The following is a 116,706-nucleotide window of genomic DNA, read 5'->3' on the forward strand; positions in this document are numbered from 1 at the left end:
GGGGTAAAATTCGATGAAATCAAGAAATTGGATAATCACAGCTTTTCTAAAATCTTTCTAAATCTCTTTTAGCGTCGAAGCAAAATCCTACCAAGTTTATTTATATCATTTGTCGTCCTTACAAATGTCTGCGATTCCAAAGCTGTTACATTCACAGGATTAAGAAGGACTCAATTCCCATCATCCAACAGTAGCCAATCGCAAAGACATACTATACGTCGGTTAATTAAACAATCCAGAGAGAAGGAAAATGAAGGATTCTGGGGTTATATCGCGAAAAATATGGACAAAAAAATTGTCGAAAGACTGCGTAAGAAGCGCAAATCAGATCCTATTCATGAGCAACCAACGAATAGAAGAGAAGTTCATCTACTTAGCAAAACTGGTTTCTTTCTTGAAGTGCTACCGTCTGGTAAAGTAGGAGGCAACATTAATAAAACGAAGTACAGTAAGTTTTGTTGTCACACTTCTTGTGTTGTTTTGCTGTAATGAAATTCATGTAAAGCCCCAACCTCGTCCCCAGGGCTCTTTTTCTCTTTCTGACAATCTTGAGAAAGAAAAAGAGCCCTGCGGACAAAGCTGGTAAAGCCCGGAATTGATTTAAATTTATTCACGCCCTTTTTTATATAAGAATCAATATAATCTCACCCAAAATCATAACTCTAGCTTCATTTCGATCTTAATTATTAAATCTTCGCTTTCGAATTTCTCCGAAATTTATTATTATATGTGAAAAAGAGATTTTTGTGGTAACTGGAGTTCTGTAATTATTTTGGTGGACAATCGAACCATTTGCAATTATTTTTGGTCCAAAAAGAATTGACCACACAAGAATTTATATCCCATATCGTTTTATGGTAAAATTTGACTCAAGTTGTTTTGGAAGCAATGGTGTGAGCCTGAAACTGTACCTCTTTTTTGGCAAAATCTGAGGCTCGTGTTCTTATAAAACTATTCTTACAAAGGAAGCGTGTTTTTGTAAATATCCCTTTAAAATAGTGGCCACAGTTTTTAATGACCATCGACAGGTCCTCTTATATTAAGGCCTGTAAAATAGTACCACTGCATATTCATTTCAATTCTTTAAAAAAAAGATAATCTCCCGTCTGTCTTTTTGCATAAATCAATCGTTGTTCTTTTTAGCCAAAATGGAAATACAAGTCTTCTCAACACATGTTAAAAGAATCAAAAGTGTCGCCACTGGAAAGTATGTAGCTATCAGTAAAAATGGAAAAGTTATCGCAAAGGTATGTGTAAAAAAATCTAACAGAAATTCTTTTCTATTATACAACCCTTTGATGTAAAAAGTTCAATTTGCAGTATAATACTTGACCTTTTTTGATAGCATAAAAAGTCCTACAGGCCCAGGCTTTGAAGATACCTCATTCCAGGACGAAAAATTATTAGTGTGCTGTGGTTTGTCGGGTTCTTATACTTATTAAAATGTCGATTGGTCATCCATTCAGAATATCAGTCTTTAAGAATTCTCCATCGCATGAAAACACATCAATTTGTGGATGGAATAACCTTACTTTTTCCAAGTTAACCTTTGACCTCTAGCTTATTATTAAAAAAACATGCGGTCCCAAAGCCACCAGAACAACTCGAAGCAATAAGGATACCTCTAGAAAACATATACAAGAAAAGATAGAACGTTTCTCCTAACTCTTATCTCTACCTTGCTAGGACACTGCCGATCGTGAAACGTTCCTTTTTGAAGAAGTTTCTGAACACTTTCAACATTTATATAGTTCGATAAATTATCCTAAATCTAAATCAAGACTTTCTTGGTACTTGGGGTTAAAACGAAGGCATGGAAGAAGAAGTTTACAAGGACGCGTTAAACGAGCATCAAAGACTCTAGCTGGTGAATCAGCAACCCATTTCTCTATCTTTTATTAAGATTTGATCATCACCAGTTTCATAGATAGTATAAATAGTAATATATATATTTATATATACATATACATATTTTTATGTGAATGATGTACAGCAGGTTAAGAACGATTTATAATACCAAAAAGAAAGACATCTCCCAATTCCTCAATAACAATAATTTCTGCGAAAACAAGTGATAAAACTCGAATTAGTACTATAGCTTGGATAAGATTGATTTAAGAAGGTTTGTTAATAAAGCCCTTCTTCCTATTCGTCTTAGAAGCATGCAACAGCCGAATCTTTACTCTATGAAGAACAAATGGACCACTCGACCACGTATTCCTCACTACTTTATCCAAAAAAAATAAAAATGCCACATTGGTATATAGGACTGTACAAGAGGAGGAGAAGAAGGGCAAAGGTTCGTAGAGGTTCCAAAACAATACAAGGCGATCATGCCACACATTTTTATACTGTCAGCTCGTAATAAATTGAATTCGTGCAATCAGGTGGAACAGAGAAATAAAAAAATGTTTGTCTACCAAAACCACTTTTATAGCGCGTTGTATTATTTTGTAAGAAATGGCTTTTGAATGTCGAACAATAAAGTTTAAAGTGCAATTGTGTGGTTGAAATTTAATTTTTATGCAAAATTTGCAACAAATCGTATCACTGTTTTTTGGATTGAAATATTTATGTTTGTTTAAAAAAAATAATATGACTTTTGTCACCATTGAAGTATTTTATATTTTTTGTATATAAAGAGTTTTTTGCATCTTTTTTTCATAATTTCTGAATGTTTTTGCGTGCCAAAGTGAAGTTGTAAATTTCAATCGCATTTTCAAAGTGCTTCCCGCCACAATATAGTATTGTTGTTTTTATTTTGAAAAAAGTTTGTGAAGATGTAATTATATCAGTTTCCAATAAATATATTTATTTTCTACGAATGTGCATTTATAAGTATATAAATACCAAATAAAAATGAACTTATTATTATAAGTATTATTTTTTCTTCATAATTTTTATAAAACGCAAACCATGTAGGTGCGTCTTGACGGGGGTCAGCATCAGTAGCGATAAAGAACAGTGACGAGTTAAGAAGTATTTTGTCTTGACGCCATTTTGAATAGAAACAGTGTTTTGAGAGAAAGATTTATGTGTGGGAAAATTTGTTACAGCTATCAGAAGAAATGAATAATTCATAATTAGTTTTTTATTAACCTCTGCTCCTGTTATGTAACGTCATCAGAGATTGATGAGAGAAAATACCTTCATCTATTTAACTCGCCCTTAAGAAGGCTCTGTTCACGTTTTGTCGTTCTTTGATTTTTTCCAGTTTTTTTAATATACAGCATTCTCCCTAATCTTGGAGGAAAGAATACGGAAGGCGGATATCTCTGATTACCATAGTCATAAGAAAAAAAAGATTGTTTAGCCTTTAGCTGATTATTTAGCTGGCGCCCAGACCTTCGAAAGTACACAAGACTTCAAAATGGCTGATTATTAGTGCGTTACTCCCATCGTTTGAAATTCTTGTGAAATAATTTGAGTATATTTGGAACACACCTAGCGCAAATTGCTTAATTTATGGTTGTGGCATCAGGTATAGGTGGAATAATGGTTTTTTTATTTTATGGAGTCAAATATCGCAACTGTATTATGAGGATTTGGACACTGGTTTCAAAATGTTAACTCGTCTTACATCTGATCACATTATTCTAACACCGTATTCTGTAGTTCGTCTTGCAGCAGCACAAGTCCTAAGTGAAACAGTTGGTTCGATTCTAAACGAATTTGGACCACCAGAAGCTGCTTGTATGCCAAGTTTTGTGAGATGATGGATAAGTTATCTGATTGCTTGAATGTCAGAAACACTGTTGAACATACAGTGAAACGAAAACCTTTTTTAAAGCCATATGAGTCGATACATGATGAGAGACAGTTTTATCCTTAAACTTATCTAATAACAAATTTTCAACTACCAAAGGAATAATATTTTGCATAAAATTTCTCAGCATCACCATTAAATTCATCGATAACAGACTTTATTTTGCCCCAAAGTTCGTGTGTCTCATCTGTAGAAAAAGAAAAATTCTCTGGTGAGAATTTATTTCTTACCTCTTCTGGTAAACAGCAGTCCGAGACAAGCTTTTTAGCACATTTTTTCACAATCATCTTCAGTTTAAATGAAGGCAGTTTTTTTAAAGAAATTTTATCTACAGAAGAAACCACTAAGTCTGTTGAGGGTCGTGTCACATGCTTACTGTTGATGTGCCTAGAAAGGCCACGCCTGGACTTGCTTCTCTTTTCACAATGTTCCCATTGAAATCCTTCAACTATTTCTTCATCCAATGTTACCTCAGAAACAAGGTTATTAATTTCTTCATTAAAATCTTCATCTGCATCAAGAAAACCACCTTCTATCAAGTAATACAAATCATCAAGCTCTTCTCCTGCAATAAAACTCTCTGAAAGGGTAGCCATTTTGATAAAGTTGTGTACGTTCAGCGGGTCGTCGAACTTTTCTCAGCCTTGCGCGCGTAAGACAATATTGAAGCAAATAAAAGGCCCACCCGGCTCCAGACTTTTTTTCTTATGACTATGGATTAACGGACAGATTTTTTTACACAGGCCAAACTCTAGTCTAGGTTTCATAAAACTTTCTAAAAGACGGGCATGGAATTAGCGGACACATTTTTATACAAGAAATGTTAACTTTTCTAATTAACGGACTAATATTTTAAGAAAGCAAATTTTGCCATTTTGTTAAGCGTCTGGATTTTGCAAGCGTGTAATACGGGTTTTTAGCCATTCTGATTGGCTTAGCGCTCTTAACTGATTGGACTGGGTTGATATGAAGCGGTATTGCTCATGGTCTAGAAAAATAGTAGTTTATAATGTAAACAAGCACGAAAAAAATAGGCTTAAAAAAGCATTGAAAATGATTGTATATCTAACTCTCACAATACATGTGTCGATACAAAAATTGTCATAAGATAAAAACAACAACAATGGAGAGTTTTGCTGTTAACGTACTCAGATTTAGCGTCAATAAATTTTACTGAAAGCTTCTTCAACAAAGCTAGTTGCCTATCTAGCTAGTACATTGTATATAAAAAATGATAATGAAATATAAAGTTTTATCGAAAATACTAAATACAGGACGACGAATTTATAGCACAAATGTGTCCTACCTCATTTTTAGGCTTAGTCAGCTTGGCTAGTTAGTTAAAAAAATTTACAACAATATTCGCTGTAACTAAACTGTAACTTCACATTCAACGTTACGCATTCTTCGGAAGATGCTCATATGAGGAACCAAAACCGAGAAACGAAAAATATAACTGCGCCATAAAATCGTTGTCATTGAAATCTCCGCGGCTGCATACCTACTGCTATACCTTTAGTAAATAATACTAACTTTTATCGATTAAGTTTTTTCAACAATTTTCGCTTTTCCTTTTTTAACCAAAATGCCTTAAAAATAAGAGAATTCAAATAATGGATATTTTCAGTTTAAATGAAATTGTGAAAGATTAATAACAATATAACCTTGGTAAAACCTCGTTCCCAGGATTATTTGCTTCTTAACAGCGTGTGCTTTTTGAGGTGTCGAGCTTGAAAAGATGGAAGCTTAAGTTTAGCCGTCAAACATAACGGGGACATTTCTAGGCTAAAAGTATCTCCCATTTTTTCCCGAGACTCGGATTTGGTTCAACAAATGAGCATCTTCCATATTCTTTTGTAATTGTCAAACATCGCAATGTTTTGTTTACCAGGATCTGTTCTATAGAAACTTTTGAATTCTGCATAGAATGTTTCTGTTCTTGGGCAGGACTACTTCAAAAAGTGTTAACGAAAGTAGTGTATTAAAGTAAAATGCCATAATAAAGCGCACCCGGTAATAAGTGTACCCGTTGTTAAGTGCACCCTCAGATAAGCGCACTAAAACCTTACTATCACCCCTGATAAGCGCTGCTCCTAATTACGGTATTTAACGGTATATTATAAAGAGAACACTAAACCAAATTCTTATTTTTTATTTTTATCTAACGTTTAATCTAGGCTGTTCCGCAAAATATCACCCGAAGTACGACCGAACTTGCGGAGTCGGTGCAATGACTGAGCAGATTTCTTCTAAAGGTTTAAATTAGATAACGCTATAACTATATAGAATTAGAAATATCTCAATAGAAGAAGTCCTAGGAAACGAGGTTGTCCCCATTCGCTTATTGGCTGTTTGTCTTTGCTTTTTTCACGTGATTGATACTCTGGAAAGCAACGCATTACTGATACATGTATTCACTTATTAAAACAAATATATAAATTTAAGTTTGTGTTGCGGATTTTAAATGCAACCATGGACTAAACGCCAGCACATATTGTGTAGATACAGTTGAATTAAAATTTTAATAACACTTTAATTTCATAGAGAATGCCAGTTAATAGCACTCCTGTTCTCGGTAACAATGCAGTGAGTAGGACATGCATTCCTGCAACTCGGGAGAAACACCACTCAGAAGTAGTATTCCTGATTTCAAAACACATTCCCTTTTGTTTGACAAGTGTGTCAATTTTTTATCCTTTAACTTTCCTAATTTTTCGATTTATATTTTACCGACCCAAATTTTATCGGCGATAATTTTCGTCATCTTCCCAAAATGACTAAGGTTCGACAAAGAATGGTCGATAGCATCATTACAACTGTCAACTTCAGCTTTAAAGCTAACTTTAAAGTTAATGTTGATAAACATTAAGTGGGGAATGACCTTTTGGCCTGCATACAAACTTAACCACATTGGTACTGTAGAGCGGAATTCCTATTACCTTAACATCCACAAAAAGCTAAACAAACTAAGTGGTGATGTCAATGATTTTTCACCGCGTGGGTAACTAGGGACCACCTAGGACCAATTTGGGTAAGTTTCCCAAAACAGGGTCCCCAAATCCGTTTCGGAATGGACGGGTTGATGACGTCATCAAAAAACATTCAAAGCTTAATATCTCTGCAACCGTTTGTCAAAAGTATATAATCATATACAATTTCTTGATCAGCATTTCAAGATCTATACCATGAAGGCAACAGGTACACAAGTTTCTAAAAAAAAAATTATAAGACCTTGACAGGCCATTGCTGACGTCAGCAAAATCTTTGAACCCTTATATCTCATTAACCGCTCATCAAAGGCACATGATCATATACATTTTCTTGATCAGCAGTTTAAGTTCTACATATTACAGGCAACAAATAAACAAAATTTTACCAAATTTTTTTTTCTGTATCTGCACTGCTGTCGTCAGCAAAAAAATTAAAACAACCTATTTTTTCATTTTCCTTCTGCCTAAGTGGATTTCTCCACGGGCTTTATCGACTAGTCACACAATAAAGTAGTCTGGTTGTGACAGAATAAAGTTGTCTGGTTATTACACAATAAAGTGGTCTGGTTATTACAAAATAAAGTGGTCTGGTTATTACACAATAAAGTGGTCTGGTTGTGACAGAATAAAGTGGTCTGGTTATCACACAATAAAGTGGTCTGGCTATTACAAAATAAAGTGGTCTGGTTATTACAGAATAAAGTGGTCTGGTTATTACACAATAAAGTGGTCTGGTTATTACACAATAAAGTGGTCTGGTTGTGACACAATAAAGTTGTCTGGTTATTACACAATAAAGTTGTCTGGTTATTAAACAATAAAGTGGTCTGGTTATCACAAAATAAAGTTGTCTGGTTATGACACAATAAAGTGATCTGGTTATTACACAATAAAGTGGTCTGGTTATTACACAATAAAGTGATCTGGTTATTACACAATAAAGTGGTCTGGTTATTACACAATAAAGTTGTCTGGTTATTACACAATAAAGTGGTCTGGTTATTACACAATAAAGTGGTCTGGTTATCACAAAATAAAGCTGTCTGGTTATGACACAATAAAGTGATCTGGTTATTACACAATAAAGTGGTCTGGTTATTACAAAATAAAGTGGTCTGGTTATTACACAATAAAGTGGTATGGTTATTACACAATAAAGGGGTATGGTTATTACACAATAAAGTGGTCTGGTTATCACAAAATAAAGTTGTCTGGTTATGACACAATGAAGTGATCTGGTTATTACACAATGAAGTGATCTGGTTATTACACAATAAAGTGATCTGGTTATTACACAATAAAGTGGTTTGGTTATTACACAATTAGGTCTGGGAAAGAACAAAAGCAGGTTGCTTTATTGTTTAAGCACCTAAGAGTAATACAGAGATAATTATAAAATATAAGAAAATTCAACTTTATTATCATCTTAGAACTCGCTTGTGAAATGCTTTTCACACAATGCGTACAATAAATAATGAGGCTGGAAATTGTTAAAAAATAAGAACGAAATAGGAACAATGTCAGGGCTTAAATTAGATAAGCTGATGTATTTTTTTCTAGGATATTACGCACAGCATTTGTAAGTAAGAGCCTTGTTTTCAGATTTTACATTGCAAATATTTGTAATGTACTGTCATAAGCCTCTTCATTTGAAAACCAATACTTTTACAAACCCGCCTAAAACAGCTGATGACATTGTAGGTCTTTTGTCCATGCTATATCTCTTTACTTATTATTTCTAACATGCTTTATCCTACTATTACAGCTAAAAACTTCAATACTAAAGTCAACCTAGTGCCCACGCTCTTTTATTTAAAACGCCTGGGACCGAAGAAATAAAATATGCTCATCACAAAAGATTACAAATTAATGTGCCCATCCCTTTCACAATCAATTATTTACTACCTCGTTAATTGCAGAGCAACGTAGGTAATTGCACATTCTAACCACTGGACCCTCCCAAGAAGTTTCTCACAAGCCACAAAGCGGCACGCTGTAGCTGATAAAGATACGAATGTCTGAGAAGTTCTTAATCGCGTAATCAAGGTCATTCAGGAGATTACAATTTAGATGATGCAACTTCTCACACAGTATTTGGTAAAATTTTTGACGAAGAAATTAAACGGTGAACTTGACCTCAATTTTTGTGTTAATATGTTTATCGGTGTGAACAAATTACTATAATGCATATGACTCATTTTATGAGCACTTACAAGAAAAGGACTTTTACCAAAATTTTACTGCTAGAAAAAAGTTATTCAATTTGATACTTAGACTGTTACAGGTCGTCAGAGAAGTTCGTAATTCTATAAATCTTCAGAAACTCGTTAATTATTTTTAACCCGATAACATTTTAACGCATATCAAACGCCATCGTTTTTTAGCGCCCGTTACACCCCTCAAATATAGGTAGGGTATGCACGTGTGTATTCACTATTTACTTACTTATTGTGTGACACTTGATTTTGAAAACCGCGTGTTAACAGAAAAAATGACCTCAAATTCGTTATTAAAGCCAAAATTTTGTGTTGCCTACAAGCCTAAAATGGTGTATTTCAAAAATATTTGAACCTTGGAGGAAGTTTGAACATAGTTTGAGAATTTGTAAAATTATCTTGTCTCTTTAATAATAGCCGTATTTCGTACATATCTCTGGCAGTAATACAACATAGGTACAGGTTGAGAAGGGGGGAGCCGTTGGGATGAAAGACGTGCAACGGAAACATGAATATCAAATGCGATATATTTTTATCCACTTTGTTGCGACGGGTACATTTAGGTGTATTTTGTCTGTCTGACCGTAAAAGAAGCTGGCACACGAAAGAGCATGTATCTAAAGACGGAAGACCCCGTAGATTTTTTCATGGGTTAACGACTAATTTTTAGTGAAATAGCTTCTTTTATTATTTTCCCAGGGCGTCTTTTCGCTTTACTCTAACAGAGTAATCACAAGTGCGATAAATAAGACTCTGCGGACTGTTTCATCCTCGTCTCTTGGCCCCTGAGCCGTTACCGTTATTATATTAATCAAATTTTAATCATGTGATTAGACTTTTTTCGTTGGCCGGCCAAGCAGCTATGAAGTCATTTGTACTTTTTGATTTTGTTTTTAGTATTCCTCCATCTAATAAAATTAAAACAAAAAATATGAAATAAAAACAAAATATCCTAATCCATTTTTCGTTGAAAGAGTCTTGTAAATTCCGTAAATTCCGAAATCCGGAGAAAATCCGAAATAAAGAATTTAATACATGTATCCACAAGTTTTTTTGTCTGACATAAAAAAGAGATAAACAATAGAGCCAAAAGCTTTGGTTAATATTTTCCCCTTCAACGAAGAAAAAGTAGAAGTATTATGCAAGAGTTTAATAATGGTGAAAATGACGATTCTCATTGTTATAAAGTATTTGTTTTTTGTATATCTTTTATTGAAGACGAGCTTCTTAAGATCCTTTCATCGAGTGCACTTATTGACAACATAAGATTCCGAAAAGTAATTTCCAGCTTGAGAACAAGTACACTGGAGATATGCTCTTAGCTAGGTGAGCATCAGGTGTTCATTGTTTAAGAATTATTACGAAATATTTAAGAAGCTAAAAAAAACATGAAAGCTTCCACGATTTTTCACAAAACAATGCACGTCGAAATCATCACAAATTCTGAATCTCATTCCATATTGTGGTTTTAGATTCCCGCCTTTTGAGACGAAAGTAATAAAAAATCAACAAATGGTAATGATCCGAGATGTATTGTGGTTTGTAAAAGTCATAATAAACAAAAAGTATAAAAAATTATTACGTCAATTAATTCATCAGTAATTTGAAGCTGAAGAGGGGAGGGTTATAGGTCCAAAAAGATAGCATCATTTCTGTTTTAGTTTTAAAACAACACTACAACCTCATAACAGGGTTTGTTCTTTACAATTCCCTAGATAGATTTTATTTCAAAACCACCAACGCAGAATGGAGTATGTTCAAAAGCGATTCTACCATGTCATCAACTTCATTAAAAACAATAATCAAACATTATACAGATAAGGATAAACACCATTAATATTTCATCATCGATGTTGTCAGAAATGATTTATCACCTGAGATACTTGTATGATGTATGCACGAAAGTATGGTATTAGCGGTCAGTGAACACTTAATAGTAATACAGTAGTGGGCAATGATCATTTCAGAAAGAGAGAAGTTATTTGTACGCATGACATGATATTAACATATGATTATGTGGCGTATTTTAAAAAATAGTTGCATATTTCAAATCGAGGTACAATATTTTTTACATTTATTTTAAATATTTTAGAGTTTAACTTACCTGACGTTGTTGCAAATTTCATTTCACATGTATTGATTTTCGATGGTTAGCTATTTAGGGTGTTTTTGTAAATAATCCATACAATATAGATTTTTTTGGAAAAAAATCTTAAGCTGCAACTGTTTGTCGTCACGTTTCACTGGAGTAAAGGTCTAAAGAGATTTTCACGAAGCAAATTGGAAAGCGAATACGACGGCGAAATGTATCTGAGCATTCGCAGTTGTTGGTTTTCATTTTGCTTCAAAAAATTTCCTTTGCCGTAAAGTAGTTTCTACTTTTTAGCAACGAAATATTTCGCTGTAAACTTTTAACCAATCAGAAGGCAATATTCAGCGTTTATTTTCAGAAAAACTGGAAAGAATTCAAAATAAATGTCACATGTTTTTTGCTTTACGTGAAAATCAAAAAATTTCGGAGCTAATTTGCCGCCGAATTCGCCATCACATTCCCTTTCATGAAAATCCCCCTTAACGACATTTGATTTCAAGAATCAGCGATTGATGTTGGCATTTACGACAGGGGAGAGCGTCGATTTGACGTTTACGACAGCGGAGAGCGTCGATTCGTTGCTTACGACAGGGGAGAAAGTCGATTTGGTGCTTAGCGTACACTTTTCGGTTTGCAAGTCACCATCCCTTAGATTTTCTTAATTTATACCTCACTTCTTTTTCTATTATTATTTTTTTCTTTAAAACAAACAAGATAAAAAAATATTAAGAGTTAACCCTAACAACAACAACAACAACAACAACAACAACAGTGTGTCAATAATAATGAATGATCCTCTCGGTTTGCACTATACTCCGTAACAATCGATCTTTTTAGTGGGTTAAACTGCAAACACAATCGGAACATTTGAAACCGACCAATCAGAAAGAATTAAAATATTCTGAAATCACTGTTGATAAAGCGTTGACTGGACAAAACTTTACCCTAGAAATTAAAATATCAAAACCAGTTTTAAACCCGTGAATAACGTCTTATCTCTATAATAATAGTCGCCGTCTGTCTGTTTCTCTGTCTGTCACGGAGACAGGAAAATGCGATATATAATGCGATATAAAGACAAGCGACCACGTGGATTTTTTCACGGTCTCTTTAATAATAGCCGTCGTCTGTCTGTGTATCCGCGAAAGCGGCGTCCCGTAACGGAAACAAGAAATTTTTAAAATGCACACGAATATCAAATCCGATATATTTTTATCCACTTTGTTGCGACGGGTAAATTTAAAGGACGAGCGAACGCGACGGGCGACCCTGTGGATTTTTCCACGGGCAACGACTTATCTTTATAATACCAATACCTCACCTTTGTGATAACATTGCACGAAATATATTCCGTGGTCCATAACCGAAGAACCGGAATAAATACGATCGCAGAATCCATGGGTGTTTCCGCGTAGTTACAAAACTTTTCGTTTGAAAAATGTTCAAATTATTTTTTCAAGAAAATGTTTATTTATTTTTCTGGACGAACTTATACGAAAGTTACGTCATATTACACAAAAATGGTTTCATGTAACACTTAAACCTTCATTTTTGGGCGACGGCAGTACACCACATAAAGACCACAGAATGTGTAAATAACAAGAAAAAGGACAAAATTAAGTAAATGGAGCAAGGCTACAAGATAATTGGAATAAATGACTTTTCGTCAATCGAAACTATCGATTCAGCAAATAATTTCACGAGTGGGCGTAAGAATAATCGATTTTGTCGATCTTTAAGAGAGGAGAATTCTTATGGAAACTTACAACAATTTTTTTATAGCCTTTTAAATCATAGTTGTGATTTTATAGGTGTTAAGTCTCACCGGTGTTTTAAAAGACATAACGCGGACACTTATGTAGCGGTTTAACAATGTTCGGACTGGGGATTCTGGGACCGTTTAAACTAGGAGGTTGGGAAGGAACGCACTTTTTTCCGTTTCATATCTTTTGCAAGACATATGTGTTTCATATAGTTTCATATAGTTCTAGAACCTTATGAGAGTTATGTTTTTCGCGTGCGGGTATGCTTTGTAGGGCTATGTTGATATCTACCAGCATTAATTTGCCCAGATTTTTAAATAGAGATAGTCTCATAGTTAACTCCTAGTGTTATCACGAAAATAAAATCGCAGTCGGTTATGGAAATATTTAGCCAGGAGACTCAGCGTAATTTTTCTTATCACCGGGAAATCGGAGTAGTTAAGGTGGGAAAAATTACGCTGGGTCTCAAACGATTTTTCTGCGGCCAAAATCTGGCCGCGCTTCTTGATTGGCTAATTCTATTGTTCTTTGCTCACGTGGTCCATGTCGGGGAAAACTCTTTTCATCCGAATATTACAGCGAGTGGTTTCACTCACCCTAACAAACATTAGTAAACTATAAAGTTTTTACTACAGTAAGATGTGGCCAAGCTTGGTAAACAACTCACAGATAAATTAAAATGGTCTCCGAAGCGATTAGTTACATTGTCCAATTTAAACTTGGGGTTTCCGCTGAGTCATTCGTTCGCATCTAAGCTTTAGTTTGAGAGAAACTCATTTTATCAACTCGAAGAAGAAAGCTTAGTTAACTAGGCTAGAAAATATTTGATACGCGTACATTTAAACTGTAGAAGATGATAGTACATCTTTCGTTACGTCTTCAAAGGTAATCACGTGGTTCAATGTTTCACATAACCTGCCACGATATGATTTTTTAATTCAGTAATTTTGATTTACAAAAGAAACAAGGATATTAGAAACTTTCTTCCCTGTGCCTCAAAATGGCGTCATTTTTTAAAATAAAAATCTACTAATGGTTAGGAAATGTCTCGAAATTAATTTTAAGATTTTATCTCTGCTGAATAACCAATTAAAATAATTACCATAACAACGTCTGCTCATTTCATGCCTTTCCAATTTTTATTATTTTTTGACCTAATTTCCAAATAAACTGAATAACATTTTTCTGGTCGGTTTTCTATCACCATCACACACCATCCTTAGCCCAACCATACCCCAGAGGTTCTTGTCTTTTGACATAGAGGCTAGGCTTTGATACAGACATCAAACCTTGGGGACGAGTCACTTGTTCATGCTTTGGTTACCAAAACATTACAGAGCCCTAGATTTTTCTCCAATGTCTTCTTCCAGGTAAATATATAATACGACTTGCGCTATGCTACATTGAAAATGATTTTATGAAAGATTCTTGTTTTTAATTGTGGTATCACATGCGATCGGTTTTTAACACAAAATAATATTCTAAGTATTGTAATTTTTGTTCACGTGACCATTAATTCCATTTGTTTATTCTTTTAGAAAACCAACTCTGTCCTTCTGATCTTGTTACTTCTTCTTGGCTGCATACCATGCATCAAACCAAAACATACCTCCGTTCTAAACACTTCTGATGTTCGTAGCAAGTTGAATTCCTTGCTAAGAAACATATCATTGGCTTGGTTAAGAAGTTTGTTAAACAACAAAACATCTCCACCTTATATTCCCGCAACAAACCGAAGAAAAGTCCGTTTTTCAAGTAAAACTAGATATTTTTTGGAAATTTTGCCAAATGGAAAAGTTGCTGGACATCCTAACAAAACGAATTATAGTAAGCGCGAATTATTTTCATGAAGTCTTCATAAACCACAAACTCGTTCCTAGGGTCTTGTGGTCCCTGAATCTTTATTACAGATCATTAAAAAGGCAAAATGCCCTGGCAACGATGTTGCATTAAACACGCACTATTTAGTGACAAAGAATGAATTAAAGCTTTAAATTGCCTAAAATTCTAATGGAGTTGTCTAAATTTACTTAATGAATCATATCACATCGTTGTTTCAAGCTATCAACCTAATCCACAGGGTCTTGTGGCCCCTGAGCCGTTATTACGGAGTGGAACTTCATCAACAAGCCAAAATGCCCTGGGAACGAGGTTGTTAAGCTATATCCAGTAGTTCAGGAAACTTAAATTTTAAAATTAATCAAAGGGAGAATATGCATCATATCAAAATAAAGAAATCGGCAGGGATTTTAAAATTGAGTTGTTCTATTTTTCATTTAGGCATGATGGAACTGCAGGTCATTAATCCACATGTTAAGAGAATAAAAAGTATAGCAACTGGAAAGTTTCTTGCGATTAATCAACACGGCAAAGTCATAACAACGGTTAGTTTATTCGTAGTTACTTACGCCCGTCGCGTAAAAACTTCGACGTCAACATATTTTAACGTCCCACAGGACAGGACAGCTGGAACAATCAAACTCTGATGTAGGAATATACAGAAATAAGTTCTTTATTAAAACAGAAACTTTTATGTGAATGTTGTACACGACGGGACGCAATTCTGTTCTTGCTCATCAAAAAACTTTTTTTTCGCAAAAATAAATATGTCTAAAAATCCTTCAAGGGTAAGTCATTTCTGATACAACTTAACATGTTATCATTATTACCTTATCATTTCAAATATCTCTTTCAACAGGATAACCCTGATATCTCAACGTTGTTGTATGAAGAACAAATGGACGATTACTCCACTACATACTCCTCGCTTATTTATCCAAAACACAGATTAATGCCTCATTGGTACATAGGACTGTATATGAACAAAAAAAGAAAGGCTAAAGTTCGAAGAGGATCAAAGACACTACCTGGAGATTCTGCAACACATTTTTTTATCTCGTATGAACGTTAGGGACGTATAAAACTAAACCGTTATCGTATTATCACTGCCGTATTTAAGTATATAATGTATTTTGTAATGTATTCTGTAGTGTATATATATAAATACAGTTATTAGTTTCCTCTTCTGAAAGAGGTTAATAATATATTAGAAATATATTTTAAAAGTTGTTTAGTTTAATTTCAATGGATATAATTTGGGAAAAAAAATGGTAGCAAGAGTAAGGAATCTATTCTTTAGTAGTTGGGAAGGAATTGGGTGAAGTGATGTCTTATCGACAATGCAGATATCGCTCATTACAATCCACTAAAATTGCGATGGATCGTTACTGACAAAGAAGACAAAAGCCCTTTCGAATTTTAATTAAAACACCCACAGCAAGTGATAACACACCTACATTGAGTAATAAATTCGCGAATTTCGAGAATTTTAAGAATCAGAAATAATTAAAAGCGGAGATTTTGTTGTAATTTTGTTTTTATTAAATTCATTACTAATTTCTGAATTTGAAAAGCTGTTCAGATAGAAAGAAATGTCAGTAAAAGAAATCAGTAACTTTTTTGATGAAATCATTTGTTATCAGAACGTAATTAATAAGTAAAAATTGTGCCATGATAAAACACGTCGGATCAGATGTCTTTTGTAGAAATGAAATTAATTTTTAGTATAATCTTACAATATATCTTGATAGCTTGTTATCTATGTGTTCATTGAATCTATCGAAGAACATTTTTGTATGAACTCAACATCACCCCACATCTAAACAGCTTCAATATAATACCAGTTTGAGCGATACTTCACCTCTCAATGATGACATAAATAGATATCATATTTTTTAAACAAACTTGTCAACAAAGGGAAGGGTGGGAGAGGGAGGGGGTCGGGTGGGGATTATCTAGTACGCATCGCGCCTTTTTTTTGAAAAATTTGGCTTACCAAAAAGTGATAGCAATTGGTGGGTCAGGAAATGACCTAGATGATCCATGGTTAGCACCATACTCAACTCCTGCTTTTACTAAAATATGAAAAGGTCTTTACGACTTTACGACTAGCCTTAATTAGTTATGGCGGTTTAAATGATGCGGTTTTGGCCTTATATCTACGTGATCCGGCATCTAAGTGTTAAGAAAAAGCATCCTTTTATCGCGTATCGAAATGTTTTGTGACCCTATCACAAAAGTATTTTTTGGTTAACTATCCGTTTTTCGCACACAACAACAAACAAGGCAAGAAAGGCGCACCAACAAACAAGGTAGGGCGCACCTACAAACAAGATAATAGGGGCGTACCAATAAACAAGGCAAGTGGGAAGCACAATCAAGCTAAGAGGCGCAATTAAGAAAAAACAAACAGTAGTTGTTGTAAAAATTAAATTAGATTTTTTAATTACACTATCAGTAACTTTAATAATGAGACACTGTTTATCATCAATATCTCGGGGCGTGAATAACTTGTCTATGCCTACAAAGAAATGTGTCTGCGCATGTAAAAAGTTTGTCTGTGCTTGTGAAGGAACATGTCCGCATGGGAAAAAAAACGTGTCTGAACCTGTAGATAAATATGTTTGTTCCTATTAAGAATTATGGCTCCACGTATAAGAACATGTCTGTGAGTATAGAAAAATATTCATGTGAGCATCAAGAAATATTTATGCACGTATAAAGGAACTTGACCGCGCGTATAGAAACATGTCTGCGCGTATAGGAAATATATCTGTGAGCATAAAAGATAATAGACTCTGGTCCGTCACAATTATTTTGCAATAACTTCTGGAACATAGCGCTTTAAAATTTGCCAACTTTTCATTTTTTAGGCAGCTTTTGTCAAAAACTTTCATTTTTTAAATATTCTTATTAACGGTTCTGAAGACATATTTTAGTCTTTTTATATTTTAACCTTTTTATGCTCTCAAAAGCACAGTGTAAACAGGTTGAGGAAGTGAGATGTAATAAAGTTTTAGATAAAAAAAGGTTCCACCCTTTAAAAAGTTATGAAAGTTGCTGGATTATGTGAAACCTAAAAAAAAAATGCTGTCATTTTTTTATGAAAAGAATTTTTTAAATTATTTCGCAGTAATTTTCTTACCATTTCAATTATATGAAAGTTATTACCACAAACTTTTATTCAAAGATTTTTTAGGACCATACCTGACAACCATTTTTTTGTGTGTGAGGAAAGCAATTACGAGATTTTAACCTTTAGATTGTCTAAAAAGGCATTCTCTGCACAAGTGTCATTCATGTTAACCAAGGTTGACTAAAATTCAGGGGTTGACAGCTGGCTCCCTTAGGCCGTTACGGGCCTGTTTTCCTAAATATAAACAGAAAACATAGGGTGACCTTTTCTTGTTCGGTAAATTAGCGCATTTGTGACGTAATAATGCGGATAAACTTTTTGTTCGTTAATTTTGGCTTCGGTAAAAATAAACACATTGCGAAGTCTAAACAGTTAGAAGTGGCACAAAAAATGTTGTTTGAAATTAAATAATTCATATTAATTGACAGAACCTAACGACGCGGAACATACAAACTTATAGTGCGCATGATTTACTAAACATACAGAAAATGAGATAAGCTTGAAAGTAGGAGCCGGCTTCGATATGTAAATGTTACCATAAATGTAGGATAGAGAAATATAATTATGGATAATGAAACTGAATCGGTTGAGCTAGGATTGGGTAAGTAAGACAACTCTTTCCTCAATTATCCATATTGACAGTCATTTGTTTATAAATGCCACGATCTTTCTTTTTTAGAAAATGGAAAAGACGCAGCTACAAGTGTTTCCAAAACATTCGTAGAAAATGAAGATCCGTTATATCACGAAGATTTAAAAAAGGTTGACGAAACTGGTTTATCAGTGTTGACGTCAATTTTCTTCGTTGTTGGCGATGTTATCGGCGCTGGAGTTGTAGCATTGCCGTACGCTATGAAACTTGTTGGATATTTGGGAGTACCGCTGTTTATATTTTGCTCCTCATTGATGTGCTACTGTGGCATCTTACTGGCGAAAGCGTGCTCCAAAATGATGGAGAACGAAGACCGGTCCACATTACGCGATCCTTATCCACGTTTAGGTCTAAAAGCTACTGGGAAAGGAGGCATGTTAATCACAACTTTTTCATTAGCAGTGAACCAAGTACTAACTTGCATCGTGTTTGTGCTGCTAGCTGGAGAAATATTTTTAGAGCTGTTTCCAGCTTCTCCTTGGGACCATTACTCGTATCGTACACAGCTACGGATATGGTTTTGCATTTGTGGTGTATTTCTGTTGCCTTTCACGTTCCTTGGTACACCTAAAGATTTTAAAGGAATTGGATTTTTAGCTATGGCTACGAGTGGTTTAGCAGTTGTTTTAATAGGAGTTATGTTAGGTTACATCTCAGGCTATCCTGTGGACAATGATAAATCGTTAAAAATGACTGGCGATGGCTTTTTACATTCCTTTGGAACCGTTTTGTTTGGTTTTGGTGGTGTTTCAATATTTCCTACTATACAGAACGATATGCAGCAGCCTGAGAAATTTGTTACATCTATATCAATTGGATATTTCATTATTTCAACGATATACATTCTGACGCCTTTAGCAGCTTATATTGTGTTAGGTGATTTAATTAGAGAGGACTTGCTAACCACTTTTTCGTACATAGAACTATATTTTTCACACCATCTATTCCGAACCATGTGCATGGCTGCACAGGCTTGCATATGTGGTCATGTGTTATGTGCATTTATTTTGAATATGAATCCAATTTATCAACAGATAGAAGGAATCATTGGCATTCCAACAAGTAAGTCATTGAAGAACCTTTTAAGTTTGTAATATTTACATCACATTCAAAGTGAAAGGTTTCTTCTTAGAAAACGCTTTTGCAATTGTGACAAGATCATTTTTAACTCGCTCGAGTTGTCTCACTCTTTCACTAGCGGTGTTTACTTGTAAATGTTACGCCAAAAAGCTCCTAATTTCCGTGGCTATGTTTTATGTTTCGACAAACATTGGTCCATGACAAAAATAACATGCCGAATATGATAGAGATATCTCTGTTCTGGTTCTTTTGCTCTTATGTCTGATCTGATCAGAATTAATTAAAAATTATAAACTTATATAGCCTTAGTTTTTGGCCTCCAAGTTCTTTGGAATTCTCAACAATTTAGCGTTAGGTCTTTAATTCCTCATAAAAGTGTTCCTATCAAAAACGTATCGGCTTCTTAAATCATTAAAACATCGCATAAATAAATTTTGACTTTCTTTTAACACCACAAAGCATACACAATTAGTTTTGCAGATAAACTTGTCAATATAACTTGTTATAACCTGATTATAACAGACAGTTGAATGCAACATCACTAATACGTCAGCTTAGCCCCTGAGCCGTTTTTACAGAGATCAACTTCATCGACAAAGCAAAATATCCTGGGAACGAGGTTGCTTAACAGTACGTCCACTAAGTGCTCTACCGCAGATTCTTTAACTGTTTTTAACAATTTCTTTTAGAATTCTGTTGGCAGCGTGTAGTTAATAGAACTTTATGGATGATAGCAATTTTGGTATTTGCAATAATCATCCCAGCGTTTGGTCCCGTACTATCTTTTGTTGGCGGTTCGTTCGCCGCCCTTCTTGGTATCATTCTACCGGTGGTTTTCTACTCGCGTATGGAGGGAAAGTTACCATTTTGGAAAGAAATTTTATTTGTAGTGATCATTTTAATTGCATTGCTCGGATCAGTTGGCAATGGTTACGTCGAAATCAAAAATATTATAAATGTCGTTTTTGATAAATATAAACATACGTAATGTGAGGTACAAAAAATATTTTTACAATTTTTATCGTTATACAATCGTTGTAATATTTTTTTCTTTATTTTTAAAACAATTTGTATTTTTTTATCGTATTTCTGCGCTCTATCCTGGTATTTTGTAAATAAACATTTATTATATTATTATGTTTTGACTCACTTAGCCAACACACAAATGCACAATATTGTTTTGATTTTGCCAATGCATTTGCAGAAAGACATGCACCGGAAATAAAAGGATTAAGTGCCCGGGGCGCTTATTTAAAAATTTCATCTTATTTAAAACCTATAGTCCTAGTAAAAATGTTGCTTTTCGTGTTGATCAGAATAAGCAAATTTTAAATTTTTACAAATTTTTAACCCCGGGACGCTTAATTGACAGGGGCGCTTATTGGCCACGGGGCGCGTAATCCGGTATTTACTAACCGAACACAGTCAAACCAAATTAAGCAGAACGAACATGATGTCTTGTCAAGTAAATTCTACACTAAAGAAAACATAAAAATGACATCTTGTAATCTGTCATGACGATAAAGTTTCAATCGACTTCAACCTGGCACACATAGTTCATTTCGGTAACGTGAAAGTCAAGTAGTTAGCGGTGTAACAGCCTGGTTAAGGTTGTTTACTAACGCTGTTACCAAATGTTTTAAAGTCTCATCCGTGCAATCAACAGCAAGCGTCTCAAGATCTATAATAGCTAACACTCCGTCCACATCAACAGTAACTATATCACCTTGTTCGCTCTCAATTACATTCTTCTCGCCATATTTATTATTCAACAGTTTCATCAGATGATGTTGGAAGTTGCCAGTGACTTGCGCTGGTTTCGTGATAGCTGCTTTCGACGGATGGCCTTCGACTTCGAGCACGACAATTAACGTCGCGTCGGCGTACATATCATTTAACGGATTCGACTGCCACTCAACAATGACAGAGTGGCGTTCTTGATAAACAGTGATGTTATTATTGAACAAGCGTAAAGCTGGCTTACCGAAATGAATAAACTGCTCCACTTTACCGCAGAGTTGGCGTAAGTTAGCATACAGTACATTAAATGAAGCACGGTAGCCGATAATTTGCCGCTGCGTGATAGAACTGGTCGAAAGGTCGGTGTAATTTTTTAAATCACTAGGCGCCATGACGTGATAGTTGAAACCACGTTTTAATAAAATACCCGATACGGGTTTCCCATGTTCCGGTTTGCCGGACGCCAAACTTCCTATCACCTTCGCCATTTTTTCACCACGAAAATGCAGTTCAACGCTTTGGCAGTTTTTAGGGTTATAAACTTGTATATTACTAATACCTTTGTCTTCGAAATCTCTTGTAATAGCTGCTTTCAAACGAGCCATCTCGTTCGCTTCACCATGGTTCAGCACGATGTGTGGAGGACGCAAGATGTTGACGAATTCACTCACCTGTTCATAGTCAACATGAGCGGAAAATGAGATGTAATCTACAGACATATTGCGCTTCATTCGTTGACCATTCATTGCGACAACTTCTTCAGGTTCTGACATGAGATCTTTTGCCAGTGTACCCTCCACACAATAACCAGCAATAATAACACCGTTACGGGGGTCGGTGCACCAAGTTTCAAACAGTTCTCTTGACAGCCCACTTTGCATCATACCTTAATATCGTAGTGAAATTGTGAAAACAAGAAAATAAAAAACAACAAACATGCTTTAGAAGGAAAACTTTTGACAAAACAAACTAGGAATTATAACAAAACTGAAGTGGTGCTAAAAACCTGATATGATTCTCAACATATCCGAACAATCCAAATAAGAAAAGATGTAAATTATCTAAAATAGGTCAGTAAATATTTGGCAAAAATATATGTCCTCATCAGCAAATAAAGCAACTGCCACATACCTGGGCTTGCCAGAACTACAGAAGGTCCTATATCATCAAACGAATCGATTCCTTTCAGATTTGATATATGTTTGAATACAAAAGGATTTGAGATGGATATCTGTCGACGAATACGTTCGTTCATTGCGCCGATATAAGTCTGGTATACTGCCATACACTTCTTCGCTAGCGACGAAGCATAGTAGACAGGTACATCTTGCAATTCAGGATGTTGATTCCAATACTCATCCAAAATCAGCAGCAACTCTTGAGCTCTTCCCAGTGCAAAGACAGGAACTAAACAACGTCCTCCACGGCTGATGATATTGTGTACCGTGTTTGTGAAACGTTTCTCGCGGTTATCTCTTTTTTCGTGAACGTGAGTCCCATATGTTGACTCCATTATCAAGACGTCAGGACTAATCGAGGGTATCTCTGCTGACATCAAATGACGATCCTCTTGTCGCGAAAAGTCGCCAGTGTAAAGAATGTTGACGCCTGCAATTTCAATCATAAACATTGCAGCACCAAGTACATGACCAGCGTTGTACGCCCAAAACTTTATACCGCTCACTTCTTTTTCTTGATGAAAATGCATTGTTTCGATTTTTTCCATGCTTTTTTCAAGGTCTTTTTCCGTGTACAACATCTGATCAGCAGACAAATTGCTGACCTTGATGTAATCGGCAAGAAGCCACCTATAAGTTAATTCATATGAATTTTATAATAGTCTAAAGTGTGTCAATACGTAGAATATTGTAAGGGTGGTTCCGTTTGAACTGTTGTGAACTTACCTGTAAATAGCTTTTGTAGGATGGGTCATAAACACACGTCCTTTGAAATGTGTTTTTTCCAAAAACCATGGCAGACCACCTGGAAATAATAATAAAAAAATGTTATACATATAAAGAGCCAAGTCAAAATTAAAACATTTTTAACATCTTAAATCCAAAACTTCCAATATATTAAATACGGCAATGTTTTCTTCCCAATTACCAACGCAAGACCTCAAGTTTTTTTCCTCTAATCATAGCTATGCATTTCCAAAATTAGATAACAAAATTTTTTGAATATACTCAATTCGCTCGCGAATTTTGCCCCTCGTATAGTTGTCCTTACACATGTGCTTTCAAGTTATCAAAAGTATGTGTGACTTTTGCATCTAACATTTAACAAATAACCAAGATTTAGTAAGTCATGTGTATTTCATTCAGAAGAAAAAAGTTTAGGAAGTTATAATTTTTAAAACAATCCATGCCACTTACCGCAATGATCCAAATGAAAGTGACTAATTAACAACAAATCCACTTCTTCAGGATCAATCTCATCTATGAATGGTAAAGAATCCAAACCAGTATAACCTGGGTGAATTCCTAAATCCAGCAAAACTTTCTTTCCCTTGAACTCTAAAAAAATGCATGATCTTCCAACTTCTTGTCCAGCTCCAAGTGGTGTTATTCGGAGTAAATCACTTTCTTCACTTGTTGCCATTGTTTGTTTGAATGAAAATAAATTTCTGTGTGAAATAAAATAGCAAAATTTAAACACCACTTTTAGCTACTTTAAGTGCAGAATTATTTACAAAAAATGTCGATTTGCAAAAGTTTATCAACAAGCAAAAAAATTCCCATCAATTTAAAAAGGGTAAAAAATCAAAGTTTACAAAATAAGCATTTTTTCAAAAACTTCATCTCTGACTTAAGTTAATTTGTAAAACTTCAGACCCAAGTACCTGAAAGAGATACCTATATAAAAGCATCGATTTGCGAAAGTTGTTTAAAATGTCTTTTAAAATACTCATCTTATCACAAATTTCTTTCATTTGTGAAAGTTTCGACCCTAAAAGTAGTCTGTTATTAAAAGCAAAAAGGTATAGCAATATTTTATTTGTCTAAAGTAAAAGTCTTTCGACCCAATCCTTGACCAAAAATCTTGATCTTACATAACAACTCACATATGTTTCCAAGAAAGCAGTACTGCAATGCCACCACAGAGGCATGGCATAACATTGCCACCAACAAACATACAATGAACAAAAAAAGTGCATGAATAAGTACACAAAAATTAGTACCCCTTATGATTCCGTTTTTTATTGTATATGTATAAACAGAAATAACTTTGTAATAGAAAATATGCATAAGCCAACCCCAAAATTGTCAAGTTGTTTTCAAACAAAATTAAATTGATACAGTTAAATTTCCAGTATCAAATTCCCAGTTTAAAATCTCACATACTGTCCAATTCATCATGTAAGTATATGATTATGGACACAATTAATGCTAAGTCAAATTTTATTGATAATAGCAAAACTAAGAGTGGAAAATAATTCGATAATAATAACTCACTCGATTTGGCATGGATTTTGGAATCTATATACACATCTTTTTCATTTCAAAAAATAAATAAATAAGAAACTCAGAAAAAAACTAAGAAACATTTAAGAAAACATGGGCAGGCTAAAATTGGGAAATCAAGAAGAACATTTTTTTGCATTATTTATAGAAAAAAAAATCTTAGGAACAGGAAACAATACATATTATCTAAAAAATGCTGATGTTACATTTTTACCTTTCATTAAAATGAGATCACTAAAAAGCTACAACACTATGTCAAAATATCATCAAGAGCATAAGTCCACACTTATAAAAAGCTTTGATATTTTTAAGTTTGCAAGATATTTCAAATTATTAATTTACGCTTACTACCTTATTACATCATTAATGATAATGTAACAAGGTCAGATGGAAATCTTTAAAGCTAAATATCTCAAGTTCGAAAAGTTTTTAAAGAAATCTAAAAGACTTGATAAATAACTTTTTATTCTCTTGAACATACAAAAATATCATTTTTAATGCAAGAATCCTTTAGGACACAGCCTTCTTTCCTTTACATGTTCCTTAAATAAAAAAAATGTGCACATCAAATTATATATTGACTAACACATGCTTGTATAAGTGGCATTGCAAAATGAATTATTGGGACAATGGGCAATTGAATAGTGCCACGGTAGCTTAGTGGTTGTAACTCTCACACCTTGTGCAGGGAAACTGCGTTTGATTTCCCTTGGTGCTGATTCAATATGGACAAGGGAATGTTACCTAAGGCCTGGATTAACCAAAGCAATATGAGGGAAATTGGAGAGATGGCACACTATGCGAGACATTGTATGTTGTAGTTGTAGGAAATTGTCTGGTAAAGTGCAATACTACAAACAGCCTTAATTAGACCTTAAATTTGTAAACAATATTTCTGGAAAGAGAATTTTTTGGCCTTCAATTTGTGTGCCCATATATGTTTAAATGTAAAATTTTAAGGGAAAGTTTATAAGGATTTCCTGGAACATCTTAAAAGGTCACAAATTTATACCACCTGACTGGGTACATGCTCTATGAGCTTCTATGATGTCAATAAAGAAAAATTTCTACGAGCAAAATTTTATGGTTGAAGTCTGAGCATGCAGTTTCATGTCTCAATTTTTGGGAAAAAGTAATAACCACTTTGCATTTATATACAGCATTTTAAAGACAATGTCTCGTTTTACAAGGGTCTCTACCCTTGTAACACGAGACATGCTGCAAACACCCACAAATATAAGGACAAATTCAGGTATATTTTTTCATAAAATTTTCTCCAACAATATCTACATTGCCAAAGAATTCTGAAACTGTAATTTAATGATTTATGCAGTCAGAAGAATATTCATTCTCTGCGTTAAAGTCATATTCAGTTATGCCACTTCATTAAATTGCAAGATTAGAGTGAGCACCTTAAGGGAATTATTTTGTCCTTTTGTTTTTGTTTGAACATGTGATGTAAGCAAAATCCTGTGGGATTTTTCCAGGCAATACTGGATTTTTTAAGGTATTTTATCTGCACCCTTTCTATTTGTTTTACTTTATTGCCACCAAATTCGGTATTCCAAATTCATCTTGTGGAAGTCACTTATTTCCAGCTAAAAAAATTAAAATTGTAGAGCTTTCCTACTGGAAGGTTTTTGCAGTCTTCTCCTTTTCTTTAGGTCAAGAAAAAAACTCTGGGTTTTTCAATTTTCTGCTTTTCCAATCTAAAAGGAAAAACAGAATCGTTAAATATTTACAGTAACACTATCAGCTTCCACAACTTAGTAAGTTTTGACTTACTTGCTAGCTGCTTGGTCTCGTCTCCTTTCTCTGAAGACAGCAAACAGTGTACAGTCGCTCGTCTTCCGTTTTTGTAGTGAAGTGTGGAATTACCATCAGCACCCTACATTTACTTGTAAAGACTGCATTTCTTGTCCCTAGAAATGTCTAGTGCAATGCTGCCAAAATATAGTTTATTTACAAAATTGTTAGCTAGCTAAGTATGAAGCAGAACGCAAAGAAAACAAAAAACTGAATAAAGTTCCATCATGAAGGCCTGCCGTTTTTCCCCACATGTTTCACTAATATTGTCTACTTTGCTATGTTTAACTAAATTGCAATAACTGAAAGAACAAACAAAGCAACATGGAGGGCTTTTTTAAATGGACGAAGAAAAGAAAGGTAGCTAAATGTGCTGCACAATTTACGGACGATGCGGATGAAAAGAATGAAGTGACCACTGATGACTGGAGAAGTTTATTGCCCCACAAACGAATAATGCTGGAAGATAGCATCAGCAAAAGTAACAGATTGATTAACGAAGGCATTTCATTAGCAGAGAAAGAAAGGTAGCTACTTAGGCTATGTGCTAGCTAGCTAGCTTACGGCTACATGTTGTTTGATCTATATTTTTCAATAATAAAATAAAATTCTGCTTTATATTCCTCAAGATGCATATATAGGAGTAACGTAAAAATTGTTACAAATTTAGTTGTAAGAGAAAGTTTGGCTTACAAAAGGGAATAACTTTTTCACAAGAACTAGGAACTATAGCTAATTTTTTGTGAAATATATTTTTTTTAAATTTTCGCAAAATTAGCAGGACCTAATATTTTAGGAGAACTAAATTCACAAATTTTACAAGAAAAGAATTGGAAAACATTTTTTTCTTAATATGGTTTTTTGTGTTTGTCCAGTTCTCAGGAGCCAAATTTTCCCCAATTTAACGGATCAAAGGTTAGCAAAGCAGCCACAGTGTTTTTCTGCAATTGTTTTGTTGATACATGGTCACCCTTGCAAAAATATAAAATATTGATACAGAAAATACCTACCTAAGAACCAGGGATTGGGCACATGTGTGAGCACAAATCTGAACTTTGTTGCATAAATTATAAATCACAACATATTTTGATTGAGAAGGTGTTGGTAAAAAGGGGTTGCCAAGACCAAAATCAAAATTGCTTTATTGATTGAGTCGTTCATGTTAAAGAAAAATGGTGATTACTGTAGGTCTGGTTAGGACACCAAATTGACACTTTTAAAAACTTACTTAGTTGGTAAGGTAATTGCATTATCTCTTATATTGATTCAAAGCTTGCCAATTTTCTAAAGCTACCCACTTGTTTTGTATCCAACGGTTGAGTTGATGACGTCTCTGTTCAACCCTTCTTCAAAAGGACATGATCTTATACGTTCTCTTGAGCTGTTTAAGCTCTATACAATGGAAGAAACTTCAAATCAAATTTCTAAAAAATTTTATTGTACCTTGGTGGGTCCAGTGTTGTTCTACTGCCTAGGTGCATTTTTCACGGGTTTTTTCGGCACGTTTTTATATAATTATAATCAAGGGCTTAAAATCATATATGACACAAAATATATGTTGTTTAATATCAGTGCCGCAGGATTAAACAATCTAATTTTAAATGATCACAAGTAGAAGCATGAAAATAGTCCCCAGAATTTAAATACTACCATAAGTTCACAAAAATACCTTTGTTCTTTTCTTAGTAAAATTAAAGTTTTATCTGCTTGTTATTTTGCTAATATTAATAATGCAGGCAAAAACAAAGAAGCTGTTTCTAACATCTGTTAAAAAAGTTTTAATTTTGTGATGTTCAAAAAGAATTAAATTTAATATTTAGATATTGGGAAGCAAACAGTAAGTTTAAAGAAGCTGCCGCGTTGACTCCAAGAGTTGCTAAAATATATGAAATGCAAGCTCAGGTAACATTTTCGAACATTAAAAACTGCTGTACATACTGTACTATGTGCACATATTTCAAATAGAAGATTTTTTTTCAATTGTAATATTTTTACAAAATACAAAAATCTGTTTGATTGATTGATTTGAGGATCATTGTCCATGTTGTAGGTCTTGTTGGAGTTAGGTGAAGTATTTCCAGCAGTACAAGCTGCTGAAACAGCCGTAATGATTGAACCGCTTTGGGCAGAAGCACATCAAACTGTTGGGAGAAGTCAAATAAGTATAGGTGAAATTGAAATTGTAAGAATGATATATACTGTAAATTTTATTTGGAGTCGTTTTGTATAACAACATTCTTTTAAAACTTCAGAAAGTAAGTATTTTATGGTGTAATACATTAACAACTTTTGTAACAACACATCAAAATACGCAAGATGTTGTTAATTTTTCTTCTCTTCATTTGTAGTCTCTTTTTATTAACCGAATAAATAGCACAAATTGAACAACGATTTTGATAAATTCTGGATTATTTTTTCAAGGAATAACCAAATTAAATTCACCTGAAATTGTTCATTACAATAGCGCAGTTGAAATTTTTGTAATAGGTTCAAAAAAGAAATCACGGAAACGTCGTCCTTTAGCTACATTCAATTACCTTTACAGTTTTTTTGCGATGATATATAATATTCTTCACTTTGTTTAGGCTTTAAAAAGTTTTTCCCGTGCATATCATTTGGACCCAAGCAATAAAGAGGTAATATTTCCTGTTTACAAATTGTCATTGTAATTCATTGTAATTTAGCAAAAATAAATTTTTGTGAGCTTTGGGTCAGCGAATTAGCGAACTTTAGCATTCGCACAATATTTGAGAAAGGATATGCACCTGAGTTAATTAAGACAGGTGATGAGACAAGGAAGTATTTAATGAGGCTAACATTCTTAATAATATGAAAGCTGAAATTGTTTGATGGGTAGCAGATACTAGATTTAACATTGTCTAGAATCGAACCCAGCTTTTCTGAATTGTTTTAAACTCTACTTTAATTTTATAATGAAATAAGAAAGAAGTACACGAAAAAGAAGAACAGCCCCCTAAACTGTTGAAGCTGAATTATTGATGGATTTAAAACAACGCTCTTGGAAAACAATTTTCTCTCGGGGCAAAAAAAGCTGACCTATATTGACTTAAACGTAGTAGTTTGCTTAAATTATTAACCCTTGTGATTCTTAAACTGTAAGATTTCCTCTGATCATTCAGATATACGAGGAAGATATATGCTACACAAAAGAACTTATAAAAGAGAAGGCCCGACTGGAAAAGCTGTCCTCTCAGAAAGACGATACCACATCCTTGTGTGCTGTTTGTTGTACAAAAGTCGAACATAAAGCCGGAATAGAGAAGCCCGTGACGAAACAAACTGTAAACGCACAACCCGTAGAAACCTGCAATGGACAGCCTGCAACAGAGGGATCTATAACAGACCAAACTGTCGCTAATAATCTCGCAAATAGCATGAGTAACGGTGGTCTTACCTAGCATAAACATGTAAGTAAATACTTTCGCGAAATTTTTGTATTTCGCGAACATAAACTTTCGCGAATCAATAATTTGAAGAAATTACGAGAAATTTCCTTAGAAATTTTTAAAAGGTACTATCATATTAACAGGAAAATTGAAACTGGTCAATCGTGAGCTAGTAAAACATCTTTCGAGATCAGTTAATAAGAATAAAGCTAAAGTAATCGAAAAAAGACGATATTCAGTGCTCTAAGGTACGCCTGATATCGCGAAAATCAATTCTTGCGAAAATTATCGAAATGATCATTTGCGAAAGACTTCGAAGGTAGTTTTAGTATTTCTTTTACAATCCATATTTTGTTGTAAAAATTATGTAAAGCGACGCTGACTCATATTTGCTGCAGAAAGAGACATTGTGTTGTATAGCTGATTTATTTTTATTTTTAGGACGCATTCACTTTGTTTGACGAGATCATCGATGCAGCACTAAATTACCTAACATTCTATATACTCTCTGGTGTATGTACAACCTAATGTGAAAAAATATATGTTATGGTGCACGAATTTTCTTACAAGTAAGAAGTGTCTAACATTTAACGGTTGTGGATCAAGGAATGCTTTCAGTGGGGAAGTTGACAAAATTTGCATACAGCTTCAGATTTACAAGAGTACTATGCATAATAACTGAACTTATCATATTGGGAAGCTGCACCAGCTGTCGAGATAACAATTGCCATTTGGCGCGAAGAAAATTTATAGTGATTACTGTTATTTTATAAGCACCTAAAGAAAATGTAAACAAGATGGTAATCCACTGCGTTTGAAATAACTGGTATGTTTTTTTGTATAAAACGTATATTCGTTACAACATATCTAACTGTTTAAAAAATATAATTATCAACAAAAATATGTTCCGCAATATGTTCCTGAAAATGACCTGTAGAATTTGTTCTGCAAAATGACCTGCTGGTAATTCTATCCTGTAAAACCACCTGTAAAATCTGTTGTGGAAATTGTTGTAAAAATTTTATTTTGTAAAATGACCTGCAAAATTTGTTTTTAAAAGTGCGAACTTGACGTGTGAACTCAGTTTCTTGACTAATTATAGATAAATCCGGGAGTCTAATTAAATATAAATTGCTAAAAAAATATTAAGTATTCTATCCAGAATCACGCATCTTATCTATGTTTTTCTCCCCCAGAAAATCCTGTAAAGGTTCATTGTTAAGTATATTTGAAAGTTCATTTATATTATATTTTGTTTCTTCTTGTTTTTTATTTCCTAATTCGACTTCATCTATCGTCTCCCCCGTTTCTACTTCTCCGTCTACAATGCTGTAAGTCGCCCATGGTTGTAGTTTACCAGAGCCAAGTAATATATAGGCCAAGCCTCCAATAATGCTGACACCAGCCAGACCATAGAAAACTTCAAGCCATTCACCTGCCGTCTGAAAAGAAGAGGAAACTGTCACATAAGATTACGTTGTTCCAAAATTTAAGTTTTTTGCCAGCCCCCTTGCCAGGGCATTTTGCCTTGTTCATGAAGTTGATACCCACTCCGTTTTAACGGCTCAGGGGCCACAAGACCCTGGGTGCGAGGTTGAATTTTCGCTTGATCTAGTACATTAAGAACATGCAAGAAAGTTGGTAAAAAGTCAGAAGAAGACAAACATCTGATTTACTTGAAAATAATGTATAACAAACTAGTAATCGTTTGATGGAATCGAAAAACTGGGGGATACATTAGCCAGGAAATTTGTACAAATCATCAGTTCCTTCACACAACCTCGTCTCCCAAGGTTCCTTTTTTCCTACCCATTGCGACCTTATCGAGGGACGAGGCTACTGTAAAAGAAGTTCTAAGCTTTTAGCCTCGTTCAAATGCTTTTTATTATTTTGTGTTCCACCAGAAATCCTCAAGAATTGCGTCGGCATAAGTTTCTTATAATCAATATCAGAAATTTTTTTCAACACAAAATTTAAAAACAGTTGAACTCGTGCTGTCATTGCGACATCTATTTAACCGTTTTAAAAAACCCTTTAAAACGAGGCTGCGAGAGGATAATTCGTACATACTCACCCCATGTTTGGTCATAATACCAACGATAGCTGGTCCAACAAATCCAGGTGTCGTCGATATACTGTTACTAATGCCTATAATAGTGCCACCGTATTTTGGTGCAATGTCCATAGGATTTACCATGAATCCACTAAATGCGAAGCCAAAGAAGGCGACACTCACACAAAGAAGAACAATCGTAGCTTCGGAAGATTCAACGTAACCAGCAATAATGAGAAAGAAACCAGAACCGATTACACCTGGAAGAAAGAAGAAAATAAGTTCTTATAAACATTTTTCAATTAACTAAAAAAATCGTAATAAAAAATATGTAGTAGACTCTTTATTCGGATATGGCAAATATTTTTTATACATCTTCTGTTGTCCCCCCTTCCTGCCAGGGTTTGTTTATCAAAAAAGCAGAAATCCCTGGGATGAAGGGTGCTGTTGTTATCGCCCTATATACTTTATCTTTCTTGAATAAATTTCCTGTGGCGAGTTTCGGATAGAGAGTTAACTGCAAACAATAACGGCCAGACAAAAAAGAAAAGACAAAAATGAAAAAAGTTTACCAATGTTGAAAAATAATTTTCTGGTCAAACCAACAGGTAAAACTTGACGTGCTTTGTCGGCTAAAAAACCGGCTATCGATATCATGATGGTCATGAAGAACCACGGCATAGCAGAAACTATGCCAGTCTAAAAATAAAAACCATGCAATTGTACTATTATTGATACGGTGGTAAGTAAAAATGTTTTGGGGTCATTGGGGTAGCGAAAAATAGCGAATTTGGGTGTTATGTAATTATTGAATAGCCCCTTGGTTTTGTAATATTTCACAAAATTGCAGTTTACCAAAATTGTCTCAAATTTTTTTGAAAGATCGATGTTGATTATGTTTTTTAATAAACATATTGTCCATGTTTTCTTTTCCTCTTGAATTTCAAGTAAAGAAATTTGTTCGTGTCTTCCAATCAATTTTCATCTTTTAATTCGCGGATCTCACAAGTATTAAGGGGGATTTTCACGAAGCGATTGAACAGCGAATTCGACGGCGAATTCGCTTTTTAATTTTCACGACAAAATAAATTAGGCGCCAAAGTCATTGTTTACATTAGTTAACCGCGTTCTGATTGGTCAAAAACTAGCAGTGAAACGGCGAAATGTATCTGAGCATGCGCACTTTTGTTTGTTTTCATTTTGCTTCAAAAAATTTTTTAAAACAATTTCTACTTTTTAGCGGCGAAATAGTTCGTTGTGAACGTGTGACCAAACATAATATTTAGTGTTTATTCTTAGAAAAACAGGTAACTGGAAAGAATTCAAAAAAACTGTCTGGTTTTTAATACCCAAAAGAGTGCTTACATTCAGTATTTTAAATTTGCCACATGTTTTTTCATTTCATGTGAAAATCAAAAAGATATTTCGCAGCTAATTCGCTGCCGAATTCGCCATTGACAATTCGTTCCGTGAAAATCCCCCTTAAATCTTGGTGTAATAATAGCGTACAAGTTTCAACGTTATCGTGCGAACCATGAAGGTTTTCATTAACATAAATATTGTCGAGTCTAACTGTCAATGTTACAACTTTATTGGAATCACATGTGCATAAAAGCCAACCTCGATCCCAGGACCTGTTGTCTCTTTTTACATATTGGACGGCGAGACAAAAATTTTCGTCGGACCTATCAATGACATCCCTGATGAGAGACAAGAAGCACTGGGAAAGAGGATGCATAAAAACGCCACAAGATATATTTCCACAGCAACTGCTAGAAAACAATTACTTTTACTTGTAACCAAGCTTAAGATAAAAAAAATGTACTTGCTTACCGTTGCTACATTGAACTTGTGAACATCTCGAAGAAACAGAGGCATGGTAATAAGAAGAGTGTAATAACTGCAGTCAAACGTAAAATTAGCAAAGATAATTCCAATCACAGGAAGACTAGAAAATATTTTGCACCATGGAATCTGATCCTACAAACAAAAATGGAGTACATTGTAAATTATCGACATTTTTTATAATGGCAAATAGGAGAAAATAAAATTGCACCTAAGAAAGGTTGAGTTCAAAGATTCGCACCACTGCATAATTTGGATTTAAAAAAATATAGAGAGAATCGAGAAGATAAGACATGCTTTCAATCCAAGTTTTTACTCTTTCCAGTCTCCTCTTAGATCCCGCAGAGGCTGCCAAAATGAGTAAGCTTGTCTAATTTTCATAGGCAATGTTAAAAGCTTACTTACCTGTTTCTTTCCATTCTTATTGTCCTTTAGTTGGTCCATAACAGCTAACTCTTCTGCGCTTATGGAAGGATGTTCTTGAGGAGTTTCTGATACCAACATGTACCAAGCGAATGTCCAGAGGAGGCCCGCTCCACCTTAATATTTTCACAAAATTTTGAACAAGATGATACTCGAGTATAATTAGACTGTCTGGAATTTGATGAGAAAAACACAACCATTTTCGTTTCACACTTCGACGTTATAAAGTACAACTGGTGTCACCTAAGCTTTGTTTCAAAGAAAGAACCTATGCGGCGAGTACTTTGTGTAAACTCACCAAACGTATAAAAGACTGATGGCCAACCGCCTGCGAAGCCATACTGTGATAACAAGCCAGAGATTGGATAAGCAGTCAGCATACCAGCTGACAACCCTGTTGAGAAAAATATAAATCAATAATAAGAACTTCAATAAATTACAAGAAATTATGACTTTTGACATAGACATCAAAATTGACAGTACAACTTTTTAAGCAGGACATTATTTTTCATGATCATTTCTTTGTTAACAACCAACATGTTAACTCTGTAGTTCAATCTCAAATTAGAACGTAAAAGTTTTGTTTACAATGAAGATTTCACATCGCCACTCACCCGATATAGAGAAAGAGACTAATGTGCCTTTTTCTTTGGTTGGTGCCCATTTGCCCCACAAGTAATGATTGGAAGGTAACACAACGCCCTGTAAATAACCAAGATCAAATTAAATTATCTCTGTTGGGCTTAATTTTTGTGACGAATATGGATTCTGAAACTTAGATATTTGAAGAATTCTTGTCTGAAAAAATATTTGGCAATATATCGTATATTGCTAAGAACGTTTTTAAATTTTATTTTTTTTGATGTTAGTAGGGGCATGGGGCATCTATTTAAGAGGGGAGCGATAAACCCCCTGTAAAAAAGTTGACTTTTAGGGTCAAAGGGAGAAAAAATTAAAAATGGGTGGAGTATTAAGGATAAGTAAAGGGACAGTCTAATTGAAGGGGCGTTTACCGAAACATTATCGTATTTTAAAATGGCATGTTATTTTGTACCAAACTACATTTTTACTTCGTTACGCAAACAATACTCGCACGAAAATTGCTACGTATTAAGGAAATAGCGAGATTTACTTACTAAGAAGAAGCCTTGTGTTATTCGTGCTATGAAAAAAAAATCCTCGTTGTATCGTGCGATTTCCGGCAACAGTGCATTTATGACAGAAGCGATAAAGACGCTAATTCCAAGTACTCTCTTTCCACCAAATTTCATGCACAACCAACCAGCTGGAATTTGAAGGATCAAATATCCATAGAAAAAAGCCCCAAGAAGCATACCTAAAATAAATTTTTTTTTTTTTTGATACAAATGTTTACGCGCAAGGTTCACCTTTTAGCGACATAAACCTTCCCATGTTCTTTTACACATCCTCTCTACTTGAATACTCACCGTTCGCTCTGCTAAACTCTTTCCATTGTTATGAAAGATTGTTACTTCGACGTTACAGTGATAAAAGTCAAGCAAGAAATCGTACGCTTTTGCTATGACTCCTTACCAAACGTATGGTAAGTAACCTAGATCCCAGAACTTTTTTCTCTTTCTGATATAAGGTACGGCAAGAAAGAAAAAGTTTTTCTCTTGCCAAAAAGGAGACAAAGAGCCCGGGGGTCGAGGTTGGTTATTTAAGTACTTTATAGACTGTCCTTGTTTGACCAGATAGTATATTTCAGAGACCCACGTCATGACATGTGATATATTTGCTTGCGGCTAGAATAGGGCATATTAAAAACCTACCTTTCTTTTCTGAATCCCAATGAAATTCAGGAGGCTAGAAAACAAAAGTAAGCTTAGTGAATAAGAGAAGAGAGACTTTTTTCGATCTGACTCGACCCTATTGGGAAAAATTTCGTTGCTTTTTATTTTTAATTAGCCAAATATGCATATGGCATTGGTTACTACACGTCACATCAACAAGACAAATATAGAATGATTTATCTAAGAAATGAAATCTATCAGGACGTCACTGACATGGTATGTCGGGTTATAATAAGGATATTATTTTCGCGTTACCAAACGTGCCGTAACATGGCGTTAAGTTTTATCTTGCGTCGTGGTTTTTGAAACAGACATCAGTTTAAAGAAAAAAAAATACCCTCTTTAAATCGTCTTGCTTTTGAATTACGTCGCGCTAAAAAAACACCGGCACACAGACAAATTCTTGACATAGAGTTTTACCTTTGATTTCCACTTTCCATTCTCCCAGTGCCTTGTTTTGCTGGACATTGCTACAATAGCCACGCTTAAACAAGACCTCTGGCAGTTCATGGTTAAAAATCCTCCGAACATAAGTACACATAGAATATAACGGCGAGGAATATAAAACTTTGACGATTTTTCGAGTTTCTTTTTCTCCTCGTCCATTATAATAAGAAGTCAGCGTCACAACGCTTGACCGTCTTTAACACCAGCACTAAAATGTCATTGTTGTATTAAATTATTGACGGTACCTTAAATATAATAAGGTTATCGTTTTCGAGAAATGTGTATTCTCTATTTTATGTTAGAAATTCGCGGTTTACCTAACCACCCGTGGTCGCTACGCATATGAGTGCACTCAACCATTACAATTGACCAACTTCGCGCCCTGTCTACCTTACTTTACTACATCAAGTGAGTAGAATGAGGAGGTCTGTAACCGAGTGTCATGAGAGGCTTTAAACACGCTAATGATATGTGTAATGCCGAAAGTGAAGCAACAATCAAAACAAATCGCTAGTGGAGAAACACTTCAAGTCAATTTCAATTCACAGCTGTTGCTGTAAAGAAATGCCGAAAATTGAAAAGTTGCCGGTTGTTTACTTCGGTAACAAATGTGAAATTTGGGTGTGTAAAAAAAATTTTTTATGTCCTACCTTATTCCGTGAAATGAACGAGTCATAAAATTAACGCGGTTTTTAAAAATTCGCGTTAATTTAATCACCGCTAATTAAATGTAGTGTTAATTTAAAGACCCTCAATTTCATGACTCGTTAATTAAAATACTGTAAATTTGTTGCCTTTTTTATATTATATAAAAGCCCCAAAAACATAAAAATACAAATTTTTTTTACAAATGTCCTACTATTTTCTCCTCATCGGACAATAGCTCAACGGTGTTCTCTTTCTCAGCGATCTTTTTTAAAAAAGCTTTCGCATCATCTTCATACTCTGATCCAAGTGGGAAATTAACTTAAAGCACATTTTCTTCCAAAGTTTTTAAATTTTTCACATTGCCTCTCCAAACAACGAAAATTTTATTTCGATTCACAAATTGCCTTGTAATAGAGAGGGCCGCTGTACTACCGTGGATTTGACTGTATGCGTAATTTTTGCTTCGTGTGATGTCACATATCCTCAAATTCGCGTCTTTCTCTTACATATGGATATGAAAATTTTTTTAACTTTGTCATCAAACCTAAATGGATGTGGCTTGTGCAGTCAAATTTTCTGGAAAAAAACCTGTGAATAAAGAATGGAAGTTTTATCCCTATTTCCTATTCAATCCAAACACTGATCAGGGGCGGATCTAGGGTTAGGCAGCCTAGGCATTTGCCTAAGCCTAATTTTGTGACCTAGAAAAAAAAAATTCTATAGATTATAGAATAATCTTTAAAAAAACTGAATATTTTTTATAGATTATATTTGGCATCCGCCGATTTCAACTTCATGACAACGCGGCGTTTTATTATCAATATTTGATATTTTACTCAATTAAGAAAACCCGGGGCGATCTTAGGTGAAACGTCGATTCGCCTAAAACTTCCGCGGGTTTTAAATTTAAATGCCTAAAACGACCACGGGTATGGTTACATGGACAAGTAGATTTTTATTTTTCAACATGGTTTACCTGGGTCAGGTCCATTGGCAGAGGGCACTTCAAATGGCAATTGTAGCAATTGTATGCTACCTAAGCCAAATGAAAATGTTTTGAATCTAAAAGCCCGTCCAGATATGGAAAGGATTGGAAATGCTGGAGAGAGGTATTTTGGCCACGTGTGCCATGTTGTTGTCTAAAACCAAACCTTCATCCTGCCAAATTATTCATTGTTTAAAATTAAGTAATACTTGAAATATTTTAGTTTTTGCTAACTATTCTTAAGTGGTAAACCACCAGATGTACCTAAATGTTTGAAGACTAAAAGGGTCTTGCCTATTTTTAAAAGTGGCAATAAAACATATCCTACTAATTATCGGCCTATCTCCATTTTGCCGAGTCCTATGAAAATTTTTGAAAATGTAGTGCATGAGCAAATGTCTCATTTTATTTAGGATTTGTATGTATGTTGCTTTTTATATAACAAACTTCAGAATTGGCCTATAGTTACTAAAACTTTCTTAAAGATTTTACAGTATTACTTTTCAAACATAGTTGACAGGGGCATGTAAGAGTAAATAATATACAGACATGTTACGTGTTTTGATGTTATTTTCTGATTTTTAACTCTTTTCTGGCTTAATAAACTGCCTTACTCTTGTGGGAATTAAAATTAATCATTATCATTGGTGCAAAACTACACCAGTAACCCTAATACTAAACTGTCTTAACTTCATAAAGAGATGATTACTATATATTATCTGCACATGTTTATTATGTGTTGCTATCTGACACTGTAACTGGAAAGCTATACTTTCATACTTTGTGAAAATTTTAGCTCCTTTTACAGCAAAAATACAAAACGCCCGATTTACCTCGTACAACACCACAACCCTTGAAATTACTTTGCCAAAAAATCTATCGAATTTTGCCTACAAAAAAAATCCTAGATCCGCCCCTGCTGATGGGGAATTGTTTTCTGAAGTTGTGAATGCATCCTGACGATTTTATACATTTACTTTGGAAGTCAACCTTATCCCCAGGGCTCTTCTGTGCCTGTGATAATCCAACGGGACGGCTGTCACGTGGAAGTCTGAATTTTTATCCAATCCATCGTACAAATATTTCTAAATATTGTCCAGTCATTAGTTACGCCCTCGCGTGTAATTTTAGTTCCGCAAAACAATGCACCAGGAAGCGAAATTGAATGATAAACACTGCCACCAGTAAAAAATGCATTTGGCTGCGTTAAAAAATATTAAGAGGCGAATTTTGCAATTTCAAAAATCAATTTTGCAACATAAATCCAAATTTCTAAAACTAATACTTAACCTTTCTGGTAAATCAACTAATTTCTAAAACAACGCAAAATCAAATAATTTGTAAAATTCGCAAAAAAATAAATATTTAATCTTCAGCGGAATTCAGAATATTAAGGTCAGTTTAACAGCCGCAAAATTCTCACTTCTTTCTCTTTATTGGAGATTCAAAACATTATTGAACAACACTAATAAAGAACCACAAGTAGTACGTAAAAATATTTATTTCCCTTTTTTATTATTTACATGCGGAGTAACACGGGAAACATACGACCTGTCACTACTTATCCTAAAAAACCAACATTACTTCTTGTTCTTCTGCACGTAATCCCATAATTCCTTTTGAGACTAAAACAGAAAAATGGAAACAATTAAATATGATTCACTTTAATTAAAAGTTGTAGGTTACCCTACCCTGCTTTATCTCCAAATCAACATTTTATTTTGTTTCTGATTACATTTTTACGTTAATCATCATAAGTCTAGCGCAAACAAGCCATAAATTAGCTTAAAATTTATGGAAAGGACAACGATAAAAATTATCACAAAATACTGATGATCTACCTTTTGATCTGTAACTTTCATATTATTCTTCATAAAGTTAGCGAATTTATCAAACTTTTTCGGTAAATTTGGCGACTAAAACATAAAAAAATATATAAAATAAAACAGCACAATAAAATATTTTGTTTGCTATAAGCAAACAAAAAACAATTTGACTTAAGACTCAAAAATAAGCTCATTTCTGCAACAAGCATTAAAAAATACCACAGAATACAACTTAACCGCTATAAAGCACAAATGTTATGCCATAGTTTGCCGCTTTGTAAACTAAGACACTTATATTGTGTTAATTTTTCATTGAAGTGAATAACAAAACTTATTGAGAATACAGTTTTCCTAACGCAATCTGTGTTAGCGTAGACTATAGGTTAGATTATGCGAAGAAATGATAACAGACAGGTTAACTTTTTAATCAGAATTACCTTTAATAAAAATGCTTTTAATTCTTCAGGAGTCTACAAAGAAAAGAAACTTGGTTAAGGGCATGTTATTGATAGTGAGATAGTGAGGCGAGATGATAAATTTTATAAAGAGAAGAGCAATCCAGTACATATGCTAAAACTTAAGTGTCACGTGTTACCGTTTAAACAAAAAGTCTATTCCACACAAACAATCAGCAAAAATACTTTTTTAATTTTACAGAAGTTTACAAAAACATACACATTGATTAAAATTAATTTACAAATTAGGAAGTGCCTCTGCTTAAATTTCCTGATTTTCTTAATGTCACAATATTTTCCCTAATGCACTCTCCTATTCCCTGAATAAATAAGAAAATGAAAATAAGTTTAACTACAAAAAATGCATCATGGATAAACCCTCTTTTCACCGTCCCTGTATCTAAGGGCTTCTTTTATGCAAAAACAAGAGTTATACCTTTTTAGCTGGTGTTTTAACATTCTCCTACAAAACAAAGACTAGTTTAAGATCACAGCTAAACCTTAAAAAAATCAGTATAAAATAATGCAATAGATACCTTTTTCCCCTGTTCTTTTGACGGAGTTTTCTGTTCTTTTTTAGCTTTTGCAGGAGTTGCATCTTTACTGTGTCCATTTATCTTTTTATTTGTTTTCTTTGCAGGTTTTTCTTCTTCCTCTTCATCCTCACTATCCTGAAACAAAATAAGAAAAAACAAAATCAATATCGCTTGCATATATTATATCGAGGATTATGTTTGCAATAAACAAAAGATTGTACAAATTAGGCAAAATAATTTACAAGTTATACCAACTTTCTTGGTAATTTAGCTCACCCCTTCTTCTTCATCATCATCTGATTCCATTTCATCATCATCATCTTCATCATCTGTATCAACATCATCGCCCTCCGGCTCGTCATCGCCTTCTTCGCTGTCATCATCAGAAGCTTCTTCAGCCTGATTATCCAGTAAACTGTTTTCCTGTTAAAATGAATTAGACAATTTTATTTGAAAAGAACAGGATACTGGTTTTCAGCCAGTTTTCCACCAGGTGGAGCAAAAATGTGGAACAAAGTGGCCATTGCTATTAAAAAAATAGCTTCCCTTCTGCCTCCTCAACGTGTCGTTTTTGTTTTTCTACTTGTGGGAAATTTAATAAAAACTGTTGAAAGGAATGTAGAAATTAAACTTTGTAGAGTGTTTTAGGACATCTAAAACTTTTAAACTTTAATCACAAATTAATACAGTAATCAGCATAAAAAAAGTATGAAAATAAGACTTTTGGTAAAACGAATGAACACCTGAAAGAAATTTGCCTTGTGCAAAAATGTGATCGTATTTGCAAAATTTTTTTTTCAACATTTCTGAATGTTACAGCAAAATCATGTAAAAAAATGATTGTATTCTATCTAGTATTTTTTTTTTCAAAAAAATAAATTTTTAGTATTTTTTAGTATTTAATAATACCAGTTCTGCTCTACACTGAATAATCTGCCTTGTAAAAGACCAATTTTACATGTTGCAAACTTCTACCAACAACTGATTTTGCTGTGACTTTTATGTAAAAAATAAAACAAATTTTTTTTTTACCAATTCTTCATCAGATTCGTCTTCACCCCCATCACTTTGTTGTTCGCCCTCATTACTTTCTTCATCACTTTCTTCAGCAACAGGAGCAGCCTAAAATAACATAAAAGAAATGCAGTAACATCATTGCTTGCAGGTTTTTTTTGCTAAATAATGATTTATTTTAAAGTAAAAAGTTCTTTTCATCACCAAACCGTAATGGGAGTCAGATTAAATCTGGCGATGTGATCCATGAACATCAGGGTTTAAATTAGAAAAGTAAAGTCAGTTCGCAAAAATTTCGGCACCCTGTAATTAAGTAAACCACCATCTAGATATGGTCTGGGAACACCTTAGATCAATTACCATTTTTCTATCCCTGTTCTTTGTTTTTAAAATGCGATCTCAAAAAGAATTTCTATCGCCGTTTTTTGTTTTTAAACTTTTAAAATGTGATCTGACAAAGCATTTTTATTGCCGTATTTTGTTTTTAAACTTTTAAAATGGGATCTAATGAAGCTTTTCTATGGCAACTTAAAAATATTTGATTCACAATTTTATCATTTTCTTTGCAAAGTGATTCGCAAAAATGGCATTTCTTTTCGCGAATTGTTAATTTGAACCCTGAACGTATACACATGCTAACTTACATTAACAAAAGAAACACAGAATTAATACCTTCTTTTTTTTCGCTGGTTGCTCATCCTTTTTGCTTGTTATTAAAGGTCTTTTTGCCTGAAACAATACATTTTACATTAGAACTACTACATCAAAACCAACTACAATAAAGAATATCTAAGGTAAAACTTTAGGCAATAAATACCGGACTTGCTGGGTTTTTAGTAATACTTTTCTTTTGGTCTTTTTTATCTTCAGGTTTAACCTCCACTTTTTTAGATTTATCTTGTACATTTTTGGTTTTAGCTGGCATCAAATCTGGTACTTCCTCATCTAAAAAAAATATTCAAATATCTAACTATGATTGGAAACAGAACGATTAACAGCATTAAATCGTCATTGTATTACCTTCTGAGCTTTCCTCATTTTCATCAAAGTCCAATGGAAGAGCTTGTAGATGGACACCACATAATGACAGAGGTCCAGCCCCCTCTTTCAATATAAATTTGGTTGTGTTGCAAAATCCAAGATCAAGATGAATACATTCTTTTCCTCCTATCCGTAGTGAAACTATGGGACATGATATTTTTTTACCATCATCATCCTCTGTTGTCACCTCAACAAGATTCCTTTCACCATCTTTTGCTTTATGGCCAAGACATGCTGCCGTTATTTGAAGTTTGTGCTCTACGTCATCTTCAGTTTCAGCACTTGGATCCCAAACAATTTCTTTCTTGTCTTTGCTTAGGGTGCAACCTGTAATATGAATTCAACACTTGAAACAACAGTTGTATTTCATACAATTTGCTTGCTAAGTCCAACAAATTTGTTTAGTTTGAGGATTGTCTTTTTTATGGCTAAGTAAACAGATTTGAAAGTGCTGTCAAAGTGTTTAGACATACAATACCCAATTAAAAATAAAGTATAATGTCTTTTATTTTTTACATATGTTCATGAAACAAAAGTTTTATGTTTTAGCTGCCACTGATTAAAAAACATTTTTTTACTGGAGAAACTAGTATATTTATAATAAATAAATACTATAAAATTTCGGACAACAGTTATTTTTTCAGATATTTTACGTTTTTAGACATTTTGACCTAAATATACCAAATATTGTCCAAAAATATTTTCTGCTAATGATATGGACAATTTATCTGAGTTTTGATAAAAGAATAACACACCATTTTTAAACATAATGAGAATATTTTAATCTTTTGATTTTTTATTGTCTAGCTAGCTAGCTATGCTTGGTATTTTATTGAGTTTAATATTCTTTTCACAGAATATAAAAATACCTTATTTTGTTATTGAGAAATCCTGTTTTAACTGAGAGGTATATATTGAATTATTTTTTCATAACATTTTTGTCCACTAATAAACAGCCATGACACATTCCATCTCCGAAGGCTATATAAAATATAATTTTTTTAATATAATCTTCATAATATATGAAAATCATATTCAAATACAAGTATAGTAGAAGTACACTAGCTATCTACAGAAAAAAGAAGCTTTATCACATCTCTATGTGCAGCCTTTTTTATCGTAAGAGAAAAAATTCAATTTGTATAAGGTTCAAAGAAATATGGTTAAATACATTGTTTTACTATAGTCTCTTAATTAATGGTCTTTTGAAACTGCAAAGTCGGACTGGTAGGAAGAAAATCTTTACCCCAAAATTCCTCATGAGCATCGTTGGCCATTTTATTTACTTGAGCACGTGAAAAGAAGGAAAACCGGGTTTCCTCGTAAATTTTCTGGAGTTCTGGTCGCACCCTTTATCAATTTTATAGAATTGCGGACATATTTTTATCATAGTAAATCCGTCCTGCGTTGCTGATTAAAGGACATAGCCCTAATCAATGCCAAACATATGATGGCCATGCGGTCTTGTTGTTCGCAATCGTATTGATTTGACGATTGACTGGATTGTATTATTTAAACATGATGCGTCTGTCCACTAAATATTAGCTGTCTATATCTTTTACCAGTATACTAGCATGATATAGGAACTAACATGTTTTTGTTGTGACATCACTAGCTAGCTAGAAGCTTCAAAATCACAAATGAGCTAGGAAAAAGAACTTTTATAGATGAGTCGCGAATGTACCAAGTTCCGTATATGCGCGCGCATCCTGACAGGCAAGAAGAAAAGGACCGCATAGCCAAATTGAATATAAGGTTGAAAATGCATTGAAATTGTTTTTCTCAACTACTATTATCCAGCCTTTTTGAAGCAATGCCAATTTTAGCATCAGTTTTTTTGCCTGTGCACATGGCGTGTGCATGTCCATTGTCAATTAAATCAAAACGTCACGCTGTAACTCATCTATAGAACGTCTTTATTATAAAACTACTTTGCTCTAAAACAATAGATGATGTGTATATTTTACATGACTGCTACCCCTCGCAAATATGGAGAGGTATTCTTGCGATTGGATTCGTGTCATAATACTGAACCAATCACACTGTTTTTGTGAGGAAACCTATCTATGTTTTAGATACTGCTTAATTTTTCCCATTTTGTGACATTTTAACGCCATTTTGCTTGTAAGTTCTGTTTAATTAAGGTTGCTACTGTTAAGGTTTGACTGTGAAAAGTCCACTTTGTACCCCATCGGAGAGCAATGAAGCAGAACATTCCGACCACAAGAATACCCTATTTATTATTTCCAGGAGGGGCCATGGCTTGAAAGAGAAGTATTTAATGCACATTTTAAGCTATCATGCAGCGATAAATAGATGTGCATATTTTACATGGCCACCCTCACATATATTGAAGTATTTATTATTTCCAGGAGGAGCCATGGCTTAGATAGAGAGTCCTACAATATTTAATGGTCATTTTGAGCTATGCAAACCAAATTAGGGCCCTCACTCTACTAGACGACTTCTGGCAACATCCAACGGCCATCTGCCCAATTTTCCTCACATGGCTTGTGTTAACCTGGTGCTATGGTAACATTCAATCGCGCATGTTGAATATATACAGTCCTTGGCTGGGCCGCTATTTCTGCACCTGATCTTTCTGGCTCGTACTGAAATCTAATAACAGTAAAGTTCAAAGACATTTTATTTACGTTACGAAATATAAAATTATTTTCTCATGCAAAAAAACTTATTTACTTCCTACTAAAAACTTACACTATATTGCTGGGGGTGTTTTTATATTTCGCTCGCTCTATCTTTCTTTCTGAATTGCTTTCCGTCACATGAATAATTACGCATGTTAATGTTTTAACCCAGTCTTTTTTGCGCACATCATCATCATCATCATCATTCTCGGCTTAATGTCCGTTTTCCATGCATGGGCATGGGTTGGATGGGGTATATTAATGACCCTCTTCCAATCTGATCTAGACTGGGTTAGATCTAAACGCAACTTCCTCTGTTTTAAGTCTGTCCTTATAACCTCCTGCCAAGTATTTCTTGGTCTGCCTCTGGGCTTTGCCCTAGGAACTATCAAGTCTCTACACTTTCTTACCCAATTATCCCCCTCCGTTCTTTCCAAGTGCCCCAGCCAATTCAATCTTCTTATCTGGATAACATCTTTAATTCTACAGATACTTAGCCTGCTTCTTAGCTCATCTGAACTCTTTCTGTTTCTCAGACTGACGTTACAAATCCACCTAACCATTCTCGTATTATTCCTTTCTAAACGGTCAAGATCTTCCTGCTTCACTGCCCATGTCTCACTACTGTACAACATAACACTTCTTACACAGGCCTCATGCAACCTACCTTTTAACTCAATTGACAAGACTCTGCTAGTCAACAAAGGAAGTAACTCTCTGAATTTTTTCCAAGCAGAACCTATCCTGCAAGTAACACTTCTTCCAACACCCCCTTCACTGCCCAACATATTACCTAAGTAACAGAAGTTCTCAACTATCTCAACGAGCTGCTGTTGTACATCATTGAAGCTAGAAATACTTCATTCTCTATAATCTCACCTTTGCAACGCTTGCATACAAACTGAATGTCAGCTCTTTACCTTCCACCAGTACTACTGTACTTCTTATGTACCCAATGCTTGCAAGTCTGACAAAAAAATTAAATTACCTACAAGGTCACACTTGGCTGCAATGCTACTAATCATGACTTTAGACTTTGCTGTGTTCACTTTTAGCCCTTTCTCTTCTAGTCCTTTCTTTCACTTCTCAAACTTTTCAAGTAATTCTTCCATGGACTCTGCTATGAGAACCAAATCATCTGCATACAATAACTCCCATGGACAACCTGTTCGGAACTCCATTACCAGCTTGTCTAAGACTAGAACAAACAACAACGGACTAAGAACCCTGATGTACACCAACTTTTACACTAAATTCATCACTAAGTGAATCGTTAATCCTGACACGACTTCTAGCATTGCTGTACATAGACTGTACCATCGTAACTAGCCACTCATCCACAGCTAATTTTCTTATAGTCCACCACATAATTTTAAGTGGCACTCTATCAAAGGCTTTCTCTAAATCTACAAAGGTAAAAAGAGATTCCTTCTCTTTCCTAAATACTTTTCCTGAAGCTGTCTGAGTAAAAATATTGCATCTGTAGTGCCACGCCCTGGAACAAAACCAAATTACATCTTATCTATAGTAACTTATCAATCACTCTTTCAATAACTTTCATTACTTGATCAACCAACTTCAAACCTCTATAGTTACCTCTTTCTAATGCATCACCCTTGCCCTTGAAAGAACTCACTATTACACTCGACTGCCACTCACTCGGAATAGAACCATCCTTTATAATCTGATTAGCAAGACTTGTAATAAGCTCAACTCCAATATATCCAGATGCTTTTATCATCTCTGCAACAATACCTGATACTCCTGCAGCCTCACCAATCTTTAATTTCCCAATTGCTTCCACTACCCATTCTGTCATGATATGCATAGCTGGCCCTTCTACAACATCATCATCAGACAAATCCCAATCAAACTCAGTGTTAAGCACATTCACACAAAAGGAATGAAGCCATGCTTCAGCATGTATATTGAAAAAAGTTAGCAGATATAAATGACATGAGAAACTTTTATGGAAAAAGAAATATATTTTTGTGAGTTTTTTTTCATAACTTGAAATATACAACTTTATTTTTACCGTACAGTCCCTTTTAAACGCTCAAAACGCCTGCACTTTTTATGTTGTATGCGGCTTATTGGCACCCTCGTCAATTAAAGTCTGACACTGACAGACAACTAATTGCATTCAACAACATTCAACGGCCCACACAGTGTGCCATTTCCCCAATTTTCCTCACATAGCATTAACCTGGGACTATGTATGGTAACATTCACTCGCCCATTGTGAGACGCTGGCAGAGGAGGAATTTTACCCCAGTCTCCCACACAAAGTGTAGGAGTTATAACTGAGCTGCAGCACCATTATTATCGAGTCATCGACCTGGGTGGTCTGGGTGATATGCACAACCTGCATCTCAGATAAACTAGTGTATATTGATTTACTTTCACCACCAAACTAGTTTTGCCACAAAGAACAAACCTCTATTCTTAAACATATTCATTTTCACTTTAGTGTTTTGTGTACTTATCGTGGACTCTGGCTAAATATATAAAACCTAATACTTACCCATGCGCCCTCTCTTTACGAATAGTTTGCTTTGAACAAAGACAAGACTAGTATTATCCAGAAATTTTTACAGTAACTGGCCTGGCCAGGAGACGTGTGTGATCGCACGATTTATCGCTCGCGTAAGAGACTTTATCAGAATTTTCTAGAGATCTTATGATATATTTTTCTCACATTTTAAGAGAATCTACTAAATAAGCACCACCAAAAACACAAAGCTTATGAAGAACGATTGTCTTATTATGAAAAACATGAGCTAAAGAGAACATTAAGGCCGGCCCCTTTCCTTCATGCTGACACTTATGCTCGGCTGGTGCTTTACACTGAGACTCGAACAAAAATTGAAAGAGCAATTGGAACCATGCCACAAGTCATTCCGACCTTTATCGTCACAGAGAATACTGCAATAAGAGTGCGTACCCATGCAAGTTAAATATAACCAGAACATGGGAGAGGTTAGGTGCCTTGTACCTTAATACAGCTTTCAGACAAATGTTCTCGTGATGTAATACCAAAGACATGTTGCATAAAGTTTTAAAAATATAGCAAATCTGCCAACACATAATCGCGTTCTATTCGATTCGTAATAATAATAAAAAAATTGTATATTGTATTAAAGGGACTGTCCCGTAAAAAAATAAGTTTTATTATATCAACTAACATGTACTTATTACTAAAGAATATCTGCTTCTTTTAAAACATAGTATATTAATACGCTCATATGAGTTGTTTTCTTTTTACATTTTCCTCATGAAGCATCACCTTTGGCTTGCCATTTTGTTTGAATAATTCAGCATGAATGAGAGGCTAAACACACATGTTTCCCCTGACGTAGCACAATGGTGAGAAAATTAAAACAAAACGCGCTAGCCCGTTAAAGGATAGACCGCAACAAAAAATCTTATTGACTTACTTTATTTTCGTTTATTATTTTTTAAGTCAGTTAATACCCCCGTGTAGCATATATTCGGAAATGTGTTATAAATAATTTACCAGATTTCACAGGTTCTGTTATTATTCGCTAAAGGCGATCCGCTGAAGATAAAATTTAAAGATCAAAATGTAAAAGAGGCCGCTTCAGCGCGACATTATGCAATTTCCCCTCGAAAGCAAAATAACGTTTTTGTTTCTTTTTGTGAAACAACAATTAACAGAACAAAGCTGCCAGCTAAAGTATTTCTATGTTCTGACTATTATGAAGAAACCTGCTTTGACCCAAGCTGGAAACTTCAGAATGAATTATTTTATAAAGATCGTCCTTGCAAACGGCGGTTGATTCCAAATTCTTTGCTGACAATTTTTTGTCATAAGACTGCCCCTAAGGAACGTACATCCTCCACATCACGAGCCAAACGAAGTCAATCTAAAGACTTTTTTTTTAAAGACTTTAAATCCGTTTTTTTTTATAAGAATGTTAATCTTGAAAATTATTCTTAATTTCCTCGTATTTTGCTATTGGTATTGACAAAGCCTTGAATGTTCTTAACATTTCTTGAGTATATCATCTTCGTTCCCATTCCTTTTTATTACTTCGTTTGATCGTTATTAGTTGGTGAAGTCAGCCTACGTTTCTGAAAAAACAGATACAAATACTAATACGAAAAAAATGTGTATGACTTTTGTAAATATGTACAAGTAGTGTATATAACTATTCGTTTTCTATCTCCGCTATCTAAGAAAAATCCATTTCAACCAGTTCTCCCCCTTCTGCGTCCCCCCTAAACCCAGTGTATCGTCCATCTACACTAGGATACTCCTTCCTGATCTTACAAACTGCACACGCTGGTATGACACGTTGTACACCTTGCCCAAGTTTGTTGTGGATAAACCAGCAAAACTGTCGATAAGCACCGTAACGGTACGTCCTAAAATTTTTAGCAAAATAAGTTAAGTCAATCGTCGAATTTTTAGTAACGCGGGAGAGATTAAATAGATTACCTATTTGGTACATGGTCACGCTCAGGTAAACCGCGACTTTTCCGGTCATATAGCCCTAACACATCTTTCAACAACACGATGTAGTTAAAATGTGGATGCTGTGTGATCTTAAAATAATTATCATGAAGTTAGAAAAAAGTCTGGAAATATAAACTCCCCTTATTATTTTTGGAAATATATAAAAATAAATCGCTACCATTAAGATTGAAGTATTTTATGGCATCGATTTCAACACAGCAAACACACTCTTTCTCTGTCGGCATCCTCTCACATTTACCACAACGACACCAATCAGTAACAGGCTTACACAATCTAGGATTTTGCTGAGGATCGAAGTCTGCCTGATCAACAACAGCATCATTAAAAACCCGCCTAGGCTGTGACGCTATTTCGGAATCTGATCTTTCTGGTTCATACTGAAATCCTAATACCGTGAAATTTTTGTTCGACGAAGACATATTAATAATCGTATTTCATAATTCGTAGAGAGGAGTTTAAAATTAAAAGTTTTTTTAAATAAGTTTCTAAACAGTTAACTTCTAGGGGGGTTCATATTTTGTATTCAAAACGCTACACACTTTCGCTACATAGTCTGTTTTTCATCACTGTTCTACGTCACATGCATAATTACGCATATTAAATTTTTAACCCAGGCCGTTTTGCACGCATTTGCGCGCATTTGCAGCAACGAGACAAAGCCATGCTTTAACAACATCTATGATAAAAAAGTTTGTTTATATATGTGATTAAGTGAATAATATCAAAAAAAAAAGGTATTTTCTATGTCATAATTTTAAATTACAAATAATATTTTAAAATAATTTTTCACCGGACAGTCCCGAAGTCCAGAAGTTCTTTCTCCCACATGACACAGCAGGCAATAAGTCAGCCCTGCCCTCGGTTTGTTGAGGAGAGATGTTCTGCAAAGACTCTAACAATTGAGCAGGCCTCGTCAGGAATGGCGTTCGATCGCACGCGCACACGCCCACACACGCCATGTTTGAATGTTCCTGTGCAATCTTCGCACGCCAAAAAAAACACTTGATACCTCAGGCGTGCGCTAATCGCACACCAAAATAAATAATGTTCTCTTCAATGAAGGCGCACAGGAATAATATACATTGCCGATCGCGAGTAAAGCTACACATCTTTGAGAGTACGAATACAAATAAATGCAAGTAAAATAATTCAGAGTGAGAGTACAATGCGAGTGCGAGTAAAATAAATAAGAGTAATCAATAATTAAACTACTCGCAAGTAAATATTAAAAAAATATATCATGTTACTCGCGAGTTATATTAAAGAAAAACATAGACATTAATTTTAATTCACTATTTAATTTTTTTTTTTAATTTAGTTGTTCTTTTGAAATTAATAAATAAATTTTAAAGTTCAACTTTTCCGTCTTTTACAGTTCAACTTTTACGTCTTTTTTTTTCGTCTTGTTCTTTCGCAGAAATCACTTCCAGCATGTTCTTTCGCAAGCACAAAGTCAGAATGATATCTAATTATAGTTATGGTGATCAATTGTCACATGCAGACTTTGCTTTCTGAATATTTTTCAACAAACATTGCTTTACAACTCATACAACAATCTGTATAGTTTTAAAACATCGCCATAGAAACAGGAAGTCACAAAGCTTGTTATTGTTTTGTTTAGGGGGGAATGTTTTAAGATCGAAGCAACAATATTAACGTGAGGGATTTTTTTATAAAAAACAGTTTAATGTTTAATGATATATTTTTTTTGAAAAATATAAAAATAAAAAATATTTACAAAAAAGTTATTAACTGAAAGAGTTTTATGACTGTAACTTGCATGTTTTATAATTTTTCTTCGTTCTGTTGCTACGTCGTATACTTTTTTTTCAAAAATAATGAATAATGAACGCATCGCACATTTTAGTTTTGTCCCAACAAATTACCCGTTTTCAAAACATGGCAAAATTAGTGTTGCCGTATGCGAGTTCTATGATTATTCGAAAAAAAAATGGAACAAAAATGAGCACACGCCATCGCACGCCATTGAAAATTATGCCGTGCGAACAACGCATGCCTCAAAATTATTAAGAAGTATCATGACGTGCGAAGCTCGCACGCCAGCATTTTTCTTCCTGACGAGGCCTGATTGAGTTTTTCTTCATGTTAAATTGTGCTTCATGTTAAATTGTCACCGGCGACTTCTGCGATATACAACCTAATGATGCCCTAACCTAAAAAAGTTCATCGAGAAACATAAAAAGCCAGTTGGCAGTGAACTATTAACCTAACGAAGTTCACCATCCAGAAGGTATGTCATTAAGACTTGCACTCCATTTTCATTTGTCATTGTCTTAGGAGATCAGTGCATCGAATTTATGAGAGGTCTAGCCCTAATAAAAGGTGAATGACGAAAGATATTGCCAGCTGCACAATTTCACTACAAAAAAATATTGCCGACACAATGCTGTCGCAAATCAGTTGAAATAAATCTCACGTCGTTTTATTGCCGAAGTAAAAAAATTCTAATTTCAAGGGCTCTTGATCGAGTATTTTTGTTGATATTTTTGATCAGCGACGACTGGATTATTTTTAGTTTTATTTTACAGATCAAGCATGTGCATGTCTTAACTTTTTGTTTCATTGACCACTCACGCAAACTAATTTGCACGAGCTTTTATAATCGCACGTGGATCGCTCACGCAGATTAATTTACGTGAGCGATTTAGCGCTCGCGGGGGTAAATTATCCCGACCGAGCCTGTAGGGGCATGGTCAATGATTTCCCATTTTAAAATTGGCAATGTTCCTGCTTTTTTTCAAACTCTAGATATGTTTTGACAGTTCTGTCGATTTTTCTTTTGATTTAATATTTAGTCAACTAACGGTTTCATAATAAATTAATATATAATTATTCCTATACAACTCTTTAGAAAAAACTTATGATAGACAAAGTTAAAAAAATTCATGTGCAAAGAACAACTTGTCAAAAGTAAATGTTGCCTAAATAGCTTTTGCACAAGGCTGCTTTAAAGATCACAGATCATTTTAAGGTTAATGTATCATTCATAGTATCTCTTGCCTGTTTTTTCTAAAGACCAGGATTGACAAGACAAGACTGCAATACCTATAATCCCATGTATTTATTTGGTTGGTTAATGTTTATAATGTGGTTATAAATATATTTTAGAGTATATTTTAATCTTATACAAGTGTATTTTGGCTTTTAAGATATAGATCAGACATCATTTGATTTTGTAATCAGCATGTGGGGATAGATTATACAACGGATAGATTATGCAACACAGATAACTATAACTCGTTAAGATAAGGTAGACGCTGAATTGGAGAAACCAAATGTGACTCTCAAAAAAAAAAATAAAAGGAAATTGTAATTACTTTATTGACATTTGTAATAGCTACGCTGCAAGTGATTTAATAAGAGAATCTTATTGAAAAAAATCCTTTAGGTATTAGCATGAAAAAACTTTTGTTATTAAAATTTTGAATTTATAAAGAATTTATGCATTTTAAAACAAATATTATCTTTCTCAACATTTTATTCTATACTTTTTTTCAACAAAACAGTACATGAAAGATTCTAAAAACTGTACAAGCCTATTGCCGTTAAAAAGGTTTTGCCTTTTTTTAACAAATAAAAAGTTCAAAATTTTCACTTTAACAGCTGTTTATATGTTGTAGGGGATTTACCTCTGAAGAAGCCATATTAGCCTCCTATAGTCCATATAGGTTATAACCTATAAAAATATTTTATAAATATTTTATATTTTATAAATATCATTTACCCAGGATAGCCTCCTCAGTTCCTAATAGAACTGTTACCAATAAGGGTCCTGCAAAAGGGGTTCTAGTGCATTTAAAGCTCCCATTTGAGATAAAGAAGGTATGCAAGCACATCAGCTGCTCAACTAAACAACCACCTAAGATATCAATCTTATTCTCATGATAAACGTAAAGCAGAAAGCTTTGATTTACACTTTTATTGTCTCTAGCATGACTCAGCTGGGGTTTAAACCCAAGACCTTCAACATCGGAGACGGACGCTCTACCACAATGCCACCACTTATGGTTTTTTAAGCCCAGTATGGTAGAAAACTTAGAAACAGCAGGCATGTTAAAAATGCATTTAGCTATTAATTAATTATTTCATTACCCTAATGTTTTTAGTTGTTAAGAATGCAATCATTTGGCCGAGGAAGGGGTGCTTTGATGGCTCAGGTAATGACATCAGGTTTTTCATCCAACACTAAAGAAAAGGAAAAAACAATAGGACGTGGAAATGGTTTAATGACTCCACGCGAGTTTCTGAAAAGTCAGTCACCCACAGATGAAGTTGAATTGGGCACAAAAAATAGTAAGTTTAGCTTTATAGTTATAGCTAGTTTCTTTAAAATACTCTTTCTTCTTTTTCAACAAAAATGTATGTGCAATAAGTGAAATACATTACGGAAAAATGTGATGTTGATTCTTTGATATTTTGCTGCTAGTCGGATATACTATTTTTAATCCAAGTTGCCCTAGGAATCAAAGATGAAATAAGATGTAAAAAAGAAATAAAGTCGCAACCTTTTTTTAATTTAATTTATTTGATGTTGAAGAAATAAAATGACATTTGCATGCTTAATGTTGACTGTACTGGAACTCTTATAAGCAAAAGCGTTGTGGATAGTAGAACAGGTGTCAGGTACAAGCATAGTAAGACCATTACCCAGATATCACATCACAAGGGAGATAAACCTAGATGAGCATGACTAGTGTAAATGTTGGTACACTGAAATGTAGGCGAGGTGAGTTAGTTGAATGTCAAAATGTAGATCTGTTGATATACATTGTGTTAAGATTTGTTAAAGGTAAGAGGGCAAGGTGTAAGCTTTTTCGAATCTGTAATAGTGATGAAGATGGTAAAAGTAGGTAGACAAAGTAATAGATGTTCTACTTGTTAATGGTCTTGTTATAGTGATAGGGTGTTTGGTATATAGTTATAGAATGGTCAATTTTGTGTCATTTTATGCTCTGCAGTGTGAACTAAACAAGATAAGTTTATAACCTTTCTTGAAATGCCTAAACAGCACTTGGCTGGTACTGTACACTTGACAGGTGTAGAAAAGGCAGTAAGATCTTGACTTATTAGAAAGGAATGATATGAGAATGGTTAGGTGGATGTATAACGCCAGTCTGAGAGACAGAAAGAGTTCAGATGAGCTAAGAAGCAGGCTAAGTGTCCATAGAATTACAGTACTGTGAAAAGGTTTGTTAACATCGTGTTCGTGTAACGAGCGTGGTGCACACGAACCACGATAAAATCGTGGTCTTCGTGTATAACAAATATTCAAACATTCTATCGTGGCCACCACGCTAATATAATTATCTCCACGAAGGATCGTGTGTCCCACGATCTTTTTCGCGATCTCCACGATTTATATAGATTTAATTTTTTTTCTTTTCAAAAACGTCTTTTATTTAAGGTAATTTGTTTTATTGAGTTTAACGAAGCATATTTTAAGCTTTTGCTTTGTCATGGACGCAATTAAATGTTTTGTACGAAATGTTATTTTGTAAAGAAAAGTTAAATTTGTGTGACCATAATTTAATTTAATTTTTTAAAACTTTAATAACGCCCGTCTCAAACACATCTCATTTTTTTGCCAAAAGAACTCTGTTCAAGAAAACGTTGAACCGAAAATATATGCAAAAAATTTAACAGTCATTAAATTAAAATAGATTTTAAAAGCGTATTTGGTCATCGAGTTTTTCTTTCTTTTATGTGTTATCTATTTTGCCGATGTATCTTTCTCTAATTTTGTCCACGTCTTTAAAAGTCAGCTGAGCAATTAGTTTCTCTTTGAAAAAAAAAGTTAAATATGGATACTCTGTTTGGCAAAACCATTTATACAATTTACAAATCAAGACATGGTGCTTCCAAAATATTTCAGACAGCGAATATTAAATCTTAAACAAAAAAGAATGACCTATACGCAGATTAGCAAAATTATTGAACAGGAAGATGGCAAAAAGATTTCACGGCAAACAATATCAAAAATTGTTCGTAGATTTAATGAAACGAAAGAGTGGTCGAAAAAGAAACTTACATCAGATCATCATAATTTTATTGACAAATGCTATGAAAACAACGATGAACTAACTTCAGTTAGTGACCCTCCATTATGTTATATAAATTTATATTTCCTCCATCATATTTTTTATATTTGCAACATTTATTTATTTTGTGTGCTGTCCGTGACAGTTTCTTATTTATTTCAATACGCACTTAATGCTGGACATTCACGCTGCAGATCAGGCTTGCTATCTCATATTATTATTTATACTTTCATACTATTGTTAATACAAATGACACTATTATGCTGGACATTTTATATTACTCGATTTATGTTTAGTAGGTATAAACAAGATATGTGAAAAAAGAGAAATGACTTGCAGTTACAATTCACGTTCCAACATCTTTCATAATTAAATTTTTGGAACTTTTGTCTCATTTAAGTCTGGGGTTGTTGGCCTGTAAGCAATTGTACATTTAAAGAATTTTATTTTAGTTATGAAAAAATCAGGGAAAGTGAAGATAAAAGTTGTCTGTCCACCCTGCATTTACTTGAACTGAACAAGCTAGAACCCAAGAAATTAATTTGCCACTAAATAAAAGTCATCTATTTCCTAGTATGGTGCATATTAGGTCCACGCACTTTAATCTATTAACATTTTTTAGATAACCAGCCAGAAGTGATTAAGGTATGTATTCACTTAGTAAGTTTTAAATGTTCAGCTGTTTTTTAAAACATTCCTGAAGTAGAGCAATATTCCTTCAAAATCTGTTTATTTAATAGGCTCTTCCCAACCTCAAATCATGTAGTGCATCCATAATTAAAGGAAATGTTGCTAAGCCAAAAACAAAATTTGTCTGTTTTTTTATTTATTTAATAACACGCAAAACTTTTTCAACTATTGTTATTATTTTTATTATTCCGAATATTTATTCAGGATATAGCCACTTCATTGTAGGAAACCTGTTATCAATGTAGGTCCTGTGTTCGGAATGTATACTTTAACTATACACCAGCAATATCTACCCAATTTTCCTCACATGGCATGGGTTGACCCAGAGCTGTAGTAAAAGCACTTGCCAAACATGTCTGCGCTGTGGACCGAACCACAGACCTTTTGATTGCGAAGCGAACTCCATAACCACAAGGCCACGCGCCACAGTAGTAACCCACAACATAATATGTGTTGTTGTCTTTGTTGACTTTTTAAAAAGTTTATCGGGTTTAAAAGATGTAAAGCAACCACACTGTAGGAAATGTGATTGTTTACCAAGAATAAAGAGTGTATAAGTAAATCAACTTTTAATTTTTACAGCCAGAAGAAGTATTAACACTTTCTGTTAGTGAACCTGTGGTCAAAAAAATCATTGAAAGTAACACGGAAAATGAAAAAATCATTCAAGCTGAACAGGAGTGGCAAATACTGAAGTGTAAAAGAAGAATTAATAAGGTATTCCATTTTTAGTGTTCAATGGATTTTAATTAAGGTCTGTATAAATATCAAGTAATTTTAAAAAAAGTTTTTGTATCGCTTTAGTAACATGTATGACAAACTTCTGTTTTCATTTTTCCACACAATTTTCTACTTCTGTATTTTATTTGTATACCTTTTACCCACAGTAACTAAAACTTATTTATAGAATTTTGTAATTACTTATTACTAAGTAAAATTGGAAAAAACAAACGTGTTTTTATGAAAAATACATTTTAGTCTGAACCTTGTTAAAGTAATCTTTCTAAACAAGATTATATAGAGCCTACTAGACCCTTTTTGAACCCTATTGATGTTTTTACTGAGTTTTGGTTTATTAATTTGTTTTTCATTACTCAAATGACTTAACACTTCTGTCAAATTATAAACAAAATATTTTACCTGGCTCCAAAAATTGTATGAATGCAAAATTTGATCTAAAAACAAACTTGTCACACCTTCTCAAAACTCCTTCACTCTCCTTAATTTCTCCTGTGCAAGCAGATTTTTTAACAGTTTTCTCAAAAATCTTCTCAATCTAACCCGACAAATAGAGTGTCACCTTGCCTGTGAAGAGATGAGGGATGGTTATTTAAACATTTTTTAATTAAGTTATGAAAAGGATGGTTTCAAGCTGATTTTTGTCATTATTATGGGGACTTTAATTTTCATGACTTCTGACCAAGGGTATCAATTCAAGGCATACCAGAAAATTAGAACCTAGTACCCTAAAGGAGGATTCGCGTTGAATGTGTGTAAAAAGAGGCTAGTAAAAAATATTTTGTCTATGTAACCTAGTCTTTTCTGTTTCACGATTACTCATAATTGTATCTTTTGAAATTGACACAGAAGGTTGGTAAGTAATTTGTGGAAAGACAAATTTGTTATTCCAACTCCTTTCTTTTGCTGCTTTTTAAATTTTCAAAATGAAAAAAGAATGAAGGAAATGTCTGTTTTTCACTTTTTCTTTTTGTTACTTTATTCAATTTTTAGGATTAAATGATCCTGATATAACTGTATTTTGTACAAATAAAATTTATATAATGCGTATATGCAGTTATTTTTTAACAAAATAGATTTACTCCACTGTGATCTCTTATACCATGTACCTGCAGAAATAAAATCCTTTTTACAGAAATGGAATTTTTCTGTAGCTAATTATTATATTTATCTTAGATGCTTAAAAATGTGGAAAGTGCTAATTTGAACAAAGTTATGAAAGAACTAGAAGCATTTATAGAAGGTATGTTTCTGCTGTTAAAAAACACAATTCCTTGTATTACAGTTTTTTGAAAATTATTTCTCTTCGAATTTTGGTTTGAAAAGAAAGTTGAATTTAAGAGACTCTTTATGAGTTACGAATGCTTACAAAGTTCTGTAGATGCATGCACATACAATTTGATTTGCTATTTTGCTAAATATTCTCATGTTTGGAAAATGTTCTGTTCTTTTTGGAGATGAGGTGTTTTTTGACTTAAAATGCTTAATCGACCAATTATCTTATATAACTTATATGACATAAGTGTCCAGAAAAAGAAAGTATTGCTTGAGAGATTTTTTTTAGAGTGTCCTTTATCATCAAGGTACACAAATTGTTCTGAAATAAATGAAATAATTGAAGTGTTAATACAAAAAGCAGTTGAGAAAGAGGAGTTCTTGGAATTTGCTCCTTGCTTACTAAAACAAGTTTCTGGTAGGTTAATTTCTTACAGTTTGTGACATGGCCTTTTACTTATCGTGCGTTTTAATCCAAGATTTCTTTTAGTTCATAGTCCAATTGCATTCCAAACATATTTTCAAGATATTGTTGACTATAAAAGACAAGAATGTATCACAGTAAGTTCTCAATTTTTTATATATATACTCAATAAAGTTTGATTATTCCTCGGTCAAATTGTCTAACTGTTTTTAAGTTTTGTACCAGAATAAATTAAACATATCTGTACAATTTGTAAACAGTGTGATTTTTGTTCACTGTATACGCAGTATATTTACTCACTATGTTGATTTGTTTAATTAGTTACTGATTAAAATACTTAAGAGAATAATTTTTTGAAACATTACACATCTCTACTAAAAGCCGTTTCACCAGTAATTTTTTCTTTTCTCTGATTGTTGTTTAGACGTAAAGAATCATCCTTTGCTGACTGATCTGCAATTTTTTATTTAGCTTTGCGCCTCAGATAAGTTACTTTCTAACACTGGTGAAAGGTTTTGTAAATTGCTTGGTCATGTATTTGTCTTGCCCAGACAGACAGGCGACAGGTTAGTAACATGATTAATTTTGCTTATTCAACCCAGAATAACATCTTGTCGAACTGTTAAATTCGTGATCCATCTCTTTGTGTTGTTAGTTTCTATACTGTGGTTTCTCCTGTGGTCGAAGAATGCGTGGAAAGGTGGACTTTCCCAGATGAGGTATTTATGTCCGAACTTCCTAACTTACAATAAGTTCTGTAACTATTTGCCATCTTTTTTAATTTAAATTTTTCCCCAACCTGTACAAGGAGCATCGAGATCCTACATTTAGGACACACTTGAACAAAAACATTTTTTCACTTTAGCGAAGTGTCCAATTTTAAAAGGTAATCTGAAATTTTTCCACGGTAATGGTTAAAATATTTGAGGGGAAGGATGTGAATTGGAAAATCAATGGTAACTTTTAAAGGCATCTTTTAGAGGATGCCCGCTTTACGAATGCTTCATCGTAATACATGCATATTTTAGTGATTTTTCGTCAAATGTTAAATTTTCTATATCATGACATATAATGCATGTATTTGTCTTGTTTCAGGCGTCTATGAATGGCTTTAGGGAAAATATTGCTTCAGTTTTTGCAGTTTCAGTTAAAACTATGCTGATGCAGATAGTTGCGAAAATGCTTCCATGTGATGGGTATGTCTAATTTTGTGTGTAGCAGAATTTCTACATGAGAATGGGGATCCTTTTGAATAAAAATTTGTTATTTTTTAGTCTTGTGGGAAAGAGAGTGGAACGTTTTATGTGGTTGATTAGGGAAAGCATTCTCAATACTAATCTACCAAGGTGCGTTTTTTCTACATATTCTGAATCTAACACATACAAAAAGAAATTTTAAAGGTACAAACAAGTCTTAAATAACTTATAGACTGGAAAGTATTGTCTGAACCTTTTCGAAAGAAATTTTGGAATCTTTTTCTATTATAACTGCCTGTTCATGGTAGTTATTTTATTCACTTTATTTTTTCTCATTTATTTCCTTATATGTCATTGCAATGGCAAAGATTCTTTTTCAATTTATATATTTGAGAAATTCCATTACTGCATTTAATGATCATGTAATATTTTATATATTAAATATAAAAAAATAATTGAATTTATTTCAAAATTTCACGGGCTACCCTAAAATAGCTTGGGCTGTCCAGAATCCTTCTTGTTAAAAAGGATTTCTTTAATTATTTTTTTAAGACATGTTTCAAAGATACATTTTCGGTGTGAGCGCTTTACCGCGTCAGCATCAACTCTGTATTAGATAACTCACGTAGTGTATGTGTTATTATGTTAACGTTGTTTTTTTTCTTTTTAGGAAAATTAGGGAAATATATTTGGACTCTTTAATAGACATTCAGTTAGAGGCTCAGAGGATAAATGTTCAGTTGGTGCGCGACGACACATCAGAAGAAGTGAATATAGAAGAGGAAGATGTGGAGAGTTGTGAGGTGGTAACTACAGGTTGGTTATGGTGTCATTTACACTTATTCAGGTTGTGGTCTAAGTGACCTTGTCAAAGGTTGTTTAGGGAGGGGGGGAGGGGCGTCAACAATTTTTTTAAAATGTGAAGTATTGATTGTTGCAATGTACAAAGCTCTCAATTGTGTCAAATTCAATGTAATTAGGATTTTAACTTGTTTTCAAGTTTTTTTATAGCCTGATAAGGCGCCAGAATAAACACATTTCAACTGAAATTTAGTATAATCGATTTACATCGAAATGGGATAAAAAAAATTAACTTAATTATCGCGTAATATTGTGTAAAAATTAAAAGAAATAATATCCATTGTTATCCATAAACCAAATCTATAAGTTTTCTATTTTTGCCATCAAATGTAAAAGGATATGTACTATTTAAGTGTACTGGTGCACTGTCTTCATGTATGACATCATGTCACTGTTTTACGCCATTAATAAATTACTATTGCTATGACATTAGGAATATATTATTTCTGTCACCACTTAGACACATCGTCATTCACAACGAAAAAGGAACAAACGAACGACGGGTCATATACAATGATAAGCCATCTTTTAAAAGAACAAGATATGGATGACTTGTTACAGGTCTTCCAAGAGCATAATATACAAGTAATTATTTTCTGGATGCTTTTTCTGATAGATCATATCGTTTTCTGTCTAACGTTCAGTAATTTTTTAAGGAGTGCATAAAACGGTTTTAGAGGTGGATGTTTTATTATGTATAAGAATTGTAGAATGTTAATTTATTACCAAAAATGAATTAGAGTAAACTATGTGGCGTGGTTGTACTGACACAAATACAGCAATACACCGGGTAAATCTTAAAACGTTTTTACAAACTACGAAGCTATGACTTCAACTTTGCCTTTTAGGATTCACTGCTAACCTCACCAGACCTAAAGTTAAAGATGGAGGTAAAGTTTTGTCAACATTTTGTTCAACTCACAGTTGAAGAATTATTGTTGTAGTTATTTGCCCCGGTCTTCAGTATCTATCGATAATGAAATCAATATGGGGGGAGGGCTGTATGTATTGAAATAAACTTCAGAATTGTCGTTGGGTCAAAAAGTTGGTCAAGTCCTTTTACATAAAATGGTGGATAAAAACGACGCGAATAGCGCAATGAACAGAAATAAAATTGTAATGTTTATTGTTTTGTGACAAAAACACATACCAATAGGCTCCGGATTATAGTTTTTAGCATTGAATGGTGCACCGTAGTCATGGGATATCTAGCTACTGCATTTTTAATTTGGTTTGACTGCTTTTTTGAGATGTGGTTCTAAATTGGGTCAGCTCAGATTTTCTAGTGTTTCTTGAAATACATTCGCTATAAACTTCTCACAAGCCCTTGAATATCGGAAATTTAGCTATACTGGGATATTGTACAGGTAGATTTTCGACCGTGTTATGCCAGGGTAAAAGCCTCAATTCTCTCTCCTTTTTTTTGGTGCATCAGCTCTAAAAATGGTTGGTTTGTTATACTATGGTAAAATTATCAGCTGTCCCCTCTTGTCTTGTTCCTTTATCATCATGTTTTTCAAATTCCTGAATTTAGTTTTAAGAGACAGTTCTTAACAGAATATCGACTATTTAAACAAATTCATATATGATTAAAGTAAATCAGATGAGCTGTAAAAAAATGTATGTCGAGTTTGGGACCACATTCTCTATCCGCTAAAAGAAATTGTAGTGCGCTTTTAAATTCAGGGCCGGAATCTTAAACGCAGAATTATGCTCTCTGTTTTCATATTACTTAAACATCAATATAGGTTATGGTAAGGATGTAAACATAAGTCGCCAGTTACCTTGTTCAACTGCACGGTTAAGTGTTAAAACCAAATGGGTTTTCCTGTAAGTATTGTTTCTGGCGACCTTTAATGTTGAAATTCCTTCAAAATATTTTACACTACATGTTTTCATGTTCTAAATTTCTCGTTTGCTTGGAGACATAAAATGTTTATCCTCTTCTTATTATAGAAAGCTGGCGTGGAGAAGTTTAAATGTTTTCAATTTGCAAAGGCTTTGGAAAGCATAGGTAAGAAATGAATTATGTTTTCTTCGAAAGCTGATGTGAATTTGACTTTCGTGTTAATGAATTAAGTGTGTTGATTCGGGCTTGATTTTTATGACTAAGAAGAAGACTACAATTTCGGACGTAACTTATTGGAAAACAGGATTTCAAAGTTCGTTCCATAAGTAATTAAAAGCATTGTATCTATAAAAAATATACGCACTACCGTGGTGGCCCGCCTCTTTTAAAATCCTCTTAGCCCTCTTTTTGAAAACTTCCTTTAAACTCCAAGCCTTCTATTGTCCTCTAAAAAGATGAAAATGTGACCAAATCTCCTTTTTTTCCTATATTATTTTCAGCTACGCTGATAATAGTTTGATAAATTTACTATTATGTTACAGAGTTTTCCATTTCTTCTAGTGATATAAACTGTTAGTTCTATCCTTCAATTCTTGTAAATCTTAAACATATTTGTTAATGACGCCATAATTGATGAAATTAGGAAAACCTAAGAATTAAAAAAGTTAATCCTGGTAAAGTTCTTTATTTTTTAAAATCCTCAAAAACCATGCTACTAACTTGGCAATGACCACAAATGAACTTGGTTATTTAGTTAGTTTCAAATTCTTAACCCATATTAATTTTTGTTGACATTAACATGCTCCGCTTCTACGATTTTTCGACCTAAGCGGGCCGTCACATGGATTAATCGGTGAAGCCTCCAGTAGCGCATTTTTGATGCTGTGAAACTGGTCTGCACATAGGCTTTCCCATCAGCTGCAGAGTTTTTGCACGGCTATTCTGTTTGGCCATTTCGAAAATCAGTGGTAAAAAATCGAGCTTTTCCAATAATGTTACATCCAGGATTGTAGTGGTTGTGTATACGCTTTTTGTTTGTGATTTCATTCTGGTTGTTGTATCTCTCAGGAATTGAAAATCTGCACAGCCACGTGTTTGGAAGTAATGTTAAAAATTCTTTCGAGGATACAGAAGAAAATGACATTTCTGAAGTTCCCAATGAAAATAAATTTGATGCAGAAACTAAACCAGTTGAAAGGCCACGAAGTAGAAATAGCGCCTCCAGCAGAATGGCTATAAATTTTACAAAATTAAGTAAGCCGACTAAGGAAGTGAAGAATGTTACAACACCTGCGGAGGAGGATTCAAGTTCAGAAACAAGCAGTGGTCCTGATATTGTCATCGAATCTGAAGAAGAGGTTTTTGACGTTTCATTAATAGAAGTTGAAACGGACGTGCAATGTAGCGAAGAAAAATCCTCAAATTCTAGTGAGGAAACAGAACAATGTTTTGTACCTATAGAACCTGAGATGTATCAGCCAGAGAAGCTTCCAGTTGGGAGGGGGAGAGGATGCTTTACTCTACCAGCTTATAACAAGCAACGCAACAGACCTTATCAAAACACAACAGAAGTAGGTAGACAAGACAGACGACCGAATAAAGGTTTTTTCAAAGATAACCAAAGCAAAAAATGGACTAGTCGGGACAATGGATCATCTGATTGGCGATCTGCACCACGTGATAAAACTTTTAATCGATCTGATAATACAAAACTTCAAGCACGGTATCATCCAAAAGAAAAAGAAGGGGATGAAAAAACTACAAAATCTTCTACAAAGCTATCGTTTGGTACAGCGAAGCCAAAGTTTTGTCTTCGTTGCCAAGCCACGAACCATCTAGCAGATAACTGTCCAGTTATTAATCCATTCTTCTAATCTTTATATTATATACCTTTTATCTTTTTTTTTATCTTGTAGGTAGGATAGTTCAACTAATTATTTTTAAATTTGTACTGTACTGATGAACTAGGAATCCACTATGTAATTTAACGCCAATTTTACAATGGCGTACTTTACTTGTCTTGGGTTTTGAAGGTTTCTTTTTTAAACTATTAAATTATTTTAAATAGTAACATATTTTACATATTATTAGTTTATTTATTTGATATTATATATATAGTGTATGTTGCGGGGAAAGAGGGGAATGTTGAGGGACAAGATTGTATGTTGAGGGACAAGAAGAAAAGAAAACGAAAGCGCGAACTCAGAGGGTCAGGTTCTTGCATCGAGAACTTTTAATTTCATTACAGATCTAAGTTTAAGAAACCTAGCTGTAGAGGTTCGTGATGCTTTTTTGTATACTTTTCCAAATATCTGTTAAAAACGGTGCACTTTTCTCAAAAGAAACTTGTTTCTACGTAACTGTTTTAAATCTGCAAGATTTTTAAACACATTACTAATCATATCTTCACTTAAGGATTCCTCTAAAACCTGAATTTTTTTAATTATTTTTGTATTGATTATGTGAAGGCTCGTTTTAAAACTGTTTTGACAGAATACACTATGAAATTTCAAAATTGCCAGTTAAGCTTTCAAACTTGGGATGGTGCTGGAACTTAAAATTTTACACGGTGGGTCGCATGGTACATATTTTCCAAACGAAATAACATTATCTAATATATTATCTTTTGTATATTTTTTGGCGTATAGTTTTCGCAAAAATGATTTTCTAGTTTTTCATAAATCATATGTACCAACCCTGTGATATTCCCTCTTTTGTTCCGTCACTTTTAGACATACTCAAATTGAAGTCAGCGAAGATGTGTTGTTGGGTTTTACTGAGAGATTATGAATTTACTGTTACTTCCAGATCGCGGGATACGTGGTGCCATAGTCACAAGAAACTATTATGACTATGGTGGTGCAAAAACTTTATATTTGGTCACACTTTAGAATTCTTCGATGTTTTTAGCAAAAAAGGACATAATTTAACTTATAATATATGTGCACTTATTCAACCCATAAGGACAAATCCCGCAACATACGGACGAAAATAGGGCATAAACAGATTTAGATTGTTATAAAAAGGACGCCAGCAATAGCTTGGTGCTCATACAAAGAAATTTGTTTGTTCGTTGTTTGACTATTATGTACAGCTTGAAACACTAACCAAAATAATATAATATCGCTACCGTTGACCTTCCACCAAATATACTGCCATCGCTAGAAATTACCATTGTACTCATCAAGAAAGCAAACTGCAATTTCTATTCAAAAGGCCAGGTAGAAAGCTTGTAAAATCTGCTAGTTGCACTTCTCCCGCTGGGCATAATTCGCGTAAGAGTTTCGATCTATCCAAATAACTGAAATTCTTAATGAACTCTGAACAGGTCACTTTTGTGAGTCAGCTTTATTGGTATACACATGTTCTGATTAATAGTTTCGTAGTTGTTTCGATGTTAATGTCAAAGAACTCTGGAGTCGAAAGAGAGGTGCATGTCTTGTTGGTTTTATAGTATCGCAAAAATTTTAAATCAACAAATATGCAAATTATTCTAAAAAAATATTTTTTCTCAAATCTTTGCGCAAAATACCTACATGATTAAATAGAATTTCCATTTTTTCTGGGCTTTTTCAGGTGCTTTAGTACTAAAGCCCTTCCCCTCTGTAACTTTGGACGCAAATTTGGCAAATATGCACCTTCATAGTCTTTCATTTATCTAGAATCTGACATCAGGAGAAATTTGATGCCACTACTAGGCAGAAAGCTATAAAAAAAACACAAAGTATACACAGGGAAAGATTAAAATTCCACTTGCCTAGACATTGTATTCGAAGAATTACAGGGTAGAGACGCACGAGCAGTGCGCGAAGTAAAAATTACTGTGACGATTAGGAACCTTAACCATTAAGCACGAGATTTAGACGAGAGCCCATTGTTCCGTAAGTCGATGCAAACCTCCGAGCAGTCCACGGAAGTATATCCATAGAAATATATTCAAAGTGATTTACGATTCAACGATATATAGTACACAGTGACATTTTCTGTGAACCAGTAACTTCTCCCAATGTTGGTTTATTTACGTTAGAATCTGAGACAGCAAAAGATGTAAACATTCCCAAACACCAACGTTGTTTTGCAAAAATCACGTTACAAATATTACAAGACTTTTAAAAACAATTTACAAACTTGAATTCAAGATAAGATTGCCATAAATAGGGACGCTATTATATACAAAAAATGGTGCTTTTTTACATATGTTAAAATATATAACTACAAAGAATCACGTTCACATTATATAAATACGAAGATTCGCTAAAATATTTACCAAAAGTAAATTATAAATACACCTTTACCAATATGAAATCCTTACAATACGGGAGTGAAGAAAGCGTAGGAGTATACAGAACACGTTGTTATAACGGATAACGTATCGTGTTTCTTTTGAATTTCATTAGTAGCCGTAAAAAAATTTCATTTGAACTAAGTGCAAACAAGGTTAAATATTTACGTGCGCAAAAAATTGTTCCCAATACGACGTAAAATAACAGTTATATAAATGCGTTAGTGTCTTCCAAAAAATATAATAAAAAATTAATCGTTAAATCAATTTTAAAAATACCGGAGAAAAAAAATACATCCAAAATATTTATTTAAGAGTAAAACTTCGTAAATTTTTTTCTAAAGAAAACAAAAATAAACAACAGTGCTGCAGGTCTAGTATTTTTTAACGCGCACAATATTTTTTCTCTGCGAAAGAATACAAAAGTAACGTATGATGTGCATGCGCTTACTAGTTTTCTACCTATAAAATACTCTCTTATAAAACCATCTTAAGTAAGGTGGCTTATCAGCTAGGTATTTGATTTTTAACAACCCATTCGTCACTCTATCAAAATCGCTATTTAATAACGTCATGTCGTCGACAGTAAAGTGCGATTTTGTATCGTTATCTTCCGACAGTTGGGTATATGATGCGTTAGCCGACGTCAGAAGTATGTCCATGTTCCCTATCTCGTCTACTTTGGTCTAAAGAAATGGCGTTGTAAAAATGTACAAGTAATGACATGCTTCAGTAACTCTGAAAAGGAAGGTGAAAGAAGAATGTGGTTTGTGGTTCCAGTGTTGACTTCAAAATACGAACAATGCTCCTTTAAAAAAGCTGAGGCAGAGTACTGGTAATTTTTTTGTGTTTTTTACTACATTATACATTTTCAAGGTTTTAAAGCACAGACACACATATTCAGTTTACCAACATACATCAAAAACATCCAAGAAAAGTTTGAAAAAGGATCAAACATAACAGCGAGTATACTACCAGACAAAAAAATTATTTTGAAAAAAAAATAGATCTGAAGGTTGAGCTTTTTCTCTCCAAAATGATGGATAGAGAAGGGTTTTTTAATGTCCAGCATACAACAACGGCTACCAACTATTTTAAAAATGAAGAGAAGTTGGGAGAAAATTATTGGTCCCGGACACGTAAAATTAGGAGCACATGGAATGCACTGAAACTTAAATAACACAAACTTATCAAAAGAGTTTTGTGGAATAACATCACACCTGCAAGTTTGGCAGTAGAGGTTCATTTTTCTCATCAATGTTATTATCTTTAAATTCTTTCAGCACCTCATTCACATCAATTATCCACTGACGTAGTGTTTTATTGTGTTCTTCCAATTTCTTCAGTTTCTCTTGAGATGATTTAAGCTGAAAAAAAGTATCAAGAACTGTTCATATCAAATTTTTAAAACTATATCAGGATGCTATAATCGCTCGTTTACCGTCATGTTACAGTAACAATCTTTTTATTTAAAAATGAAACATTTTTTTCGTGATACCCTTTTCTCTGTTATTTTCAGTGTTTTTAACTCGACATCCCAGCCTCATATTTTTATAAAACATATTTATAAACGAAAAAATATGTGTAACACGTGTAGAGAGACGTAAGGTAAGATATTGAAAAACGTGGGTATGAATTAAACTCGATATAAAATATATAACAATCTCGGATACAGGATTATTGGAGAGGTGCTATTATTTTTTCAAAAAGGCGAGTTATGATTGTGACTTGAACACATTCGGAAAGGGTGTACAAAGTGAAAGGATTTTCTAACATATGGGCGAATTTTAATGACAGAGCAAAAGAAAAGGGGTTTAAACTCGTATTTTTACAGTAAACTTCGGACAAAGGACATCACAAGGTAATATACCTTAGTTCCGTTTTCAATACTTTGTTTCAACACATTATTCCAGGACGCGTGAATGTCAGCTACTTCTGACAAGATATTGTATGACACAGGTCCGTCCATGCCGATAATATCAAGAAGCTTGTTCGCAATATCTGTCAATTTACCAACGTGCGATTTTCGTAGTTCCATACTTTGCATAACATTCTGAATAAATAAAAACATTTTTTTCTTAAACCAAGTGCAATAAAAATATCGCTTCCTCCAAGAAATGTTTTAACTTTCAACTGTGGCGTTTAATATAGGGCGCCGTCTATTGTAGGGCGTAGAGCGCTTGGAGATATATTTTTTAAACACTGCGGTGTTTAAAAATATATACGCTACTTACATTTAAAGCTTTGTCATGGTTCACAACACTTTGCTGATCGTTCAAGTCTAGTTGATTCCATGTTTGCATCTGCTTCTCGTTATCACGCATGTATTCGGATAAATCTGACTCATTCCTTCTGTATTCATCCCACAAATCTTGCGCTTTTCCAAGAGCTTTCTTGCGTTGCTGCACCCAATCATCTATCACTTGCCACTCTTCTTTGGCAGCTACAATATCTGCTTTTGAAGTTTCAGGCATCATGTCGTACACATCGGGATTTTCCTCTGCACCGAAGATTCCACAAGACTTGTCTGAAGCTTGCTGTTCAATTACCTAAAAATGCGAAATAAAGATGTCTATGGCTTCTGTTTGTTCGTTTTGTTGTCCATTTTTAGATCTAATTTTTGGATTATTGGTTATTGGGAAAATGCCGGTCAAAAATTACATTATTTTTCGAGAGTGACGAATTACATATTGAATATTCATTCTAAAAATTTGGCCAACCAATTACCGTTAAATGACTAAAAAAAAAATGTAAAACAATTTTTTTTTAAAATATGGGTGACGAAAATTTTGTCCGTTATTTTTTTCTGATAAAGTAATCCCCATACAACAAACACTTTAACAATTTCAGTGCAATATTCTGCAGAAAGAGGTCGAAATTTTTCCCGTAATTCTTAATTATTGTCAACAGTTTCACAATTTCAATTTCACTGAATTAACATACCGTTAGCTCATGCAATTGCTTTTTAATGGCTTCCAACTCAGGTCCGATTTCATTACTTTCCAAACTTCGTTTTTGAACAGTGGGTAGCCAACCACGAAACTCGTCAAGTTTCTTCAAAATGAAATCATTAATTGTTCGTTCAGTTCTAAACAGAAAATTTTTATTTTTTTTCTCCTTCTCACGAAACAAAGAAATTTAGCAGATGTGTACACTAACGGTCACCCATGTTTTTTTAACCTAAAATGTTGAGTAGACATTTTCATATTTATCCATAAACACGTGCGCACTTATGGGGAGATGGGGGTCAGGCGGGGAATTTTAGTGATATATGCGTACGAACGCAAGAGAGGGGTCAGGCAAAAAGGGTACAGAGGGGGGGAAGGGGTCCGGAAAAAGAGAACTTAGTAATAACCAATGCCATTACTGTAACAATGAACTCATTTTTTTTACGTACTCTTTCTCTTGCAAAGAAATATTTTCAGACACTTCCATACTATTTTGTAGCAAACTGGAACTCAATTGTTTAACAGACTCGCAATCTGACGACGCCATGATACCAGCCGCATCAAGTTGATTGACTTCTTTATTTAGTGCGGTCAAATCTGATGTCAGTGTGTTCAACTTGTCCTTGTCATTCTACAAAATCAAAACGGTGAATCTTGTTACAGACAGAGCTGACAGGATGTTGTGAGATTGTAGTAAACATAACGTGAGGAATGCTTAAATGTAAAAAACATTCACTCGGTTTTACAGAGTTAATTATAACAAAATTCCTCAAGGTTTTAATTAAAACGACTTCAATTTTCTAAGCATCGGTATTACCAAGTAATACGGCTTCATTAAATCAATTCAAAATAGACCTCAAATCCAAATTAGAATATTTATTTTGAGATTTCTGTAAAACTGACGCCAAGAAAACATATTGGTTCACCTTAATATTAAGCAACGCATTTGAAACATCATTAAAATGTTTAAAATCTTTCTGCTGAGAATTTTCGGATTTTTCTGTACATTTTTTCATCTCTTCTTCATTCTGGCGCAACTGTTGTTTTATAATGTGCATTGACACAGCATAAGCACTAAAAAAAATGTTCTTTCAACAAAAAAATCGAACAACACAAGCCGTCTAACTTTCCCCTGAAAATCATAACACTTCTATAAGATACAGCAATAGTGAGATAACTAACTTTTTTGTTTACCTTTGCAGAATTTATATCTTAATAGTGGTTAACCCGTGCAAAAATACAGCAAATGTAAGACTAAACATCCCATGGCTAGATAACTATCTGATCTTATCAACCTTCGTATCCATAACAAAGCTACACCCCTCTCTGCTTGGTAAGATTTGATGATTTTTTTTTCTGACCATGACAGATCGATCACCAGTATAAGTTCTCCTCCAACATACTTTTTTTACAATATTTAAATTTTTATTTAAAATCCTTCACGCGATCATAATGGAATACACACCTGTTAAAGTTCAATTTCGTTTCATTTCGTATCTCTTCCACGGGTTTCAAAGCATCGTTAATAATACCGGCGATTTTAACCTGATCTTCCGCTGCTAAAATCTCATAGGCTGAAACCTCTTCTGCATACTTTTCTAAATCATCCAGCTTGAAATGTTCACTTTTTAATTCATTTGACAGTCGCTAAAAAATGAAATTATGAATTCCGTACGTAAGATTTTCTCACAATTCAAAATTTCCAGACAAACAATTTGATTATGCAATTCCTTTTTTTCTGTGAAAAGCATTTGCAAGCAAGATACAAAGATTCATCACTCGTTAAATATATACAGTTCAAACCTGTTGACTCGTCAAAAAATCACGCAAAACAGCAAGATCTTTTTCGTCAGTACTAAATGACAGATTATCTTTAGAAAGTTCGTCCACTCTGTTTTTGCTTTTATCTGCTTCTTCTTTGAAATAATTTACAATTTTTTCTTTTGAACTAAATAAATAATCAAAAGGAAAATCATATCAAGGTAAAACTTCAGGTATAAAACATTTTAAGATCAAAATAGATGGGTCATATCGCAAACGCATGTCAGAGAAAAAATTTATTTTAAATTGCTATTAAATTCCTAACCATCACTCTGGCTGAAAGTCGGTTTCTGTAATTTTTTTTACAGAGCAACTGTATACAGACAAAGTATACAAACCTGGATTTAACATCTCTTATTTGTTTCAACGACTCTTCAAAATCTGTTTGCAACACATCAGCACTCTCACATAACAATTGTTGTTCATCTGCAGCGAACACTGTCATCTCATTTACTGCTACCACATTCTGAGACAGCTTCTTGATAGGTGGTTTCAATTTTGTAAGTTCATTGTCCAATTCCTGGAACAAAACAATATGTTCAAATATGATGCCCATTTAAAAAGTTAGTAAGCATACCTTTTCCTGTTTATTTCAATATTATAAAGAAGACCCCCAAAACAACCTTATAAAAGCAATCCACAATGCTTTTGTCTTGAACCTTTTTTTCTTAATTTTTACTAGTCATGTTGTACAGAATTTAAGCAAAACAACCAAAACTTCAATGGACTTACCTGAATTTAAAATATAAGAAAAAAACTAATAATCCAATCCTCAAAAAAGTTCGAAAATCCGTTCAAACTATTTGACTTATTTTGCCAACGAATTCGCCATAATTGTTCCAAGAAAAAAATCTCAAAAAACGCATTTCGTCGCATTTAAGGGTTAATGTTCTCTATCTTTATAAAAAAAAAATCAGAATGAACTAACGAACCAATCCTGAGAAATGTCCTAAAAAACATATTTTCGGATCGTTTTTGCTCCTTTTGCGCATAAATCCGCCATTTTTGAGCTGATAAGATTTTTTCTCGGAAAACTGACTTCGTCACATTCGAGGTGATCCAATTTTGAGAAAAGCTGATAACGGATGGACACAGGTCATTTTAGAAGACCTCACATGTACCATGTCCACAAATTAAACAAAATCAACATACAGAAAGGCGTTTACAGTCGTTCAACATTTCTTGTTTGTCGAATTCCGTGTTCTGCATTGTAGATAAAGTTTCTTTCACCAGTGACAACGAGCGTTCGATTTGCGCTCGATTCTCATCTAAGTTCGAATTTATCAGATCATACAAGCTGAAAGAAAGACACGAAAAAATAATTTTTGCAAGTGCAGGTACAGAAAAACGAAACATTCAAGTTATTTGATGGTCATTATTCTACCCGTTGGTTTTCTATCTTTCTTATCGACAAACCTTTTAAATTGTGAATCAATACGATCAATGATTTGACTCCATTCATCTGTCAATTCTTTCACACTTTCAATCACAGCTGCTTTCTTTTCTTCCACTGTTCCGTCAGCTTCTTCTCTATTTTGGAGTTCCACTGCCTTCTGCTGAAATTTGTCCAATTCTGGACCACGGGAATCCAAGTCTGCTGACAATTTCTAAAAAGTAGAAACAAGTACATCACATATGGCGCCTTGCAAGATGAAAGAGCTATCGGGAATACAATTTAATAAAATAGGACATAGCGTTTAAATTTAATAAAATAGGAAATTTTATCTAAAGGAGTTCATTATAGGTTGAACATCGATAAAAAATTATTGCTTTTTAGATGAGTTTGCGTTGCAAGACAAGATTTTTGTACAGTACAAGCATTGTCACAAATAAACATAACATCACTAAAAAGGACATGGACTTCCTACCTTTAATCCCTGTTCTTTTTGGTGCAAATCAGTGAAGTCATTTCTTTTTGTGGAGTCACTAATTGCGTTCAGTTGCTGATTTGCTAAATCCAACCAGTTTCTGAAGACAGTGAGATCATGAAGCATGTTGTCCATCCCATTAACTGAGTCCTTGACTTGCTGATTCAGTTGCTCTTGCGATCTAATGCAAAATTTTAACTGTTAAAACTCTGAGGTTTCAAAACTGTGGTATTCTTATACATATCCCTTATTTTTATTTTTCTATTCTAATACAAGTTTTGTTTAAAATTTTTTTAAAAAAACTTTTAAATTATCGAACAGCTGTTTTTTTCTTTGTAGACAAATAAAATCTATTTCACTGTATTCACACAAAAGGAACTCACCTATCCATTCCATCATTTAATTTTTGCTCCAAGGAACTCCACTGATCTTCCACTAAAGTGATCTCCATCTCAATGTTACTCTCTTCTCCCAGTAACTTCTGATTAGTTGAAATATCTTTCCCCTGTGCTAACAACTTATTTTTCTTTGGTTGCATTTTTTTAAGCTCTTCTTTTGTTTTCTAAAAACACAAATTGAATGTATTTTAATTGTTGAGATTTACACTGTATCAAATTTCAAAAAAACACATCCAGTACTTGTTGCATAAGAACAAGTACTGGACAAGTAAATAATATGCTGACAGAGATTGCAAATACTGTCAAACAGTCAAATACTTGTCTCTCAACATTTCAAAGTATATATTTTCGTTCCAAAGCCTCTTTACACGATAAATAAACTAATTATGCAACTTTTTTTTTTTTTAAATTATAAAGTTTTTATGGACATATATTCTATCACTGTGAATGCATGACAGTTCTAATTCGCCATGTTTAGAAAACTCTGAAGTACACGAAACAGTAATTTTGTTGTTAGTGTTCATTGTAAAAAGTAAACAACAAAACCAAAATTTTGGACAAAATATTTGAAAGATAAAGGATCAAATTTCAAAACTGGTCCTCAAAAGTACTTATGAAGACACTCTTGATATAAAACAAGCACATTTTAATTTTTTTAATGTTCACAGTGGACATAGGATGTAAAACCTAGCACCTTATTTGGTTAGATTCACAGCGATAATTGGTTTTAATTGTTGCTGACATCAGTATGGTCCCTTTTCCCAACTTCACTATGTTTTGTCCAAAAAGCTTTTTAAAACTTCATTTTGAACGCTGTGCATCTGACCTACGTGTCAGATTTCTCATATTTTCTAGTCCAAAATTGCTTCGTACCTGGTATTGTGCAATAAGTGATTTTAAATTTTGTTGGTCATTTGAGTCTTTTTCGAAACTTGAAACATCTTGTTCAACTTTGAGCAACCAATTAATCATATCAGTTAGTTTCTTATGCCAATCTTGAAACTTTTGGAGGTGAAGTTCCTTTTCTTTTCTTCGTTCAGCTTCTTTTTCTTTTTCCATTTCTTCTTTTTCTTGTAATCTTGAATAAGAATTATTTACACATCGAAATAAGCCATAGATAATTGGAAACAGACGGTTTGGAGAAAGAGAGAGTTAACATTTACACATCTCAGATAGTCACAAGAAGACAACAGTAAAAACTCCTATTGCATATAAATCGCATACAAAAAGTTGTATTGAATCTTGATAATACATCATCTAAAACTAACCTGTCAATTCCATTACGCAATCTTCGTTCCAGTGTACTCCACTTATCATCCACTAAATTCATCTCCATTTGTAAGTTATCATCATTTTTATTGGTTAAAATTCTCTTCCCTTTCACCAGCAATGAAGTTTTCTCTGGCTCGCGTTTTTTGAATCCTTCTTTCATTTTCTAAACAAAAAAAACAAAATAGGTAAAAAATGCGAACAATGCTGACATCAGCCTTTCTGACTTACGCCGCCACTCTTGCAACTTAAGTCGCCAATTCTTTGTCACAGTAAAAATTTGAATTAGAAAAATCTGTCATGATCTACTATTTTTTTTTAAATACATCAAGCTTAACACAATAACCTGACTGGTTTCTCTAAATTCTTGTTTGTTTCGTGCTATTTCTCTGCTTATTGGTAGGTTCGGTTTTAAGTTCCCTGCATTTAATAAATGTAAGCCAAAATACAACTAACCTGATAATCATCAATCAATATTTTCAAGTTTTCAGCATTTTCAGATTTATTTTCGTAACTACCAACTTTCTGCTCAGCTTGCAGCAACCAGTCAATCATTTCAGAAAGGTTTTGATGCCACGCTTGAAATTCAAGTTCCTGACTTTCCTTTTGTTTTTTGTTATCATCTTCCCTTTGCTTTTCTAATTCTTCTCTTCTTTGTAGTCTAAAATACCAAATTCTTATCAAATTGATACTCAGATGTAAAATATTGAAAATTTTAAATTAATTTGTACTACTAACATGTCAGCCAAAAACTTTTTTTCACAAATTGAATGATTGATAAAATATATAACATGTGTTTTCACAGTATATGTCAACTCTGTTACAAACTTTGTCTTACAACCACCCTTGCTACAACCCCGGGAATAAATCAGTGCAAAGGACGATGGAATTGCGAAGATCTTAACAACAAGCAATTGAGAATGGTACTCCTATATAAGCACTCTGAACTTGTCACAGCAAACTCAACATTTAGGATTTTAGATTGTTTGATTAGATCTAATATCCTAAATGGTTTTAATTTTTGCTGACATTAATACACCATTAATTCCCTGACTCTGGCAGGTGGTAAATATTTGACGTTATTTACTTGGCCTACACTTCTTCCGAAGTAAAACTTTTACAACTTACCAGATCCAGAATACTGATCAAGCACCTGTTTTGCTAGTTAAAGAAATAGCTAAAAGAGCTGCCATTCCCACAAATATTATATCCAGGGTGGCGGCTTAATTGTTAGCGTATTCACTTAAGCTGCCGTCCTGGTTCTTTCCTTCTCAGTATATAAGGAGATCAGATTAAATATTTTGATTTCTCCAAAATACACCAGCCCAGTAAAGTGCAATTGGTAAAAAGATGGAAAGTCACTCAGACTTACTACATATTATTGTCAAACAACTTAAACAATGAAAGAGATCACACTCTTATAATTAGCAGAAATTCTCCCGTTCCAAATGACGGTTAAGCATCACACACCTTTTCTTTTTACTCTTTAACGCTTGCAGCAGTGCATCATAACGAGATTTGGTTGTTGTAGCTCTTCCTTTAAATATCCCTTTATTGGAATCTGATATTGCTGAATCTTCATCAATCTGTTGCACTAAGTCTTGGATGAAACCCATCAAAGGTTCCATTTGAAGAAGGTTGGATAATATATCCTAAAGACATAGATATGCTAGATACTTTAACACAAAGAACAATGGATGGATTTTCTAAATATTTTTAGTACCTAACAAATACTTACCAACAACTTCTCACAACCAGTAATTAATAAACTTTAAAACGTATAGCAAACACAAACTTACTTCATTGATTTTCATATAATCTGATGATGTACTTGTAGAGGTTTCAATCTCCTCATCAAGAAAAGATTGGATTTTAACTTCGTCAATTTCATATTTAGCCAACATATCATCAATTTGATTTAATTCTTCAGCTAACAGTTCAAGTAATTTAGAGTGAATCCTAACAAAGGAAAAATATTCAATGACCTAATACTAATCATATCCCTTATTTGCTAATTGGCTACCTCAAAATGATTATGAAGTCTTTCTTAAAATATTTTAACCCTGTTAACATGACATATGAATATAAAAAGTATATTGCGCAACTATTACCATTTTCGCTCCCAACCTCACCTTTAGAAATACCTTTAGAAATACCTTTTTTATGTGATAACAAACTATTTTTAGTACTTCACACTAAGCTGGATGTGACTTGTTGTTTTACACTTTATTTTTATGTGTGGTCCGCCTGAAATTTCTTCTACAAAATGTTTAAGTATTTTTTTTGGATTATCTTCTTTAAAATATCTTTGGCACATCAGTCAAGGTACCATCCTATCAGGTAGTATACAAAAATGTGCTGACCTCACAACCCCAGTACTAACAGTTGTAATACCTGTAAAAAAATCCACTTAGGAAGCCAAATAAAAAAGAAGATGAAAGATAAGAACTCCAAAATTTCTGATGATGCCAACAATGAAACTCAAATGCACTTTTTTCATAACTTTATTGAGTTTTTGACTTTAATTAGACCAAACAAGATTATGTGTTTTGAAAAAACAGTTTAGGAGATAAGGGTTTAAAATTATTTAATGCTGTCATCAACTTGCCAATTCTGAAACAGGTGGGCCTACCCAGCTTTAGGGAATATAACTAATGTTCCAGATAGTCCCTGTTTACCCTCAGGAAAAGTGTTGTCAGTTATTTTCAACCTTTTTTAAGTAATTTGACCTAAAAGTTGAAGTGCAATGCAATTGCGTTATTTATATTAAAAAGCTTTATCATCATCTAAATTATTTTGTTAAAGTCTTATTTACTTAGCATGTATCAACTTTGCCTGCTACTGACAGACGAAATTTACTACTATATAGATTTTCCATGATTGTATTGATAGCACACATCAATTTAACATCAGTTAATACAATGTCCTTATTATTCTCTCATCATACAGGATTACAAAGAAGTAAGCACCTTACTTAAAACTTAAAAAAAGAAAGGCGCAATGATTACTTACTGTTCTTCAAAAGGTAACCATCTGTTTCTCAATGCAAGATAGATTTCTTTTGCACCTTCATAGTCTTTCCGTGCATCAACTAGCTCAGGTGGAGTGTTACCAGATGCATCAACACTGGCTTGCAGTTCACTGTCAGTGATAGAAATCTTCTCATCCATATCATCAAAATCGTTACATGATTCCTGGGAATCGAACGATTGCAAATGAATAAAATTAGGTACATGCGTTTCACAAAAATTGCGAGAAAATTGTATTTCTTCAGTTTATCAAAATATATAGAAAAATATTTTCCTTGATTCCAAACAAGTAGTTCCAGTTATCTTTACCTTGAATTCGAAATATCTTTTGCAAACTTCTCGTATGGAAACATTTGAAAGAGGCTGCAGTGTGGACTCATCTTTTTCTTTTACAAACTGCTCAAGTTCTTTCTGTGAAGCAGCAAGCTTGGTGGATGTTTCAGCCTGTAATAGATCATTGTTTGTGTACATGTCTATTGAATTATGTTGTAATATGAGAGACATTTTTATAAAAAGTATTGTCACAAAAACAAACTTTTTACTGCAAATAAACGTATTTCTTATTTAATTATATTTCCCATGAGGAAAGCAAGTATTATCCTATTTCAAACTTTAATTGTTTTTTTGATTAGATGAATTTAGCACAACTTTGTGAATTTTGCACCAAAGCAATTTTATTTATTAAGTAGAAGAAAGGTGTAAATCAAAAAGCTTTACTTGTCCCACTCCTAAAAATCAAAGCCAAATAATAATAAAAACATACAAAGTTATCCTTGGAAGATGTTGATAATGTCTGGGAATATTCGTACAAAAAGCTGACATACATGACCAGAGTACGACTGTCAACAAGATCACTTTCAAAATCTAAAACAAATTGATGAAATTAGCATTCTATCATTTTGATGACCTGCTGTATTCAACAGCTTTGTTATATTTGAAATAAGAAATTGGAAACACAAAGCTTAAGCCAAACCATGAATTACAGGAATGCAGAAAAAAAGAATGAACAGCCCTGTAGGAACAAAATCATTAAGGGCATGCAATTTGTGTATTATAACATCTCGTTGCTAGTTGAGGTTATTAAAGAAAGGCAATTTTTTTTAACTTGTTAAACAGAGTGCAGACAACTGTCTAGGGTCATGATGGATTACCTTCAGCTTGAAATAAGGGCATGATGTTGAAATTATTGTGGGCACAAGATAAAGCATTTTTCAATCTCCCACGGTCATCCATCTTTGATAAATCTTCATATTGGAATAGCTCTGGTTTAAACGCGTGAATTATAGCGTTTAATGTATATCCATTTTTCCAACGTTTAGGTTGAAAACTTCTGACATCAGCACCAGAGTAACTATAAAATAAAATTAAAATCCTTTATTTTAAAAGGAGCTTCCTATTAAAATGTCTACAAGTTAACTATTTAAGGTTATTTAATTACTAATTGAAAATCCACTTAGAAAAAATAATGTTTACATAAATAAAATGTTGATTATTTCAGCAATAACGCCACTCAAGAAAAATTATTTTTGAGTAATTTGTTAACTTATTAGTACTATTGTTTATAGCCTAAAATGCTGATTAAGATGTTATCAATAACCCATTAATATACATATATTTTTTTTAAATTTGTTTAGCTATTATTTCAATTTCGTACAGCTTGTAATGCTAACCACAATCATGTAGAGGAACATGTTTTAATGATAAGGTGATCTGAAACTTGGAAGTATAATATAATGGTTTCACTAAATTTACAAATGCCACTGACACAAATACATCTTATTTTCTTCAAGCCAAAGTAATGCTTCACTTGCCACAAATATATTCAATTTTGGGCGTTACAAACAGACAGACATGTTCGCATATTATTATAGAATTGTTATTTCTGTCAGTTCACAGCCTTTACAGTGTAGGGCATAACTCATAACAAAACATTGTTTTGAAAATGTTTTACTGCAAAAGTTAAAGCATACTTTTCGACAATACTGTTACACCAATTTAGAAGAGCTTTTTCAGCACTTCCAGTGAACCCTTCATTTTTTACAGCTTCTAATACCTAGAAAAAAAAGGGTTGACCGTAAAACTAAAGAAAACTTTACATTAAAACATTTTTGTGCCAAATCATAAAATTTGCATGGTGGAAATTATTTGCTGTTGAAATTAGGATTTCTCCTTCTTTGCTGCAATTTTTACAATACAGTACAATACAGCTACACATGCACACTGAGATTGTATTTGCCACTAAGACAAATAAAATTTGGTTATAAAATGTTGTCTTGTTTAAGCATATTATTTCTTGACATGACAGAATAATAAATGAAAGCTTAACATGTACTTTCTCTTTTTTCACACCAGTTTTGTAGAATACCTGTTTGTGTTCGGTGTTTTAGTTGAATGCTTTTTAAATTTGCATGGAATAAACTTTATATAAAATACTGCCTTTCACTACAAAATTAATTTCACTTGCAAAATTTCTCTAAAAATAGAAAAGTTTTTTAAACCTGAAATCGATAAATGATACTCCAGCTTAAACCAAGAGTAGTAACTCGATCTCCATCGCAGATGCTTTGGTTACTGATGCCAACAAGTTTGATCTAAAATTTAAAAGAATATTATTCTTTCTATCATACATACATTTAAAAGGAATAAAGAGGAGGGAAATTTTGTAAGAAAAAACATTTTACTGTTTTCGCCACAAAAAAATGGAAATTGTAAATGCTGCAAAATTAAGGTCACAAACTCGAACGCTAAAAAACAGCACAAAAATTGAATTTCCAAAAAAAACGAACTCGAAATCGCAAGAAGATCTGTTCATTTTCAAGGCCCCACTGTCTTCAATGAACTAACAAAAAGATACTTGTGTAGAAATTGACTTTTTTTAAACAAAAGTCCAATCAGCTTTAGTTTTACCTGCATAAATACATTAAGTTTGGATTAGTTGAAGTAAAATATCAGACATCTTACATTATATTCCTTTAGTACGTCTAATGCCAGTGTCAAATTGTTCAGATGATGAACACGAAGATTTCCTTTCACTGGTTTCTAGAATGGAATAAGTTATATTATAAATTAACTAAATAAAGGCATATTATTAGAACTAATATTGTTGTGATACAAGATAAGCAATGTTTTCAAATGGTGACTTAATATTCAAAGGTACAATTAGTAATTAGTGTTGTGCTGAACATCTCAATATTTTAAGTGAAATCATTTTTTAAAGACCCCGAAAAGCAAACTTACTAAATTCTTTTCTGTTAGTACATTTAATAGGAACAATAAATATTTTCCATCTCTTAAATCTTTAAATAAGTCTTGAATTGCTGGTGAGCCTGGAGCCTACAGTTTGAGAAAAAAAGAAGAGTAGTACCAATTGCGATAAAAAATAAAGTTGTATAAAAAAATTTAAAAAAACGTAAAATAGAATTATAGATGGATACCTTAGCTAGTTTTAAATTTAGCCATATGCGAAAAATCTTTTCTTGAGCTCTTTGACGTTCCTCTACACAAGAAGAAAAGACATAAGTTATTAAAATTATAACAAGTAACAATAGTAGATAATTGGAACAGTAACTTTCAAATTCTCTTCTTCTGTGCTTCTCATACTTTCCCATTATTTTTTAAGTATTACCCACAGGTGCGACCACAATAAAAATACACATTCGTAACACAATAAAAGTAAACTTTGTTTGACAAAAATATATAAAACTATTTTGTCAAAAAAAAATATATTAAATTGCCAGAAAATAATATGACTTTTGTCAAGAAGGAAACAAAATTCGTTTTTCCTTTTCACTCCAATTTATGTGAATATTTTAAACTTTAAGACCAGTATTTACTTACTGAAGATGAGGTTGGATTTCAAACCCAGTTTTGTGCTATTGTTATCAAAAATCTTTTACATAAAAATTGACAATTCTTAGCATGACTGCGCCTGGTTATATGTCATTTTAGTTTAGGTAATGAAACAACAACTTTAGATATATTGCATCATATTTTTGAATGGCATACATACCTTGTAAACTATGACTTATGTTCAATACATTTTCTAAAAACACAAAACAAATCATTGATATACACAAAATTGATATATTTTCATCAATTGACATTAATTTATTGCACAGACTTTGAAATTCCAAGCAAGTTGCTGACACATAATTAAGGCTGTTTTGCAATTATTTAACAGCTATAGCGGAGATGAAATTCTCAAAAAAATTGGGTAAAATAGGGCTGCTTAATTACGTTATGCATTCACATAAAAACAAATGTAAACAATCTTTTTCGGATTAAGCAAATGTAAGTTTCTTTGTTTTATTTGCAAAATATATTAATCAGGATGAACAGTGAATTTTTCTGTTCTGTTTATAGACATTTCAATAAGTGAATGGTTAAAACAAAATTAGGCATATGCTAAAAAAAACAATAAAAAAGTACCAAATTTTTGGGACGTTTAAGAAATGGTGTTTCAGCAACAAAAATCAACAATTTAATAGTATTACTTCATGAACTAGAAAATCATAAGCATTTTCTGATTACACGAGCTATGTGGGACACTAAACTTTATGAGAATTTGTATGCAGCACCGAAATATACTTAATTTTTTTGCAACAAACATAACAAAGCTTAAAATATTTAAACATTTTTGATGGAAAAAAGATTTTGCCAAATTTAGGCAATATCAGGCTGTAGAAACAGATCTATTTGTGCACCCTTGGTATCATCAGAGAACAAATAAATGTAGGTAAAAATATAGCACTCGAAAGATATAGTTCATTCATTCATCATCAAAGCAATGGTTAATAATATCATTCAGGTCTAGAGTTATGACCATTTGGACTAGTTGTTAGCCCGTTGAAAAATCCCAGGTTCGCCTGTCCTTTTTATACCGCATTGAGTGCGTCTCGCTACCTGCGCAGCTAAGCTACCATTTTGCGTGACAGACAGACAGACGGACGGACGGATGGACAGACCGGCAGGCAGGCAGGCAGGCAGGCAGGCAGGCAGGCAGGCAGAAAGACAGACAGACAGATTATAATATAGATTTCATGCACTTTGATAATAATAAAACTGTTTAAAAACAAATAAAAAACATTTTTTTTTAACTAAAACGTTTGCCTTAGGCATTTAATGATACAAACGTTTTTTTAATTCCATAAGTGACTGTATTTATTTTTGTCATGAAGGCCAATGTAGTTGTCCACATTTTTTTTAGAAATAATTAAAGCAATTTAAATTTTAGTAAATTTTAGCCATGCATTAATACCAAATTTGGCGTAGAATGCTCAACTGCATTTCCTGTGTTTTAAACGAAAATGCCATAACATAACATCAGTGAAAACTTTATTTGTTAAGGATGCGGTGGCCTAAGGGTCACAGCTGCAATCTAACAAGGAAATACCCTATATAAGAACAAAATGAGTACATTGAATTCTTTAACCAGACAATAAAGCTAATGGTATCCTTCAGTTCAGTGAAAAGTTCAGGCGTAATTCTACAATGATAAATGTCCATATTTATTGATCAAATTTCATCAAATTTAGAAATGGATAAAATTTTAATTAAAATATATTAAAAGCATATTGCAAAATAAATATTGAATTAGCAAAGTAATTGTTTTAAAAAACAAACAGAAAAAAACTAAATACGCACCTGTTGCCATGTTAAAATTTCACTCTAAAAAGCAAAAAATATGCGTGTTATAATGAAAATGATGTTGACTTTAAAAACTAAAATCATTTATATATTTATAGAAGTCATATGACGATACTTGAACTATTAAAATTTCATACTATGAGAAGGTAAAGTTCCATGTGAGCATGCCATTGTACTCGAATAAGGACTAGATGCCCCAAGACAGATGTTTCATAAGTAAGGATATTAATATGTTGCACATCCATAGTATCATGGAAATATTACAGAAAAGATTCACAAAAATTAAAAAAAATACATAGCAAATTACTGATATAGCAAAGTAAAAATGTTTTTATGTACATTATATGGAATATCCAAGGACAAATACATTCAAAAAACGAAAGGGGAAAGAGGTCTATTTGTGTACATTTGCTTTCTGAAAAATAATTTTTCCCTCCTACTTTTTGTTTGCGCCTATTCAATACTGTATTGCTTATTGCAAGTAGTGGGTTATAATGACTATTACCTGAATGATACAAAAATCCAGTTAGTATGAAGAAATCCAATGATTTGATTGGTTTACGGCTTATTTTCACAGGTCTTTGTATGAAGCCATACTAACCCGTTTTGGAAGCCATTATAAAAATGGTAACATAAAAAAGTAAACAAATAAAAAACATTTTCATAGCACACAAAAAACATAAAAGTCACTCACTTAAAACCATATTTCCGTTTGAGTTCACATAAACAATGATTTGAATTTGTTTTGTGTACTTACAAATTTTTAAAGTAGAACGGTCTTGAATTCGAAAAGTATCAAAATCAAACATGCGTTTTTTCTTCCTTATTGCCCTGGAAATAGCAACTTAAATATAGCTTTGTTTGTTTTGTTCAGAAAGGAATATTTATTTGCAGACCAGATACAGTCAGGTAATAAAACGGATAGTGACTGGTTTTGATGTTGCACTGTAAAATAAATACCCTCCGTCAAGGGCACAAACCTCGCAAGCTCGGTCTGTACTTTTGACCTTGGCTTGTATTTTACAGTACAAAATCAAAAACGGTCAATATCTGTTAATTATTAGTGTTACAGGAAGTGATTTCTTGTTCCTGATGTTGAGGTATTTATTAGAAATGCAAACAAGTTTACTTACAGTAACATTGGTTGTATACCAAAAGTAAACTTAAACAGATAAGGGTGGGAGGAAGGTCAAAAATGGTGAATAATTGGTGCGAAACAAACAAGAACAATATTAATTGTCAAAAATTAAAGTTTCTTCAAAGCACAGAGCTTACAATAAAAACAAAGAAACAATTATGGCTGCCACTCAATGGAGTTTTGGAATTTTTTAAATAAGAATCCTTTCCTAAGGTTAAAAAATAAAAATATAAAAGCCCCAGGGTGCTTCTTAAAAAGCTTGAATCAGCTTGGAAAACTCCTATCATTACTCAAGTTTACAAGTCTAGAAAATCTCAAGTGAAAATAAATACTATAAGAGCAATGTTGTGACATGTTTTTCATTCAAATAAAAGGAAATTAATAAACAAAATAGAAAAATCTGCAATAATAAAAACATTAATTTAAATGCCTAATATCAAATTTAACCATTGGCAAAAAAATACATTTATAGTCAAATGCTTTGTGCATTGTCGTGGGAGAACACTTAACTACACTCTAGGAAAGCGAAAAACATTTTTCTTTCTGACTTTGTTTTTAAACAAGAAGATTTTTGAAGTGAGTATATATTTACTTGTGTGGCCATAACTTATGCAATCTCAGTGCAAGTCAGACTTGCAGACATGTTTTGGATTTAAAGCTCTGCTCCTGCCAAGTGTTTTCATAAATTTTCAATTTTCTATCTTTGCCTTACTCCAAAATGAGACATGGGCAGGGAAGCAGGAAGATCTTGACCGTTTAGAAAGAAATAATATGAGAATGGCCCTTAAAATTAGAATTTTCTTACATCGCCAATAAGACTGCCAACGCGAGGTGCATTTTAACTGATTTGCGTTGGCAATATTTTTTTGTAGTGAAATTTTTCAGCTGGCAATAACTTTCGTCATTCACCTTTTATTAGAGCTAGACCCCTCATAAATTCGATGCATTGATCTCCCAAGACAATGACAAATGGGGATGGAGTACAAGTCTTATTGATATACCTTCCGGATGGTGAACTTCGATAGGTTAATAGTTCACTGGCAACTGGCTTTTTATGTTTTGAGATGAACTCATTAGGTTAGGGCATAATTATATGTTGTATATCGCAGAAGTCACTGGTGACATGCTTTGAAAATGCTTGTCACCGGCACAGTTTAACATGAAGCAAAAACAGGAGACTCAATTGTTAGAGTCTTTACAGAACGTCTTTCCTTACAAAACTGAGGCAGGGCTGACTTATTGCCTGCTGTGTCGTGTGGGAGAAAGAACTTCTGGACTTCTTTTTAATACGATATATACAATTTTTTCAATTATTAATACAAATCGAATGGCACCACAGTATTTCTGTATATGATTTTAGTTAGTGATAATGGCCTGAAAATCAAATGTAATTATTTTATAGTTGCAACAAGTAGGAATAGCTCAAACAAAACCAAAATATTGTTACTTAAAAATTTCAGAACAAAATTATGTCGGCAATTTTTTTGCCGACGTAATACGAGATCTTCATATTCTACGTCAGCAATAACATCAGCAATTACATCAGCAATTACGTCGGCAGTGTCGATGCTAATTTTGAGGCTGTAGGTGGTTGTGTAACGCCAGTCTGAGAGACAGAAAGAGTTTAGATTAAAGATGTTATCCAGATAAGAAGATTAAGTTGATTGGGACACTTCTTATCCAGGATAATTGGGTAAGAAAGTGTAAGGACTTGATAGTACAAGGAGCAAAGAGGTAGACTGAAAAAGTCTAAGTAGGAGGTAATAAGGAGTTAGACTTAAGGCACAGATATTTGAGTTCAGATCTATCACAGTCTAGATCAGTTTGGCAGAAGTCATACCTTGTCCAACCCATGCTAGCAACCTTTTAGTCGGGATGATGATCATGCCTTACTATAGCAACAAGATGCTGCTGAAATTCAAACTTTCTATGATTTTTTGTAATTGAAAAACAATAACAACAAAAACATCAAAGTATAGAAGCAAATTTTTGTGTGCAAAAATCTGAAAAACACGCAACAAGACGTAAAGAAAAAGCGTGAGGGCAAGTGGTGGAAAAAGACTGAATTTTGTTTTCTGTGCACATTGGATTTTTTGTTTTGCTTTTTTGTAAAAAAGCAATAATAACATCAATGGTCCTGCCATTATTGAACAAAGGCTAACTTGGTTTGCCCTTCGTTGATTTGTGACTTTACACAGCATCACAGTTTAACAATATTTGAAAGATGATGGATGAAATCTTGCTCACATTGAGTAAACAGTTTGCAGCTACTTACGTTCAGAACCAGAATATAATAAGGAAGGATTTAAAAAAGTTCCAAGTGTAACCACAAATCCGAGTTCAACATAGCTAAAATATTTTTTAATAATTTAATAATTTAAGAAATAGATAAAGAAATAATACTACTGTTAAAATACAAAAAACTTTAAGACTTTGTTCTGTTTTCACAAAATCACCTCCAGCATTTTTCAGGAATTGATACATTCCATTGCGTATAATCTTTTGACCTTTTGTTTTTGAGAAACATTCAAATTAAATGAATAGATAATGTTTTTGTACACACAAAAAAAGAGATTTATATATACAACACATAATTTTCTTGTAATTTTTTTCAGGTGATTAACATATCGCAGTAAAACTAAACTAAATACAAAGTATAATAAATTTCAAAACATAAATAAAATTATTTTATACAATCCCAAAAGACATACTACAGTTTATACGTTTAGCATTTCCTGGATTTGTTTATTCACAATGTGTTTATTTACTTCACCGCAGAATTAAGCATAAAAAGTCCTCATCAACACTGTCATAGCAGCAACCGTAGTTCCATCTTAACTATAAATATCTCAAGAACCAAGGATCACAAATATAAAAAAGTTTACACTTTTTTTATTCACACTATCCAACTTGTTATCAATTGTTAGTTCTCCTTTAAACCTTTTCAGTGGTAAGCTCTTTGGCTCTGGCATTTGCATGCCAAGAAAAATTATGCTAGGATTTGATTTGGTAAAGAGAGGTTTTAAACCTGTGGATTTCTTCTCACCATGAAAACATTGTTTGGAGTTTTAAAATATTATTGAGTGTAGATTGATGGCTTTCAATTTATTTGAATTCATTTACCCCTAACAATGCCTTAGTGTGACAAAATGGATTAAAAATAACTTATTTTAACCTAGCGCCCACCATCTTTTTAACTGGTCAGGCAGATACATACCGGCCCTGCTGAAAGAGCTCACCACCGAAAATGTAAACAAAGAAATTCATCTGCTCACCGTGTGTCCAAACAATTAATAAGGCATGTCAGAAATTCTCCAGAGGAGGAGCAACAAATTGCGATACAAAATCATAGTCACCTTACTGCCAAGCATAAAAGTTCTACAAATCTCTCTCCACTTACTTATGAGAAAAACACTTAATTATGAGGAAAGTATAAAATTGACTGGACTAGTTAGCTGAAGAGTTTTTGCAAAAGCCTTTTGTGTTTAAATATGAGATCTAGAAGTTAAGTTTAAACTACTGAACTAAAACGTTCCACAAACCTCTTCCTCCTCTCCTGTCCTTATGCAGCTTTGATTTGCTTCGCTTGGCTTATTTTCGGTTTTGATTATTAGTTCCCTGTTCATTAAAATGTTCTCCGGTCTGCAATTAATGTAAACAAATCAAGGGATGCAAAAAAGAAAGTAAAGACCCAGCACCTCAGGACATTTAGGTTCTCGGTCAAAAATTCAAAGTCAAAAAAGTCCGATTTACATTTCATTTATCGCTATTTATATAGTCGGGAAATACTTCTAAACTTTGCCACAATAGATGAAATTTAATACGAAAATGCCCGCAATATCAGGCCTGGCGGAGGAGGTAAGGAAGAGAAGCGAAATATGCTTTGCGCACGTGGGAGAATGGTTTAAGATCATTCATCAAAAGATCTACACAGTATATTTTTGTGCCTTGTATAATAGTTCACCACAACCATGTCCCCAGCGCCTCTCTTTTTTATACCGGGACGGCAAGTATCGAGTAACTTTTACAAGTTTCTTACGAGATAAATCTCTCTTTCGCCGTCGTACCTGGGGATCTCTTGGAAAGCAAAATATCCTGGGAACAAATAAAGAATTCCTTGAATTGGATGATGGACTGATAATTTATAGATCCACTCATGGTGACCAAATCGTAAGGAATTCGACGACTTCTGTAATGATTTATAAAACGATTGAAATATCTCAATTTCCAAAAATTTAGCTCTGGGAATAACACACAAATGAATTATTTTTACACGACGCTTAATCTTTATTACGTACTTGTATATAAATGCAATCAACCACCTCTTTTGTAGTTGACATTTTTTCGCGGAAATCGGATTATTTAATTTTTTAGACAATTTTTAGTCCCATCGAGCGCGAATATTTATTTTCTCATTACTCTGGCGACAGCAGCTATGTTCTTTTGTCAATGCTATCCTTCTAGCTCAATGTAAAGTGTCGTCAAGAAAAGGGCCCTCGACTCTTTAAGCCTGAATACTAAAGAGATTTCCAATCTGTATCCCCCTTTACTGTTAACTTTTTACCAGTTACTGTAGAAAAAATACAGGTCAGACTTCCCTGAAGCAGACAAAAATATTTGTCCGCCAAGGACATTTGATGCATCTTCTGAGTTAAGTACAACTTTTTTTGAATCTTTAAAAAAAGTAAAATTTGTTAATCTACAATCCTGTTTAAAACTTATCAAATTTCACTTGTCCATGGTCACAACGGACTTAGAGCGTAGGATCTTACGTTATTTGGTTAGATTCAAAACCTTAAATTGTGATAATTCTTGCTTACGTCAGCATGTTTATTTTCTTAATTCTGGACATGCGCAGACCGTCGCGCTAATGATTTCATAGTGCAGACACTGCAGAAATTGCCATTTTCCCAAAAATTATAAACAGGATTGCAACCAACTACGGACGTAAAATATTAGCTTAGGTCAAGTTTAAAAGTAAGTTAAGTTGATGCTCATCCCTTCTTTTTACGCACGATGGTAGAATTGTCTTTAGGTCGCGATAATACATGCCTATTTTAACTTCTATTTTCTTTTTTTCGTTCTTTTAAATTTCATGATAAAACAACTTGTCCACGATTGAGCCAGTAATGATACCTTAGACTAAACACTTTCGATACGAGTTTTTGCGCCGCAGTTATACTTTTTTATAATAACAAATTCCAAAGAAAGAGCGGTTAGCCAAACAATGTTTTACTTGTGGTTTGGAAGACAACCACACCTGAATCCCATGGGGAAAAATTGAACTTAAAAAATAAAGATTGTTGCGATTTATTATCTTATTTAAAACAATATAACAGTGACTCATAGTCGCGTTCTTTTGTCAGCAAATTTGTGTTGGGAAATTAATTTCACGTGTGAAGATTGCGCTGATTAACCACTTTAGATCTGTTTTCAATTAAAATCAGATTTACAGTAGCATGTTAAAACACAGCCTTACAATAAACGTCTTAACTAACGGTATATTTGAAAGCTCTATTCCCCAAATCGCATACAATCATACAAGTATAATCCAATACTAGGACTTTCAGACCCAGCTATTGTTACGTCAGTTTCTTCAGTAAAAGTGTTACCATTGTAATTGACGTTTAGAAAATGCGACTGCACTTCACTTTTTCCCGAACTATCCGAGGAGTTATTATTGTTTCGTTTCAATGTAAGTGTCGAGGATCTACTTCGGATGGAACGAAATGATATACTTCGTAATCTTTCTCGAACCTCACTTGTATCGCATTTGTAAATAAGAGCTTTAAAAGTTTCTCTAAAATCAGGACTGCGGACCGCGTACACAAAAAAATTCATCATACTGTTGCTATAGTGAAGAAGCTTGGTGATACTGATAGACACAGTCCAGGAGTTCGCACAATGTGGGCAATACGTGTATGCGATATTCAAACAAAAAAATGGCGCCCAGCATATTACAAATAAGCCAATAATAACCGATATCGTCTTTGCTATTTGAATTTCGCGGGAAATACTGTTCAGTTGATTATCAGCAGCTGTCAGTTGGAATGCTGTGACGAATAATACGACATACGAAAATATAATCACAAGAAGCGGGATGATAAAAGCAAATGTAAACAAAACGAGAATTAATACTTTTTGATGCTTGAAGAGAATAATGTTCGTGACAGTTAACATTATACCGATCGTCCACGTAAACGCTATGCTAGCATAAACTGTCCGGCGAGATAAATTTAAATGATGCGCCGGGTATTTGACAGCATACATTCTTTCTAAGCTAATAGCAGCTAGAGATAAGATCGAAGTCGTCCCAAATAATATATCCAATGCAATGAAAAATTTATTGGCGCCATCACTTGTTTTACCTAAAACATAAAAATTATAAGAGCGTAAAAAATTTTACCAGACTCTGAGTTAAATAAATTGCCGTCGCGTTCCTAAGAAAATATATTTTTGAAAGTACCAGTAGCATTAAGCTCGATATTTAATCTCGCCCCCTAAAACTTGTATCTCCCTAGCAAAAGCCTTTTACTTCTTCACAGTTATTCCAGCAGATCTCTAATTTGATTTATATAGCTAGTATTTTTAATCAGTCCCGTGTCGAATAACCTTCTCTAAGCAACTTCACAACGAGCAATCGAACATTAAATTCACGGTATCCTATTTCTGGGAGTTACCCTCTTCTTAAAGAAACGCCACTCTACCATATCTATAAATCCATCCTCATGCCCAGGTCTCGGCCCTTTAACTGTATTACGGAGCGCTATAAAACTCATCAGAAATGCAAAATGTTCTGAGAATCTTCATTCTCAGAACATTTTGTATGAGTTGCTATAAATCAACGAAGACATCAGAAGTTTTAGGGACAGAAGTACACATCAAGTCTGACACAATGTCATTCTCGACCCCAGAACTCTTTGAGACAAACTCAAAATTAAGTTTTAATCTCGAAGAACTCTGGGGACGAGAATGACACCATGTATGTCTCTTTTTTTCGAGAGAACGCAAATAACAACTTTTAGGGGTGAAAAAGTGTTAAAATATAAGAACACTCACCCTCATATAAAATTTAGACGCTTTTATAAAACCCGAAATCAACAAATTAACGAAGTCATGGCAAATCTTGAGGCACTTTTTATTACACTTTATTTCTATAAATCTGTTAAGTCTCTAACAAATAAAAACAAACGGGAAGGAAAATAGACCAATTTTAAAGTATTAATTTACACGGATTGTTTTCCTAACCATAACTAATCCGAATTCTATGTCAGCAAGTTTCAACTTTAAAATATTGCGTTGTTGATTGCGGAATATCCATCACGGAGTTTTATATCGCTCAGCTCAGGGGAAACTGCAGACCAGAAACCCCGCCTTCATTTAGATAACTTGTAGAAAATAAACATTCCAACTCAACTTCGTTCCCAACGCCTGTTGTCTCTTTTCTATAACCGGGACAACGAGTCAAACATGATGTCAGAAAAAGATACAAGATACCCTGGGTGTGAGGTTGGTTCCAACTTAAATTTTTTTCCTTAACGGCCCTTTTGAATCAACGCCCCTCTGAAAGCTCCAGGCGTTTATCCAAGGTTACCAACTCCATTTGGCACTAACTCTTTTAGTGTCACGCACGTGTCTGCTTTGTTAGGATTCGAGGTATCTATGACAATAACTAAATCGTTTAACCACTGCTTAATCCACAACAAATAACTCAATTTCGTGTTATCTTTTTAGCAAAAGTCATGCAATACGATCTATTTGTTTGTTTGTTTTTCTTGTTTTCAGACGAATGAAACATGTTTTTACATTTTTCTTACAAGAACAATAATAATATGACCGAAGCCGTATGAGCTTATTGTACGTACATCTGATTGTACTAGAATCACACTGGGTAGTTAGGTTCATCATTCAGAAAATATCTAATAAGATCACGTATTTTTGACATGTTTTTTAATCACTTCAGCGACTCTAAAATATTAGATTGAAATATCTTTTTGACTCATTCACAGGTTTGCAACTTCAAAATACTCAAAAATTCTCTAATGGACACTAATTTTCTAAGCTTTCTATTAAAATCAACTCGAGATTTGTCAAAACAAACACTCCTCCGTAGGGCTTTTTTAATACGTTAGTTTATGATCAGTGTTTTTGCGTCACTGCCAGTCGTTAAAGGTTCAACCAATAGCCTTGTTGTTCTGGCACGTAATCTGTTCTTTGAAGAAATTAGGGACAGAAGTCGTGTAGAAGAATTATAAAAAGCTTAAAGAAAAACACATGAAAAAAACAAAGTTAGAAATAAACAAGAATAATTAATATTACCCAGCTCTAAACATATCCAAAACGGGACAGACAAACAACCAACCATAAGGTCTGATATAGCCAGATTCACAACAAAAAAATTAGTGTAAGTACGTAGCCTTCTCGGACCATTTGTAAACGCCAATATCACAAGAGCATTTCCAAGTAAAATTAACACGCATACCACACTAAGAAAAGTTACCACTGTTATGATAGACGAACTCTGTGTTGAATCACTTATTATCGACGAGTTGTTCATCGTCGATGCATTACGACTCATATTTTTAGACACATTTAAAAACACTGATATGTTCTCCTCCATCCAGATTGTGTTTATTGTTTTTGACGAGATTTAAAAAGATTTATATTTATCACAACACGATCAATATTTGCGTGTTATAAAAGACAGTTTTGATACGCACTCAATACAGAAGTTGGTCTGTGTTTATTCGCTTCGTTTTTTTTCTATCAAAATAACGTACCAACGTTACCTGACTTCACGTTGTACAAAGCTGTTGTAATCCCTTTTGGACTTTTAATAGAACTAATTGAAAGCCACCATTATGCTATTATCTTGGGAGGATTCACAACAATACTACAATCGTGTATTTTTGACATTTTTTTACTCCATGCACATAACTACTAAAACAGCAAGTTTTTTTTATTATATTATAAATAGATTTTAAGCTTGTAAAAGTTATAAATTGCTAACGCATTAGAAATCAAAACATATATCCAGCCGAACATCAACAGCAGATGTTTTCGCTGGCGCTTCAATTCTACAATTGAGAAGTGTCGAAATATCGTATAGCCATAATTACAATGTATCATTAATTTTAAATATTTTTTTTTCTAACAGCACACGGCACCGTGCGTTTATGATATAGCTGACAAAATACGACTCATCTTCCCGCGAGAAGAGTTACACAATTCGATTCATATTATATATGAATCTTTAAAGGCGAGAAACCTTCCAAATATATTCAAGATCTACGTTTAAAGGAGGGCACGGTGAAAGATGTTCTTATGAAATTTTTGCATAATTTATTTGTAAACTACCGACAACCGACGATTTTATCTGTTTCGCGACTCATAAAGAAGATACCGAAAAAAAATACTGAAAAAACATTCACTGTAAATATTGGAATAAAAGCGAGTACTAAGGGTCTTCCTCAAGTGAAGCTGTGTAATTTAATAAACAACCCTCGGGGTTAAACACCCTCTGGAATGCCCGCCCTTCGGAATAAACACATTCCAGTAAATGTTTCAAAACAGATCTTTTAATAGACACCTCTCCTCTTGAACAAGTCTATTACATTTTGACATTTTTATTCGAGCGCTTAGTGCAAAGAAGTTAGACAAAATGTAACGTAAGAATCTACATTTTGTAGCTAAATAAAAGAATCTCTAGCTCAATTTTTCATTTTTGTAACACGCCCACCTTTTTAATAAAAACACTCCTTAAAAATAGTGTCATTCTGGTCCCCAGAGCTCGTTTATTTTCAGAGCTCTGGGAAAGAGAATGAAGTGGTTTTACTCTCGTCCCCAGAACTCGTTTTTTCTCAGAGCTCTGGGAACGAGAATGAAGTGATTTTACTTTAAACAAACGCCCAGAGGATTTACTTGAGAATGGATAACAAAGTTTGTTTAGCTACTACTTTCAGGTAACCATTTTTGAAGAGAGCGCTCCTTACCTTGAAATGAACCTTCAGACGAAAAGCTAGAACGTTGAACAAACCTAAGGGTGAAATCTTGCAGTTTTGCTCCGGAACTCATATCCAGAAAGTTCTACAGTCTAACTATTTGTTTTTTTAAACCCTACGAGAGGTTTTAAGTGATAAAAAGTGTTTTTCTTGTGCGTAATATGATAATGTTCTTTCGTCGCAAAGAGTGCTTGATGTGTTATACTTGCACAAACGGAATTCAAGCCTTTTACTATTAACAACGTGAAATATAAACTACACGAAAATTTTAGAAAAATTGTTCTTATGAAAGTGCCGTCGATTTTTTGAGCGCTTCAGGACTTATTTAAAAAAAAAAATATGAAATTTAAAACACTTCTTTTTTCATTTGACTTATCTAAAAAAAGAGAAGAAATTTTTGCTGAAAACAACTATATTTGCTTGCTTTACAATGTTGTGGCAATATCTCGTTGTCCTGGTCGCAGTTATTTACGCGCCAGAAGACATAGATTTAAATTATAAAATTTAAGTATGCGGGCAACCTGAATGATGAAGTCAATATTTCACCTTCACTCAAAGTCGCATGTTATAAGTGTACTTTTAACACTAGCAACGTGAAAACACGTACTTAGAAAGGCGAGTAAAAAACACATTAACTGAAAGAGAATTGCTAACGTTCGTTATAAACAATTTATGAAGTATTTGTCTTTGCGCTCGTTTTGTTTCTTTTTTTAAATCAAAGTATTTCTTTCTTTTTTTCCAAACATTTTTTGTTTATAATAACATGAACTTCGACAAATGAGTAACCATGGGAAGAATTATTTAATTTCTTTCTAAATAAACTCTCAGTCATGCCAAGACTGTTTTTTATTCGCGTAATTTTAAGATGGACGAAATATTTACACTTAAAAATTCTGCACGTTTTTTCCGCTTGGTATTTCTATTAGCCAGCGGGGAAAAATTTAAATCGTGGGCAGAAAACATGGCGGCGATTAACAACTTGCTTATACTGTAAAAGAAAATACGGTCGTTCATTGCGCAAATCGTGACAAAAAGAGAAATATGGAAAAAAAGATTGCTAAGAAAAAAAAAGATTTGTGTCAGACAATTGGTTTTCAAGCTCACTTTTTATCCGCCATCATGTTTCCGCATGATTGAAACCTTTTTTTCCCGCCAAGCGTTTGTTTTAAGTCCGATTGTGATCATGATTTTAGAATCAACCAATGAGAATAAGGAATTAAAGCGTAAATATTCAGTTTGCCTTAAAATTACACAATGAACTGAAAATGAGCTCGTTATAAATTTTTCGGTTAAAAGGAAAATATTTTAAGACATGTTTGTTACGAATTATTTCTTGATTTCTTTATTTACATGTTCTTAACATTTGGTTTAATCTGAGGCTAATTGTTCTTGTAAACTACAATCTTGTTCATAATTTTTTGGAAAATGGGCTTTTAGTCTTTTCTCCAATGGGTGGGGTAGGTTGAAAATTCACTAGTCGCGGTTTCTGCGTCTGTATTTTGGAGCAATTAACAGGACAGCCCGCGGAGGTCCTGAAATTCAAGAAAAAAGAGTTTGGCAGAAATGATCACAATTTGAAGTTTTTGATCTCCCGAAATAAGCTGAGAGCCTAAGTCCGTTGTAAACATTGAGAATTAACAAGTTCAAAGTGCCTGGGACTAATTGAAAATGCATTAATTATTGCTTGTGGATATAGACTTCGAAGTTAAGCATACTTTCCAACATGGTTTTTTTAATTAAAATTCAAGTCAAATACGCGTTATACGCAAAAATACACTACGTTATAATTTTCCAGCAATCCTGAGTAAATAAATTTTAATACTGCTACAGAGAACACATCTAAATGAAAATATATTTTTTGTAATTAAGTTTTTTATTGTTACATGCATTTATAATGGCAAAGACGAAGCACTGCTGCCACTTGCTGCTTATTGACAGCCGTTTAATTTTTGACTACTTGAGATAAGAATTGTTTCATGAGTATCCGTGCTGTGAGTTGAATGTCTTGTATCAGGTAGTAAGTGTCGGTTCTGATGAATTTGTTTGTTTTTCTGGATATGCCTCAACAAACTCGATTTTGTTCTTCGTTCAGAGAGCGACAAAGCTCGAATCCTTTCCCGTATTGCGCTTGTATTACATTTATTAAATATCAAAGCTTTAAAAGTGACTCTAAAATCAGGACTACGGACCGCGTACACAAAGAAATTCATCATACTGTTGCTATAGTGAAGAAGCTTCGAAACGTTGACCAACCACGCCAGTTTGTCAAGCTTTTCACAATTGACCGTGCAAAATAAATAGAGAATATTTACGGCGAAAAATGGCGTCCAGCAAATAACAAATAACCCTATAATGACAGAGATAGTTTTCGCTACTTGAAGTTCACGTGATAACGTACCCGTCTGATTGGATGCTTTCAGCAGGTGTTTCGCCGTGTGAAATATCATGACGTAACAGATTATAATCACAACCAATGGAATGAAAAATGCTAAAATTAAAATCAACATGGTGTATGTTTTCTCCCCAAAATCACTATCAAAGAGAAATTTTATTGCTGTCAATATCAAGCCTGTAATCCAAGTGATAGCGATTGCAATATATACTGGTCTTTTAGTTAGGTTAAAGTGACGAGCGGGATACTTAACGGCAAACATTCTTTCAAGGCTGATTGCTGTCAAACACAGGATTGACGTGGTCCCAAATAATATATCCAGTGAAATCAGGTATTTAAAATTTTCTTTGTCTTCACTTGTGAAATCTAAAAATAAGAAATTAAATTAAAAAACGAACAAACGAATGAATAAAAATGAAAAGATGAAAATTAAGATAAACTTTGCTGACTGTGGACCGTCTGTTTAAAATAGCAAATCAGGGGAAAAAAGCGGAGTTTAGGTTAGTGGGGGAAAATTTAGTCACCAATGCATAGAATTAGTCGCTTTCCTCGAGTTTATCAGGGTCACAGATTAAAAAAAATATATTCAAATGTTTAAAAAGAAAATATTGCTGTTATTTTCTTTCATGTTATCCCTTCACCGTAATCATCAAAGTTCGTTAGTTATATGATAACTATTAAATTACCGTAAGTCGGACGAAAAATAGAACATTCTAATAAAAAAAGCCTCTTATTTCCCGTTTTTCCCCAATCTATCTATTCAGTTGGACGGAAACCCTACGCTTTCACACACTTGCTTTTGTTTTTAACAAAAAACTTTTATGTGATTATTAATCCTTGATATGTGGGCGAGATTTCTTATGAGCGAGATTTTTGGGCGGTACCTCAAGCTGCCTGCGAACTTATATACTTTTGGAGTGAAAACTTTCTATGTGAAGCTAAATTTCCATTTAACAGCAAAACAAAACGAAATGGAGAAAAAAAAGAATACTTAAATTTTGATTGGCTATCTGCTAATTATTTTTTTGTTTTTATAATTTTTTGCGTTTCTGTTCGCAAACAGAAAATATCATCATCAATTAGATTTCAAAAATCACAATTATACATTCCGATCCGTTCTATTTCGTGTTTAAGTGGAAATTTGCCTTAAGAGGGAGAGAGAAGCGACCCGTTGCGATGAAATTCGTCGAAACGACAATAGAAAAAATTTAGAAGTAATTAAAATGTCTCACCAAGCAATACACAAATCCAAAATGGTACCGATATGCAACCCACCAACAGATCAGAGACAGCTAAATTAACCACAAAATAATTCGTGCAAGTACGCAACGCTTGTGGACCCTTTACAAAAGCCAGGATAACCAACGCATTTCCCGAAAGGATAAAAAATCCAATCACGCACAAGAAAAAGAATTCTGTTACTTCTATCGGAGTCATCTTTTTTTTCTTCTGTTACATATAAAAAAAAATGTGAGAGAATGTAAACATGTTTATTAAGAAAACAGAGAAGTTTGTCTTTCTGAATAAAATTTTGCAAACAACACAGAACTTTCCTAAATTCTGATTATATAGAATGTCAAAACTAACCTACAAAAATTCAATGACAAACAAAATTTAGGTTTGATAGTAAGATAAACAAAATGTCGATATGCGCTTGAAAAATAAATGCATAAAAGACGTACGTAAAATATATATATTTAAAACTGAAATCTGCTATTTGCTTTCAGAAAATGTTATCTTGTCTAACAGACGGTCGATCAGAAAACTCGATCTAAATTGAGGTTTATATATTGAAAAAGATTGAAACTGTATAAAAAGATAGATAAGATAAAAAGCTTTAATAAAGTTTTAATTATTAATAATAATCTCAGTAACACATTTTGCCACCTCAAAAAAAAACATTCTGATCGTTAATTCGATATTGGGGTAACATTTAAATTATTAAAACGCTAAAATGGTTTGGTAAAAAAAAAAATGAAAATGTGTTTTTGGTCTAAAGCTTAAAGCTAACCTCTTGCGGAAAAACAAGTTGTGATTTCATAAGAAAAAGCTTGAAAGGTTATCTATGAATCTTTTTGTTTTTTTGAAAAATATTTCTGAGAAATAAGTCTTGAAATTTTAGCTAATTATGCAGAATTATGACATCCTCGATTAGATGCTCAGATACAATTGCTTGTATGAATAATAATCCGGATAACTAAGTGTTAATATTCATGTAAATATGTTCAAAATATTAAACCAGATAGGTGAAAACATGATAGACCCTTAAAACAGCACCTCATTTTTTCTAATCGATGATGCCATTCATTAATTAATATAATCATAAAACTTGTAAGTCAAAAATCTTAAGAACTGATCGAGATTTATCAGAAAAATAAAAATATTCATAGCAACTTTACCAGCTCTTTCATATGTAACTGTCAAAATCAAGTAAACTTTGATGAGATAAAATTGTTGAAAGAACCAAGGTAAAACAAGGATTGGATTATACCAAAAGTTTCGAAGATCTTAGTGCTTCAGCACTTTCGCAGGTTTCGCGAGTGGAAAAATTTGCGCATTTTTGGCATTACGCGAACGTAAAATTTTGCAAATGAGCTGTATTAACAGATTTTGCGAACACTAACTTTTGCGGATTGATGATACTAGTATTAACTTTCGCAAAAATAAACCCTCAAATTTAGTATTTTATTACCAAGCATAAAATTAAAACTGAAAGAGAGTATTTTTAGCCAACTTTTTTTCCTACTCTTGTTAACTTTTTAAAGAATTGGATGATCAAATTTGTCGCTTAGTGTCATGATGGTAATGTGACTGCTTTAATCGTATGTTTGATCTTTATAATGAAAACAAAGTTTGTAAAAAATTAAAAAATTACGAGCCATTATTAAAGTTTTTTTTGGATATCTCTCAAATCTAGCAACCATTTAAATGCACAGTATTTAATGTTTCAAGCGTCCATTCACTTTCAAGCGCTCCTTTCTTATGAACGCTCTACAAATGTAGTTTAAGTCAATTCCCTTTCCATTAAAAGTTACGCCGTCATTGATACGAAAGTTTGAAATGTGTTGTACATAGGATATCCACCATGAGAGGATGGAAAATTCTGCTCATTATTTTTTGAACAAAATATAACCTTGGTCGGTCGTGTTTTTTTTATAGTGAAATAATCAAGCCTTTTACCATTGAACTAACATTAATTCAACATTTATTTTTACCCCCCATTTTGCATCCATCTTGGTTCATCGGTTTCACTGGGATTCCCCTACTACGCCCTGCTTATTTCTTATGGAGTTTGGCAATTATAAACAACAATATGAACTGTCAATGCACTCACCTTTGATGTAAAATCAACTTCTTGTAGCAGTAAAATGTCGATATCGAACTTCAAGTCGCATCGCAAAAAAGATAAACTAACAATTAAAGTGATCAAATATATTCTATAAAAAAAATACTACAAGAACGATATAGCGCTACATTTTTTCACCTGTCTCTTGAAACAAGCTATTCTTTTTGTATATATTGTTCCTCTAAAGAAAATTATAACAAAAGCCACATAAAAAAAAATTCTTTTTACTTGCGAATACATAAACTGACTGGGAACATGAAATAAAATTGTTATAATTAAATATATATGTAAAAATAGCGTAAAAGAGAATGAAAAACATGATAACGCATAATAAGAAATAAAGTTGTCAGGTAATCTTTTGAAACAGTGTAAAAAAGAGGTCCAACTTTACGAAGCATGTGGTGTTTCTGTGATAATGTAACCCCTGCTAACATTAACCCTCCCTGTCCAACGAATTACACCTTTCTTTTTTTAAAAGAAAAGAGAATACTATATTTATTTAAATTTTTCCACCAGGATCCATTTTAGTCTTCTTTGAATTGATCTTGCGCAACACTATATAACTATTTCTCACAGCTGTCAGAATATGAATAAAAACAAGTTAGTTACCAAACTTCTAAAACATGTGCTACCTGTAACCACGCCACAAAAATTGATACCTTGTAGCATACACGTTTTTTACTGTAAAAAGCATGGTTTTAAGAAACACAGACTGAGATTATACTTTGCTAACTTAAAAAATATTGAAAAAATTAAAAAAAAAGAAATTGACAAATTAACAAAGCTCCTGCTAAAAGCATTTTAAATGCACCAGTCGTTAGCCCGTGGAAATTTTTTAATTGTGACGTAAAAGAGGAAAAGTCAAAAATAGGATGTTGCATTTATACGATTTATTTATTTACTTGTAATAATAACTTAGATGTTTACAATGTATACAGTGATATATATTATATATATAAATCAATCTAAAGAATAGCTTCAAGAACACGTATTTGACCGATTAATAACACACCAGCAAACGCTTTTCAGTGTGACACATCATCAACCAGATAGTTCGAGTTCGACAAACGTCTGGTAAGAAGTCAAAAATAGTGCCAACTAAAAGAGATGCAGTTTATGAAAAATTCGATATGTCATAAGTAAGGAACGTAACCACACGAAATCAAAGTCTCTCTCTCGTGTACGGTTATGTGAAAGCTTGAGATAAAACGCTTTGACAAGAGTTCTTCTATTTAATATCATAAATTACTTTTATTATTTTAAGTTAATACCATTGTAATTGCTGAAGTTACCGTGCTAAAGTTACCGTGTTAAACCTGTTTAAACCGAGCCTGTTTGTCTCGCTTAACCTCGTTTTTGATTTATTAGAAACTTAACCTGATTGGAATAATCAAAACCCTTCTACGTAAAATTGTTTCTGCGTTTGCGTACTTCACGTCGAAACAAATAAGTATATTTCGAGCACAAATATGAAAAACAAATGATTAGCACAAATATGAAAAATAAATGATTTTCAGGATGCAAAAAGAAATGAATTTTTAGGATATAATAAATAAAACACAACTCACAAAATTTTTTCCAACACTTATTTCGGATGGAACTGAAGAGAGTCTGATAAAATTCAGAATCTAGACTGACTATCTGGACCATCACCAATAAACTCATGACCCAAAATATTGTCACATTTCATGCAAAAAAGCTAAAAAAAACAAAAAAAAAACAGCATTTTATTAAAGAAAAACCACTTTCAAGATTAGTAAATTTCAGTGTAAACTCTAGATCCATATCATGTCACACAAAACAAATAATTAATTATTCAATCAATCAATCAATTAATCAATCAATCAATCAATCAATAGATCTGCTTCACAAAAATACCGCAGTCCATGATTGTCCAATTATACAAAATCACGCATGCTTTTGACATTACGAACAATCTGATCTTATCTCTTTTAATTCCATTATGGACACCGAAAAATCTGCATGACTATTCATGACATATTGCCTATCAAAATCTTAACGACAAAGCTACTGCATGCCACCGTCTGTTGAGAATGAAAAATACGGATGTGCTATAATAAAAATTCACCTATGTATACACCCCATCCAGATAAACTATCTGAGTTCATCACTAACATATAGCCACACGAAGTGTAGTGGGTTCGTCTGCGGCTTAAGTTCTGGGGTCTGCGGCTTAAGTTCTGGGGACCGCGGAATGAATCCCGCTCACTGGCAGGCAGTAGGTTAGTGATGAACAAAGTAGTTCTTCTTCAACATAAAAATTGCATAGCTTGTATTGTGAAAGCACATATAACAATTAAGGGTTAGTCTCTTAGACTTTCAATTTTTGTTATTTTTTTAGAAAAAGACAACTCACCTTGAATGCCGGTTTATCTGATGAAGTTTGTTTTTCAGTCTCAACTTCTTTTCTTATCACATTCTCTGCAACAGGTTGAGAGAAAGCTGGCCAAGCTGATGCGTGTTTGTACTTTGCTTTCGCATGAAACAACTCAGTTGAGCAAGATGAACAAGAATACACTCCTATATACAAGAAAATGATCAAACCATGCTGACATCAGCTCTTTTGTAAAAGAAATTTCAGTTCTATTCTTGTAATAATAACTCAAATAAATGTATACACGTTTTTATAAGCAACTACAGATTTTTGATTAGAGCCTTGGTTGCGAAGGGTATAATTTTAAATTTTAGCTCTACAGTGAAGTTTTGCTTCTCTGGAAATTCAAATGATAGAAGACTTAAGTTACTTGCTATTATGCACTTGAATATTATTGATCGATATAACAGTCCTTTAAGTTTTCATTCTTTTAAAAAGAGCCTCCTTTTGTGAGTGACTTGTTAACCTTTACAATAAAACGGGCACATATAGTTATCTTGACTATAAAAAAGATCCTAATGAAACCCAACAGAAAAAAAAACAGAAATTAATGCTGGAAATGCAAGTTTTCAAGTTTTGAAATGCAAGTTTGTTTTAAATATTGTTCTTTCTAAGCAGTCATCGTGTGTACAGTAGAGAAATGTTACAAAAGCAAACCTGCTTCAAAGTGATTTGTGAATTTTTGATCATCTGGCTTCGCACAATACATTTTCTAATTTATCTATAAAAATTACATAAATTATACATATTTTCAATTTTTTTTGTTCGTCTTTAAATTATTCTTTAATATAATTATTATTTTTTTGTATGAAAAATTGAAACTGGATAAAGTTATTTGTCAGACGTCAGTGAAAAATATTTTTCTACTGGTGAAGTGATCGGACAAAAAATATCACTCTTTATGTTATAACTTATATATATCTTTCAACTTTCCGAACCTAATAACAACACGATTACTGTTTCAGATATTGTCTTACAATTACAACTACAAGGCATCATGGACACACTGACATAAATACATTAATTCAGAAGGTAATCCAGCATTCCCCCTGAATTTCAAGTTCATTAAACTTTTTTTTTAAAATATATAGGGATTATAGATGCTTGTTATAAAACTCATAGGTGTAGAAATCTTATCACTGGTAATGGCCGCCTTGAAATAGAACATGCATAACAATACTTTGGCCATTCAGTAATTAATTGCTGCGTTCAATCAATGCTATGTGAAATTAATTCTGAGAATTGAACTGTTTTGAAGCGTTTAAGAAAATAAAATTATTATATCCTGAGCCGTCCTATGGTACACGTCATGTGAACGATCCTCAATGAAACTCTTAATTTGGATCAAATGTTTAAAATTTCCTGACTACAACCTGACTTACCATCAGAACTTCAATTTTAAATTTAAAAGAAATTTAAAGAAAAGAACAAGCGACAGATAAAAATATAGCATTTATTGTGCTAAAAAATAAACACTATACATACATATGCAATAAAAAATTTTTTACAGTAAAAAAAAAAATACACATTGAACGTAGTTGTTGCTAGCAACCAAAGAATCAGCTAGGTAATAACACACATATATTGTTGCGAAACTACAGCAAAGTATCCACCTGCAGCAACTATGAAATAGAACCGAACAATGGAAAATTACTGTGCTTTACAAGTTACAAGAGGGCGGCTTATTCAAAGTTCGTTATCACATTTGCTCTATTTAACGCCCGGGGCGTACCACGTAAACAACGTTCGTGGATGCGATTAACAATTCAAAGATAACAAGGTAGTATGGAGGTGTCATAACATGATGTCTAATTCATAAACTTCTTCGCACAAAATTGAATGAGGATGGGAAAGTAAAACAATTTTTAGATATTTTTTATAAGGATTTTTAGGGGTTGTCACCCAGGGTAAACAATAAATAAAGAAAAACAGACACGCTTTATAAACGGGGTTGGTATTTGGGAAGGGACATAAAAAGAGAATGGGTGCTAATAGAGCAAGTCAATATTGTATTAAATTTCTAGAGCGTTTATAACTAAAAATAATCGATTAATTAAACAAATATGTATCTAGGAATATGTACATTCATAAATTCATTACATTCATAAATTCAAGACAGACAAACAATCTCTTTTTTCGAACTAAAAAAGAAAAAGAAAACTGCAGTAAGACAACTACAGTTGTTACCAGTTTTTTAATTGCACTTGATTGACATACACCAAGACTGTATTTTAGTTGGACAACAATAGAGTGTAAAGGGCTGGCTTGTACATTGGGTGATTAAGAAATTCGAGAATATTTTATCTGTAGAAATGTTGTGCACTTAAACAACCTTAGGACAGAAAAATCATATCAATTTTATTTCTTTTTTCAGTTTATTGAAAGAATTGGTTACTCACAACATCATAACTTCCTCGTAGCAAGTGCTCTTAAGAAAGAAACACCTTTCACAAGGTCAAGAAACTTCTAATAAATTAAATTCTCAAAACTGTCATCGATACCACTACTTACGCTAACTGATATACCTTTCTATAGACTTTGTTTTGAAGGCAAACTTCTCCAGTGACAATTTACTTTGTTTGAGTACATTGCCTTTTGAAGGTAACGGTTTATGGCGTTTACTAAGTCCAATTGGTCTGCAGTTAGACATATTTGCCTTTGCTGGCTTCGAAACTGAAATAATTCAAAATAAAAACAGCTGAATTAGACAGAATTAAACATGAAATGTTTAAAAGAAATTTGACAACATTGTCTTAAAACGTTTTGACACCTCTTCATGTTGGCTTTCCTCTCTCTCTTTTTGGGCAAAAATATACTTATTATCCCTCCTGCAACATTGATTTTTATTCATTGCGTATTTCTCCTACTTAGTTAACCATCTTCCATTACGTCCACTGCTTTGGATGTAACTGGCTCGGGCTTTGAGAATAAGAAGATCTGATTAATTTTAACCATTTTACGTGACTCAAATATTTTCAAAAGAACGTAAAATGTTAGAATAAGCAGAATACTATGAGTAAAAATCAAATTAGGGGGCATGTCGAAATTTGGGAATTATTAGAACCTTCACAAGTATATTGATAGAATGGACTGTGAGAATTAATTCAAATTCTTTGAGAACAAATCTAAAATTTAATTTGGTCATTCCAATCTAGAATTTTACACATTTTTCTGACATATCAAAGGAATAGATGATATCGATTTCAACATTTTGCCAATATTTTAGAAATTTTTGACAACTCCAATTTTTCTAAACCTGACCCTAACTTTTCTTAGGAAAGGTTAAACTATGGACACACTAGCCATATCTTCTCAGCCTTACTTTGACTACAAGAAACAGTGAGTTAAGATTTTTTTAAAAGTACTCAAAACATGCACAAGTCATGAATATTAATAAGGAAGATAAATCACCAATTTTCTTGCATTAACAGTTCTAGACGAAATTTCGCAATAAAAAAAAAAATTCAGGGGGGTTAATAAAAAAAAAGTCACAAAAAATGCTGTAGTTGAAATTCACATTTATGCAGCTAATTCAAAGTAAAATAGAAGAAAAAAAATAGTGTAATAGTTTTTCAAAAAAAAAAAAAAATATATATATATATCCGAATTTATTATTAAGGAACATTTAAGACATTTAAAAAAAATATAAAGCTATTTGAATACAAATCAGTGTTACTTTTTGTGACTAAATGAAAGAAATATAGGATTTAAAATCAACGTAGAAATATGCAGTACTTCACATTTGATGTGTAATCTCTTCCTTTGCAAAAAGTTGTATAATGATAAAACAGTAAATTTTTAATAAAATTTTAACGTCATTTGAGATTTTTTTTATGAACAGCTTTTTACCCTGAATTTACACCAAACAATGACAGATAAAAAATGAATTGAAAAAAGTTGAACATACCGGGGCGTGTCAACGATTGTCTCGGTACCTTTAAAAAAGAAAAAAAAAGAACTGTGAACAAACATCTTATTTTTGATTCATTTGCAATTTGTTTTATAGTTATTTAAAATACATACCTTTCCTTTTTCATTAAATTGTGGTAAACGAGGCAAGACTCCTTCATCCAAATAAATAACATTATCTTCAACATTTGTACAATTCAACACAGAAGGGCTCCCACAATCACTTGTTGGTCTCTCGTGTTTCACATCTAATAGTTCATTTGTTTTAAGTAAAGACTTTTTCGGTTGGTTATAATATTTACTCAGCCCAAGAGATATCTTGCTTTTGCATAATGTTTTTGAGATGGCAGGCTTTTTATCTTTTACAGGAGAATAAATAATAACATCACCTTCCTCTTTATCGTCCTCCACCGTGTGTAGTATTTTAAAGTCAATGTTCTCGTCGGAGCTTTTATTTACTTCAATAGGAGATAACGGTTTTCGATTTAACTCTGTCCTGTTTTTTTTATGTAAATCTTCTTTTTTCTGAGATTCTGGCGAGCACAGGGAGGGTATCTTACTTTGACGGTATATAGATTTTGTTGGTGTTTTGAGGGCTTTCTTTCTTTTTGGTGTCATTGCACTGAAATTGGATTGATCTAAACAATCTATAAAACTACTTTTAGGTAGTGTCGATGGAGATGATTCAAGATCATCATTACATATTGTAGGAGAAATCTTCTCGTCGTTCTGATCATTCTTGCTGTTGAAATATCTAAACCAAACCCAAAAAAGTAAGAGCAAAATATGGAGCAAAATAATGGCAAATTATACTGAAGGAATAACCCTAAGTTTTAAAACAGTAAACAACAACATAAGGTTTCTTATTTCCATGATAAATTACAGAACTGTGGGATATGCCATAGACATCCCTAACCACGTCACCTTAGAAACATTTTAGATTTACTTGCCTACTTAACACTATTTTCTTGGTTGGCGAAGTTTCTGCCGTCTGTCGAAATGGATTTCTAAATTTATGACTCTTCTTAAAAACACTAAGAGAACTTTTCTGTGGTGGTGATATGCTATCATCTTCTTCAGTAGAATGTTGCTGTACTACATTATATAACTTTTGTAGTTTGATTTCTTTCTCAGGAGATGGAGAATCATCTAATTTAAAAAGTTTCAGCATGTAATCAAAATAAGAAATTGTACAACATATAAATACACTGAAAGTAAAATCGTTGTAATTAACATTGCAAGTATCAGGGCTAAGAAAAAGGCAATACAAAATATATTTTTTAATCAAATCAATACACTAAAGCACTTTTTAAGCATGTGAGCATTACTGGTCACATGTATGTCATGCTTGGGTGTTAAAGGGGCTATGAACCGGTTAAAATGCTCACATTCCGTATATCCCGCGCACATATTAAAAATCCTGCAAATGCGTTTTGCCCAATAAACAGACCAGCGCACTTTGCTCGTTGGTTCAATATTTTTTTTCGAAAAGTATATTACAAAGAAATATTTCAGCAAGACTCATTCTGGATGAAAACATGACCAAGGCTGGAGAAGATAAAAATTCTAGATATATCTAATGTTCGAGTCTGAATTTTTGTTTTTCGTCGCCATCAGCTCGACTTTCGTGTAAGTCACTAAAGTCGAAAACCAACAGCCGTTCCATAGCCCCTTTATATGCAAATCCTTCTCGGGATATGACAAGTAATTTTGGGAAAACAAAATAGCACATCCTCACCTTCTCTCAATCTTTTCAACGACTTAGTAGCTTGAAATACAGGACTCAATGAATTAGGTTTTAGACAGTTCTCCACTCTTTCAGGAGCAGTATCTAACTTACAGAGTGACAGAGGCTTCCTTTTAGTGTGAATAGTACTTGTCAATCTTTGAGTTGTTTTCTTGGCAGCTAACCAACCAGTATCCTTCTTGATATTCTTACACAACCCACTCTGCATAGAATTTTAAGTTTACTTGAAGTAAAAACCAAATGCATCATTGATTTTAGATGTCAGTTTGAAGATAAAAGTAGAGATGCAGAGAAGAATGTCTGTTGGTAAATCGCACATCTGTCATTTAAAGCTCCACTAATATTAAACATCTACAACAATACTTACTGCAAAGTCCGTTCTATCTGCTAGAATGTTATTAGTAATAGGGTCTATATTCCCAAGAGCTATTTGTAAAGCTCTGTGATCATCAATTTTCCTGGAAACTAGCAGTTAAGTTAAATTTGATCAAGATTAGAAATTCACACACAATAAATTGAAGATAAAAAAATACAATGGTAGCAAAAAATACAATGGTAGCAAAAAATACAATGGTAGCAAACAAGCTACAGTAATACAGTCCAGGTGATCAAAGGTAATTAATGAATAGATACGGTCCAGCATATTTCAATTCTTCTGCAGTGTATTTTTCTTGACTATCCATTGCATTCAATGGTACAACACGCTTGCTTCTAGGATCAAAAACCAGCTGATACTTAAAAACCATTTCAGCTTTTCGAAAGTTCTCAAGATAATCAGGAGGAACATGGTAAGATGTGTCACACTTCAAAGCGCGTATACACTAAACAAAATAGACACATAAAAATAAAACACATAATGTACATAATAATCTTGTTGCTTTACTGACGGATGGATTATGCCAAGCACCAATTATTGCTCTATATGTTCTCTGTCAAAAGCACTATTGATGTTTTGCTTTATTCTGTATTACTTATCGATGGATACTGTCGAGAGTTTGGTAAGGGGTGGTAAAAGTTGACTTTACTACATAAAGAAGAAAAAATCTTGTTAATGAAGCAAGTAAAAGATACGCTTTTTTGCTTGTAGGAAACAATGATGGATAACATATTTATTTTCAATTTATTAGTCTTAATTAAACAAACATTGTAATTTAGCTACTCACAAGATACTTTCATTGTTACTATTTCATCGCAAATTTTAATAAACATAGCATAAAAACATACTTGGTATGCACTTGAGTGTCTTCTTAAAGCTTTGTGGGCTTTCACCAAACCCATTCCTTTAATTGAGGGTAGGTAATCACAACCAGATAACATACACATTTGCCGAAACTTTTCAAAAGTGAATGAAGAAAGTTGAACAGTTCGAACTTTTGATAAATTCTCTAAATCGACCAACATTCCTTCACCTTCTGGTGTCATTTTATACAAAACCTTTAAAAAGATAACAAATAAATAATCTATATATTAATACGCCTTGTGTGTGTGTGCGCACGGTGAGGCCACGTCACACAAATCACAGGTCACTTTCTTACGACGTGGCGTTACGCTAAAATTTACCAAGTTAAAGAAAACGCAAATCAGGGGGTTACTATATAAATATTTAATTCTCTTTTCTTATTTTTTTTTTAAAATAAAACTCTTTTTCCTTACTCATTAAAACTAAATTTTATTTTAATTTCAAATGGTTTTATTTGTTTTTTTGTTGTAAAAGCCCCGCTGGTCGTTTGGGATAGAATAATTAAATTTTACCTCCGGTTTACCATGTGCGCGCCGTATCTCACGGAAACAAAGTTTATTAACTGAAAAATGAAAACCGAAGCGAAGAAAGTTGTCTCTTTTTCAAAGTAATCCTGAAAAAAGTTATTTCAAACAAGGTTTACTCATCACGAGGTTAGATTAAAGCTTATTTGTTTCTTCTATCTTTTTTGTGTTCTGGGACCGAAGTTGCTTTCTTTTAAAAAAACTATCGAATTCGAATGATAATTCGAATCTAAGAAGTAAAGAACAAAACTGTTGTCATTGTAGAGCGACTGTTGATGTCGAGCAAGAATAAAAAAAGTTTATGTTGTTGCCAGAAATGTCTGTTATAAAGAAGAAAAACGTACGATAATATAACGTCAAAAAGAGAACTGATTGGAAATGTATCAGACAATTGTAGCTAGCTATACATTTTCAATTTGTTTTCTTTGGGATGAAGCGAAGTTTAATAATCGAAGTAAAAAACTGATTGGTCTTTTATCCAGAGACGCTAGCTAACTGAGAAAGCCAAAGAAAGGCAGGTGTGTTGTTTAGTTTATCTGGTAAAGAGATAAGTTTAGGTGTGTAACGTTTTTTTTAACCGTTTTAACTTTCAGAGCTCAGCTTTTCCTTTAAATTTTTAGTTCCTTGTTGCGTCTTGAGCTTAAATGCGTTTTCTTTTGACACAATTTTTATAAGAATCTAAAATGTAAAGCGACGTTTTTAAGCCGTTTACACGCTTCCAGCTAAACTTTCCCTTTAATATGAAGTTAAATATGTTTTGTCTTTAGCCTGAACATATTTAACATTTTTTGTAAGAATATACTCTAAACAATGGGTCAGAATATCCTAAGAATATGTCTAAGCTTGGTTGTTTCTTTTAATATAAAAATTTGTATGACTGAACCTCTTTCTCTCCAAAACAATGGGCAAGTACACCAGGGAAAGCTAAGAACATGAAGGCGGAAACGAAAAAAAACACTATTCTTATAAAATACAGCGTGTATATAATAGAGAAGAGTTTATATAAAATGTAGAAAGTATTTTTTCGTTGTTACTGTTTTTAACGCTACGAAGTGGTTGATGTCGTTATAATAAACCTTAATGTAAACAAAGTTAAATCAATGTTTACATCTGTTACGTTACCGTTTAAAATAATATTCGATTCTTCAATTCGAAAACACTGCATTGTTATCATGCACTGCACGTTTGCGCATTGGGAAGGTTGCTATATGTAATAGACTAAATAGCTCATTTGGTATGATGCATTAGAATCTGTACGTTGTGGAAACTTTGCAATAACCTTATTTGTGTGACTTATCGATTTTTTCTAATGTCTGGTATACCATTTTCCCTTTTATATTTCGGGCATGGCAAAGCAAGTATATAGTTTTAACAGATTTGTTAGCCACCTTCGATTTTGTTAAACTTTTTGCATTTTTATGTTGCTGGACATGCTTATATTTTTAAGCGTTCTGTTTCAGCGGGTACAAATATAACGCAGATTGTGAGCAACTTCAATCCCAGGGTTTTTTTCTCCTTTATTGTTATTTTTTTATTGCTGCACATATTTATTTTTTTGGACGTTTTGTTTTAGTGGTTATAAACTAGAATAATACAAATTGTGACTTTTAAAAATTCATATTACTGTGTTGTATGTTTTTGTTTGGTATCCCTTACATCGGTTTAATGAGAGATTCAGTGGATTCCCCCACGGGTATTCAGCTAGTCTATATAATAATACGCCAGTTCCGTGTGTGTGTCTGTCACTTTTGCAAAGTGGATAAAATGTCTTTAATAAAGTCTACAAAACATTGCCTATAAAATTGTTCTGTAATTTACCAAACTTTTAACGTTAAAATAATAAACCTCAAAGGAAAGTATATTAAATTAATGAAGCCATTACAGTGCACTTAAAACTTTGAGGCCAAATAACTTGGAAACGAGGTGGTGACGTCAATGATTTTTCACCGCATAGGTAACTAGGGACCACCCGGGAACAATTTGGGTAGGTTTCCCAAACCTGGGTCCCCGAATCCGTTTCGGAATGGATGGGTTGATGACGTCAACAAAAAACGTTCAAACCCTAATATCTCTGCAACCGTTTGTCAAAAGTACATGATCATATACATTTTCTTGATCAGTGTTTCAAGATCTATACAAGGTAGGCAACAGGCATATAAATACCTTAAAAAATGTTTTTGTGTTTTGGCGGGTCATTGCTGACGTTAGCAAAATTTTTAAACCATTATATCTTCTTAGGCTTTCGCATAAAATATATCATCCTATACATTATTTTGATCAGCTATTCAAGCTCTACACACATTAATTCAATGTCAAACCCTTTTGATTGTTCTTTTGCCTATAAGTAGATTTTCAACAGGTTTATCGCCTAGTTAATATAATTAGATGACACAGGTAAATGTATCTATTAAAACTGTTTACTCCACAAATACTTGTAACGTTATTTGCAAAAAGACAAGACAAAAAATATATACCCGATGGCAACCATATAACAAAAGATCAGAATCTTCAGAAATTGTCAACTGTGTTATTCCTTCTTTCATCAAATAAGCGAGTTGGGCATCAGCTTCATATGGTGCAACAATACATTTTACATTCAGTGTACAACACTCCTATAACAATAATAAATCTACTAATGTATTCATATAAGGTTTGCTTCATACATACACTTGATTTGGAAATTGTGGTGAAAGGCTTACCTGCTTTTACAGCTTAATAATAATAGCTAAAAACAAACCTTGATAACTTCAGATGCCATTTGAGGCGTGATATCACAGCACTTTTGAAAGTTTTCAAAAGCTTCCTGACTTTTCCCTTCTCTTAGTGCGGCAATACCACGGGAACGATATTCTTTTCTTTTCCTGGTGTGCAATTAAACATTTCAGTTTATATCAAAAATTTCGTTTTAATAAAAATCCTAAGTTTTGTAATCAAGTTTGAACAATTATATAGTTATCTAATATGACAGCTGTAAGGACTGTAGAAAGATTACCACTTAGATAAATAATTGAAAAGATGTTTAGAAAACATCTTTTCAATCAAGCAATGACCCTTCCAGACATCTAAGGATCATTAGTCATGTTTTAAATGATGTTCTAGAATCATATATATATTGTGTAATAACTGTGCCCATTCGAAACATAAATTTGACATATTTTGTTGACCTAATAATAGAGGACCACTATATCAGCCAAGAATTTAGTCTATATTGGCCAATCTAAATATATATACTGAATTTTAATTGTAATGCTTAGTTAGATTATGGCTATTAAAGATGGCTTATTCACAATTATTTATTGATAGGTTGTGTTTCATTTTTTAACTATCAGTGTCACATTTATCTAAAAAAAAAGTTCTGTTAAAAAAAGCCTTCTAATTTGATGTTAACTGTTTGTATTACATGCATATAACAATTTTCATATAAAAAATTTTTAGAATCTAGTTCCTTCTTTCATCAGTTCATTACCATGCTGTATTGCATATTAACTTACGCTCGACGTTCCTTCTCTTTTTCAGACTTAGCTGGCAAGTATCCACCATCAAATACCATGATTGGTGTCACACCATTGTTAATAAGCATGTTCAAGCGACGTACAACATAATGAATGTACACTTTAGTCGGTTGGCCCAGTACTAGATCTTTAGCACAACCATAAGCACCTTTGTGAAGCCAACAATATGCGTCAATTCCAACCGTTTGTCCTTTAAAGTTGGACATTGATGTTTTTACTTGAATGTCCTTTAACAATGGAAGGAGTCCCTGTATGCCCATTGTTATATGTATAATTCTAAAAATAAATAAAAAGTACATAATATTGTATTAAGACTAAAAGTTTTTAAAAGCTTGTATCTAAGCCCTACATGTTTACTCACAAAATTTGATTGCAAACCGACATGAAGATCCCAAGTTGTGAGTTCGTCAGCAAAAAATTAAGAGGCCTGGGACGAGCAAACAAGTGTCATTTTGGCAAAAATTATGTTAATCAATTAACCTTTATAATATCTATGCATTGATAAAGTTTGAATGACACCCCTTAACAGGTCTAAAATTATGATGAAAGAATGTCTAAATTTGCTATTACTGAAATATGACATCATAATTCATGCAGCATAATTAAATCTAAAATTCTTTAAATGTGAATATCTTGAGAACGAAAAGAGTTTTTAAAAAATTTAAAAAGACTTGTTAGCTAACTTTTTAAGCTCTATAATATAAGTCCAACATCATTTTATACCTCGGTTCCCTTTAAGCACTATAAGAACACTTGATCTTTTTCAAGGCCGGAGGACAGTATGTCATTTATTCAGCCTTGTCCCCAGGGATTTTCGCCGTCACCCATTATTTGCCTGGTGACGAGGGTTGTCATTAATTCAAAAATTAGAGTTATCAAAATCCAGCTCAATCAATATTCAGGACCAGAATTAGGTCTGGGAATTTTTTGAGTTCATGGAAGAGAGGCGTTTCTCACTTTGGAAGAGAAGTGCATAAATAAAACAAAAGATTTATATATTTGAATTAAGATACAAAGAGGATACTGCCTTTGTTAGGAATAACTGAAAAACTTCAGTGGGAAAAGATGCCTGGATTTGTCCTATGTCAACTGGGGGGATTTGATCAATGACAAGATTGATTTTAACATCGATTATTTGAGACCTTTATTTGTAGAATCTGCTTGGAACACGTATCAGGTATGTTTTCTTCTTGTTTATGGCTTTGTTTGCTACTCATCATTGTGCTTTATTTAGTTGAAGAAAATATGTTGGGAACCAAAGTTTGTAGTAATGATTAAATACAAGAAATGTTCAACTTGGTTTCATTGGTCATTTATCTACTGTTATTGTTTAATTTATAAAGGAAATTTAACTTTAGTGTTTCTTTTTAATATTTTATATTTTTAGGGAATGCATCGATTAGGATACAGGGCTAAAAAGACAAAAACTAACTGAACCATAGATTGATATTATAAATATATAAACAAACTAGGAACAAAAATTGCTATTCTTTCCGAGTTTCATTTCCACACCTTGAACACATACATTAATAGTTCAAACTAGACGGAGATACCATTCTCAAACTAAGACAGAGAGACCGTAATAATATTAAACAGAGGAAAAGTGTTCCTAAAAAATTAAATAAAATCCAGATAGTCCATAAAAAACTTTTTGTATACAGCTAGCTGAATAAACATTGGCGACAAGTCTACAAAGGTCCCCATGGCTTACTCAGATCACGAAAGAGATAAGTGCTTCACACTTTACAAGGGAAGTGTTTTAAACAGAAAAGAAGATTTCAGAGGAAAGAAAAGGAGTGTTTTGGCTGAGAAGTGTTTTTATTAAGAAAGAGAAGTGAGCCATTATGGGCCATTGTAAATAGACCTTTTTAAATGTTTACATTTTTCGCGGTAAGCTCTTTTAGCTTTAACAATTGCGCGGCAGTTAAAAAAATGCAGGTATTCAAAAAGGTCTAGGCTAGC

General features: G+C 33.3%; 10 protein-coding genes across 14 annotated transcripts; 3 read left to right on the forward strand and 7 right to left on the reverse strand.

Moving 5' to 3' along the window:
- Positions 1-18,301: 18,301 nt before the first annotated feature.
- LOC130644308 (uncharacterized) lies at positions 18,302-20,668 on the forward strand. Its single transcript, XM_057449853.1, has 3 exons — positions 18,302-18,403; positions 18,482-19,516; positions 20,224-20,668. Exons 1-3 carry the CDS (start codon positions 18,367-18,369, stop codon positions 20,520-20,522), a joined length of 1,371 nt encoding a protein of 456 aa, XP_057305836.1. The 5' UTR covers positions 18,302-18,366; the 3' UTR covers positions 20,523-20,668.
- A 301-nt stretch (positions 20,669-20,969) lies between these two features.
- LOC130644306 (cleavage and polyadenylation specificity factor subunit 3-like) lies at positions 20,970-26,661 on the reverse strand. Its single transcript, XM_057449851.1, has 6 exons — positions 26,524-26,661; positions 26,369-26,447; positions 23,650-23,900; positions 23,179-23,257; positions 22,406-23,082; positions 20,970-22,160 (listed from the first exon to the last, which is right to left on the reverse strand). Exons 3-6 carry the CDS (start codon positions 23,873-23,875, stop codon positions 21,112-21,114), a joined length of 2,031 nt encoding a protein of 676 aa, XP_057305834.1. The 5' UTR covers positions 23,876-23,900; positions 26,369-26,447; positions 26,524-26,661; the 3' UTR covers positions 20,970-21,111.
- A 54-nt stretch (positions 26,662-26,715) lies between these two features.
- LOC130644309 (tetratricopeptide repeat protein 33-like) lies at positions 26,716-30,657 on the forward strand. Its single transcript, XM_057449854.1, has 6 exons — positions 26,716-27,071; positions 28,365-28,446; positions 28,595-28,726; positions 29,130-29,180; positions 29,685-29,972; positions 30,393-30,657. Exons 1-5 carry the CDS (start codon positions 26,869-26,871, stop codon positions 29,961-29,963), a joined length of 747 nt encoding a protein of 248 aa, XP_057305837.1. The 5' UTR covers positions 26,716-26,868; the 3' UTR covers positions 29,964-29,972; positions 30,393-30,657.
- Positions 30,658-30,764: 107 nt separating this feature from the next.
- On the reverse strand, positions 30,765-37,029 carry LOC130644307 (vesicular glutamate transporter 1-like). Its single transcript, XM_057449852.1, has 10 exons — positions 36,507-37,029; positions 36,066-36,099; positions 35,409-35,608; positions 34,887-34,974; positions 34,571-34,666; positions 34,255-34,388; positions 33,838-33,984; positions 32,577-32,703; positions 32,026-32,264; positions 30,765-31,393 (listed from the first exon to the last, which is right to left on the reverse strand). The coding sequence occupies exons 1-10, from the start codon at positions 36,690-36,692 to the stop codon at positions 31,106-31,108; spliced, it is 1,539 nt and encodes a 512-aa protein (XP_057305835.1). The 5' UTR covers positions 36,693-37,029; the 3' UTR covers positions 30,765-31,105.
- A 2,620-nt stretch (positions 37,030-39,649) lies between these two features.
- On the reverse strand, positions 39,650-44,399 carry LOC130644316 (nucleoplasmin-like protein ANO39). Its single transcript, XM_057449867.1, has 11 exons — positions 44,285-44,399; positions 43,018-43,365; positions 42,815-42,942; positions 42,670-42,726; positions 42,016-42,105; positions 41,260-41,406; positions 40,984-41,118; positions 40,884-40,910; positions 40,430-40,462; positions 40,008-40,082; positions 39,650-39,791 (listed from the first exon to the last, which is right to left on the reverse strand). Exons 1-11 carry the CDS (start codon positions 44,313-44,315, stop codon positions 39,747-39,749), a joined length of 1,116 nt encoding a protein of 371 aa, XP_057305850.1. The 5' UTR covers positions 44,316-44,399; the 3' UTR covers positions 39,650-39,746.
- A 9,915-nt stretch (positions 44,400-54,314) lies between these two features.
- Positions 54,315-65,942, forward strand: LOC130644314 (uncharacterized). Its single transcript, XM_057449864.1, has 15 exons — positions 54,315-54,501; positions 56,869-56,891; positions 57,519-57,653; positions 58,851-58,917; positions 59,239-59,367; positions 59,440-59,510; positions 59,845-59,939; positions 60,029-60,092; positions 60,469-60,569; positions 60,648-60,719; positions 61,240-61,385; positions 61,891-62,015; positions 62,279-62,320; positions 63,387-63,444; positions 64,348-65,942. The coding sequence occupies exons 1-15, from the start codon at positions 54,324-54,326 to the stop codon at positions 65,151-65,153; spliced, it is 2,112 nt and encodes a 703-aa protein (XP_057305847.1). The 5' UTR covers positions 54,315-54,323; the 3' UTR covers positions 65,154-65,942.
- Positions 65,943-67,333: 1,391 nt separating this feature from the next.
- Positions 67,334-89,335, reverse strand: LOC130644311 (dystrophin-like). 2 transcript variants are annotated; one of them, XM_057449858.1, is made up of 31 exons: positions 89,221-89,335; positions 84,538-84,561; positions 82,904-82,936; positions 82,329-82,390; positions 82,132-82,227; positions 81,856-81,933; positions 81,393-81,485; positions 80,865-80,947; positions 80,046-80,245; positions 79,658-79,758; positions 79,204-79,338; positions 78,878-79,059; positions 77,665-77,824; positions 77,336-77,517; positions 76,322-76,526; positions 75,865-76,031; positions 75,470-75,674; positions 74,582-74,760; positions 74,199-74,379; positions 73,747-73,937; positions 73,483-73,627; positions 72,669-72,850; positions 72,313-72,457; positions 71,975-72,156; positions 71,436-71,583; positions 70,959-71,140; positions 70,505-70,649; positions 69,796-70,110; positions 69,432-69,614; positions 68,782-68,928; positions 67,334-68,247 (listed from the first exon to the last, which is right to left on the reverse strand). In XM_057449858.1, exons 2-31 carry the CDS (start codon positions 84,545-84,547, stop codon positions 68,020-68,022), a joined length of 4,545 nt encoding a protein of 1,514 aa, XP_057305841.1. In that variant the 5' UTR covers positions 84,548-84,561; positions 89,221-89,335; the 3' UTR covers positions 67,334-68,019. The 2 variants fall into 2 exon arrangements, with proteins under 2 accessions (XP_057305841.1, XP_057305842.1); XM_057449859.1 differs by lacking the exon at positions 89,221-89,335 and adding an exon at positions 85,046-85,541.
- A 1,755-nt stretch (positions 89,336-91,090) lies between these two features.
- On the reverse strand, positions 91,091-101,544 carry LOC130645917 (uncharacterized). Its single transcript, XM_057452042.1, has 12 exons — positions 101,406-101,544; positions 99,304-99,520; positions 97,616-98,437; positions 97,455-97,518; positions 97,154-97,211; positions 95,799-95,934; positions 95,671-95,696; positions 95,418-95,546; positions 95,137-95,198; positions 94,459-94,520; positions 93,998-94,330; positions 91,091-92,046 (listed from the first exon to the last, which is right to left on the reverse strand). The coding sequence occupies exons 2-12, from the start codon at positions 99,506-99,508 to the stop codon at positions 91,193-91,195; spliced, it is 2,751 nt and encodes a 916-aa protein (XP_057308025.1). The 5' UTR covers positions 99,509-99,520; positions 101,406-101,544; the 3' UTR covers positions 91,091-91,192.
- Positions 101,406-105,217, reverse strand: LOC130644317 (methionine-R-sulfoxide reductase B1-like). 2 transcript variants are annotated; one of them, XM_057449869.1, is made up of 5 exons: positions 105,195-105,217; positions 104,470-104,533; positions 103,795-103,958; positions 102,986-103,116; positions 101,406-101,598 (listed from the first exon to the last, which is right to left on the reverse strand). In XM_057449869.1, exons 2-4 carry the CDS (start codon positions 104,519-104,521, stop codon positions 103,003-103,005), a joined length of 330 nt encoding a protein of 109 aa, XP_057305852.1. In that variant the 5' UTR covers positions 104,522-104,533; positions 105,195-105,217; the 3' UTR covers positions 101,406-101,598; positions 102,986-103,002. The 2 variants fall into 2 exon arrangements, with proteins under 2 accessions (XP_057305852.1, XP_057305851.1); XM_057449868.1 differs by lacking the exon at positions 101,406-101,598 and adding an exon at positions 102,293-102,515.
- A 34-nt stretch (positions 105,218-105,251) lies between these two features.
- Positions 105,252-115,047, reverse strand: LOC130644313 (exonuclease 1-like). Of its 3 annotated transcripts, none has more exons than XM_057449860.1 (12): positions 114,724-115,047; positions 113,970-114,093; positions 113,707-113,844; positions 110,693-110,902; positions 110,102-110,289; positions 109,836-109,926; positions 109,460-109,670; positions 108,672-108,870; positions 107,836-108,475; positions 107,720-107,747; positions 106,338-106,485; positions 105,252-105,953 (listed from the first exon to the last, which is right to left on the reverse strand). In XM_057449860.1, exons 1-12 carry the CDS (start codon positions 115,041-115,043, stop codon positions 105,923-105,925), a joined length of 2,328 nt encoding a protein of 775 aa, XP_057305843.1. In that variant the 5' UTR covers positions 115,044-115,047; the 3' UTR covers positions 105,252-105,922. The 3 variants fall into 3 exon arrangements, with proteins under 3 accessions (XP_057305843.1, XP_057305844.1, XP_057305845.1); XM_057449861.1 differs by having other exon boundaries at positions 106,324-106,485; XM_057449862.1 differs by lacking the exon at positions 110,693-110,902.
- Positions 115,048-116,706: the final 1,659 nt, after the last annotated feature.

Source organism: Hydractinia symbiolongicarpus, chromosome 5 (genome assembly GCF_029227915.1).
Source record: "Hydractinia symbiolongicarpus strain clone_291-10 chromosome 5, HSymV2.1, whole genome shotgun sequence".
NCBI classification, from domain to species: Eukaryota; Metazoa; Cnidaria; class Hydrozoa; order Anthoathecata; family Hydractiniidae; genus Hydractinia; species Hydractinia symbiolongicarpus.

Excerpts from the sequence above, each read along its gene's own strand:
- LOC130644308 (XM_057449853.1), top strand. The coding sequence starts at position 18,367 with ATGGATAATGAAACTGAATCGGTTGAGCTAGGATTGG. Across the intron at positions 18,404-18,481 it reads ATCGGTTGAGCTAGGATTGG|AAAATGGAAAAGACGCAGCT; the intron begins GTAAGTAAGACA and ends TTTCTTTTTTAG. Across the intron at positions 19,517-20,223 it reads AATCATTGGCATTCCAACAA|AATTCTGTTGGCAGCGTGTA; the intron begins GTAAGTCATTGA and ends AATTTCTTTTAG.
- LOC130644306 (XM_057449851.1), bottom strand. The coding sequence starts at position 23,875 with ATGGCAACAAGTGAAGAAAGTGATTTACTCCGAATAACACCACTTGGA. Across the intron at positions 23,083-23,178 it reads CCTACAAAAGCTATTTACAG|GTGGCTTCTTGCCGATTACA; the intron begins GTAAGTTCACAA and ends ATTAACTTATAG. Across the intron at positions 22,161-22,405 it reads TGTAGTTCTGGCAAGCCCAG|GTATGATGCAAAGTGGGCTG; the intron begins GTATGTGGCAGT and ends TACGATATTAAG.
- LOC130644309 (XM_057449854.1), top strand. The coding sequence starts at position 26,869 with ATGGAGGGCTTTTTTAAATGGACGAAGAAAAGAAAGGTAGCTAAATGT. Across the intron at positions 27,072-28,364 it reads TCATTAGCAGAGAAAGAAAG|ATATTGGGAAGCAAACAGTA; the intron begins GTAGCTACTTAG and ends TTTAATATTTAG. Across the intron at positions 28,447-28,594 it reads TATATGAAATGCAAGCTCAG|GTCTTGTTGGAGTTAGGTGA; the intron begins GTAACATTTTCG and ends TCCATGTTGTAG.
- LOC130644307 (XM_057449852.1), bottom strand. The coding sequence starts at position 36,692 with ATGGACGAGGAGAAAAAGAAACTCGAAAAATCGTCAAAGTTTTATATT. Across the intron at positions 36,100-36,506 it reads ATGGAAAGTGGAAATCAAAG|CCTCCTGAATTTCATTGGGA; the intron begins GTAAAACTCTAT and ends TTTGTTTTCTAG. Across the intron at positions 34,389-34,570 it reads ATCAGTCTTTTATACGTTTG|GTGGAGCGGGCCTCCTCTGG; the intron begins GTGAGTTTACAC and ends GAAAATATTAAG.
- LOC130644316 (XM_057449867.1), bottom strand. The coding sequence starts at position 44,315 with ATGGCCAACGATGCTCATGAGGAATTTTGGG. Across the intron at positions 43,366-44,284 it reads TGCTCATGAGGAATTTTGGG|GTTGCACCCTAAGCAAAGAC; the intron begins GTAAAGATTTTC and ends TTCATATTACAG. Across the intron at positions 42,727-42,814 it reads CTAAAAACCCAGCAAGTCCG|GCAAAAAGACCTTTAATAAC; the intron begins GTATTTATTGCC and ends GTATTGTTTCAG.
- LOC130644314 (XM_057449864.1), top strand. The coding sequence starts at position 54,324 with ATGCAATCATTTGGCCGAGGAAGGGGTGCTTTGATGGCTCAGGTAATG. Across the intron at positions 59,368-59,439 it reads CTTACTAAAACAAGTTTCTG|TTCATAGTCCAATTGCATTC; the intron begins GTAGGTTAATTT and ends GATTTCTTTTAG. Across the intron at positions 60,093-60,468 it reads GGTGGACTTTCCCAGATGAG|GCGTCTATGAATGGCTTTAG; the intron begins GTATTTATGTCC and ends GTCTTGTTTCAG.
- LOC130644311 (XM_057449858.1), bottom strand. Across the intron at positions 77,825-78,877 it reads TGGTTACCTTTTGAAGAACA|GATTCACTCTAAATTACTTG; the intron begins GTAAGTAATCAT and ends TTCCTTTGTTAG. Across the intron at positions 75,675-75,864 it reads TTGCGTAATGGAATTGACAG|ATTACAAGAAAAAGAAGAAA; the intron begins GTTAGTTTTAGA and ends TTCTTATTCAAG.
- LOC130645917 (XM_057452042.1), bottom strand. The coding sequence starts at position 99,508 with ATGACTCCGATAGAAGTAACAGAATTCTTTTTCTTGTGCGTGATTGGA. Across the intron at positions 95,697-95,798 it reads TTTATCACTTAAAACCTCTC|CTTTTCGTCTGAAGGTTCAT; the intron begins GTAGGGTTTAAA and ends TCAACGTTCTAG. Across the intron at positions 94,521-95,136 it reads TCACTTGAGGAAGACCCTTA|TTCTATTAAAAGTCCAAAAG; the intron begins GTACTCGCTTTT and ends GCTTTCAATTAG.
- LOC130644313 (XM_057449860.1), bottom strand. The coding sequence starts at position 115,043 with ATGTACTTTTTATTTATTTTTAGAATTATACATATAACAATGGGCATA. Across the intron at positions 114,094-114,723 it reads AAAGAGAAGGAACGTCGAGC|GAAAAGAAAAGAATATCGTT; the intron begins GTAAGTTAATAT and ends ATTGCACACCAG. Across the intron at positions 109,927-110,101 it reads GAATTGAAATATGCTGGACC|GAAAATTGATGATCACAGAG; the intron begins GTATCTATTCAT and ends GCTAGTTTCCAG.